General features: G+C 39.5%; 5 protein-coding genes and 3 pseudogenes across 7 annotated transcripts; 2 read left to right on the forward strand and 6 right to left on the reverse strand.

The window, feature by feature from the left end:
* Positions 1-316: 316 nt before the first annotated feature.
* On the reverse strand, positions 317-1,261 carry LOC129563001 (olfactory receptor 11H4). Its single transcript, XM_055436570.2, has one exon. The coding sequence runs from the start codon at positions 1,259-1,261 to the stop codon at positions 317-319; it is 945 nt and encodes a 314-aa protein (XP_055292545.2).
* Positions 1,262-17,617: 16,356 nt separating this feature from the next.
* Positions 17,618-18,590, forward strand: LOC129563495 (olfactory receptor 11H6-like; annotated as a pseudogene).
* A 1,755-nt stretch (positions 18,591-20,345) lies between these two features.
* LOC129563497 (polypeptide N-acetylgalactosaminyltransferase 1 pseudogene) lies at positions 20,346-25,304 on the forward strand (annotated as a pseudogene).
* Positions 25,305-36,369: 11,065 nt separating this feature from the next.
* LOC129562909 (olfactory receptor 11H7) lies at positions 36,370-37,314 on the reverse strand. The gene has a single exon (XM_055436396.2). It carries the CDS (start codon positions 37,312-37,314, stop codon positions 36,370-36,372), a length of 945 nt encoding a protein of 314 aa, XP_055292371.2.
* Positions 37,315-43,385: 6,071 nt separating this feature from the next.
* Positions 43,386-44,324, reverse strand: LOC129562861 (olfactory receptor 11H6-like). Its single transcript, XM_088840359.1, has one exon. The coding sequence runs from the start codon at positions 44,307-44,309 to the stop codon at positions 43,386-43,388; it is 924 nt and encodes a 307-aa protein (XP_088696485.1). The 5' UTR covers positions 44,310-44,324.
* An 8,769-nt stretch (positions 44,325-53,093) lies between these two features.
* On the reverse strand, positions 53,094-78,806 carry LOC129562872 (olfactory receptor 11H4-like). Its single transcript, XM_055436338.2, has 4 exons — positions 78,719-78,806; positions 66,619-66,923; positions 66,186-66,302; positions 53,094-54,031 (listed from the first exon to the last, which is right to left on the reverse strand). The coding sequence occupies exons 3-4, from the start codon at positions 66,190-66,192 to the stop codon at positions 53,094-53,096; spliced, it is 945 nt and encodes a 314-aa protein (XP_055292313.2). The 5' UTR covers positions 66,193-66,302; positions 66,619-66,923; positions 78,719-78,806.
* On the reverse strand, positions 74,049-97,121 carry LOC148776645 (olfactory receptor 11G2-like). 3 transcript variants are annotated; one of them, XM_088840047.1, is made up of 3 exons: positions 97,024-97,121; positions 78,719-78,832; positions 74,049-75,027 (listed from the first exon to the last, which is right to left on the reverse strand). In XM_088840047.1, exon 3 carries the CDS (start codon positions 75,014-75,016, stop codon positions 74,081-74,083), a length of 936 nt encoding a protein of 311 aa, XP_088696173.1. In that variant the 5' UTR covers positions 75,017-75,027; positions 78,719-78,832; positions 97,024-97,121; the 3' UTR covers positions 74,049-74,080. The 3 variants fall into 3 exon arrangements, with proteins under 3 accessions (XP_088696173.1, XP_088696171.1, XP_088696172.1); XM_088840045.1 differs by lacking the exon at positions 97,024-97,121 and adding an exon at positions 92,123-92,253; XM_088840046.1 differs by lacking the exons at positions 78,719-78,832; positions 97,024-97,121 and adding an exon at positions 92,123-92,244.
* On the reverse strand, positions 90,286-92,349 carry LOC148776646 (olfactory receptor 11G2-like; annotated as a pseudogene).
* Positions 97,122-101,464: the final 4,343 nt, after the last annotated feature.

A 101,464-nucleotide genomic window follows, 5' to 3' on the forward strand; every position in this document is an offset into this window, starting at 1 on the left:
TAACCATTTGGTAAAGGTCATTAGACTTGTCCTAAAACTTATGATAAATCTTTCAGCAGTGTCTACTTTCCCTCATATAACAATCCCATTTTAAAAATTCCAATAAGGACAGTCTTTAAAAATTTTTTACTGCATGTCGAAGTCCAGTGAATTATAAAGTTTTAGTAGTCAGCATAGATATTTAAGCTAGGCACATCTCTAGGAAAAAAAAAATGGCCTCTAACTACTCAGAGTAAAGCCTATAAGACCACTGAAAGAACTTACACATTTCCACCTTATTCTTCATTAGAACTTGGAAGTATGACACTTTATTGGCTTATGAATTTTGACTAATTCTCCTTCCAAACAGGACATTTCTCAGGGCAAGTTTCATGTCCTTATTGCGAAGACTATAGATCAGGGGATTAAGGAAAGGAGTCATTATTGAATATACCAATGTGAGGATTTTCTGCATCAAAGCTGAGATGCCATACGTAGGACTCACATACATTACCATGACTGTCCCATAGAAGAGAGACACCACAGTTAAATGAGAACCACAGGTTGAAAAGGCCTTTCTCCGGCCACCTGTAGAAGGGATCTGAAAAACCGCTCTGAGCAGCAGGGTGTAGGATCGAAGAATATACATAATAGTGAAAAAGAGGACAAGGGAGCTCTGAGTATAGAAAATAAATTCAGTAATGGGGGCTGGCGCGCAGGACAGAGCCATCAGTGGATCCATATCACACAGGAAGTGATCAATGATATTGGGTCCACAGAAGGGAAGTTGGGAGATGAAAAAAATGGGGATTGGATAGCCAAGGAATCCAGTGAGCCAGCAGAGAGATACCAGTGTTCCACAGAGCCTCCGAGTCATGATGATGGGGTAGTGCAGTGGGTGACAGATGGCCTGGTACCGATCATAAGCCATTACTGCTAAGAAGAGACATTCAGCTGTACCCAGAGAAAAGAAGAAATAGAACTGGAGGAAGCAGCCAGAAAATGAGATGGCCTTCGTTTTGGAGAGAATGTTGACTAGCATGTTAGGAACAGTGGAGGAAACATACCAGATTTCAAGGAAGGCAAAGTTTCCCAACAGAAAGTACATGGGGGTGTACAGTCGTTGGTCCCATTTCACTGCACAGATAATGGCTCCATTCCCTGCCAAAGTCAAGGCATAAACCACCAAAAATAATGAGAAGAGAAAAATCTGTATCTCCCAGCAACCAGCGAATCCCAGGAGAATAAACTCTGTCACAATGTGTGTTGCTGACCTGTTCATGGATCTTAAATCTACAAAGAAGAAAGACGTGAGAGAACCCAAGTTACTTTGCTTCCTTCATATCTTAAGGATTTTATTGAAGGGAACCTAAACCCTACCCTAAAATATATGAGGTATTTTAAAATGAAGTGGGAATAAATCTCACCTTATTTTGAATTGACTATGGATCTAAATCTCAGTATTATTTTGTTAGAATCCAATGCAGAAAGATCCACATCAGTTTGTACAACCAGTGGTGAAAATTTCTTTCTTTTATATTTTGATCCTTAAGAAGATGCTTTCTGATTTTGGTTTTTTTCTAAAGTTGACTATAGATTTTCATGCACAAACTCTTCCACTTTCTCTTATTTAGCATACCTTGTTATAAAACAACAATGTCATATTTTGAGGACAGCTAGCATGAGGTTGATCTAAGCCTTTGGCAACACACCAGAATTAGCTGATTTACACATGGAGATAAAAATTACTCCAGAACACTATCTTTTCAGAATAACCTAATCAACTGAATTATTTGTGACAGATATCATGACACTCAAGACTCGAGGCTATTCCTAAATTCCTTTAAAATTTTCTTTTAAAATATCACTCTAACCACTTGCTGCTGCTGCTAAGTCGCTTCAGTTGTGTCTGACTCTGTGCGACCCCATAGATGGCAGACCACCAGGATCCCCCATCCCTGGGATTCTCCAGGCAAGAACTCTGGAGTGGGTTGCCATTTCCTTCTCCAATGCATGAAAGTGAAAAGTGAAAATGAAGTCGTTCAGTCGTGTCTGACTCTTAGCAACCCCATGAACTGTAGCCCACCAGGCTCCTCCATCCATGGGATTTTCCAGGCAAGAGTACTGGAGTGGGGTGCCATTGCCTTCTCCACTTGAGTGATGCCTAAAAAAATTACAAGAGACCTAGTATATCATAAATATTTGCTATTATTTTTAAAATATCCCTATTTATGTGTTTAATTTCACATTTTTTACACATACTATAAAAAATAAACTATCTTGCTTTTTATATTCAGATCCTACCTAGATAAAGAAAATGGTGTTTTCAATATAAAAGTTTAGTTCATTTAGTTAGTATTTTTGGATGATAAAAACAACTAAAGGAATCTACAGTCAAACAGGGTTTTATCTGCAATTTTATCTGGTAGAATTAACTTTGTTCTCTGAAAAGAAAGTGAGGACATTTTCAAATATCTGGACAGGCATGTACTTTTCAGTACATGCATTTAAAATTTGTATATTTAAAAATTGTACAAAATGTATAAATCTTTATGTATTTCACACAACAGAGTAATCTTGTAATTGATTAATATTAAGAAAACACTAAGAGGCCTAAGGGCGACAGAGGATGAGATGGTTGGATGGCCTCACCAATGCAATGGACATGAACTTGGGCAAACTTTGGGAGATGGTGAGGGACAAGAAAGCCTGGCATGCTGCAGTCCATGGGGTTGTGAAGAGTCTGACATGACTTGGTGACTGAATAGCTGAACAACAGCAACAACAACTTGGCAACTGAACAACAAGAGACCTAAAAATAATAGTTTCAACCTTCAGTTATCTTATTAAATTCAGATCTCCTGCCTTGTGTATTAGAAGTCACCAGTCTTAACTTTGCTAGGAAGAGGAGATAAAGAAATTTAAAAGGCATAAAAGAACAGAGAAATTGAAAGGAGGATCATGTATGATACTTATGAATCAAGATTTGGAATACTCCCATTGGTGGTTTTTAAGGAAGCATAAAAAGGAAGCTTGAGCATTCAAGTCTAAAGCTGTCCAGTTTTCCAATCAATGTTGAATCCAAAAGATATTTGTTTACCATCTTCACTGAATAAGGTGCTTGATAGAAGATTCCCAGACTGTTATTTACAAAGAATAAATAAATCACTTTCTCTGTAATAGGTCAGAAATAAATCCAAGTTCATAGATTTAAACCAGAATCATGAGATCTGTGCTTCCTGTTTTTCTTTCCGAAAAAATGAACTATGTCTGCTTAATGTGAACAACAGTTTGGAACCCTCTAGGTTTGACAGCTTCACATCTCACTTCATCTTTTCTGCCAGTGTCCTATAAGATTTATTAGCAGTGACATTATTTTTCCTGCAGCTTTTGGTGAAAATGTAGATAAGCAGTGGGATGGTCAAAAAGTGGGAAGTTTAATAGAAAAGTCTAGAGCTGTCAATTTTTATTTTGTCATTGATGGAATAAACTGACTCAATTAAATTCTTCATAACTCCACCCTCCAAAGTCTCCAGAATTACTTGCTGGGAATAGTTAGGGTATTAGAATGGAATATCACAAGTTTATGCCATACACACACTGTTTCTTATGCTTTGGGGATTCATAAATCATTACATGAGGACAAACTTAGGGGCCAGTTTTTTCATACTCTTCTTTCCAATACAAGAAACCGACTGGCCAGCCAACCAGTCAACTCACCAGTCCACCCACTTCAAGAACAGTAGCTTGATTAAACAGTTTCCTTCCGTATGCTCTTCACTTGGTGTTCTGTCTTCTCCGGCAGTCTGAAGGACGAGTATACTACCTGGAAAGAGATTGCTTTCAGAAAGATATTCTCTAATAATCATCAAAATCATACAATAGGAAAAAATGGCACACATGATCTATGCTAACTGTTCATTTCACAAATAGGCTTCATAAAGGGTCCATGGCTTTTTATCCAATGAACAAAAATGTTCTGTGTTCACATATGGAATGTTTACACTATACTTATACAGAGGAATAATGACTAACCAGATTTATAAAGTAAAAGGCACTCTGTAGTATATCACATTAGTGATTGTAACATGAATAGTTAGTCCTTTTTTTTTCTTACATACACTGTTGGATTTCCTGGCTCAGTTTGAAGAGATATACGGGTATGGTAGAGTTGAACATAAAAGCATGTCCTCATCATTAACTCTGATGAGGAAAACTCCAGGTGAGGGCATTTTATGTGGTTGACTGGGCTTACTTCCCTCCTGGAGCCTCCAGAGTTTTATTTTCTAAGTTTGCTGAGACATTTAACGTATGAAACAGTGTTTAATCCATGTTTCCTCTCAGGGGTTACTCTAAAACTCTATGTCTCTCCCCAAGTGGTCTCAATTGGCTTCCTTGCTTCCCCTGGAGTGCCTCCTCTTTTCATCAAGGAAACAGAGAATCCAGGGGAAATATTGAGTAAATTTCAGGAGGCTTTTCACTGCAGGGATTGCATTCCATTGAGGAATCACCTTCTGTGGGGGTCAGTGCAATAAATGGAAGTTTTCTTTCCCATGATTCTAATTCTGAAACTGAGACATGCTTGTGAACAAATATTTTCCCTCTAGCTTGAATGAGGATAAGGAAATGGCAATCCACTCTGGTGTTCTTGCCTGGAGAATCCCAGGGACGGGGGAGCCTGGTGGGCTTCCCTCTATGGGGTCACACAGAGTTGGACACGACTGAAGTGACCTAGCAGCTTGAATGAAGCACTACAACATAGAGATATAGGAAGCTGAATTCTGTTGGCCACTTTATAATTAAATCCACTAAAATATCCTGGAGTCTTTCACTGAAATAATCAGGTGATTGGTACTAGATAGGAACTTCCCTGAATGACCTAATCATGATGTGGAATGACCTTACTTGCTGTGGAGGGAAATCCAAGATGGCAGAAGCCATTTACTTGACTTATCTAGTCAAACTGTCCATTTCTACTCTGATTTCACTTTTTATGAATGGGGAATATGAAACCAGTGTAAATGTGATGAGATTTTTAATCACTGGTCTTTCGTTTTTCTTCTAAAAGAACTGAGGCTTCTTTCTAGGATCCTCTTAAACCACTTCTGTAAATATTACTCCTAGGGAAAGGTGAATGATAGTCAATGAGAAAATCTTCACTGCTGGTTACCAGGGCAGCTTATAAGTGAATTTGACACTTCATTGGCACTCAATGCCATTTCTCCATAGAGTATTCTTGACTTCCTTGTCAAATATTAGTTGTACTTATATATATGAGGGTTTATTTTTAGGCTGTCAATTTTGTCCCATTGGTCTATGTGTCTATTTTTATACCAATACCATGCTGTTTTGATTCCTATAGCTTTGTAGTATAGTTTGAAATCAAGAATTGTGATGCCTCCAGCTTTTTTCTTCTTTCTGAGGACTGCTTTGGCAATTTGGGGTTTTCTGTGGTTCCAGACAAATACTAGGGTTGTTTTTTCTATTTCTGTGAACAATCCATTGAAGTTTGATAGGACTTGTATTGAATCTACCTGATGGCTTTGGATGTGTATGTTAGTTGCTCAGTTGTGCCTGACTCTGTGACCCCAAGGACTGTGGTCCACCAGGCTCCTCTGTCCCTGGAATTCTCCAGCAAGAATACTGGAGTGGGTAGCCATATCCTTCTCCAGGGGATCTTCCCAATCCAGGGATCAACCCTGGGTCTCCTGCATTGCAGACAGATTCTTCACTGTTTGAGCCACCGTGGGAGCCATTTTAACAGTATTAATTTTTCCCAATCCATGAAAGGCTAGTTTTCTGTTTATTTGGGTCTTTGTCAATTACTTTCATCAATGTCCTTCTGTTTTCAGTGTATGTATCTTTAATCTTCTTGGTTAAATTTATTCTTATTAATTCATTGTTTTTGATGTTATTGTGAATGGGATTGTTTTATTTCCTTTTTAGATATTTCATAGTTGGTGTATATGAATGAAACTGATTTCTATATGCTGATTTTTCATCCTGCAACTTTACTGAATTTATCGATAATTCTAACAATTCTTTTTTTATTTTTGCTGGAGTCTTTAGGATTTCCTATATATAAGATTATGTCATCTGCAAACAAAGAAAATTTACCTTCTTTTCTGATTTGGAGGACTTTTATTTCTTTTTCTTGACTGGTTGCTCTGACTAGGACTTCCAGTACACGTTAAATAGAAATGGTGAGTGTGGACACCTTTATTTTGTTTCTGAGCTTAAAAGAAAAGCTTTTAAGCTTTTACATTTGAGTATGATGTTAGCTGTTTACTTGTCATAATATGGCCTTTATTGTGTTGAGGTATATTCCTTCCATACTCAATTTGTTAACAGTTTTTTCATTTTTAATCATGAAAGGATGTTGTATTTTGTCAAATGCATTTTCTGTATCTATTGAGATGGTCATTGATTTTTGTTCTTCTATTTGTTAATGTGGTATATCACATTATTATTTTGCTTATGTTCACCCATCCTTGCATCCCAGAAATAAATTCCACTTGGTCATGATGTATGATCCTTTCAATGTGTTGTTGAATTTGGTTTGCTAATATTTTGCTGAGAATTTTCCCATGCATATCCATCAGGGATACTGGCAGTACTTTTCTTTTCCTGTGGTATCCTTGTCTGGCTTTCATATCAGGATAGTGCTGGCCTTATATTCCCCCATCAACAATAATAATTTGGCAGCAATACAAGGACAAAAGTGCCTCTGTGGAAATTTTGGGATCCAGATAAGATATTATGAATCCCCAGGGAAGTCCATGACCAAAGAATGCCATTTTAAGAAGGCAAACTGACACACAGATGTAGACTCACTGACTTAGGTCTTGGGTGCAGATTCACAAATAATCTCATCTTCCTGTCGGCTCAGCTCAATCATTTTTGTCCTTGGTCTCCACCAGTGCCATTCCTCAAAGAAACCCAGCAGGAGTCATGCTCACCTCTGCCCAGGTAACAGTCCCACCAAGCTGTTTGCCTGTGAATCCTGAAGTAATCTGTGACCCAGTTCCGGCTGCTTTTAGCCTCCAGTTGTGCCTGTCCAAGGACTGAGTGGCAGAAAAGACTATGTTTCTGAGGCAGGCCCTCTAACCTTGGTCCAACTATAAATCCTGAAACAGCCTTTTAACTCAACTCTAGTACTCTTGCCTGGAAAATCCTTTGGACGGAGGAGCCTGGTGGGCTTCAGTCCATGGGGTTGGAAGAGTCATACACGACTGAACGACTTCACTTTCACTTTTCACTTTCATACATTGGAGCAGGAAATGTCAACCCACTCCAGTATTCTTGCCTGGAGAATCCCAGGGAGGGGAAGCCTGGTGGGCTGCCGTCTATGGGTTCGCACAGAGTCGGACACGACTGAAGTGACAGCAGCGATAGCAGCAACCAAACATTTTCCCCAGGAGAAATGATTTAGAGGAAATTAGAGCACAAGACCGGAGAAGGCAGTGGCACCCCACTCTAGTACTCTTGCCTGGAAAATCCCATGGATGGAGGAGCCTGGTGAGCTGCCGTCTATGGGGTCGCACAGAGTCAGACACGACTGAAGCGACTTAGCAGCAGCAGCAGCCTCTCTTAGCCATAGGTGAGAAATACTCCTGCCACCAGGCATCAAAAAATAAAAATACTTAAGTTAAATAAATTTAACCAAGGAGTGAAAGATCTGTACATTGAAAACTATAAGACACTGATGAAAGAAATTGAAGAAGACACAAATAAATGGCAGTCTAGCTTGTGTCCACAGAATAAAAAAATTCAGTTCAGTTCAGTCGCTCAGTCGTGTCTGACTCTCCGCGACCCCATGAATCACAGCACGCCAGGCCTCCCTGTCCATCACCAACTCCCGGAGTACACCCAAACTCATGTCCACAGAGTCGGTGATGCCATCCAGCCATCTCATTCTCCGTCGTCCCCTTCTCCTCCCGCCCCCAACCTTTCCCAGCATCAGAGTCTTTTCCAGTGAGTCAACTCGTCGCATGAGGTGGCCAAAGTATTGGAGTTTCAGCTTTAGCATCAGTCCCTCCAATGAACATCCAGGATTGATCTCCTTTAGAATGGACTGGTTGGATCTCCTTGCAGTATAAGGGACTCTCAAGAGTCTTCTCCAGCACCACAGTTCAAAAGCATCGATTCTTCGGCGATCAGCCTTCTTCACAGTCCAACTCTCACATCCATACATGACCACGGGAAAAACCATTGCCTTGACTAGACGGACCTTGGTTGGCAAAGTAATGTCTGCTTTTTAATATACTATCAAGGTTGGTCATAACTTTCCTTCCAAGGAGCAAGCGTCTTTTAATTTCATGGCTGCAATCAGCATCTGCAGTGATTTTGGAGCCCAAAAAAATAAAGTCTGACACTATTTCCACTGTTTTTCCATCTATTTCCCATGAAGTGAAAATTAATATTGTTAAAAAGTGCATACTGCTGCAAAGCATCTACAGATTCAGTGCAAACCCCACCAATATTCCAAGAACACTTTTCACAGAAATAAAACAATGCTAAATTTTTATGAAACCACAAAAGACTCAAATATCCAAAGCTACACAATATTGTTCAGCCACACAAAAAAGAAGGAAATTCTGCCAATTGCAACAACATGGATGTTTGTGCTAAGTGAAATCCAAAAAGATAAATACTGTATAATTTTATTTACATATGAAATCTAAAATAGTGAACTCACCAAACCAGCTCTCTGAATAGTGAATACCAGAGGCTAGGGAGTGGGAGAGTTCAGAAGATGTTGGTCATGTTGGTCAAAGGATATAAACTGTCAGTTGTAAAATAAATAAGTTCCAGGGATCTAAAGTATAGCATGGTGACTATAATTAATAATATTGTATTATACTTGAAATTTGTTAAGAGAAAGCTTAAGAGTTCTCACCACACAAAAAAGGTAACTATCTGAGGGAATAAATGTGTTAACTAATTTGAGGTGGTAATCATTTCATAATATATGCATATATTATTAATAAATCACCATGTTGTATATCCCAAAGTACAATTTATATTTATCACCTTACCTCAATAAAGTTAGAAAAAAATGAAGAAGTTTATACTTTCTTATACACACTAGAGAATTTATTGCCAGTAGACCTGTACTAGGAATAATGTTTAATTTTTTCAGGCAGAAGGAATTTGTTATCAGACAGATACATGGTTTCACCAAGGAAATGAAAAGTACTGGAAATGAAATAAAAAAAATACAGATAGTACCAATATTTTGTGTGTTTTTTATAGGATAAAAGTAAAATCCATGACAAAAAAATAGCCCGAAGGGTGAGAGTGAGGAATTGGGAAATTGGATGAATCCTTTATACAACATATGAAGTAGTGTAATATTATTTGAAGTTGACTCTGATTAAGTATGCATATTGTAGACTATAGGACAGCCATTTAAAAACTTAAAAAAGAGATACAAGTCTTTAGGCAATAATGGAGTTAAACGGATTCATAAAAAATAAGCCAAAGACTGTAAAAAAAGAGGAAAAAAAGAACTGAATAGTTAAATGTAGAATACAGTTAGCAAAATGGTAGATTTTATTTAAAGATTTCTTTTTTGACGTGGACCATTTTTAAAGTCTTTACTGAAATTTTTACAACTGCTTCTGTTTCATGTTTTGTTTTTTTGGCCACGAGGTATGTGGGATCTTAACTCCTCAACTAGTGACTGGACCACTGGGCCACCAGGGATGTCCCCAAATGGTAGATTTTAATCTAACCATTTCAGGTATTGGATTAAACTGTTGTTCTTATTGTTTAGTTGCTTGTCAGGAAGCTTCTAACAGGAGGCTTCCTGTATGCTGTTTTGGATCTGTCAGGAATTCTCTGTTCCTTATTAATTCCTGAATATTCAGTAATTAAGAGGAGAAGCAAACCTCTCCAGGGGGCTGAGGAATCCAGGCATTTCCTTCGATAGTTTTTCTATACGGTGATAAGTACCCTCTTCCTTTTTATGAACCATATGGTAAAAGTGATTATTTACAACTCTCTTTCTTTAATACGGATCCCCTATGTTTTGTAAGTCTGGAATTTTAATCTTTATCTTTGCCGAGAATAACTACAGTGTATATGCCCACACCATGTTGATTAAAACGCCTTTCTTCCATCAGAGCTTTCGTCCCCGTGTCTTGCTTTCTCTCTCTCTCTCTCTCCCTCTCTTTCTTTTTCAGGTTAATTCCTGGAGCGTAGAGGCTCTCTGTGTTCACTTTCCGCCCGGGCTTCTAAGAACCTCTTGAGAAGGCGCTCTGTGCCTTCACCCCATCGAGAGGGTGCCTGAGGCCTTTGTGAACAGAGCAAGCCCCGTGCAGGGGCTTTATTGGCTTTCTGGGTAAACCAAGGAAGATCAGCCTCTTTCTATCTCCTTTACTTTCTCGTCGGTCGACTCTGGACCACCAGGTTCTGGTCCATTAAAGGACCAACAGTTGCTAAGTCCTGTCCAACTCTTTTGGGACCCCGTGGACTGTAGACTGTCAGATTTCTCTGTCCATGGGATTTCTCAACAAGAATACTGGAATGTTGCCATTTCCATCTCCAGAGGATCTTCCTGACCAAGGGATTGAAACTGTGTCTCTTGCATTGCAGGTGGATTCATTACCGCTGAGTCACCAGTGAAGCCCATTAGACTAAATACAAATGACCTAAAGAAACCAGTTAAGAGTGATAATGTAATTTGGGGGAAAAAAGCAAGATAATATGTTTTCTACAAGAAATCCACTTTAAATTAAAAAAACAAATTAAAAGTAAAATATTAGAAAAAGTATACCAAATGGACATTAGTCAAAAGAAAGGTGGAGTAGCTGTATTAATATCAAAGTAGACTTCAGAATGAGGAACATTACCAAGAGTAAAGTAGGATACCTGTGCATGCTCAGTCGCTCAGTTGTGTGCAACCCTATGGACTAGCCCATCAGTCTCCTGTCTATGGGATTAGGATACAGCATGATTCAAAAGGGGTCACTTCTCCAGGAAGGTATAACAATCCCAAATGTATGACATACCTGACAACAGATTTCCAAAATCCATCAGCAAAAACTGATCAAAGTGAAATCAATTTAAGGAGTGAATTTTACTGTATATAAAACATTTAAAATAGCCTACGTTAAGTGAAAGATTCCCTTTAAGTGATATTTTTAAACAAGTATATCTAAACTATTTTTAGTAGATAAATTGTTGTAGCCTCGCGTTTCGGGAAACAAACTCACTCAGAAGGACAATGCAGATAGTGGAGTGCAGTTTATTACACCAGCGGGCCCAAGGCAGAGTCTCCTCTTAGCCAAGGATCCTGACAATCGTTTGTGAAAATCTTTTATACCCTATGTGTATGTCAAACCCATCAACCCAATTTCCTTGAGATTACATAAAACAAGGGAAGGGTAAATACAATCACAATAACCCCATCATTCATGTGTTAGGTGTTCAAACAGTTAATAATCAATAAGTCTGTGATTACATTCCGATAGACATGGAAAGAATTTAAGACCTGTCCGGAGGCTGGGGTGATTAGAGTACGTTTTCTCTTTGGTGATGAGTAACCTGGATGTGTTCTTCAGGATTCCCCTATCTAGAGGGGGTCTTATCTTTCTATTGTAGTTTCCATAGGCACTAAGCACAGAGTTCAGAGTCCACTGGAGAGGTGGCCAAGCATGATCAGCATGAACAGGCCTAAGATGGAGTCCAGGTCTTATGAATTCCTTCTTCAAAATAAAAATTATAAAGCAAAGAAATTTATAATAGAAATTAGTGGGAGAAAAAAGTATGACAATAAACAAGACTTCCAGAGTTCTTGCAATGCCCTCTTTCTTGACTTTTGTAGTGGCTATGGGATATTTGTCTTTTAATTATTCTTTATAGTCATTGTATTTAGCATAAATGTTTTATGTATTTTCTGTCATGTATTGTATTTTACAAGAAAACTGTAAAAAGATAGTTTTTTAGATAAAACCATGGGGAACTTAATTGAATAAGTTCTTTTTGAAGTATCATGCTATGTAAAATTCTGCTTTTTTGACTTACTGGAATGGGTTGCTGTCCCCTCCTCCAAGGGATCTTCCTGACCCAGGGATTGAATCCAGGCCTCTTACATCTCCTGCAATGGCAGGTAGGTTCTTTAACACTAGAGCCACCCAGAAAACCCATATTCCCTGTACTGCACAATATATCTTGTGACATATTTATTTTATATGTAGAGATTATACTTGTGTCTTTTTGAATCAGTGTTTTCATTTTCTTTGTATATTTATTTGGGAGTGGAAATACTAGATCATAGGATAGTTTTATTTTTAGTTTTTTGAGAAACCGCCATACTGTTTTTCATATGGCAATACCAATTTACATTTCCACCAAAAGTGTACAAGTTTCCCTGTGCTCCACATCCTTGAAAACTTTTGTTGTGTTCATTTGATAATAGCCATCTGACAGGTGTGAGGTGATATCTTATTTTGTTTTTAATTTGCATTTCTCTGATAATTAGTTGAAATCACTTCTTGATGTCAAGCTATATTACATAGCTATAGTAATGAAAACAGTATGGTTTTGGTATAAAAACAGACACATAGATCAGTGGAACACAACACAGAGCCCAGAAACAAATCCACAAATATATGATCAATTAATTTATGGGAAAGGAGGCAAGAGTATACAATAGGGAAAGCATAGTCTCTTCCATAAATAGTGTTGAAACACTGGATAGCCACATGCAATAGAATGAAACTGGTCCACCGTCTTATACTATAAGCAAAAATTAATTAAACATGGATTAAAGACTTGAATGTAAGACCAGAAATCATAAAACCTGTAGAAGAAAACATAGGCAATAGGCCTCTTGACATCAGTCTTCATAATGATTTTTGGCTGTGAAGCCAAAAGCAAAGGCAATAAAATCTCAAACTGAAAAGCTTCTGCCCAGTGAAGGAGCCATCAGCAAAATAAAAGGCAACATATACTGAATGGGAGAAAGTATTTGCATATATCTGATAAGGGGCTAATAATCCAAAGTAGATAAAGAACCCATGTAACTGAACAGCAAAAAAAACAAGGAAAGAAAAAAGAGAAAAGTAATTCCATTAAAAAAGGGCATAAGATCTAAATCTAAATATACTTTTTTTTGGGGGGTTGCTTGAATCATTTTTATTAAGATAGAAATGAGATAGGGATGCCCATGATCTTCAAAGTGTTGTTATTATTATTATTTAACATGAAAATTCTAAAACATTTGCAGTAACACAAGTAAATAAACAATATTGATGAAAGACATGATATAGTAAATAGACATTTTTCCAAAGAATACATATGAACGACCGACAGGTACATGAAAAGATGCTCAACATCACTAATCATTAGGGAAGTTAAAATAATAACCACAATAAGATAACTCACATTTGTTAGAATGGCTATTATAAAAAGGACAAGAAATAACAAGTGTTGACAAGGATGGGAAAAAAATGGAATCTTTGCATACCTATTGGGTATGCAAATTGGTTCAGCCACCACAGAAAATAGTGTGAAATTCCTCAAAAAACTAAAAAAGCATTACTACATGATCCAGAAATTTCACTTCTGGGAATATATCCAAAGGAAATGAAAGCACTAATTAGAAAAGATATACACCCACATGTCGTTGGAGCATTATTTACAATAGCCAACTTATAGAAACAATTCAAGTGTTTATCAACATATGAATGGATAAAGAAGATGTTTATATATATGTATATATAATGGAATATTACTCAGCCGTAGAAAGAATGAAGTTTTGTTGTTTTCAACAACATGGACTGACCTTGAGGGCACTATGCTGAATGAAATAAGTCAGACAGAGAAAGACAAATATTACCTCATTTATACGTGGAACCTAAAAACTCCCAAAATATCTACCCCCTGTCCCAAACCAAGCTCATATATACAGAGAACAGATCGGTGGTTGTCAGAGGTTTGAGGTGGAGTGGTGAGAAGGGTAAAGAGAGTCAAAAGGTACAAACTTGCAGTTATAAAATAAGTCCTGGGCATGTAATATATAGCATGGTGACTTAGTTAAGAATACTTATTGCATATCTGAAAATTTTCTAAGAGAATAGATCTTAAAAAATTCTCATGACAAAAGAAAACATTTTATGAAAAGGAATGCGTTTGAATCAGTTCTAGTGAGGTGGATGAACCTAGAGCCTTTTATACAGAGTGAAGTAAGAAAGAGAAAGATAAATATTGTACACTAATGCATATACATGCAATCTAGAAAGATGACACTGACATTTATTTACAAGGCAGCAATGGAGAAACATAGAGAACAGACTTTTGGACACAGGGAGAGGGGAGGAGAGGGTGAGATGTGTGGATAGAGTAACACGGAAAATTACTCTCAGTTCAGTTCAGTTGCTCAGTCCTGTCCGACTCTTTGCGACCCCATGAATCACAGCACGCCAGGCCTCCCTGTCCATCACCAACTCCCAGAGTTCACTCAAACTCATGTCCATCTAGTCGGTGATGCCATCCAGCCATCTCACGCTCTGTCGTCCCCTTCTCCTCCTGCCCCCCAATCCCTCCCAGCATCAGAGTCTTTTCCAGTGAGTCAACTCTTCGCATGAGGTGGCCAAAGTATTGGAGTTTCAGCTTTAGCATCATCCAACGAACACCCAGGATTGATCTCCTTAAAATAGATAAACAATGGGAATTTGCTGTATGTCTCAGGGAACTCAAACAGGGGCTCTGTATCAACCTAGAGGGTGGGGTGGGGAGGGAGATGGGAGGGAGGTTCAAGAGGGAGGGGACATATGTATACCTATGGCTGATTCATGTTGAGGTTTGACAGAAAACAGAATTCTATAAAGCAATTACCCTTCAATTAAAAAATAAATAAATTAAAAAAACATTTTTATAACTATATACAGTGATGGATGTTAAGTAGACATTGTGGCGATTATTTTGTAATACATACAACTATTAAACATTATAGTGTACACCTGAAATTAATATAGTATTATATGTCAATTATACTTCATTGAAAAAGAAAAGAACAGGGTCCAAAAGTTTGAGTCATTTCTCTCCGGAATGCTTTATCTAAAAGAAGCAAGAACATCTCACAAATTAGGCCAGGTTTTAGGGACACCTGTCGAGCACAGCTTGAAATACTATAAAGGGCTAGATGGGGAGGAATCTTCCAGAAATTCGGCGTCTCACCACTTGCACCACAGTCTCTGTTTCTGGGTCCTGTTCAACAGGAAATATTTACTTTCCAGTATCATGCTAGATGCACAAAGGTGGCCCAGGAGAGAACCTTTTACCAAAAAAAGGGAATAATCCTTTTCAAATTATTGAGTGAGTCAACAGGAAAGAGAATGAGAACTCGGATGACATAACTCTGATGTTGACAAATAAGAATTCCAAACTCTCAAACAGCCTCAAAAATGAATTAAAAAAATGTAAAGGAATAAGACAAACACTTGTTGAAGTGTTTGCACCATCATGAGAGTAACCTGTCCTTAGGACAAAATAAACATCTGCTCTAAAAATAGCATGAGATGATCCCTCACCCCTGGAGAAACTGGGTTTCAAAGGCCCCAATTAATGGACTCCTGAGGGAAGGGAGTATTTAGAATGTTATTGACAATCCTGCCTCATAAATTAGCACTTTTCGAATTCATAGAAGACTATAACCCTTTGGAGGAATATAATAGGTTTCAGAGCAACATAGAGAAGTCTTTCTTGTGAAGCAAATATGCCAATTTCTCTCCAAACCAGCATCAGTGTCCAGCAAGGTTAACTCCCTCTCTGGGCTGTTGGCTCCCAAGCATGGCATGCCCTTCGTCTTGGCTGCCTTTTGCTGCAGCAAAAACAGAAGATGAGAAGTCCAACTCGTGAATTCTGTAAGGAAATGGGTTCAGAAGAGGTACAAGTATAAGACAATTCTAAGTGTGCCTTTTAGCTTGCCTTCTTTTGTGTGACCGTAAAAATAGTGACACCTCAAGATATATGAATTAATGTAAAGACACTCATCCTTGCAACTAAGAGGGCTGGGAAAAAGGGAAATGAGAGAGCTGAAGATGAGGAAGGAACCTCAACCATATGTAAATTTTGTCCTTATTAATCAAGTAGTTGTACCCAGTCAGAACCTTTGCGGGGAAAAAAGTTGTTAGCAAAGTGACATCTGGAAATAACTGGCAAAACAGTTAGGAGAAGCCCTCCATTTAAGCCCTCCCTGATTTTAGCTATGTTTGGCTCTGCCACAGATCCTGTGATCTCTGCTGTAAGGAGGGAGAGCAAGGTGATGATTGAGCAACCCAGATTGGTGAGTTCACTCCCACATGGTTTCTAAAGCCATTGGAATCCTCCTGCATGTTAGCACCAAATACTTCTTGCTATTTTCACCCTTTTCTCAAGGTTACTTTGGCTTCTAACTCTCAATTCCTGCTTCAGGGAATTCTTCACAGCATTGCTCTGCCATATATGATCTATTCACAGACTGAAGAGAAGCCTTGCAGTGTGATATGAAAAATTGTGAATTTCTCTCATGCATTGTGTCACTAATCGCAATCATCAAGATTATTCTTAAAGCTCTAACTTTATGTGATCTGGAAAGTGATCAGTGTTATAACTAAAACACTAATAAACATTCTTAGATGGAAAATTTTATTAAGTGTCTGGGTCTGTATTTTGTGTGTCTATTTTCCTAAATAAGCATCATGACTCAGTCATGTCACGTCTGGTCACTTTGGCGCAACTAATAACTGACCCTCACTAACAGAGGGGATTCAGAAAACAAATGAATATGACCAAACTACTGATAATAGCATTGTGAGTATTTGTTATTTTCTGAAACTGTCCCTAACCCAGAATAGGGGACTTTCTAGGAATTCTGACACCTCAGGCAAAAACCTCAAAAATCCTTAAGTGATACACCAGATACATTGCTCACGTTAAAAAAAAAAAAAATTGTAAATAAAGTTTTAACTTAGACCAAAGTTTTAAAGAAATATTTTAATTCAATAAGTAAAAGATGAGACCAGATGGAAGTCTTTATGTAGGTATCTGGACTTCAAACTTTTCTTGAACTACAAACAATGATGAATACTGAAGAAAGGATAGCACACTGACATTTTTTGTCTTGGTTATCAGATTGTGTTAAGATGTCAACACTTACGGTAGCAACACTGATCCAAAATAAATATGAAATGCATAAAGTTTTCAGTGTCTTATGTTACCTTTTATTCTCTCTTCCAATTTCTATCATTTGTGTCTGTAATTCCAAAAATCTGAGAAATTGAAATTCTGTGTCCAATATTAAGAATCTTTTATATTTTATTCTATAGATAAAAATACATGATTATCATACTTACTTTCATTTGTAAGTATTGTCACTAACCTGCAAGCTGCTTATTGAATAAGATCCTGTCATCGCTGTATCTGAGAAAATACTGAAAGAAGAATGAGAAAGTCTGAAATTCAAAGTCAGATCATATCAAGCATTCTTAAAGTTTGACAGTCTTCAGTAGTATAGTTAGCTTATTATTTATTTAATAAAATAATAGGATCTTGAGGGCTTTAGACCCTACTGAAGGGGAAATATTCCTGAGGATTGAAGAATAAAGTCATCTCTGTGGCTCATTTTTTCCTCTCCACCTCTTAGGAAGCCATGAATGTGTCAGGAGTCAGCACAGTGACTGAATTCATACTCCTGAGCTTTCCCTGCTCTAGAGGCTCGAGTCCTCCTCTCTGTGCTCTTCTCTGCGTCCTACATCCTGACACTGATGGGGAATGGGGCCATTGTCTTTGCAGTGAAGCTGGATCACAGACTCCACACTCCCATGTACACTCTGTTGGCCAACTTCTCGTTCCTGGAGATGTGTTACATCAACACCACTGTTCCCAATATGTTAAGGAACTTCCTGTCTGAGACCAAAACCATCTCTTTCACTGCCTGCTTCCTCCAGTTCTACTTCTTCTTCTTCATGGGCACCACCGAGACCTTCTTACTGCCCCTCATGGCTTTTGATCGATACTTGGCCATCTGCCGACCTCTCCACTATCCTACCATCATGAGCAGCCGTCTCTGCATGAACTTGGTGGGCCTCTGCTGGGTAACAGCCTTCCTCTGCTATCCAGTCCCTATCTATTTCATCACCCAACTCCCCTTTTGTGGCCCCAATACCATTGACCATTTTGTCTGTGACCCTGGTCCCCTTCTGGCCCTGTCCTGCATCCCTGCCCCTGGAATTGAGCTTTCCTGTTCTATATTGAGCTCTCTTATAATCTTTATCACCTTCTTTTTCATTCTTGGGTCTTATACCCTGGTTCTCAGAGCAGTGTTGCGTGTCCCTTCAGCTGCTGGCAAACGTAAATCCTTCTCCACCTGTGGTTCCCACTTGGTAGTCGTGTCATTGTTTTATGGAACCCTCATGGTCATGTACATCAGCCCAACTTCTGGAAATCCAGCTGGGATACAGAAGATTGTAACCTTGTTCTACTCCTCCTTTACTCCACTTGTAAATCCACTGATCTATAGTCTCCGGAACAAGGACATGAAGGCTGCATTGAGAAAAATTCAGAAGTGCACAAAAATTAGTCAAAGGGAGTTAGAGACCATGAGTGGATCAAGATCAGAATGATTATTTTTACTCACTTCTATTCTCCATTTAAAAATAGGTCTTTATTCATTTGTACCTAGAGATGTAGACTCAAAATGATATATTGCTGCCTATTCAATAATAAAATTAGTACACTAAACTAAATCAGACCTTGTTGCTAAGTCAGAGTTAGTGGATGGTAATTTGAATTAAATGTCCTGGATATGTGGACAGTAGACTCTTCTAACCTGGTCTCCAGGAAGCACTTGCACTTTTATTGGTGATGACCTACCTGGTTCCTGACCTCCCTGGTTCCTGACCTCATGCATTTTTGACCTCTATTAAGTGCATCCATTCTTACACTTGAGTTTTCTGACCTAAAGATGTCTGTTCTCTCTGTTCTACTCCTGCAGAAGAGTAGAGCATTCACACCTTTTTACCCAGAAAAGTGCAAATTAGAAAAATCGAGCCAAAATTTTTACTTAATTGACATCCAAAAGATTAATAATGGTGAGAATTGGACTGTGAAGAAAGCTGATCACCGAAGAATGGATGCTTTTGAACTGTGGTGTTGGAGAAGACTCTTGAGAGTCCCTTGGACTGCAAGGAGATCCAACCAGTCCATTCTAAAGGAGATCAGTCCTGGGTGTTCATTGGAAGGACTGATGCTAAAGCTGAAACTCCAATACTTTGGCCACCTCATACGACGAGTTGACTCACTGGAAAAGACTCTGATGCTGGGAGGGATTGGCAGCGGGAGGAGAAGGGGATGACAGAGAATGAGATGGCTGGATGGCATCACCGACTCGATGGACATGAGTTTGAGTGAACTCCGGGAGTTGGTGATGGACAGGGAGGCCCGGCGTGCTGTGATTCATGGGGTCGCAAAGAGTCGGACATGACTGAGTGACTGAACTGAACTGAAAGCACTATCTCCTAAATATGTTTCATTATTACTTTGGGAGCATTTTTTTTTTTTAATATATAGATTTGCAAGCCTTTTGCCAAATTTCTTAAGTAAGAATCTTTAAAGTGGACCCTGGATATCCTTATTTTAATGTTACTCAAGAAATTCTGGTACACCTAAATTATCACCAGTTCACAGATGAATCTTATAGAGTCACTATTTAAAATAAATACATGACAGGGAAATAAAATCTTATGTTGGTTGGGAAAAGTGTAAAAAGTTACGGTGCATACTACAGATGACTCAAACACTCATGCAGTAGCAGTAGAAGTTTCTTTTCCTGCCTCTATTTTTAAACCCTCAATTTAAAAATAAGAAATAGAGTACATTTTCTTACCTTTTCTAACTGTGCAAGATAATTAATATACCTGGAAGTAGGCTTACATTTAAAAAAGATCAGCATATAGTGACTATATAAATTGGGTTAGTTTCACATGAAGGAAGGTGTTGAGTGCACCACCCAGAAAAGGTAAAAGCAGACAGAGAGCAAAAGACAGTGATATTCAAGATGCTGAAACAAGACAAATGAAGAGGAAATTGATGACAGGTCCAGGTAATTTGACCTGACCATTTGGTCAAAAATAATGACTTGAGTGGCTGAGAAGGCGGTGCGGCGGCCCGCGGCCGGAGAGGAGCGCAGGTATTGCCGCCGCCGCAGCTTGCGGAGCGAGCTGGAGATGTGAGACATGCGGATTTGGGATGTGAATTCACTTGAACAGCTACTTCGGGGTTATGAAAGTGATTCCTGATGAAACTGAATTGGAATAATTTTCATGATCTTTGTATATTTATATATATATTTTAAAATTTTGCCTTTGACTTAAAGTGCCATGAGAAAATTTGCATACTAAAAGATGGTCCTAGCAACCTTCTGGATTTGGGTACTCTTGGATATGTTCCTGCTGCTTTACATCAGTGAATGCAACAAATGTGATGAAAAAAAAAGAGGGAGAACTTCCTGTTGGGGTTGTTTTAGATCCAGTACAAAAGCCTCATGAATATCCTGGAGAAATGGGGAAATCAGTCGTCATTCCTAAAGAGGATCAAGAAAAGATGAAAGAGATGTTTAAAATCAATCAGTTCAATTTAATGGCAAGTGAGATGATTGCACTCAACAGATCTTTACCAGATGTTAGGTTGCTGCTGTTAAGTTGCGTCAGTCGTGTCCGACTCTGTGACCCCATAGATGGCAGCCCACCAGGCTCCCCCATCCCTGGGATTCTCCAGGTAAGAACACTGGAGTGGGTTGCCATTTCCTTCTCCAATGCATGAAAGTGAAAAGTGAAAGTGAAGTTGCTCAGTCGTGTCCGACTCTTCCTGACCCCATGGACTGCAGCCCACCAGGCTCCCCTGTCCATGGGATTTTCCAGGCAAGAGTACTGGAGTGGGGTGCCATTGCCCTCTCGAGGTGTTAGGTTAGAAGGATGTAAAACAAAGGTGTATCCAGATAGCCTTCCTACAACCAACTGTTTTCCCCAAATGAGGCTTGGAGAACACTTCTGCAAACTGTTCATAGCATCATTAATCGCTTACCAAGACACATGCTAGAAGATATTGTTCTAGTAGATGATGCCAGTGAAAGAGACTTTTTGAAAAGACCTCCAGAGAGTTATGTGGAAAAAAAAAATTAAAAGTACCTGTTCACGTCATTCAACTGGAGCAACGTGCTGGATTGATCAGAGCTAGGTTAAGAGGCACTGCTGTGTCTTAAGGCAAAGTGAATACCTTTTTAGATGTGCACTGCAGGGTGGCTGGAGCCTCTCTTAGTTCAGTTCAGTTCAGTCGCTCAGTCGTGTCCGACTCTCCGCGACCCCATGAATCACAGCACGCCAGGCCTCCCTGTCCATCACCAACTCCCGGAGTTCACTCAAACTCATGTCCACAGAGTCGGTGATGCCATCCAGCCATCTCATTCTCTGTCGTCCCCTTCTCCTCCCGCCCCCAACCTTTCCCAGCATCAGAGTCTTTTCCAGTGAGTCAACTCGTCGCATGAGGTGGCCAAAGTATTGCAGTTTCAGCTTTAGCATCAGTCCCTCCAATGAACATCCAGGATTGATCTCCTTTAGAATGGACTGGTTGGATCTCCTTGCAGTATAAGGGACTCTCAAGAGTCTTCTCCAGCACCACAGTTCAAAAGCATCGATTCTTCGGCGATCAGCCCTCTTCACAGTCCAACTCTCACATCCATACATGACCACGGGAAAAACCATTGCCTTGACTAGACGGACCTTGGTTGGCAAAGTAATGTCTCTGGTTTTTAACATACTATCAAGGTTGGTCATAACTTTCCTTCCAAGGAGCAAGCGTCTTTTAATTTCATGGCTGCAATCAGCATCTGCAGTGATTTTGGAGCCCTAAAAAATAAAGTCTGACACTGTTTCCACTGTTTTTCCATCTATTTCCCATGAAGTGATGGGACCAGATGCCATGAGCTTTGTGTTCTGAATGTTGAGCTTCAAGCCAACCCTTTCACTCTCCTCTTTCACTTTCATCAAGAGGCTTTTAAGTTCCTCTTCACTTTCTGCCATCATGGTAGTTTCATCTGCATATCTGAGGTTATTGATATTTCTCCCAGCAATCTTGATTCCAGCTTGTGCTTCTTCCAGCCCAGCGTTCCTCATGATGTACTCTGCATATAAGTTAAATAAGCAAGGTGACAATATACAACCTTAACGTACACCTTTTCCTATTTGGAACCAGTCTGTTGTTCCATGTCCAGTTCTAAGTGTTGCTTCCTAACCTGCATACAGGTTTCTCAAGAGGCAGGTCAGGTGGTCTGGGATTCCCATCTCTTTCAGAATGTTCCACAGTTTATTGTGATCGACACAGTCAAAGGCTTTGGTATAGTCAATGAAGCAGAAATAGATGTTTTTCTGGAACTCTCTTGCTTTCTCCATGATCCAGCGGATGTTGGCAATTTGATCTCTGGCGCCTCTGCCTTTTCTAAAACCTGCTTGAACATCTGGGAGTTCACGGTTTACATACTGCTGAAGCCTGGCTTGGAGACTTTTGAGCATGACTTTACTAGCGTGTGAGATGAGTGCAACTGTGCAGTAGTTTGAGCATTCTTTGGCATTGCCTTTCTTTGGGATTGGAATGAAGACTGACCTCTTCCAGTCCTGTGGCCACTGCTGAGTTTTCCAAATCTGCTGGCATATTGAGTGCAGCACTTTCACAGCATCATCTTTCAAGACTTGAAATAGCTCAACTGGAATTCCATCACCTCCACTAGCTTTGTTAGTAGTGATGCTTTCTAAGGCCCACTTGACTTCACATTCCAAGATGTCTGGCTCTAGGTCAGTGATCACGTTATCGTGACTATCTTGGTCGTGAAGATCTTTTTTGTACAGTTCTTCTGTGTATTCCTGCCACCTCTTCTTAATATCTTCTGCTTCTGTTAGGTCCATGAACAGTAACAAAGGCCAAAATGATAGGATACTGAATGAGGAATTCCCCAGGTCGGTAGGTGCCCAGTATGCTACTGGAGATCAGTGGAGAAATAACTCTAGAAGGAATAAAGGGATGGAGCAAAAGCAAAACCAATACCCAGCTGTGGATGTGACCAGTGATAGAAGCAAGGTCCGGTGCTGTAAAGAGCAATATTGCATAGGAACCTGGAATGTTAGGTCCATGAATCAACGCAAATTGGAAGTGGTCAAACAGGAGATGGCAAGAGTGAACGTCGACATTCTAGGAATCAGTGAATTAAAATGGACTGGAATGGGTGAATTTAACTCAGATGACCATTATATCTACTACTGTGGGCAGGAATCCCTTAGAAGAAATGGAGTAGCCATCATGGTCAACAAAAGAGTCCGAAATGCAGTACTTGGATGCAATCTTAAAAATGACAGAATGATTTCTGTTCGTTTCCAAGGCAAACCATTCAATATTACAGTAATCCAGGCCTATGCCCCAACCAGTAATGCTGAAGAAGCCGAAGTTAATCGGTTCTATGAAGATCTACAAGACCTTTTAGAACTAACACCCAAAAAAGATGTCCTTTTCATTATAGGGGACTGGAATGCAAAAGTAGGAAGTGAAGAAACACCTGGAGTAACTGGCAAATTTGGCCTTGGAGCACGGAATGAAGCAGGGCAAAGGCTAATAGAGTTTTGTCAAGAGAATGCACTGGTCATAGCAAACACCCTCTTCCAACAACACAAGAGAAGACTCTACACATGGACATCACCAGATGGTCAACACCGAAATCAGATTGATTCTATTCTTTGCAACCAAAGATGGAGAAGCTGTATACAGTTAGCGAAAACAAGACCAGGAGCTGACTGTGGCTCAGATCATGAACTCCTTATTGCGAAATTCAGACTTAAATTGAAGAAAGTAGGGAAAACCACTAGACCATTCAGATATGACCTCAATCAAATCCCTTATGATTATACAGTGGAAGTGAGAAATAGATTTAAGGGACTAGATCTGATTGATAGAGTGCCTGATGAACTCTGGATGGAGGTTCGTGACATTGTACAGGAGACAGGGACCAAGACCATCCCCATGGAAAAGAAATGCAAAAGAGCGAAATGGCTGTCTGAGGAGGTCTTACAAATAGCTGTGAAAAGAAGAGAGGCGAAAAGCAAAGGAGAAAAGGAAAGATATAAGCATCTGAATGCAGAGTTCCAAAGAATAGCAAGGAGAGATAAGAAAGACTTCCTCAGTGATTAATGCAAAGAAATAGAGAAAAACAACAGAATAGGAAAAACAAGAGATCTCTTCAAGAAAATTAGAGATTCCAAGGGGACATTTCATGCAAAGATGGGCTCGATAAAGGAGCCTCTCTTAGGCAGGATCAAACATGACAGGAAGACAGTGGTCTGTTCTATCATAGATGTGATCAGGGATGGTGCTTTTCAGTACATGGCAGGTTCTGACATGACCTATGGTGGATTCAACTGGAAGCTCCACTTTCGCTGGTATCCCGTCCCCCAAAGAGAAATGGACAGAGGGAAAGGTGATCAGACTTCCTGTGAGAACATGTACAATGGCAGGAGGCCTTTTCTCTATAGACAGAGGTTAGTTTCAGGAAATTGGAACATATGGTGCTGGAATGGATATTTGGGGAGGAGAAAACCTAGAAATTTCCTTTAGGATTTGGCAGTGTGGAAGAACTTTGGTGACTGTTACTTGCTCACATGTTGGACATGTGTTTCGGAAAGCTACACCCTACATGTTTCCAGGAGGCAGAGTATCAATAAAAATAACAGATGACTTGCAGACGTGTGGATGGATGCATTCAAGAATTTCTTCTATATAATTTCCCCAGGTGTTACAAAGGTAGATTATGGACCTATATCATCAAGACTTGGTCTAAGGTACAAACTCGAATGCAGACCATTCTCTTTGTACCTAGAGAATATTTATCCTGATTCTCAGATTTCCCATCACTATTTCTCTTTGAGAGAGATACAGAATGTGGAAACAAATCAGAGCCTAGATAACATGGCTAAAGAGATTGAAAAAGCTGGGATTTAACTGTCATGGTATGGGAGGTAATCAGCTTTTCTCTTACACTGCCAACAAAGAAATTAGAACAGATGACCTTTGCTTGGATGTCTCCAAACTTAATGACCCAGTCACAATGCTCAAATGCCACCATCTAAAAGGCAACCAGCTTTGGGAGTATGACCCAGTGAAATTGACCCTGTGGCATGTGAAATAGTAACCAGTGCTTGGCCTCAGACGGGGACAGCCATGTACCCAGCATCAAAGACTGCAATGGAAGCCGGTTCCAGCAGCGGCTTCTTTGGAATGTCACCCTTCCAGAAATATTCTGAGACCAAATGTGCAAAAAAAAGGAAAACATAAGGATTGACTGGGATACCTCAGCATACATTTCTGCCACATTCTTAAGTAGCAAAAAAAGGAGAAGTGCTTTCTTCCTGCAGGATGTAAGATTTCAGTTCAGTTCAGTTCAGTCTCTCAGTCGTGTCCGACTCTTTGCGACCCCATGAATCATAGCACCCAGGCCTCCCTGTCCATCACCAACTCCCAGAGTTCACTCAAACTCATGTCCATCGAGTCGGTGATGCCATCCAGCCATCTCATTCTCTGTCGTCCCCTTCTCCTCCCGCCCCCAATCCCTCCCAGCATCAGAGTCTTTTCCAGTGAGTCAACTCATCGCATGAGGTGGCCAAAGTATTGGAGTTTCAGCTTTAGCATCAGTCCTTCCAATGAACACCCAGGACTGATCTCCTTTAGAATGGACTGGTTGGATCTCCTTGCAGTCCAAGGACTGCAAGACTCTCAAGAGTCTTCTCCAGCACCACATCCATTCTTCGGTGATCAGCTTTCTTCACAGTCCGACTCTCACATCCATACATGACCACTGGAAAAACCATATCAGCCATTAAAACTTTAGACTGCCCTCACTTTTACTAGATGTGGACCAGCCTTCCTGTCCAAGGACATGCAGCTACATAGTAGCGAGACTGTGCACACTGATGTTTACAAGATTGAAAGAGTGGTTCAAGGATCATCATAAAGAATACTCAGACTGAAACAATCTATGAACTGTGCTTTCCAGAGAGCTGCACTTTTATGGTTTGCTTGCGCATCAGTGATTCTTGCTGAATGTGCTGTCATAATGAAGAGATGTCTAAGAATTTTTTCTGATTAGAACTAGTAGACAGTATATTAAATACTGATATAAATATAAATGAAAAACTACTGGAACCAGATTCAGAAGCATGAAAACATTTTCACAATTTAAAAAACAAACTATACTAAATAAGATTTAAAGGAAGTTAAAACAGAATTATGAGAAGTACAATTTGTTATAATATAGTATCAAATTTCTCTGTAGATTTTATACCTCAGTGGGGAAAAATAACTGATTCCAACAACATTCCTTCTGTTTTCATCTATGATAGTCATGGATTTTTTTTCCTTTGGAGTGCTGAAATTTAGCTGAAAAAAGTGGCTCTTTGAATGTAGTTTTAATTGCTTTCTACAGTTTTTTTTGTTTTTTTTGTTTGTGGGCTGTTGGAATTGTAATTTTTAATTGCCTTCAAAAAATGGGGATTTAAAGTGGTGTCTGGTCTTACTGAACAAATTAGATATCTCAGCTGTTCGTGGGTCAACTGGCTTACAGGCTTTCCTCACACACATACATTTCTAATTAGAGTTTCAACTTCCTAACTTGATTCAACTGATTATGCTTTACACACCCAAGATTCATACTATTGTACTACAGATTTGTTTTCACAGCAATAAATCTTCTGTTCTTTGTTTATGATTCCACTCAACAAAAGGCCTGCAGAAGTGATTTATAATTTGGGTATTTGGAGATGGTATGTTTGATGGGTTTTTGGAAAACTTTTTTCACTCCATGTGCAGATGTGCTTCATTGTCAAGTGCATATTTAGATTAGGTTCTTGAATCATAATGTTGATCTGCTGCTTTTTTTTTCTTTTTAACAAAATCCGACTGAAAATGTTAAAAAAAAAATCACTTGGCATCTGGCATCTGGGGTTGATACATTTCATTCATTCATTTAAAGACAATTATTTACCGCCTTATGTGCACTGGGCTTGTATCGGTGTAGAAGATCAGGTCCCTGCCTTTGTCTTTCTTGTCAGAGAGTCAGATAATAAGCAATTAAAGCTTAATAAGCACACTTGGATAGGCAGAAACTTCTTTGACCTGCAAAGAGCATTTTCAAAAACCTAATAGCTAACATTATATTAATACTTAATGGTGAAATTGAAAGCTTGTCCCATAAACTCAGAAATAAGGCAAAATGTCTGTTTTTATCACTTCTATTCAACAATGTATTGGGAGTGTTAGTGCAATCACACAAAGAAATGAAATAAATGGCACCTACATTGATAGAAGTATATTGTTTTTCATTGGCTATGAAATGACAATCTATATAGAAAATTCAATGAAATCTACAAAAAAGGTTACTAGAATTAATAAGTGAGTGTAAACTATTAATGAACATAAACTCCAATGAAACAGAGTTAGGCAACCAGAAAGGAAACTTTCTTGCCCTGCCACAGTAGTAGAGCCCAGCAACAAGATAAGCTCCTCTTCTATCCTGGCAAGCACTCAGCCCATGAAAAATCATGGACTCTGTTTTCTGTAGCCTTCTCCTTCCCTTGACCATGTCGGCAGCTGATGTGGGTCATCATGATTGCAGACACTGAATCGCAATTCTAGGCTGATTCTGAATAAACTTTTTTTTTTCGTGGAGAAATATCTGGCAGTCTATTTGTTTCAAGTCAACAAGAATTTTGCAGGATTTTAAGATCAAAGAATCTTATACAAAAATATCTTATATTCTATATACAGGTACTAGTGACAAACAGAATTGTTATATTAAAATGCCATTTACAGTGGCTTCACAAATATTAAAGAGATAACCTTGATAAAAGATATGAAAAAATAATAGTTATGAGAAATTAAGAATTTTGGAGTAGGAAATTGCAACCCACCTGAGTATTCTTACCTGGAAAATTCCATTGACAAAGGTAAACCTGATAAAAGATATGAAAGACCTATACAATGGAAACCAAAAACATTGCTGTGGGACATGAAAGATAAATCAATGTAAAAATATAACTTGTTCATGGGTTGGAAACCAGTATTGATGTGGAGAAAAAGGAACCTTCTTACACTGTTTGTGGGAATGTAAATTGGTACAACCACTATGGAGAACAGTATGGAGGTTCCTTAAAAAAAAACTAAAAATAGTACTACTATATGATTCAGCTTCCTTGGTGGCTCAGTCAGTAAAGAATCTGCCTGCAATGCAGGAGATTGGAGTTTGATCCTTGGATTGCAAAGATCCTCTGGCAACTCACTCCAGTTTTCTTGCCTGGGAAATCCCATGGAGAGAGGAGCCTGGTAGGCTACAGTCCATGGGTTTGCAAGAGTCAGACACAACTTAGAGATTAAACCACTACCACCACCGCCATACGATTCAGCAGTCTCACTCCTGGGAATATATCCAGAGAAAACCATAAATCAGAAAGATACATGTAACCAATGCTCTATGCAGCACTATTTACAATAACCAGGACATGGAAGTAACATAAATGTCCATCAAGAGAGGAATGGATGAAGAAGATGTGGTACATGTAAACAATAGAATGTTACTCAGCCATAAATAAGAACAAAATAATGCCATTTACAGCAGCACGGATAGATGTAGAGATTATTATACTAAGTGAAGTAAGTCAGATAGAGACATATCATATGACACCACTTTTATATGGAATTTAAAAAATGATACAAATGAACTTATTTACAAAACAGTAACAGACTTACAGACTTTGAAAACTTATTGTTGTCAAAGGAGAAACGGGGGGGAGGGGAAGGGATAAATTAGGAATTTTGGATTAGTGTGTACACACTGCTACTGCTGCTGCTAAGTCGCTTCAGTCGTGTCCGACTCTGTGCGACCCCAGAGACGGCAGCCCACCAGGCTCCGCCATCCCTGGGATTCTCCAGGCAAGAACACTGGAGTGGGTTGCCATTTACTATATATAAAATAGGTGATCAACAAGGACCTACTGTGTAGCACAGGGACCTCTACTCAATGTTCTATAATAACCTATATGGAAAGCGAATCTGAAAAAGAATGGATATATGTATATGCATAACTGAATCACTTTGCTGTATATCTGAAACTAACAGCACTGTAAATCAACTATGCTGCTGCTGCTGCTGCTAAGTCACTTCAGTCGTGTCCAACTCTGTGTGACCCCATAGACGGAAGCCCACCAGGCTCCCCCATCCCTGGGATTCTCCAGGCAAGAACGCTGGAGTGGGTTGCCATTTCCTTCTCCAATGTGTGAAAGTGAAAAGTGAAAGTGAAGTCGCTCAGTCGTGTCCGACCCTTAGCGACCCCACAGACTACAGCCAACCAGGCTCCTCCATCCATGGGATTTTCTAGGCAATAGTACTGGAGTGGCTTGCCATTGCCTTCTCCGGTAAATCAACTATACTCCAATATAAAATAAAAAATTAAAAAACTGAGGTTTAGAAATTATTCACAAAATTATGTTTCAGGTGTAAAAGAGATTATCCCTCATTTAAAGTTATTATAAAATGTTGGCTATAATTCCTGTGCTGCACAATATATCCTTGTAGCTTATTTATCTCATACACAGAAGTTTGTGCCCTGCCTCTATCTGGCCCCTCCCCTCTTCCCTCTCCCACTGACAACCACTACTGTAGTTTGTTCTATGTGTTTATGAGTCTGCTTCTGTTGTGTTCTTCATTTTTCTTTTATTTTTAGGCTTCACATATAAATGATAACATATAGTATTTGTCTTTCTCTGTCTTGACTTGTTTCACTAAGCCTAATATCCTCCAGATCCATACACGATGTTGAACATGGCAAAATTTCATTTTCTTTGTGGCTCGGTGGTATTTCATTGTGCATGTGTGCATGTGTGTGTGTATCACATCTTCTTTATTCATTCATCTGTTGATGGGTGCTCATGTCTGCTTCCACATGTTGGTTATTGTAAATAATGCTGCTCTGATTGGGGTACATGAGTCTTTTATTTTTTATTTTGATTTGATTTGATTTTTTTTTAACTTTACAATATGGTATTGGTTTTGCCATACATTAACATGAATCTGCCCCGGGTGTACATGTGTTTCCCATCTTGAACTCCCCTCCCACCTCCCTCCCCATATCATCCCTCTGGGTCATCCCAGTGCACCAGCCCTGAGCATCCTGTATCATGCATCAAACCTGGACTGGCGATTCGTTTCACATTTGATGATATACATGTTTCAATGCCATTCTCCCAAATCATCCCACCCTCGCCCTCTCCCACAGAGTCCAAAAGACTGTTCAATACATCTGTGTCTCTTTTGCTGTCTCGTATACAGGGTTATCATTACCAATTGCCTTCTCCCTTATATACGTTAGTATACTGTATTGGTGTTTTTCTTTCTGGCTTACTTCACTCTGTATAATAGGCTCCAGTTTCATCCACCTCATTAGAACTGATTCAAATGTATTCTTTTTAATGGCTGGGTAATACTCCATTGTGTATATGCACCAAAGCTTTCTTATTCATTCGTCTGCAGATGGACATCTAGGTTGCTTCCATGTCCTGGCTATTATAAACAGTGCTGCAGTGAACATTGGAGTACATGTGTCTCTTTCAATTCTGGTTTCCTTGGTGTGTATGCCCATCAGTGGGATTGCTGGGTCGTATGGCCGTTCTATTTCCAGTTTTTGAAGGAATCTCCACACTGTTCTCCATAGTGGCTGTACGAGTTTGCATTCCCACCAACAGTGTAAGAGGGTTCTCTTTTCTCCACACCCTCTCCAGCATTTATTTCTTGTAGACTTTTGGATGGCAGCCATTCTGACTGGTGTGAAATGGTACCTCATTGTGGTTTTGATTTGCATTTCACTGATTATGAGTGATGTTGAGCATCTTTTCATGTGTTTGTTAGCCATCTGTATGTCTTCTTTGGAGAAATGTCTGTTTAGTTCTCTGGCCTATTTTTTGACTGGGTCGTTTATTTTTCTGGAATTGAGCTGCAGGAGCTGCTTGTATATGTTTGAGATTAATTCTTTGTCAGTTGCTTCATTTGCTATTATTTTCTCATATTCTGAAGGCTGTCTTTTCACCTTGCTTATAGTTTCCTTTGCTATGCAGAAGCTTTTAACTTTAATTAGGTCCCATTTGTTTATTTTTGCTTTTATTTCCAATATTCTGGGAGGTGGGTCATGGAGGATCCTGCTGTGATTTATGTTGGAGAGTGTTTTGCCTATGTTCTTCTCTAGGATTTTTATAGTTTCTGGTCTTACATTTAGATCTTTTATCCATTTTGAGTATATTTTTGTGTATGGTTTTAGGGAGTGTTCTAGTTTCATTCTTTTACAAGTGGTTGACCAGTTTTCTCAGCACCACTTGTTAAAGAGATTGTCTTTTCTCCATTTAATATTCTTGCCTCCTTTGTATGTAAATCTTTTAGAATTAGTGTTTTGCTTTCTTTAGATATAAAGGAAATTTCTGGATCAGTTTGACAGCTTCTTACAAAGTTAAGCATGCATGTCCCATTTCGTAAAGCAATTTCACCCTTAGTTTTTTACCCAAAAGAAAAGATGGATATCCCCCCAAAAGACTTGTACACAGTTTACTTCTAATGACCAATAATTGGAAACAACCCAATGTCCATCAATAGGTGAATGGATAAATTCCTCTCTGAGTTGAATCTGTTGGGACCTATTGGTTTCATGTACCTGGATGACTAGATCTTTCCTAGGTTGGGAAGTTTTCAGCTATTATTTTTTTAAATAACATTCATTTATTTTATTTTTGGTTGTGCTGAGTCTTCATTACTTTGCCAACAAAGGTCCGTCTAGTCAAGGCTATGGTTTTTCCCGTGGTCATGTATGGATGTGAGTTGGACTCTGAAGAAAGCTGATCGCTGAAGAATTGATGCTTTTGAACTGTGGTGTTGGAGAAGACTCTTGAGAGTCCCTTGTACCGCAAGGAGATCCAACCAGTCCATTCTAAGGGAGATCGATCCTGGGTGTTCATTGGAAGGACTGATGCTAAAGCTGAAACTGCAATACTTTGGCCACCTCATGCGACGAGTTGACTCACTGGAAAAGACTCTGATCCTGGGAAAGGTTGGGGGCGGGAGGAGAAGGGGACGACGGAGAATGAGACGGCTGGATGGCATCACCGACTCTGTGGACATGAGTTTGAGTGAACTCCGGGAGTTGGTGATGGACAGGGAGGCCTGGCGTGCTGTGATTCATGGGGTCGCGGAGAGTCGGACACAACTGAGCGACTGAACTGAACTGAGTCTTCATTGCTGTGCATGGGCTTTCTCTAGTTGTGGTAAGCGGGGGCTACTCTTAGTGATGCCTGGGCTTCTCATTGTGATGGCCTCTCTTGTTGCTGAGCGTGGCCTTAGTTGCTCCGCGGCATTTGAAATCTTCCCTACTAGGGGTCAAACAGGTGTCCCCTGCACTGCAAGGTGACTTCTTAACCACTAGACCACCATGAAAGCCCTAGTATGTCTAATATTTGTCTCAACTGATATCCTTTGCCCTAGGTGGCAGTGGTTGGTTAATTTGCTTTTTTGTGTTTTTGAGGAATATCCTCTATGTGGTTGCTTCTCTGCAAGAATTCTAAGTTAGGTGAAGTGAAGGCAAACCCACTGTTGAAATGTTTTAGGGAACCCCTAGATAGGTCAAAACAAACAGGAAACTTTTGAGAATGAGGTCCATTCTGTTTCCTCTGGAACCAGGAATCCCTTCTAGGAATATGGCCTGCTATCTTTAAAATGCTTCTGAACTGAGACGATCTGGGCAAAGGGGAAGTGCTGAAGGTAAGCTAAAATGTCACAAGGTTCTCCTACTATGTTTTGTTTGCCTTTTTTTTTTTTTGATGAGTATTCATTTGGCTGCTGCAAATTTTTGAATATCTTCTGAATTTTAATAAAGCTGATTCTGATAATTTTTTGCCTGTATTTTTAGTTTCTCTGTAGAGGAATATTTCTTTGGAGTTTCCTACTCTATCATTTTTATTGAGAGATGAGTGGTAAAGCTAAAGAAAACCAAGAGAATTAACACAAAAATTCTCTTTCCCCCTTTGTTGCATAGGGAGATTGATTTTGGTGACAGGCTCATAGGATGCCAATAAAATGTTGATAATATTCCATGTTTTTCTACTGTGAATAAAGAAATTCACAGATATTTCTGAATTTCATATTTAAACTTATAAAATTCTTTATACATTACATAGATGTTTATGTATGCATGGCATATCATATAATTTAAAAATGGATTGTGATAGATTTATTATCTCTAACAAGATCCTTTCTAGAAGGAAGGATCCTTCCTTGTTTTTATTTTTTGTCTCATTTTTTATTCATCATTTTTTAAATTATTTATTTTTAATTAATTAATTTTACTTTACAATATTGTATTGGTTTATCTTGAACCTATATGAGAAAAAGGCAGTTTAAAAATGAATCTAGCAATAGGGGAAAAATTAATGTAACTGTAGCCCACCAGATTCTTCTGTCCATGGAATTCTCCAGGCAAGAATACTGGAGTGGGTTGCCATTTCCTTCTCCAGAGGATCTTCCCGACCCAGGGATTGAACCTGGGTCTCCCACATTGCACAGATTCTTTACCATCTGAGTTACCAGGAAAGCCCTACTGTTTATTCACAAAGAAGACAATATTAAGTTATGAGGCATATATGCTTGTATTCATTTGATTAGAAAGTTATAAAATTTTAAGAGAATTAAAAATATTTATGTAATATAATTAAAGAAATTAAAACCATTATATGTGTATGCATTTGCATGCTTATGTATGTTAGAAACTGACCAGTATTAAACTTGTTATTTGTAGGAAATGGGATTGTGAGAAAAAAGGAGGGAACACTTACCCTTAATTTTACACTCGTATGTATTATTTGAAAAATTTATGACAAGTGTGCATTATTTTGTAATAAAAGCACAAATCAAAATGTAGTTTTAAAAACAGTTTCTTAAATATTAAAAATGTAAATAACCAGTTAGCTTTGTGACTAAAACATTTAAATCTAGTGAGGACTGATCAAGAACTAGTTCACTCATCCATTTCCAGAAACTGCTGCTTTCACTACCTGCTTACTAGTTAGTTAACATGCTGATGCTCGGGATAAAAATGAGAAATAGTGTCCTTATCTTCAAAGGGTTTGTAGTCTAAGGAAAGAGACGCAAACACATAATAAGACTTACCTCAAAGCATCTGCAACTACAATGAAGGAATGTGACCTGGTGTATTCTAGATGCATTACAGAGGGACACATAGTTGAACCTGGGATATCAGAAAGGTTTTTCTGGTGGAAGTGATGTGTGAGTTGAATCTTAATGAAAGATATAAATACACATTCAACATCTAGTAAGTTGCAACAGTAGGATATTTGTGACATGTTGAGTTTTATACAAAATATTTCTGTTCCTTTTTCAGCTAATAAGTTCAGCTGAGTCATTAAAATATTGGGGCTCAATTAAGGCAGAACTGTGATGGATATTCCAAGCTGTCTTTAGTAGCTTTCCAAGCACATTTTCTGATTCCTTTTCCTACCTTTTTTTAGATCCCTCTACCCACCCTTGAAGCATAGTACTCTCCAGTTGCCCAGGAGGACTTTCAAAGAGATAACTTTTGGTCTTAAGGTGAGAGTTTTATTCCGTTTTTAAACTACAGCAATGTTTAAACATTTGTACTTGTAACTATTTAATGGGACGATTTGGACATTGGAGGGTATAAACATAAAGAAACGTTAGTTTTTCTGACCATATCTACTGCAAATACTTTTTTTGTTTCCACCTGTGGGTATTATCTTGGACAAATATGATAGTTTTTCTGATTACTTTTAGTATTAATACATGGATTTTTAAAATCCAGGTAGAATCTGATACCACATTTTAATTTTTTGTACAAATTAAAACTTATTCCTCAAGACAGCCTGACTCAGGCTTCTACTTCTTTTGATCTGCTTCTTTCCGCTCTGCTCTTTCATTTCTCCCTTCCCACAAGTCTATACTGCCTCTGGTTACTTTAGATTTGAGAGGGGAGAGAAGTAATGGTAGGAAGGCTTCTCCTTTACTGGTATTGTCGTATAACAGGCTTGACAGAAGCTTGTATGTTAATTTTCATTTCATGGATTTATTTAGTTTTTTGGTGAGGAGGGGAGCATCCTAAACTTCAGTTCCCCAATGTGGGCAATATTTCATTGACTGGCTACTTATGATTTCTTTCATTTCTGGATTCTAGTGACCCATTCCATATAGACTAACTTTGGGGATTGCCTTACTTCTCCAGCTATTACTTTTGGGAGGGATCTCTTTCAAGATGTTTCAAATTTGTTACCTTCTATGAGTTTCAACTAGGCCAAAAAATTCTATATTTGTGATATTATTGGTGAGAATTCAGTTTCCTCCAGTTATAACCCAGTTCTTTCTACTCTGCTCTCATAGCCAGCTCTTCTATAGTCTTAAAAATTTTTTTTCCAGTTGTGAACTAGAGGCAGAACATGTGTCTCTTAAACTCCAGGGGACAAGGGCAAGCCCTCTGAATGGATCTCTTAATGTAATCTTAATTTTCCTATGAGGATTGCATACTGACATCTCACCAACAATATTCTTACTTATAGTTTCTAACAAATTTCTAGTTCTCCCCTTGTATGCTATTGATGAAGACAATGAACTAAAAATTGTAACACTGGCTTAATAATCTCTTAGTGTATCCGACAGTGATGTGTGGAGTTTTATCAAAAATTCAGGACAATGGACATCTTATGAATTATGTGTCTTTTAAAAAATTTATATGGGTGTGCCAGGTCTTAGTTGTGGCATGTGGGAGCTTTGTTTCCCTGTGCTGGATCTTTAGTTGCAGTATGCAGGATCTAGTTCCCTGACCAGGGATCTAACCTGGTTCCCTTGCATTGGGAGCACAGAGTCTTAACCACTGGACCACCAGAGAAGTCACTGTGTTACGTGTCCTTTAAACAAAGTGTTAGACAGCCATGCAAGCAAATAACCAATTTGATTTGTATTTCTTAAAATTGTGTGGCCAGAGATTTCAAAATGAAAAAGTTGAAATCTTCCTGGAAGCAAATATTAAGAATTTTTAAGAGTTATTTTTACCATATGGTCAGGTGGCAGTCTCTTCCTATGGAACCACGTTTATGAAACTAAAAGTGCATCGGAATATAATCAAATATGTGATAAATCTTGCTGTTCACAAAAGTACCATGATGATTATGAATAGAACCAAGTCAGTTTGGATTGGAAGAAAATGTTTTTTTTTTTACCACTTGCAGGAAGAGAGTCACCGAGTTTCACAAAACCTTTTCATGAAGTTTTCATAATTCTCATTGCACAGAGGACCTGATGGAGGGCAAATTTCATGTCCCTGTTGCGTAGGCTGTAGATGAGGGGATTTAAGACTGGTGTCACTACAGAGTATATCAGTGTGATGATTTTATGCATAGCAACTGAGTTGCCAGATGTGGGGCTCACATACATCACCATAATGGTTCCATAGAAGAGAGATACAACAACTAAGTGGGATCCACAGGTAGAAAAGGCCTTTTGCCACCCAGCTGAAGAAGGAACCTCAAGCACAGCTCTGAGCACCAAGGTATAGGATCCAAGGATGTACAAAATGGTCAGAATGATGATAAGAGAGCTCACAGAATGGAATACATGCTCTATAGTGGGTGATCTAGCACAGGACAGTGCCATCAGTGGGTCCACATCACACAGAAAGTGATCAATGATGTTGGGACCACAATAGGGTAGTTGAGAAATGAAGAGAATAGGAACTGAATGTCCTAAGAAACCAGTGAGCCAACAAAGGGATACTAGAATGGCACAGAGTTTCCCAGTCATGATGGTGGGATAGTGCAGTGGATGACAGATGGCAAGGTAGCGATCATAAGCCATGACACAGAGGAAGAAGCATTCAGTTGTGCCCAGGGAAAAGAAGAAGTAGAATAGTGTGAAGCAACCAGAGAAGGATATGGTTTTGGTTTTGGAAAGAAAGTTGACCAGCATATTGGGGACTGTGCAGGTCACATACCAGATCTCTAGGAAGGAGAAGTTGGCCAGGAACACGTACATAGGGGTATGGAGTCGGTGGTCCCACCTCACAGCACAAATGATGGCTATGTTCCCAGTTAGAGTTAAGATGTAGATCAACAGAATCATTGAGAAGAAGATGATCTGCATTTTCCAGGGACCAGGAAAGCCCAACAAGACAAACTGTGTCACAGTAGATATTCCTGACTTATTCATGGTCCCCAGACTGTGGAGAGAAGACAGATAGACAACTCACTTTACTAAGGCATTTGAAATTTTTCTTAGGGCAGGCAGTTTGATTCATTCAGGAAAATGTATCAAATATTCTAAAACATGTTTTGGGTAAATCTTGTCAAGTGGGTCTTAGAAAGCATCACTACTAACAAAGCTAGTGGTGGTGATGGAATTCCAGTTGAGCTATTTCAAGTCTTGAAAGATGATGCTGTGAAAGTGCTGCACTCAATATGCCAGCAGATTTGGAAAACTCAGCAGTGGCCACAGGACTGGAAGAGGTCAGTCTTCATTCCAATCCCAAAGAAAGGCAATGACAAAGAATGCTCAAACTACTGCACAATTGCACTCATCTCATACGCTAGCAAAGTCATGCTCAAAATTCTCCAAGCCAGGCTTCAGCAGTATGTAAACCGTGAACTCCCAGATGTTCAAGCAGGTTTTATTTCTGCTTCATTGACTATGCCAAAGCCTTTGACTGTGTTGATCACAAAAAACTGTGGAACATTCTGAAAGAGATGGGAATCCCAGACCACCTGACCTGCCTCTTGAGAAACCTGTATGCAGGTCAGGAAGCAACAGTCAGAACTGGACATGGAACAACAGACTGGTTCCAAATAGGAAAAGGTGTACGTCAAGGTTGTATATTGTCACCCTGCTTATTTAACTTATATGCAGAGTACATCATGAGGAACGCTGGGCTGGAAGAAGCACAAGCTGGAATCAAGATTGCTGGGAGAAATATCAATAACCTCAGATATGCAGATGACACTACCCTGATGGCAGAAAGTGAAGAGGAACTAAAAAGCCTCTTGATGAAAGTGAAAGAGGAGAGTGAAAAGGTTGGCTTGAAGCTCAACATTCAGAAAACAAAGATCATGGCATCTGGTCCCATTACTTCATGGGAAATAGATGGAGAAACAGTGGAAACAGTGTCAGACTTTATTTTTTTGGGCTCCAAAATCACTGCAGATGCTGATTGCAGCCATGAAATTAAAAGACGCTTGCTCCTTGGAAGGAACGTTATGACCAACCTTGATAGTATATTAAAAAGCAGAGACATTACTTTGCCAACCAAGGTCCGTCTAGTCAAGGCAATGGTTTTTCCCATGGTCATGTATGGATGTGAGAATTGGACTGTGAAGAAAGTTGATCGCCGAAGAATCGATGCTTTTGAACTGTGGTGTTGGAGAAGACTCTTGAGAGTCCCTTATACTGCAAGGAGATCCAACCAGTCCATTCTAGAGGAGATCAATCCTGGATGTTCATTGGAGGGACTGATGCTAAAGCTGAAGCTGCAATACTTTGGCCACCTCATGTGACGAGTTGACTCACTGGAAAAGACTCTGATGCTGGGAAAGGTTGGGGGCAGGAGGAGAAGGGGACGACAGAGAATGAGATGGCTGGATGGCATCACCGACTCTGTGGACATGAGTTTGAGTGTACTCCGGGAGTTGGTGATGGACAGGGAGGCCTGGCGTGCTGTGATTCATGGGGTCGCGGAGAGTTGGACACGACTGAGTGACTGAACTGAACTGAACTGAACTGTCCTATTCCAAATAAGCCCTTTGGCCCTGACTCTTTGTAAAAGTATAACTCTAGGCTGCTTGAACTTTCTTTACCAGTGGACCAAATCTGTTAAATTTCATCTCTTTTTCAAATAAAGAAATCTTGAAATAGAGATAAAAATTATTTGTCTCATGTCTTATGTCTTTTTTTCTTTTTTAGTAAAAACTTCATATATAAGGGCAATTAATGCCATTCAGTTCAAAATGAGAGGACACATAGGCTATCATTAAAAAATAGATTGAATCTGACACTTCCTACAGATTTAAGTGATTTTAGCTCTGGCATTATTATTTCAGATTCTCTCTTTTTTTTGAACTATTTTCATTAGGAGATTTTCTATCATTTTTCCCCTATGATACCAGAAGAAAATAAAAAAGAATATTCAGATAATAAATTATTTAATATATTTTGAAAATCTCTTATTTAAAGACAGTTATATCGCACCATGGCTCATTTACAACTTGGTATTTAATCCTTTATTTTTTGCAGTGAAAGCCATTATTGTTCACCTCATTATGATTAATTTCACATAATTTATCACAGGGCTTCCTTGGATGCTCAGACAGTAAAAAGTCTGCCTGCAATGCAGGAGACCCAGGTTTGTTTCCTGGGTTGGGAAGATCCCCTGGAGAAAGGTATGGTAACCCACTCCAGTATTCTTGCCTGGAAAATCCCATGGACCAAAGAGCTTGGGTGGGACACAGTCTATGGGGTTGCAAAGAGTCAGACATGACTGAATGACTAACGCTTAATTTGTCTGGTTCCATATACACTTAAAATATATGTCATTAAGGATGAATATTCTTTGGAAGAACTGATACTGGAGCTGAAACTCCAATACTCTGGCCAACTGATGCGAAGAACTGACTCATTTGAAAAAACCCTCATGCTGGGAAAGATTAAAGGCAGGAGGAGAAGGGGACGACAGAGAATGAGATGGTTGGATGGCATCCCTGACTCAATGGACATGAGTTTGAGTAAACTCCAGGAGATGGTGATGGACAGGGAGGCCTGGCATGCTGCAGTCCACAGGATCACAAAGAGTTGGACGTACTGAGTGACTGAACTGAAGGATGAATATAACATATGAGATGTAGTGCAAAAAAAAAAAAAAAAAACACTAAAATAACCAAGAGAGTTTCTTCTAAAGCTCTTCTTACTGCTGTCACAAGTTCCCTTAAAATGCACTGTTTGAAAGACTGTATTTTTGTCTGTTTATTTATGTAAAGATACTTATTCATTTGGCTGCACTGGGTCTTAGTTGTGGCACGCAGGGTCTCTAGTTGCAGCTTGAGGACTCTTAGTTGTGTCATGTGGGGTCTAGTTCCCTGGCCAGTGATTGAACCCAGGCCCCCTGGATTGGTAGCTCAGAATCTCAGCTACTGGGCCACCATGAAAGTCCCACTTTATTTAAACAATATCTTTCAATTTTCAAAATAGCAGAAAACAATTGAATTGAAGATGTTTTAAAAATAATTATTTACCAACATTCCAAAATTTGCCCTTATTTCCTTTAGAATATCATCACCAAAGAAGATATCCTCTTAAGAAGCAAACACAACTCAGAATAAAGATCATAATGATGGCATTAACATAATGAAATCTCTAGACATCATTTAACAAGATATCTTTAGTTTTTTTGACTAATAAGAAGAAATTTTCCTTAAAAATAATTTTGGTAAAGTGATATATGAAAGTGAAGTGGTATATACAGAATATTTATAGTATTCATTTAACATAATCAAATAGAAAAAATTCCTTCTATTCAGTGAGGCTGTATATTTAATATATATGTCTTATTTAAAGATAAGCATATTTACAATGATATAGATGTTGCAGCCTCATTAAATTAGTAATGCATAAAATGAACTATAGTCCTCATCTAGAAGCAAATGTAAGTTTCCCATTGAGATGGTTGTGTCAGAGCAGTTTGTAGTCCTGTGAACAAGAAACCAGGAAGAGAAGGAAATTCAAAGATGGAGATAAATTCTTTTTAATTTTTTAAACTGGGATGATTATGAAGAACTAAACTAATTTGCATTGATCCCCATTTTGGTGAGACATTTGAAAGGATGGCTCCCTCTATTGGAACCTGGTGCTTTTTAAGCTAGTGTCCACTCTTCTTAACAAAACAAGAAAGTGGTGAAACAAAGAGTAGCCACTTACCTCTGGAACAGCAGCAACAGATGACTTGAATTCACAGTCTGAGTCACAGACTATGACTCAAAAACTTCAAAGTATTTGAGCTACAGACCACTTTTTTTGACATAAAATAAAAATAAAAAAGACCTCACAGAAAAGCTATCACCCAACTGTAGTGAAAACATTGTAAATTAATTTCACAGATAATTTCCAACATAATTATGAGAAGCAATACTTAATATATTCACCATTAAACCCTATGTGAATCTCAGTCTTCACGTACACTAATTTGATTTTATTATTAGAAGAATTTCTTAATGCTACTTTTCCTGAAGTTGCAGATGGGTGGACAAAGGTGGAGAAGCTAAGAGAGGATTCCAAGAAAAGCCCTCCACTTCTATTTTCTCTTGGGTTCAGCCCCAATGGATGGAGCCAGTTTCATACTATTTTGTTCAAAGTATCTATTAAAGTCATACCATTGTTGATGACCCAGCCACTTCCTAAAAAGGGAAAGACAGGTGGATGACTTTGGTACCATTTAGTGTGCTTATTTTGGAGAATGTGAGTTCCATGGTGATCTAAATTCTCTGAGGTTTTTTTTTTTGTTTTTTGTTTTTGGTTCTAAAGCTGAAAGAGAGACCAATATTCTTTGATACTCAGTCTCTTGAGTATATCATATGTGCAGATGTATAGGAAAATAGGCCTACCTGTGGTGTATAATAGGAGCAGTACCCAGCAGGGAAGATGTCTCCTAAATAGAATGATGCTTTCCTAGATCATCCTGGGGAGTCCATAGGTTGTCCTTCACTGGTCTTAATGTGGACGCCCTGGGTGAGAACTTCATGCATATCTTCTTTCACTTCTCTTGCACCACAGATTCTGGTGATCTGCTTCCTACAGAGTATGTTGTAACTATGTGCTGGTCTTCATGTATGCATCATTTTGGCCACTGTTGGGAATTCTGTTATTTCTTTCTTAAGTGTGATCCTCTAAGTTTTCATGTTTCCCCTAAGGACCTTCCTTCTTCTTGCTTGGAGGTTTCATTAATATGTCTGATAGGTTGGCTCATAGGGATTATTAGAAATAACGTGCTACTCTGGGGAGACACTGTGGTCTTCTTAAGTCTGTGTTTTTCAAGCAAGTATATGTGATTTTGTGCTGTGGGATACAAAAAGTGCCTAATTAATATCTTCTGAGGAAGGGACAGTTTTCCTCAGAGGAGTTAGTTTTGTATTATGCCAAATAGGTGTATATGCCATGAAACAAAAAGTATAATTTTTAAGATAAATTTTTTAATTAAAAAAAATATTGTCTCTACATGCCCCATGTTTTCTGACCACTGGTGCCAACCATGCTTTGGTGGTGGAAAGGTTTGAGAAACACTGTACTAGAGTATTTCATCACCGAGCACCAAAGGCCTATCTCCCTGTTCTCCCTATGAACACCTAATTTCACTCCCAGGATGGCTGTAACTAAGGTGTTCTCTCATTTTAAGTAGATTGGCCTCTTAGTTTCTGACTTTCCTGTCACAGCATGGGGTTTGGGCAAAAAAATGGAATTTGTTATTGGTATAATTTCCTCTAGATATTTTTCTTAGACTTTGTCTGATAGCCTTCTGAGAAGCACAAAAATATGTTTAAGGCATTGTTACTCCATACCACAAGTGGTAATGGGGTTGTCACAGTTGATTTAGGAGGAAGCACTGTGAGTAAAAATGCACAACTGGGGGAAAGATTATTCAAGGTGAAATAAGAAGATTGATCATTGTGAAGTGCAGGGCCTTAGTGGATAAGCAAGAGAGAAGACTGAATGGAATATCTATTGAGTGAGCACTTGGAAGGCAGGAAGAAGAGTCTGCACTTTATCTGTAAGTGATAGAGGCATAAAGTATACTCTGTTTTTGGTGTGAAGACAACCTCAAACAATGGATAATCTCCATCACTGTGTATTTTACTTGGTGGCCTGTTGACCCCTTTTCTTGAATAATACTTATTTTCTGAATTTAGAGGATTGCACCCATTCTTGAAAGGCTCCCAGTACACATTCATTTGATTCTTTCACCAGATAAGATTAAACCAGCAAAGATACATCACACTTACATAAAAAATCTATCTATCTATATATAATAACACCATATAATTCCTCAGTGATGTTGTACATGTTTAAAATGTTTATTCAGCATTTATCATTGAAGAGCTGAACTTGAACTGCTACGGAACTGTGAAAAACAAGGTTTTACCTTTATTGTGAGCCAAAATATGACTTATTGTAGCCATTCTCTATCATTGTTACTATAAATAGTTAAGGTCAGAAATGATGAATTCTGCTTCTCTTTTAAAGATGTCTCAGTTTTGATTAATTCTTAATCCCAGGATTTTCTTTAGGGCATCTTTCATGTCTTTGTTTCTGAGACTGTAGATAAGTGGATTTAAGAGCGGAGTCACTGCTGAGTATACCAAAGTGATGATGTTTTGCATTCCTGCTGGGTTTCCTGATGTTGGGCTCACATACATCACCATAAGCGTTCCGTAGAACAAAGACACCACCATTAGGTGGGACCCACATGTGAAGAAAGCTTTAGTTCTACCCTCATGAGAGGGAAAACGAAGCACAGCTCTGAGTACCAGGGTATAAGATCCTGAGATGGAAAGGAAAGGGCCAAAAATAATCACTGAGTTGAAGGTGTAGCAAATCAGCTCAGTGGAAGGAGCAGGGATGCAGGCCACTGCAAACAATGGGCCTGGGTCACACACAAAGTGGTCGATGACGTTGGGTCCACAGAAGGGAAGTTGGGAGATAAGGACAATGGGGACTGGATAGCAGAGAAATCCACTCACCCAACAAACACAGACCAGGACCACACAGAACTTCCCAGTCATGATGGAGGGGTGATGCAGTGGGCAACAGATGGCCAGGTACCCATCGTAGGCCATAACTGATAGGAAGAAACACTCTGTTGTACCAAGTGAAAAAAAGAAATAGAATTGGATGAAGCAGCCAGTGAAGGAGATGGTCTTGGTATCAGAGAGGATGTTGACCAGCATGTTTGGGACAGTGGAGGAAACATCCCAGATCTCTAGGAAGGCAAAGTTTCCCAAGAAGATGTACATGGGTGTGTGAAGCCTCCTGTCCCATTTCACTGCACAGACAATAGCCCCATTCTCCAGCAGCGTCAGGAGATAGACCACCAGGATTAATGAGAAGAAGAACATCTGCATCTCCCTTTCACCAGGGAAACCCAGGAGAACAAACTCAGTCACAAAATGCATTGTTGTATTCTGGAATCCCAAAGCTGTTAGAGAAACTGAAGTTAACAGAGCAATGAATAATCATGAACATTTGTAGGTTTTGCTAACAAATAGCCTGGAAAGGTACAAAGGTTAGGGTTGCAGAAAGTTGAACTGTGGTGTTGGAGAAGACTCTTTAGAGTCCCTTGGACTTCAAGGAGATCCAACCAGTCCATTCTAGAGGAGATCAGTCCTGGGTGTTCATTGGAAGGACTGATACTAAAGCTGAGGCTCCAATACTTTGGCCACCTCATGCGAAGAGTTGACTCACTGGAAAAGACTCTGATGCTGGGAGGGATTGGGGGCAGGAGGAGAAGGGGACGACAGAGAATGAGATGGCTGGATGACATCACTGACTCGATGGAGGTGAGTTTGAGTGAACTCCGGGAGTTGGTGATGGACAGGGAGGCCTGGCGTGCTGTGATTCATGGGGTCACAATGAGTCGGACACGACTGAGTGACTGAAGTGAACTGAACTGAACTGAGCAATGAACACTTCCATTTTTTGCTTTTACTTTCAATACCCCTTTGAGCAGTAGGGAGGTGAGTGCTTTATTATTATTATTTTTAATAATTAAGAAAATGGAATATCAGAGATTTAATGAGTTTACTTGAATGTGCAAAACCAGTAACTTTCAGGTACACTGGCTTATTTGTAAATATTGCTTTAACCCTGACTCTTAGTAACGTTTCATCTTTTATGTTTAAATCATTATCCCTTGGATAGCCTACATACAAATATAAACTTTAGACACATCTTTTTTGCTTTGAAGTAAAGTTAAGTATAGATCTGAAGCAAATAGCTGTAGAAGTCCAGTTGAAAAGCAGGTAAGAGTGGAAATTCAGGGTGGGAATCTTAAGCCTGCTTGCTTTTGCTGCTCTCAGGGAGGTGCTGCAGATCCCCAGGATTCTATAAAATGGTTTGAAAACCATCTATCCATTTTTCTCTAGGTCACATTCTGCTATGTGGCTTCTGGATTTGTTGAATAGTTTGACCCAATCCCCTCCTAGGGAGCTGGTTCTCCCAAAGCACTATTTTTTGTTGGGAAAAAAAAATCTCCTTTATTACTTGGGATACCCCTTGTTGAAGCTACACAAAATAAATCTAATTCCTCTTCCATTATGATGATGGTGGGGACTGAAATAACTGATGGCAGCTATTATGTCCTCTATACATGATTTCACTTGGAAGCCATCATTTTCCTGGTATGTGTCCCCCAAGCTGCACTATTTCACACTGTAACTGGGCTCTTGAGGTAACTTGCAGCTGGACATGTCAATTTCTCTAGAATGTAAAACCACATGATTTCATTTTTGCTAGGAATTAAGCCCTAAATACCATAACTTGTCTGCTCATTATCTTGCTTTTACCTAATTTAACTTAATAATGAATAGAGAGGTTACTTTAGGTTATGCTAAGACCAGAAAGATGTTTCTCATACTGGCGGATTTAGGATTTGGGGCAGGACTATAAACTTGGATAATTTGCTAAAAAGCTTCCTAAAACTATTGGTATAGGTTAATTTCTATGTCCTAGAGTTTCCTGGTTAAAGATCAAAATATTTGACTGGGTAAGCCACCATCATTATTTGAAAATCCATAATATATTAACTACAAAATAGGATAATTGGCTATTTTAATAATGTCGTTGTTAAGATACAAAGTTTCATCCTTTTGCAGTTTATACAATCTTCAGAGTACAAAGGGCTTGATTCTCAGTAGTTCAGCAAACCTGGAGCAAACTCAGAGGATAAATGTTTTATTGCCAAGGTAGCTTTGGATATTTGTATTGATTAACAGTATTTTTAGAATTATGATGACAAAGGTTGCCTCTATAAGCACGACTCATAAACATGAAAATTTAAATTTTGTCCAAGCAGTTTAGTTCAATGGACTACAATTGCAATGACCATATGTATTAAAACTTATAGGAGAGTTATAATTTCAAGTATGCTTTCCATAACTATACTTATATTTGCCAGGCCACATGCTGTCATTTTGCTTGGAAAATACAGTTGCTAGGCTTTCAGCAAAAAATGTTGAATAATGAATTTAAATTGTAGCATGTTATCCATTTTACTTATTCATTTGTGTGTTTCATAAATGTTTATTTACTTTTTATTATATTTCTAGCAGTGTGAAAATTCTGGAATAATGGTAAGCATAGGAAATAAAATTCATCCCTTTTTGGAATTTACGGTTTATAGTAACTATCCATATTGTCACATTTGCATACTCACACTGTATGTGACTGGAGCTTCCTTCAACTATGTGTTTCACCATATACCCAACTATGTGCCGTGCACCTAAAAAAGACATTTATTCCAGTTAGAACTAAACTTAGATAAATCTACATAGTGAATGCAGCAGCATGATAACCAATTTTATTTGACATAAGTGAGATATTTTCGACTTTTTAAGACAGAAGGCAGTGACATGAGATATGAATTGATTAACTGTATTCATCAACTGGAAAGTTCTTGGCACCAAGATGAGAAATATAATTTCAGTTCATGGTTTTTGACTTGGAACCGAGCCTCATAAATCTTAACTCCCACTTGGTCATTTGACTTCATAATGTTTATGACCTTTTGATGTTTGTGCTGCAGTGAAGTTTTAGTTACTGTGGAATATTGGATCAGAGAAATATGTATAAGTGAACTTCACAGATGATTTGGAATCTCTGCATCCATTTCTACTGCCTCCAGCTCCAAAGTATATCTTTTATAAGCTCAAATGATGAATTTATTTATTTATTTTGTCTGCCCTGTGTGGAATGTGGGATTTTAGTTCCCCTGACTAGGGATTAAACTTGTGCTCCCTGCAGTGGAAGTGCAGAGTCTTAACCACTGGACCGTTAGGGGAGTCTCTCAAATGATAAATGTTAAATCCACCTCTTACTATTCACCTCAAGTGATACAACAAATGAACAGTTGGAGAGAAGAGGAGGAAAAAGGAACCTGGGCAGTTCTTTCTATATGAACTAATAAGGAAGCCACGTCCTCCTCTATAACTCCAATCACTTGCTTAGGATTTAAGCTACCTTGCTCAGAGGAGAACACTTTAAAAATTATAATTGCAAGGATTCTTCTTTCTTTAAATACTTATATTTTAAGGTTAACCTGTAGATAAATCCAAAGGACAGAAGAGTCTGCTGCCCTACTTTTTTTTCCGTTTCTACTCATCACTTGTCACTGGCGGACAATTCTGAAAGAATAGTAACAACCTGCTTTAATTGCTCTAGCTGAAGTTATTTGTCAATCAAAACTTTACTGACCAATATTAGAAAGAAAGAGATTCAAGACTCAGGCTGCATTCTAACTGAAGGAGAGTTAATTCTCCCTCCAGAATATCCAAGACATTTCAGCACTATTTTCCTTAAGCGAGTTATATAGTGGGAATTCTGTGATATCAGAGTGAGCCTTTAATGTTAATGTTTCACCCAAGAACTCCTTAGGAGTGTGTTGGGAGGAGAGAACTGCAGGCCCTAACACCCTGTTCCTGTAGAGAACAAAGAGCTAACAGATTTACAGAAGAATAAGGTGCTCTTCCAGCAGTGGGTGTCAGGAGGACGCAGGCAGACTCTCCTTCCATACCTGACGATGTTTCTGTCTCCAAGAGGAGGCTGTGAGGGAATTTCTAGCCGCAAGATTGTCCTCACTACCCCATTTAAAAGTTCATTCACGGATGGATAGGAGCATTTGCGGCTCCAGAGACTTGTTTCCTTTAGTATTCTGAACAAGATGAAGTGTATTTTTCATGCCAGTGATTATTAAGTTTGCAAGCCTCTCTTGAATAGGATCCGTAGTTCCCTAGTGTATTCATTGGGAGGCACCTGGTTCCCTGTGCATGTATCTCTGTGCATCCATCTAATCCTCCCTATATTTGTTTGTATTTCCCCAGTGGTTTAACTAGTGAGATACAGAGGTCTGGATAAATATCCAAGAGAAGCCAGGAAAATTTTCTTCTTTGTGGTGATAACCTTCCTCTAAAGAACTGATCTGAGTGCAGGAAGGGAGGTAGAGAGTGGGACAGGTTAATGAGAGAGGAGATTTTAAAAAAAGAGAGAAAGAGAAAGAAAGAATGTGTGTGTATTTAAGAGTGTGTGTATGTATGTTTGTGTCTGTGATCTTTTCCCCAAAGTACATCCATTTTATTCTTGGTATTTAACCTGTAAGGACTTAAGTTAAAAAAAAGTCTTTGTCTATACAAAGTTACTTAAATTTGTTATATTTAACATACAAGAAAGAATCTCCCTTTTAAATTTTAAGGATAATTTGAACACATTTGTTTGAAACAAACTGAGCTTTTTGTAAAGCGGATGTGCAATGCTATTGACTGACATAATGCAATATTAGTGAAAATGAAAATTTAGCACTGGAAATGGTTCAGAGACAGGAAGTATGATTTCTTTCATTGATACCAGGTTAAGGAGAACAAACAAGAGGCAGAAAACCTGATCATAGCAAGAACTCGAGTAGAGAACACTACTGAGTTTATGAGTGAGGCTGTATAAGGACAGAACAATGTCTAAAAATGTCCCCGTCCCAGCAGTATTAACATCACTTGAGAACCTGTTAAAATACAAACTCTCAGGTCCCACCCCTACCTAGTAAGTCAGAAACTCTCAGTATAGGGCCCAGAAACCCACTTTGGACAAACCTTTATGTGATTCTGCTGCACGCTGAAGTTTAACAACCACTGTATAGATCATGAAAGATTGGGTTAAGGACTAGACCATTCAGATATGACCTAAATCAAATCCCTTATGATTATACAGTGGAAGTGAGAAATAGATTTAAGGGACTAGATCTGATTGACAGAGTGCCTGATGAACTCTGGACGGAGGTTCGTGACATTGTACAGGAGACAGGGACCAAGACCATCCCCACGGAAAAGAAATGCAAAAAAGCAAAATGGCTGTCTGAGGAGGCCTTACAAATAGCTGTGAAAAGAAGAGAGGCGAAAAGCAAAGGAGAAAAGGAAAGATATAAGCATCTGAATGCAGAGTTCCAAAGAATAGCAAGGAGAGATAAGAAACACTTCCTCAGTGATCAATGCAAAGAAATAGAGAAAAACAACAGAATAGGAAAAACAAGAGATCTCTTCAAGAAAATTAGAGATTCCAAGGGAACATTTCATGCAAAGATGGGCTCGATAAAGGACAGAAATGGTATGGACCTAACAGAAGCAGAAGATATTAAGAAGAGGTGGCAAGAATACACAGAAGAACTGTACGAAAAAGATCTTCATGACCAAGATAGTCACAATAATGTGATCACTGACCTAGAGCCAGACATCTTGGAATGTGAAGTCAAGTGGGCCTTAGAAAGCATCACTACGAACAAAGCTAGTGGAGGTGATGGAATTCCAGTGGAGCTACTTCAAATCTTGAAATATGATGCTGTGAAAGTGCTGCACTCAATATGCCAGCAAATTTGGAAAACTCAGCAGTGGCCACAGGACTGGAAAAGGTCAGTCTTCATTCCAATCCCAAAGAAAGGCAATGTCAAAGAATGCTCAAACTACCGCACAATTGCACTCATCTCACACGCTAGTGAAGTCATGCTCAAAATTCTCCAAGCCAGGCTTCAGCAATATGTGAACCGAGAACTCCCAGATGTTCAAGCAGGTTTTAGAAGAGGCAGAGGCACCAGAGATCAAATTGCCAACATCCTCTGGATCATGGAGAAAGCAAGAGAGTTCCAGAAAAACATCTATTTCTGATTCATTGACTATGCCAAAGCCTTTGACTGTGTGGATCACAATAAACTGTGGAACATTCTGAAAGAGATGGGAATACCAGACCACCTGACCTGTCTCTTGAGAAACCTGTATGCAGGTCAGGAAGCAACAGTCAGAACTGGACATGGAACAACAGACTGGTTCCAAATAGGAAAAGGAGTATGTCAAGGCTGTATATTGTCACCTTGCTTATTTAACTTATATGCAGAGTACATCATGAGGAACACTGGGCTGGAAGAAGCATAAGCTGGAATCAAGATTGCTGGGAGAAATATCAATAACCTCAGATATGCAGATGACACCACCCTTATGGCAGAAAGTGAAGAGGAACTCAAAAGCCTCTTGATGCAAGTGAAAGAGGAGAGTGAAAAGGTTGGCTTGAAACTCAACATTCAGAAAACAAAGATCATGGCATCTGGTCCCATCACTTCATGGGAAATAGATGGAAAAAGAGTGGAAACAGTGTCAGACTTTATTTTTTTGGGCTCCAAAATCACTGCGGATGCTGATTGCAGCCATGAAATTAAAAGACGCTTACTCCTTGGAAGGAAAGTTATGACCAATCTAGATAGTATATTAAAAAGCAGACACATTACTTTGCCAACCAAGGTCCGTCTAGTCAAGGCTATGGTTTTTCCCGTGGTCATGTATGGATGTGAGAGTTGGACTGTGAAGAAAGCTGATCGCCGAAGAATCTATGCTTTTGAACTGTGGTGCTGGAGAAGACTCTTGAGAGTCCCTTGGACTGCAAGGAGATCCAACCAGTCCATTCTAAAGGAGATCAATCCTGGATGCTCATTGGAAGGACTGATGCTAAAGCTCAAACTGCAATACTTTGGCCACCTCATGTGACGAGTTGACTCACTGGAAAAGACTCTGATGCTGGGAAAGGTTGGGGGCGGGAGGAGAAGGGGACAACAGAGGATGAGATGGCTGGATGGCATCACCGACTCTATGGACATGAGTTTGAGTGAACTCCGGGAGTCGGTGATGGACAGGGAGGCCTGGCGTGCTGTGATTCATGGGGTAGCAGCGTGTCAGACACGACTGAGTGACTGAACTGAACTGAACTGAACCAAGGATGGGAATGTTTGATGGAGCTTCTAAGTTTGGGAAGGGTTTCAGTAGGATCAGGAATTAGTTGAGCATGGTTTGGAGAAAGGATTAAGAATGAAATTTGTAGGGATAATTGACATCTGAAGCTGAGTTTTAGATAATGTATGTAGGAAAACGGGCTTAGAATTTTGGGCATCTGGGAGACTTTTGAAAGAGACCTGGGATAGGCAGGGAAATGGTGTAAAAGATTAATCAGGCATCATGTAAAAGGGAGTGACCTGGGATTAAAAAGGGGCACTGGGTTTGAATAGAGTTGAACCTAAAGAGAAGGTGGTGGGCTAAGAGAAAGAAAACTAGGACACAGAAAATCTAGGTCCTGGCCTGAGTGGTTTTACTCACTAGCTATAAGAGCTTGTTGAGTTCATTTCTTCAAATATTAGATACATACCTTCTTTTTGTTCTCCACAGGGCTGACATGAGAATGAAATAATAGATAGGAAAATATTTTGCAAATATCTATCTAATCATAATATGATTGTGACGGAAGAGCCTCAGGAGTGGATTCCTAACTCCATTCTCTCTCCAGTTTGTTATGGAAATATCATTCCAGAATTAGAATTTCCTTTCTGAGGGGCTAGGAGGACTTTCCATTCCTCTTGGGCAAACCAGTTCCTTGACTTTTCATCTTCCTCAAATATATATCCCCAAGATCAGGCTGCAGATACAAATTCCTTTTAAAATAAATACAAAGTTTTATTTGACAACTAGAAATAAACAATTTTTAAAATGCCCATGCCTCTATTTAGTCTGTTGTCAATGAAACCATGGTGATGACCCTTTTAAAATATAATGGGATTCTATTATTCCTCTGCTCAAAACTCTGCTCAGAAAGGCTTTCCTGCTCATTCAGGATTCAAAATTCTTACTATGGCTCACAAGGGCCTGTACAGCTTGGCCCTCTGTATGTTCTCTTTGACTTCATCTCTGATATTTCCCTCTTAATCTCTCTATTCCAACCAAACCAAACTACTCGCTGTTACTGGAACACAATCCTGCCTCAGGGTCTTATGGAGAACTTGCCTCCCTCTGCACGGAATGCTCTTCCCTCAGCTATGCACACAGCTCATTCCCTCACCTCCTTCAAGCTTTTGTTTAAATGAAACCTTCTCCCAGTGGCCTTCCCTGATGGTCCTATTTAAAATTTCAACCTTTTCTCCCTCACTTCCTGTCTCCCTTTCCCTTTCTCCATATTATCACTTTCCCACATAACTACATTCTTGCTTATTTTTTATTGTCTGTCCCTCACTAGAAAATAAACTCCACACAGAGTGTTTTGACCATTTTAGTCATAGTGTATCTCTAATGCCTATGAGAGTATCTGGAATAGATGCTCAATAAATTTTTGTTGAATTGAAAAAAATTACTATTTTATATGATGTTAAAACATAATTTATATAAGCATGAAACTTTCAGTCTGTCCCTAATCTGGAAGATTCTGGACCATGAGGAGTTAAGAGGATAAAAACTTTTTCTATTACTAAATCTTTTGGTTATGTATCTATTAGACATTTAAATTCAATTATTTATTCACTTTAAAGGATATTGCACTGTCTTAAGAAATGCCTTCAGTACACTGATGATGATTCACCTAGGATAACTTCTCTTAGTCTAGCTTTACCTCCTTCCCCTAATAATCAAAACTAAAACAGTGTGTGAAATAGGACAAATATAATGCCCTCATATTACTATCTAAGAAGTTATTCATGTTGAAAATATTGTTATTATACTTAGGATGCAATCTGAATCAGCTGTGGTTTAGCTCTGCCAGGTTAGTTGAAGAATAAAACATGAACGGAATCCGCTAAAAAAGTCTTCTTTACTGTGTGCATTGGAAAATTAACAACAGTATATGAAGTCTTTCTAAATTAATCTTTTATGCTTGTTCTCATGTAGATTAGTTTGTATTCATTCTATTTTCAGGACTTTCTTCAATGCAACCTTCATTTCCTTGTTTCTTAAGCTGTAAATCAGAGGGTTTAAGAAGGGAGTCACCACGGAATAGAACAAAGTTATAATCTTCTGAATTTCAGCTGGGTTATCAACTGTAGGGCTCACATACATTGCCAAAAGAGCCCCGAAGAATAAGCACACCACTGTCAGATGTGATCCGCAAGTAGAAAAGGCCTTCTGTCGGCCTGCTGCTGAAGGGACTTTAAACACAGTAATCGATAAAAGGGTATAGGAGCCAAGGATGTACAGAAGAGTTAGCATGATAATGAGGGAGCTCAGGACATAGAAGACAATCTCAGTGACAGGAGCTGGGACGCAGGACAGAGCCATCAGTGGGTCCATGTCACACACAAAGTGATTGATGGTATTGGGCCCACAGAAAGGCAACTGAGAGAGCTGCACGGTGGAGACAGAGTAACTAAGGAACCCAAATACCCAGCAAAGAGACAATAAAACAGAGCAGAGTTGTTGGGTCATGATGGTTGGGTAGTGCAATGGGCGGCAGATAGCAAGATACCGATCGTATGCCATGATACAGAGCAAATATGTCTCAGTTGTACCAAGGGAAGTAAAAAAATATAACTGGAGGAAACAGCCAACAAAAGAGATGGTTTTTGTTTCTGAGAGGAAATTGATTAGCATACTGGGCACAGTGGAGGTAATGTACCAGATTTCAAGGAAAGCGAAATTCCCTAGGAGAATATACATTGGAGTATGGAGCCTTTGGTCCCACCTCACAGCGCAAACAATGGTCCCATTTCCCACCATGGTAAGTATATAGATTCCAAAGAACAGTGAAAAGAGGAAATACTGCAACTCTTGACAACCAGGGAAGCCTAGGAGGATAAACTCCGTCACGGTGCTTGATGCTGAATTGTTCATGAATCCCAGGACTGCATAGAAGACAGAAAATACCAATATATAAGTTTCTCTGTTTCTTGAAAAACTTATAGGAAACCTATGCAAGGTATATATGTTGGCTGTTTTGCAATTAGTTTGGAATAACCCATCTGTTAACTCCTATCTTATTTAAAAGCCACCAAAAAACAAATTTCAATAAAATTGGGTTCATAACAATAGAATCTTTATATTACTTGGATTTTGTTTATCAAAGGATTAGGTTAAAAAAATCCTCTCTTCCCTTTGAAAATTTTGAAAACTCAGAAGCACTATCTTCTGTGAAAAGAAAAAGGTTATCAGTTTGTATTAGATTCATTTGTATTATGTTTTAGGGCCCAACATATGATATCATATAGTATTTGTATTTCTCTGTCTGGCTTATTTTACTAAGCATAATATTCTCTAAGTCCACTAACATTACTGCAAATGGCAATATTTCATTCTTTTCTTATGGCTGAGTTATATTCCAGTACATATATGTATACAGGTAATATATGGGCTTCTCTGGTGGCTCAGATAGGAAAGAATCTGCCTGAAATGCAGGAGACCTGGTTTCAATCCTTGGATTGGGAAGATCCCCTGGAAAAGGGAATGGCTACACACTCCAGTATTCTTGCCTAGACAATCCCATGGATCGAGGAGTCTGGAAGCCTAAAATCCAAAGGACTGCAAAAGAGTTGGACATGACTGAGCAACTAATACACATGCACACATAGGTAACACACACACACACACACACACACACACACACCACATATCACATATATCTGTTGGTGGGTACTTGTATAAACTGTTTTTTTAACTTCATATATTTTGTATTTTTTCCATGTCCAAATTATAACTCTGCAACATTAGTTCAGTGGCTGCCTTGTTTTCTGTAGATTTTATCAACTTCTTAGTGATAGATTTTGAGTTTTAGTGTTTTATATTAAAAATAAATGCTCTAATTAATATTCTTGAGCATATTATCTTAGTATACTTGATCCATAAAGTGAGGTTATAATGATTCTACATTTAATTATTAAACTAATCAATGTATTGTGTCCTAATTTTTGATGATGAAGATTTTTAGATATCCTTTGATGCCCATCATTTACTGAAGTCAACAAAGCAAAACCCTTTTACATAAAAGAAAAATTCCTGCTTAATAGTTCCATAGCATGTTATTCACATCCATACTAGAGCATATGCCACAATGACTGTGTGTTTCCTCTAGACTGAAGACTTTTATAATTCATAAATGATGTTAAATTTATCTTTACATTCTCAGTTGACTGAGTTTCTGGTGCTTAGTATGCACTTGCTCAATAAATAGATGGTTGAATGAATTTTGTGACAGTTCTGTCACTGAAAAGCTAACCTACTGAATTTATGAACATCACCATCGCTGAGCCTCTAATCTGAACTCATTGGGCACAGACTTGTGACTGACCAAACTTGAGATCTGATCCCCACTTGCCTCACGTCCCTGTCATATGTGAGTGTCCATTCTAAATATAAGCCTCCCTAGTTACTTACCCTTTTTACACCGTTCATGGGGTTCTCAAGGCAAGAATACTGAAGTGGTTTGCATTCTCCAGTGGACCCTGTTTTGTCATGTATGGATGTAGTGTGTATGTAGTATGGATGTAGATGTAGTATGGATGTAGTACGTAGTAGTCATGTATGGATGTGAGAGTTGGACTATAAAGAAAGCTGAGGGCTGAAGAATTGATGCTTTTGAACTGTGGTGTTGGAGAAGACTCTTGAGAGTCCCTTGGACTGCAAGGAGATCCAACCAGTCCATCCTAAAGGAAATGAGTCCTCAATATTTATTGGAAGGACTGATGCTGAAGCTGAAACTCCAATACTTTGGCCACCTGATGCAAAGAACTGACTCATTTGAAAAGACCCTGATGTTGGGGAAGAATGAAGGCAGGAGGAGAAGGGAACGACAGAGGATGAGATGGTTGGATGGCATCACCAACTCAATGGACATGAGTTTGAGTAAACTCCGAGAGTTGGTGATGGACAAGGAGGCTTGGCGTGCTGCAGTCCATGGGGTCGCAAAGAGTCAGACATGACTGAGTGATTGAACTGAACTGAACTGAGTTACTTCCCCTCTTTTATATTTTCAGGCCTATTATTAACATTCTGTTCAGCCCTTCTCCTTTTGAAATTAATTATTTTTTACTGGAGTATAGTTGATCACTACCTCTCCTTCTTCCATCTTTTCTTTTTCCCTTTAGTATTCAAATCTCGTGAATGGAACTACTTACTCTCCATTCACTAATCCATTTCAGTTCAGTTCAGTTGCTCAGTCATGTCTGACTCTTTGCAACCCCATGAATCACAGCATGCCAGGCCTCCCAGTCCATCACCAACTCATTTTCAAATGAGTCAGTTCTTTGCATCACTCAAACTCATGTCCATCGAGTCGATGATGCCATCCAGCCATCTCATTCTCTGTCATCCCCTTCTCCTTCTGCCCCCAATCCCTCCCAGCATCAGAGTCTTTTCCAGTGAGTCAACTCTTCGCATGAGGTGGCCTAAGTATTGGAGTTTCAGCTTTAGCATCAGTCCTTCCAATGAACACCCAGGATTGATCTCCTTTAGGATGGACTCCCTTGCAGTCCAAGGGACTCTCAAGAGTCTTCTCCAGCACCACAGTTCAAAAGCATCAATTCTTCGGGGATCAGCTTTCTTCACAGTCCAACTCTCACATCCATACATGACCACTGGAAAAACCATAGCCTTGACAGCATTTGCTAAAGTCAGAAACTTGAGTCATTCAAAGCACTTTATAATTTTGTCAGTTCCTATATGCAATCAATCACCAACTCCTGTTGATTTTTCCCTCCCAAATGTTTTTTAAATCTGTTCTGGGTATCAGTTCAGTTAAGTCGCTCAGTCGTGTCTGACTCTTTGCGACCCCATGAATCACAGCACGCCAGGCCTCCCTGTCCATCACCAACTCCCGGAGGTCACTCAAACTCATGTCCATCGAGTCGGTGATGCCATCCAGCCATCTCATTCTCCGTCGTCCCCGTCTCCTCCCGCCCCCAATCCCTCCCAGCATCAGAGTCTTTTCCAGTGAGTCAACTCTTCACATGAGGTGGCCAAAGTATTGGAGTTTCAGCTTTAGCATCAGTCCTTCCAATGAACACCCAGGGTTGATCTCCTTTAGAATGGACTGGTTGGACTTCCTTGCAGTCAAAGGGACTCTCAAGAGTCTTCTCCAGCACCACAGTCCAAAAGCATCAATTCTTCGGCGATCAGCTTTCTTCCACAGGAGGCCAATTAGAAAGCAAAAAATGCTTTCTCGATTATAGGAGGAACAAGATGGCGGAGAAATAGGACGGCGAGACCACTCTCTCCTCCACAAATTCATCAAAAGAACATTTGAACGCGGAGTAAAGTCCACAAAACAACTACTGAATGCTGGCAGAGGACGTCAGGCACCCAGAAAAGCAGCCCATTGTCTTCGAAAGGAGGTAGGAAAAAACATAAAAGATAAAAAGCGAGACAAAAGAAGTAAGGACGAAGCTCCGTCCCGGGAAGGGAGGCTTTAAAAAGAGAAAAGTTTCCAAACTCCAGGAAACACTCTCACTGGCGAATCTGTGGCGAGCCTTGGAAGATCAGAGGGCCACATAACCCTCTTTTTTTTTTAAGATTTTTTTTAAAACCCACAGACTACCCGCCAAACGGTAACTCCCAGTGGAGAAGCAGCGCAGACGCCTGCATACGCCATTAGCAAGCGGGGGCTGGGCAGGGAGGAGCCGGCTGAACTGCTTAGAGAGAGGACTGGGCTTGAATGCCGCGAGAACAATTTGAGAGAACTGGGGAGAGCAAAGCAGACTGTGGGATAGCTTCCCCATGAAAAGGCGGAAAGCTCTAACCTAAAACTCGGCCAGCCCCGCTCACAGAATAAAGGACTGAGCAGAGCGAGCCGGCTGCGGCTGGCCCATCCCCCATCCCCTGCCGAGACAGGCAGGGAGCGCAGCCAGAGCCGGAGCGGGCAACCGCGGCCCCAGAAAGGCATCTGATACAAACTGCAGACAGGCTTGTTGCTAATCAGGACTTCTTGGGCTCGGGCCGGTCGATATCCCCCTGAGAAGGTGCGCTGGTTGTACACCCAGAAAACTGAGTGGCGGGGACTGGGGAGGCGATAAGTCGCAGAGACAGCACTCGCCAAACACCTGGTCCCCCGAACTGCTCGGACCAGGGAAGCCACAAAACGCAGGCCCAACCAAGTCTGCGCCTTTGTGGAGTACCTGAGAACCTGAACTTGAGCCGCTCAGACCTGGGAAGTGCATACAACCCGGCACCGGCCTTGGACAGTTCCCGGCAGAGCAACCTAGAGCCTGTGCAGTGTAGACTGGGACAGCATACGTGCTGTGGGCGGGGGCAAACCCAATGTGGCCGAGACACTGTGAGCACTCCCCACAGACGCCAGAGATATTCGTCTCCTGCGTTCCTCCCTTCCCAGAACAGGACTGAACAACTGAGCCTTAAAAAGTGTCTACCCACCCCCTAGTATCAGGGAGGAAATTAGACACTGAAGAGACCAGCAAACAGAAGCTAAAACAGAGGGAACCACCTTGGAAATGACAGATAGAGACGTCTAGAGGCTACTCCAAGAATAAGACCAAAAACCAGAGGCAAGAGGCTTAAGCCCGAATACTGAGAACACCAGAGAACTCCTGACTCCAGGGAACATTAATCGATAGGAGCTCATCATACGTCTCCATACCTACACTAAAACCAAGCACCACCCAAGGGTCAACAAGTTCCAGAGCAAGACATACCACGCAAAATCTCCAGTAACACAGGAAACTAGCCCTGAGCTTCAATATACAGGCTGCCCAAAGTCACTCCAAACCCACTGACATCTCATAACTCATTACTGAACACTTCATTGCACTCCAGAGAGAACAAATCCAGCTCCACCCACCAGAACACCGACACAAGCTTCCGTAACCAGGGAACCTTGACAAGTCACCTGTCCAACCCCACACACAGCAAGGAAACTACATAATAAAGAGAACTCCACAAACGGCCAGAAGACGAAAAGGCCACCCCAAGCAAAGCATTATAAGCAAGATGAAGAGGCAGAGAAATACCCAGCAAGTAAAGGAACAAGATAAATGCCCATCAACACAAACAAAAGAGGAAGATATAGGGAATCTACCTGATAAAGAATTTCGAATTTTGATGGTGAAAATGATTCAAAATCTTGAAAGCAAAATGGAGTTACAGATAAATAACCTGGAGAAAAAGATTAAGAAGATGGAAGAAAGGTTTAATAAGGACTTAGAGGAAATAAAAAGGAGTCAATATACAATGAATAATGCAATAGATGAGATCAGAAACACTCTGGAAGGGACAAACAGTAGAATAACAGAGGCAGAAGACAGGATAAGCGAGTTAGAAGATAGAATTGTAGAAATAAATGAAACAGAGAGGAAAAAAGAAAAACAAAAGAAATGAGAACAATATTAGAGACCTCTGGGACAATGTTAAACGCTCCAACATTCGAATCATTGGAATCCCAGAAGAAGAAGACAAAAAGAAAGACCATGAAAGAATACTTGAGGAGATAATAGTTGAAAACTTCCCTAAAATAGGGAAAGAAATAATCACCCAAGTCCAAGAAACCCAGAGAGTCCCCAACAGGATAAACCCAAGGCAAAATACTCCTAGACACATATTAATCAAATTAACAAAGATCAAACACAAAGAACAAATATTAAAAGCAGCAAGGGAAAAACAGCAAATAACACACAAGGGGATTCCCATAAGGATAACAGCCGATCTTTCAACAGAAACTCTTCAGGCCAGGAGGGAATGGCAAGACATACTTAAAGTGATGAAAGAAAATAACCTACAGCCCAGACTACTGTACCCAGCAAGGATCTCATTCAAATATGAAGGAGAAATCAAAAGCTTTACAGACAAGCAAAAGCTGAGAGAATTCAGCATTACCAAACCAGCTCTCCAACAAATGCTAAAGGATCTTTTCTAGACAGGAAACACAGAAAGGGTGTATAAACTCGAACCCAAAGCAATAAAGAAAATGGCTACAGGATCGTACTTATCAATAATTACCTTAAACGTAAATGGGTTGAATGCCCCAACCAAAAGACAAAGGCTGGCTGAATGGATACAAAAACAAGACCCCCATATATGTTGTCTGCAAGAGACCCACCTCAAAACGAGGGACACACACAGACTGAAAGTGAAGGGCTGGAAAAAGATATTCCATGCAAATAGAGACCAAAAGAAAGCAGGAGTAGCAATACTCATATCAGATAAAATAGACTTTAAAACAAAGGCAGTGAAAAGAGACAAAGAAGGAAACTACATAATGATCAAAGGATCAATCCAAGATGAAGATATAACAATTATAAATATTTATGCACCCAACATAGGAGCACCGCAATATGTAAGACAATTACTAACAAGTATGAAAGGAGAAATTAACAATAACACAATAATAGTGGGAGACTTTAATACCCCACTTACATCTATGGATAGATCAACTAAACAGAAAATTAACAAGGAAACACAAACTTTAAATGATACAATAGACCAGTTAGACCTAATAGATATCTACAGGACTTTTCACCCCAAAACAATGAATTTCACCTTTTTCTCAAGTGCACACGGAACCTTTTCCAGGATAGATCACATCCTGGGCCATAAATCTAGCCTTGGAAAATTCAAAAAAGTTGAAATCATTCCATGCATCTTTTCTGACCACAATGCAGTAAGATTAGATCTCAATTACGGGAGAAAAACTATTAAAAATGCCAACATATGGAGGCTGAACAACACGCTGCTGAATAATGAACAAATCATAGAAGAAATCAAAAGAGAAATCAAAATATGCATAGAAATGAATGAAAATGAAAACACAACAACCCAAAACCTCTGGGACACTGTAAAAGCAGTGCTAAGGGGGAAGTTCATAGCAATACAGGCACACCTCAAGAAACAAGAAAAAAGTCAACTAAATAACCTAACTCTACATCTAAAGCAACTAGAAAAGGAAGAAATGAAGAACCCCAGGGTCAGCAGAAGGAAAGAAATTGTAAAAATTAGGGCAGAGATAAATGCAAAAGAAACAAAAGAGACCATAGCAAAAATCAACAAAGCCAAAAGCTGGTTCTTTGAGAAGGTAAATAAAATTGACAAACCGCTAGCCAGACTTATCAAGAAACAAAGAGAGAAGAACCAAATCAATAAAATTAGAAATGAAAATGGAGAGATCACAATTGACAACACAGAAATACAAAGGATTATTAGAGAATACTATCAGCAATTATATGGCAATAAAATGAATAACCTGGAAGAAATGGACAAATTCCTAGAAAAGTACAACTTTCCAAAACTGAACCAGGAAGAAATAGAAAATCTGAATAGACCCATCACAAGCACGGAACTAGAGGCTGTAATCAGGAATCTCCCAGCAAACAAAAGCCCAGGTCCAGACGGCTTCACAGCTGAATTCTACCAAAAATTTAGAGAAGAGCTAACACCTATTCTACTCAAACTCTTCCAGAAAATTGCTGAGGAAGGGAAACTTCCAAACTCATTCTATGAGGCCACCATCACCCTAATCCCAAAACCTGGTAAAGACCCCACAAAAAAAGAAAACTACAGGCCAATATCACTGATGAACATAGATGCAAAAATCCTTAACAAAATTCTAGCAATCAGAATCCAACAACACATTAAGAAGATCATACATCATGACCAAGTGGGCTTTATCCCAGGAATGCAAGGATTCTTCAATATCCGCAAATCAATCAACGTAATACACCACATTAACAAACTGAAAAATAAAAATCATATGATTATCTCAATAGATGCAGAGAAAGCCTTTGACAAAATTCAACATCCATTTATGATAAAAACTCTCCAGAAAGTGGGAATAGAAGGGACATACCTCAGCATAATAAAAGCTATATATGACAAACCCACAGCGAACATTATCCTCAATGGTGAAAAACTGAAAGCATTTCCCCTAAAGTCAGGAACAAGACAAGGGTGCCCACTCTCACCACTACTATTCAACATAGTTCTGGAAGTTTTGGCCACAGCAATCAGAGCAGAAAAAGACATAAAAGGAATACAAATTGGAAAAGAAGAAGTAAAACTTTCACTGTTCGCTGATGACATGATCCTCTACACAGAAAACCCTAGAGACTCTACCAGAAAACTACTAGAGCTAATCAATGATTACAGTAACGTTGCAGGATATAAAATCAACACACAGAAATCCCTTGCATTCCTATACACTAATAAAGAGAAAATAGAAAGAGAAATTAAGGAAACTATTCCATTCACTGTTGCAACGAAAAGAATTAAATACTTAGGAATATATCTACCTAAGGAAACAAAAGACTTGTACATAGAAAACTATAAAATACTACTGAAAGCAATCAAAGAGGATACTAATAGATGGAGAAATATACCATGCTCATGGATTGGAAGAATAAATATTGTAAAAATGAGTATACTACCCAAAGTAATTTATACATTCAATGCAATCCCTATCAAGCTACCAACGATCTTTTTCACAGAACTAGAACAAATAATCTCACAATTTGTATGGAAATACAAAAAACCTCGAATAGCCAAAGCAATCTTGAGGAAGAAAATGGAACTGGGGGAATTAACCTGCCGGACTTCAGGCTCTACTACAAAGCCACAGTCATCAAGACAGTATGGTACTGGCATAAAGACAGAAATATAGATCAATGGAACAAAATAGAAAGCCCAGAGATAAATCCACGCACCTATGGACACCTCATCTTTGACAAAGGAGGCAAGAATATACAATGGAGAAAAGACAGTCTCTTTAACAAGTGGTGCTGGGAAAACTGGTCAGCCACTTGTAAAAGAATGAAACTAGAACACTTCCTAACACCATACACAAAAATAAACTCAAAATGGATTAGAGAGCTAAATGTAAGACCAGAAACTATAAAACTCCTAGAGGAGAATGTAGGCAAATCACTCTCCGACATAAATCACAGCAGGATCCTCCATGACCCACCTCCCAGAATATTGGAAATAAAAGAAAAAATAAACAAATGGGACCTAATTAAAATCAAAAGCTTCTGCACAGCAAAGGAAACTATAAGCAAGGTGAAAAGACAGCCTTCAGAATGGGAGAAAATAACAGCAAATGAAGCAACTGACAAAGAATTAATCTCAAAAATATACAAGCAGCTCCTGCAGCTCAATTCCAGAAAAATAAATAACCCAATAAAAAAATGGGCCAAAGAACTAAACAGACATTTCTCCAAAGAAGACATACAGATAGCTAAGAAACACATGAAAAAATGCTCAATATCCCTCATAATCAGAGAAATGCAAATCAAAACCACAATGAGATACCATTTCACACCCGTCAGAATGGCTGCTATCCAAAAGTCTACAAGCAATAAATGCTGGAGAGGATGTGGAGAGAAAGGAACCCTCTTACACTGTTGGTGGGAATGCAAACTAGTAGAGCCACTATGGAGAACAGTGTGGAGATTCCTCAAAAAACTGGAAATAGAACTGCCATATGATCCAGCAATCGCACTCCTGGGCATACACACCGAGGAAACCAGAATTGAAAGAGACACATGTACTCCAATGTTCATTGCAGCACTGTTTATAATAGCCAGGACATGGAAGCAACCTAGATGTCCATCTGCAGACGAATGGATAAGAAAGCTTTGGTACATATACACAATGGAGTATTATTCAGCCATTAAAAAGAATACATTTGAATCAGTTCTAATGAGGTGGATGAAACTGGAGCCTATTATACAGAGTGAAGTAAGCCAGAAAGAAAAACACCAATACAGCATACTAACGCATATATATGGAATTTAGAAAGATGCAAATGATAACCCTGTATACGAGACAGCAAAAGAGACACAGATGTATAGATCAGTTTTTGGGACTCTGTGGGAGAGGGTGAGGGTGGCATGATTTGAGAGAATGGCATTGAAACACATATGTTGTCATATGTGAAATGAATCACTAGTTCAGGGTCAATGCATGTTATAGGATGCTCGGAGCGGGCATGTGGGGATGACCCAGAGGGAGGATAAAGGGAGGAGGGAGGTGGGAGGGGGGTTCAGGAGAGGGAACTTATGTAAACCCGGGGCGAATTCATGTCAATGTATGGCAAAAACCAACCAATATAATATTGTAAAATAATTTGCCTCCAATAAAAAATAAATTAATTACAAAAAAAACCCAAAAAAACAAAAAATGCTTTCTCTGTTTGGATGGATGAGTAGTGGAGTATGCTAAGTACATTTTTCAAAAAGAAAAATGAGCCTCCTTTTTTTCAAAAAGAAAAATGAGCCTCCTTAGGAAGGGCTAAGAATGACATTTTAGGAGAAAAATGGATCCTCACATGGGATGGTGAGGAAAAAAGAGAACATTTACTCTGCAGCCTATGTGGTGACTTACCACAACTGGGTTAAGTTCACAACTGATTGACTGATTGACTAAATCCAATAATACTTAACTCAGTAGTCCTGTTGTATCACCATCAGTTCAGTTCAGTTGCTCAGTTTTGTCCAACTTTTTGCGACCCCATGGACTGCAGCACGTCAGGCCTCCCTGTCCATCACCAACTCCCGGAGTTCACTCAAACTCATGCCCATTGAGTCGGTGATGCCATCCAACCACTGCATCCTCTATCATCCCTTTCTCCTCCCGCCTTCAATCCTTCCCAGCATCGGGGTCTTTCCAAATGAGTCATTTTTTGCATCAGGTGGCCAAATATTTGAGTTTCAGCTTCAACATCAGTCTTTCCAATGAACACTCAGGACTGATTTCCTTTAGGATGGACTGCTTTCATCCTAAGGGATGCAGTCCCTTGCAGTCCAAGGGACTCTCAAGAGTCTTCTCCAACACCACAGAAGCATCAATTCTTCGGCGTTCAGCTTTCTTTATAGTCCAACTCTCACATCCATACATGACTACTGGAAAAACAATAGTTTTGACTAGACAGACCTTTGTGGGCAAAGTAATGTCTCTGCTTTTTAATATGCGTTCTAGGTTGGTCATAACGGTCCTTCTTTAAGGAAAATAAACAATGTAACCTTGATTTGTGTTCAAACAGCATGACATACTGTGTGTTCTTGGGCAAGTTAACACCTATTTTTCAGAGTTCCTGTGAAAATGCTGTTGAGTATATTTAATATATGCTAAGTACAGTTCCTAGAATATAATTGGACCTAAAAAAATTCATAGCTGTTGTGGTTAATAACAGTACTATCAACAAACATGATTACATAGTATAAACTTTTGAGCATAATTATTTAAAAGCCTTAGTGATTAAAAAGTTACTCAGCTCCAACATATCACACAGTAAAGCTATGGGCAACTCTCTTTGGTTGCTCAGATTGATTTTACTGACGTCCATACAGTTTGGTATGATATAAAGGAAGAAGATATTGAAACATTGTGATTCAAGAAACAGAAAATAAATAAAGGGAGTGTTACATTACTTGTGATGTGCATGAGAGTAAGTGGGAATGTTATCTTTAGTTGGGGGCACTGTAGAAAATGAGTTACTGTGTGCTAAGTCGCTTCAGTCATGTCCAACTCTTTGCAACCCCATGAAATGTCACCTGCCAGGCTTCTCTGTCCATGGGGTTCTCCAGGCAAGAATCCTGGAGTGGGTTGCCACGTCCTCCTCTAGGGGATCTTCCTGACCCAAGAATTTAACCCAAATCTCTTATGTCTCCTGCATTTGCAGGCAGGTTCTCTACCACTGCGCCACCTGGGAAGCCCATGAGTTCCTTAGTACAGCTCTAAATAGTCTTCTCAGACCAAATTAAAGTTTACTAAATTTCTGAATAATGAAACATTCTTTTATGAATCACTAAGTAAAAAAGTTTCAGGGGAAAAAAAGTTTCAGGGATTGTTAAACCGAGGGAGATGAATAGCTGGACACTAGAGTCAACATTTCATATAACAAGCTTATTATGTTACTAGTGACTGAAACTTCATATCCAGAAACATAAAGCCACAAAAGTTTGCAAAAGTATATTAATATTCAAATGTAATTCCACTGTAGCTAGGATCAATTTGTAGGTGGCTTAGAAAAAATACAGTGATGCCGAGATAGGAAGAAAAGTTACTTACCCTTCATGATAAGACTAATTATGGACAAAGCTGGGAATAAATACTGAGTCTGTATCTTCTCACTGATGTTTTTTCCTTTACATAGAATCAAAATCCAGGGGCCTGATCCTGAGCATCCTACAATATACAAAGTTAAATGCTGAAACTCCCTTTCCTCCCTTCCTGAATTACTCAAAAGAAACAGTTATAGCAACAGGGCACTTCTGCTGGACAATGTGATAGCCAGTGAAAAGAATTACAGCCTTATAATCAGTCATGGAGATGTGGGCCTTATTTGACATACTGATATTTTCATCAAGAGCTACATAAGAGACCTAAGTTGACCCAAGGCAGCCAGATCTTTCACTTGCCTCACCCAGAAGAGACAATTCAACAGAGCTTTATATTTTGGTTACTTTTGCTGTAGAGTAATTGAAAGAAATGGGGTACAAACCTCCTGAGGAGATTTCAATAACGGAGGGTGCAGGTGAATGAAGGGAGGGGGTGATGCTGAGACGCCCCAGCGTGCAATTACAGTTTCATCTCAGAGATTATTGTGACGTCTCCAGAGTCCTCTTGGGCTGGTTTGTGACTCCCTCAAGACTCTGGTGAAACATCCTTTACTTATCCGAGGTTTTCATATAGTTTAGGTTAATTTGGCTCCCAGAGTGAAGACAGGAATAATGTCTTTAAGGCAATGCTGTTGTCTGTGCAGATTTACAGAGAATTTCCTTTTGTTTTCAGGAAACATTTGTTTCTCTATGAAATATAAAGAATATTCACAATGTATATTGTTTATATTCTATGAGAGTGTATTTTCTTCACATACTTTACAATTATAAATTTGTTTCCATTCCTCAATTACCGACAGACTATTACTTTCCCATTTGTTCTGTCTGTTCTTTGTTCCTTTATTTCTCCCTTTTTGTTTCCTCTGGATTATTTAAGTACTTTTATTATTTTATTCTCCTCCATTTTTTATGAATTTAAACTATTTTTACTGTGGTAACATGTATATATAACATAAAAATTATCGTCTTAACCACTTTAAGTGTATAGTTCTGGACATTAATTACATTCATATCGTTATGCATCCTTCACCAGCATTTATCCCCAGAACTTTTTCATTATCCCAAACTGAAATTCCAATACGTATTAAATAATAACTTCCCATTCCACTTTCTCCTAGCCCCTGGCAACCGACTATTAGAATTTTTATCTTTGAATTTTATTACTCTAGGAAACATATAAGTGGACTCACACAAAATTTGTCCTCTGTGATTGGCTTATTTCACCTATCATATTGTTTTCAAGGTTTATTCATGTTTTAGAACATGTTAGAATTTCCTTCCAAAGGTTGCATTATTTGTGTATATAAAATTTTATTTATCTATTCATATCTGAAGAATACGTTGGTTGCTTTCACCATTTCACTATTGTGAATATTGCTGCTGTGACTATGAGCGTAAAATATCTGCTCGATTCCTTGCATTCAGTTCTTTTGTATATATACCCAGAGTGGAATTGCTGAATCATCGGTAATCCATGGTTTTTAGGAACTGCTGTACTATTTTCCACAGAGGCTTAACCAATTTATATCCCCACCAGCAATGTACAAGTACTCCAATTTCTCCAGATTCTTGACAGTTTTTGCTGTTTGCTTTTATAATAACCCAGAGATCAAATTGCCAACATCCATTGGATAAAAAGCAAGAGAATTCCAGAAAAACATCTACTTCTGCTTCACTGATTATGTTAAAGCCTTTGTGTGGATCACAACAAACTGTGGAAAATTCTTAAAGAGATGGGAATACCAGACCGCCTTACCTGCCTTCTGTGAAACCTGTATGCAGGTCAAGAAGCAACAGTTAGAACCAGCCATGGAACAACGGACTGGTTCCAAATTGGGAAAGGAGTACATCAAAGCTATATATTGTCATCTTGCTTATTTAACTTATATGCAGTACATTATGGAAAATGCCAGGCTGGATGAAGTACAAGCTGGAATGAAGATAGCAAGGAGAACTATCAATAACCTCAGATATGCAGATGACACCACTCTTCTGGAAGAAAGCGAAGAACTCAAAAGTCTCTTGATGAAAGTGAAAGAGGAGACTGAAAAAGTTGGATTAAAACTCAACATTCAAAAAATGAAGATCGTGGCATCTGGTCCCATCACTTCATGGCAAATAGATGGGGAAACAATGGAAACAATGAGAGACTTTATTTTCTTGAGCTCTGAAATCAATGTGGATGGTGACTGCAGCCATGAAATTAAGACACTTGCTCCTGGGAAGAAAAGCGATAGCAAACCCAGACAGCATATTAAAAACCAGAGACAGTACTGTGCCGACAAAGGTCCGTATAGTCAAGGCTATGATTTTTCCAGTAGTTATGTATGGATGTGAGAGTTGGACCATAAAGAAGGCTGAACACCAATGAACTGATGCTTTCAAACTGTGGTGTTGAAGAAGACTCTTGAGAGTCCCTTGGACTGCAAGGAGATCCATCCAGTCAATCCTAAAGGAGATCAATCCTGAATATTCATTCGAAGGACTGATGCTGAAGCTGAAGCTACAATACTTTGGCTACCTGATGTGAAATGTGGACTCATTTGAAAAGATCCTGATGCTGGGAAGACTGAAGGCAGGAGGAGAAGGGGATGACAGAGGATGAGATGGTTGGATGGCATCGCTGACTCTGGACATCAGTTTGAACAAACTCTGCAAGATGAACGACAGAGAGCCCTGGCGTGCTGCAGCACACGGGGTCACAAAGAGTGGACATGACCGATCGACTGAACAACAACAAAGAATACTCCTCTGTAGAGTGAAGACGGCCATCATGTCCTGACACATAATGGTGTCACGCCTGGATCTTGCTTCAGACATGTAAGCTACCCCAGCCATGAATCATTGATGTCTCTGTTGCTAAAAAACTATTCCTCTAGAAAGATATCCTATGTTTAAAGACAACTGTACATATGTCTCCTCCCTCTTGAATCTCCATCCCTCAGCTCACTTTTTTTTTTTACTCAACGATGTATCTTGAAGTAATTATGTAACATTACTTATAGAGCTACTTCATATTTTATGAAATTGAACATACAGTATTCCACTGTATGACTAAACTATAGCTTATTTAATTAGCTTTCCATTAATGGGAACTGACATTTTTCTCAACATTTTGCTATCACAACAATGATACAATAAACATTTTTAAACTTTCGTAATTTCCTATATGTGTGAAAAAAGCCATAAGCTAAGCACCTTAGAAGCTGCATTGCTGGGTTCCAGGGCATAGGCCTTCTAAATTTTGACTGTCTTAAATACAGTGTAAAACTTTTACTCCCACCTATGTGAGAGAACCCATTTCACATTCTCAACCATATAGTGTGTTATCAAACTTCTTGATCTTTGTCACTCCCCAGGTTAAACATGAGATACTGTCTCATGATATTCTCTCTTTATCTTTTTATGAATGAATTAGTGATATTTCTATATGTTTAAGAATCTTCTCTATATGTTATTTGTTTGTATCTTTTTGCTTATTTTCCTATTACGATGTTCTGTTCTCTTACTGTTTATAGAGCTTTATATATATTAAGGAAAAAATACATAAGTGGCAAATCATTGAGATTATTGAAGGGGAAATAATTGTGAAGTTCTAAATTTGAAGGATTGGGGGCGGGAGAAGGGGACGACAGAGAATGAGATGGCTGGATGGCATCACCGACTCGATGGACATGAGTTTGAGTGAACTCCGGGAGTTGGTGATGGACAGGGAGGCCTGGCGTGCTGCGATTCATGGGGATGCAAAGAGTCGGACATGACTGAGTGACCGAACTGAACTGAACTGAAAGTTAAAAATATAGGGTTGTTTAATGAAAAGAAAAGGCAGATGAAAAAGGTGGTGGATAGGACATTTTTATTTTTTTACCATTAAAATATTATCCTTAGAAAATCACTCCTGATACCCAGTTCTCATTTCCTTCATCTGCAGAATCAGGCAGCTGAATTGATAAATATATACAACAATAGGATAACTTTTCTTTCAGGATCTAGGAGGTACTTCAAGGTGAGCTAGTCCAAGTTACTAACAAAAATCCTGAGTAAACAATTTTACTGATCTATAATTACTTTTCAGTATAGGGAACTGGAATGCAAAAGTAGGATAAAGAAATACCTGGAGTAACAGGCAAATTTGGCCTTGGAGTACAGAATGAAGCAAGGCAAAGTTTAATAAAGTCTTGCCAGGACAACACACTGGTCATAGCAAACACCCTTTCCAACAACACAAGAGAAGACTCTACACATGGACATCACCAGATGGTCAATACCAAAATCAGGCTGATTATATTCTTTGCACCCAAAGATGGAGAAGCTCTATACAGTCAGCAAAAACAAGACTGGGAGCTGACTGTGGCTCAGATCATGAACTCCTTATTGCCAAATTCAGACTGAAATTGAAGAATGTAGGGAAAACCACTAGACCGTTCTGGTATGATCTAAATCAAATCCCTTATGATTATACAGTGGAAGTGACGAATAGATTCAAGGGATTAGATCTTATAGACAGAGCACCTGATGAGCTATTGGACGGAGGTTCGTGACATTGTACGGGAAACAGTGATCAAGACCATCCCTAAGAAAAAGAAATGCACAAAGGCAAAATGGTTGTCTGAGGAGGCCTTACAAATAGCTGTGAAAAGAAGAGAAGCAAAAGGAAGAGGAGAGGAGGAAAGATACACCCATCTGAACGCAGAGTTCCAAAGAATAGCAAGGAGAGATAAGAAAACCTTCCTCAGTGATCAGTGCAAAGAAATAGAGGAAAACAACAGAATGGGAAAGACTAGAGATCTCTTCAGCAAAATCAGAGATACAAGCGAACATTTCATGCAAAGGTGGGCACAATAAAGGACAGAAACATTATGGATCTAACAGAAGCAGAAGATATTAAGAAGAGGTGGTAAGAATACACAGAAGAATTATACAAAAAAGTTCTTCATGACCCAGATAACCACGATGGTGTGATCACTCACCTAGAGCCAGACATCCTGGAATGCGAAGTCACGTGGGCCTCAGGAAACATCACTACGAACAAAGCTGGTGGAGGTGATAGAATTCCAGTGGAGCTATTTCAACTCCTAAAAGATGATGCTGTGAAAGTGCTGCACTCAATACGCCAGCAAATTTGGAAAACTCAGCAGTGGACACAGGACTGGAAAAGGTCAGTCTTCATTCCAATCCCAAAGAAAGGCAATGCCAAAAAATGCTCAAACTACCACACAATTGCACTCATGTCACTTGCTAGCAGAGTAATGCTCAAAATTCTCCAAGCCAGGCTTCAACAGTACGTGAACCGTGAACTTCCAGATGTTCAAGCTAGATTTACAAAAGGCAGAGGAACCAGAGATGAAATTGCCAACATCCGCTGGATCATGGAAAAAGCAAGAGTGTTCCAGAAAAACATCTACTTCTGCTTTATTGACTATGCCAAAGCCTTTGACTATGTGGATCACAACAAACTGTGGAAAATTCTTCAAGACATGGGAATATCAGACCACCTTATCTGCCTCCTGAGAAATCTGTATTCACGTCAGGAAGCAACAGTTAGAACTGGACATGGAACAACAGACTGGTTCCAAATAGGAAAAGGAGTATGTCAAGGCTGTATATTGTCACCCTGTTTATTTAACTTATATGCAGGGTATATCATGAGAAACACTGGGTTGGAGGAAGCACAAGCTGGAATCAAGTTTGCCGGGAGAAATATCAATAACCTCAGATATGCAGATAATACCACCCTATGGCAAAAAGTGAAGAACTAAAGAGCCTCTTGCTGAAAGTGAAAGAGGAGAGTCAAAAATTGGCTTAAAACTCAACATTCAAAAAATGACGATCATGGCATGTGGTCCCATCACTTCATGGCAAACATATGGGGAAACAGTGCAAACAGTGACAGACTTTATTTTTTTGGGCTCCAAAATCACTGCAGATGGTGACTGCAGCCTTGCAACTAAAAGACGCTTACTCCTTGGAAGGAAAGTTATGACCAACCTAGATAGCATATTAAAAAGCAGAGACAGTACTTTGCCAGCAAAGGTCTGCCTAGTCAAAACTATGGTTTTTCCAGTAGTCATGTATGGATGTGAGAGTTGGACTGTGAAGAAAGCTGATCGCCGAAGAATTGATGCTTTTGAACTGTGGTGTTGCAGAAGACTCTTGAGAGTCCCTTGGACTGCAAGGAGATCCAATCAGTCCATCCTAAAGGAAATAAGTCCTGAATATTCATTGGAAGGACTGATGCTAAAGCTGAAACTCCAATCCTTTGGCTACTAGATGCAAAGAACTGACTCATTTCAAAAGACCCTGATTCCGGGAAAGATGAAGGCAAGAGGAGAAGGAGACGAGAGAGAATGAGATGGTTGGATGGCATCACCGACTCAATGGACATGAGTTTGAGTAAACTCCAAGAGTTGGTGATGGACAGGGAGGACTGGCGTGCTGCGGTCCATGGCATCGCAAAGTGTCAGACACGACTGAGCGACTGAACTGAACAATTCCTGATCACCTCTCCCTTAAAAGAATTAGGCCTAAATTTGGCTCTGGGTTACTGGTTTTCCTTATTTTATTGAAATCAACCCCTTCTCCCTGCCCACCTTGTTTGCCGGGTAGAACACTCAGGAATGTGGAGGTGCTTGCAGTGAAAAGAAAATCAGGCCTTTGCATGTTTATACCAGTCCCTGTATTCATTTGTCTCTGATTTGTGGGTTTTTGCATGATTATGCTACAAGATCATCTCCTGAAAGTGAGGGGAGAAGTGAGAAAGTATGGAACTTAGATGTAATAGAAAATAACTTTCGGTTATAGTCATGACTAATCAGCTTGGATTAAACTTACCCTTCGACTAAAAGTAACTCCCAAATCTGGAGAAATCACATAAATCAAGCCTTTGAAGGCACTAGAGAGCAGTCAACACAGACAAGACTTCAGGGGCCACAATTCCAGGGAAGGGAGGAATAAGCAGAGGAGCTCCACAGTTACCTTGAGTGTTTCTCCCCTAGGATGACAGTCACTGGGTTGGGGAGTCTGGGGACATGGAGGGATCTGAGAAAGAACAGCAGGGAGGAAGAATAAAGTCTCACCAGAAAGCAGTCGTTTCACTGAACTAAGGATATAAGGGATTTGGTGTCTGTGGTCGCCAGAGAAACTGGTGTTTGAGAAAAATACTGGAGACAGGAGGACCACAGAGAAGTGAGGGTCAAAACGTGACGTAGTTTCCTTTCCAGGCATTTTTCCATTTCTCAGTCACTCATGTGCAAGATGAGATTTCAAGAAGTCTAGCAGAAAGAAGAAACTGGGAGTTTAAAGAGCTGAGCAGAGGTCTTAGGAGTCGTGGGTTTCAGAATATAGAGAAAGTCAGGGCTCTCTGAGGTGGAGGCGTCCTGGAAACAGTTCAGGTGCGTAACTGACATCTCAGAATGGTCATGTTCCTGACTAAGGATCACATCCCAGAAATAAGAGCAAAGCTGTTTTAGACTATTTTTATTACACCTTAAAATAAATACTCCTTAAATGAGATCAAAGTGATCAGCTTTACTCTATCTTCTGGTAAAAGAAAACTTTCTTTACTACATTATTTAAAAAATTTTAAAATATAATGTTCAGCATTTGGTAAAAAATGAAGTATATAAGAAACAGGACAAAAAAAAAAAAAAAGAAACAGGACAAATGAGCAAGAACCAGGAGAACAAATAAGCAACAGATACATGTTCACTGGTGACTGAAATTTTAGTCAATCTTAGGATGAACAATTATCTGAAAAACACAAAACACATTTTTTTTTTTAAATCTGAAAATGAGGTAAACACAATTTAGGTCTCTAATTGCTCAAGAACTCTTTGATTAATATTTTTAGAGTCTAAGAAATTTCTGCAGGGCTTTTTTCATATCTTTGTTTCTAAGACTATATATTACAGGGTTAAGAAGTGGCGTCACAACAGAATAAAACAGAGTCACAATCTTCTGCATTCCAGCTTCATGCTCAGAGGTTGGACTCCCATACATTACGAGGACTGAGCCATAAAACAGTGAAACCACAGCCAGATGAGACCCACAGGTGGAGAAAGCCTTTTTTCGCCCAGCTGCTGAAGGTACTTTCAATACAGCTCTCAGGACCAGAGCATAAGACCCCATGATGAAGAGAAAAGGAATGATTAGGGGCAAAGGACTTAAGGTGGAGAAGACAAGCTCTATCACAGGAGCCTTTTTGCAGGTGAGTGCTAGAAGAGGACCTGGGTCACACAGGAAGTGGTCAATGATCCCAGATCCACAGAAGGACATTTGGGAGATGATGATGATGGGAATCAAGAACCAGAGGAAACCAAATACCCAGCAGCTGATTATGAGATTGGCACAGAGACATCCAGTCATGAGAGTGGGGTAGTGTAGAGGCCAGCAGATGGCAAGGTATCGATCAAATGCCATAATAGCCAAGAAAAAACATTCTGTAGAACCCAAGGAGAAGAAAAAGTAGAACTGGAGAAAGCACCCAGAGAAGGAGATGAGCTTGTTGTCAGAGAGGAAGTTGGCCAACATGTTGGGGACAGTGGAGGTGACATACCAGATCTCCAGGAAGGAGAAGTTGGCCAGCAGGATGTACATGGGGGTGTGGAGTCTCTGATCCCAGCACACAGCACAGATGATCAAACCGTTGCCCATGAGGGTCAGGAGGTAGACAGCAGAGAAGAGCACAAAGAGGAGAATCTGCCGCTCCCTGGGGCAAGGGAATCCCAGGAGGATGAAGCCGGTGATGGTGCTGGAGGTGTTGGGGGTGTTGGATATTTTCATGAGTCTGCGAGCTGTGAAAGAACCAGCAAATACCAAATGAGTTTGTATAGAGATATGAGGACCCAGATTTATATTTAAATCATCTTGGAAGAGTAAATAGAGATTTATATATTAATAGCTATTTTTTTTCCTTGTAAACTGGGTTAATTATTCTCATTCACATTTTCATCATGGATTTAAGAAAATATTTGATCAGAATTGGTAAACTCTTGAAGGAAAGTGTGGTAGAGGTATTTGAACATTAGACTTTGTTCTTAATGGAGAATCTGACTGTCTATCTACCTACCTACATACCATCCTACTGCCTATCTAGTTTCTCAGAAAAATAGGGACAGAAAAGAATAATTCTGCTGCATATAAAGGTCCTTTATGGTTTCAAAAAAATGATTTAAGTCCAGTACTAATTCAGAGGAAGGTAGCTTTTTAATGATCGACTAAAAACAATTGTTACTTATAATACTTAGGTATTTTTAACCAGGGTTGTTCTGCTGGGGTTCCTGAAATTTCATTTAGGGGTAAGCATCTGTTTAATTTAATAAATGACCTTTCAGATTGAATATTTAAGAATTGTTTTTATTTATTTATTTGTGATAAAACATTTCAGTGTAGTATTTCTTCTCTTTCCTTTACCCTTACATCTAATTCATCAGCAATTTCTGTTAGTCTCTCTCTAAAATAAGTCTCATGTCCATTCACCTCTCTCTAATTCAAGCCATCATCTTCTGTTCTTCTCTGGACCACTGTGATACTGTCCTAACTGGGTTTCTTGTTTCTCATCCCTGTCTCTCTACAATTTGTGATCCATACCATGGCCAGCTGCTGCTGCTGCTGCTGCTGCTGCTGCTAAGTTGCGTCAGTCGTGTCTGACTCTGTGTGACCCCATAGACGGCAGCCCACCAGGCTCCCCCATCCATGGGATTCTCCAGGCAAGAACACTGGAGTGGGTTGCCATTTCCTTCTCCAATGCATGAAAGTGAAAAGTGAAAGTGAAGTTGCTCAGTCGTGTCCGACTCTTAGTGACCCCATGGACTGTAGCCTACCAGGCTCCTCCATCCATGGGATTTTCCAGGCAAGAGTACTGGAGTGGGGTGCCATTGCCTTCTCCGACCATGGCCAGAGTGACTCTTAAAAAAAAAGAAAATCAGATCACACAAATTTCAAATAGCTTCCCAATGCACTTAGGATCAAACAAATTTTCAAACTAGGGTCTTTGAACTGACCCTTTTTCATATCTCCAAACTCTCCTCATGATTCTGTTAGTCAAATATACTTTTTCTGTGTCTCTCTTGCACACGCATACACACAGAAACACACACTCTGTGTGTAAGGGAGATACACACACCCTCTACTAACATACACACTGCAAATATAAAACAGGGTTCAACAAACAGTGGGGTAGCAGGATGTATTCCACACCCTGTGCTCTACTGACCCTACTGCAAGCTGCCTGCATTTGGACTATAATACCTATGCTAGGCCGCATAACAGTAGAGGGGACTCACTTTGAAATACTCTGCACCAGGGGTCAGCAAATATCTTCTTAGCTATTTTAGTCTTGTAGCCACATAGTCTTTATGATAACTGTTCATTTCTGCTGTTGTATGAAAGTAGCCATAGACACAAAACCTAAATGAATGCACATGGCTGTATTCTCATAAAACTTTATTTATGTCCACAGAAATTTGAATTCCATGTAACTCTGATATATTACAAAACATTAGTCTTCTATGGATTTTTTAATTTAAATTAAAAAGTAAAAATTTTAGCTCACTGGCTATACAAAAGCAGGCCGTGTTTGACCTATTGCCATAATTTGCTGAGCTCTGGTCAATACATTTATAGAGACAGGAAAGCAAAGACATTCATTTCACTGTAGAACAATGGAAACTCTTTGGTCCATCGTGTGACCTTATTAGAAATGGAGGAGACCTCTAGAGGGCAGCTGGAATCAGCCTGTTCTGCGCTCACAGATTTTTTGGGACCAGTTTAATTACAAAACTTCAGTTTCCAAAGTCATCAGGATTGCCTTTCTCTTTTTGTTGCTTTACACACACACACACACACACACACACACACACACACACACATGCACTGCTTCTTTCCACCTCACAATACTTCAGTAATATAACATTGGCCTTCTTTCAGTTTCTAGAAGCAGTTAAATACTGTCCTGACTAAGTGTCTTTGTTCTTGTTGGCCTTCATGGTCACTCTTAATTCTGACTGCTCAGCACACTATGAGGAAGAGGGTATGTACTTTGTAAACATTTTTTTAAAGAAATGACTGTCTACATTGTGAACAATGTAGAGAATATAGACAGATAATACAGAAACATTTACCAATTACTTCATTTGAGCTTCAAATAACTTGTGAGATGAAATCTTAGGAAATGAATTAGACAGGAAAAGGCTCTAGGATCTATAAAATGATCTAGGTAATGAGAGTGCTGGCCCAGTCTTGAGATGAATCCATTCAAAGAAGTAATGGAAGCAAATGCTCTGTGTGGAAGAATATGTCTCACCACAAGTGGCTTACTCTCTGTTTCTGGAGATAATTATGGTTCCCCAGTTGTGGATGTCAAAGTAGGAGAGAAGGAAGATGGGATGGAAATTCTAGGTTCAGTCTCATAGCAATGTAGCTTGTTGGCTCTAGTGGAGTCTTCTATTGTCTATAAGCTATGTTTTCTTAATTTTTAAAATTTTTATTCTCTATTTTTAATTGAAGTAGAGTTGATTTACAGTACTGTGCTAATTTCTGCTGTACAGCAAAGTCAATCAGTTATACACATACATACGTTCTCTTTAATCTTCTTTTCCATTATGGTTTATTGAGGAGATTGGATATAGTTCCCTATACTACACAATAGGACTTTACTGTTTTTCTGTTGCTTGAAAAATTTGTTCCCTATTGTTGACCCATTCTAAATGTAATAGTTTGTATCCACTAACCCCAAACATCCTGTCCATCCCTCTCTCTCCCTCTTCCCCCGTGGCAACTACAACTCTGTTCTTTTAGCTTTCTTTTCTTTATATGAGAAAGGAATAGTACCATATGATTTTTAATTACTTTTCATTATAGCATGCTTACTCCTATTCCAAGTATACTGCAAGTACACATGATATCAAGACTGTGAGATCTATGAGATCTAAAAGTGATATTGTAGTTAACATCTGTCTCTTGCATGAGAAAATCAGTTGGATAGATTTTCACTTCTACAAGAAGGGAAAAGATCCAGGTCAGTTCCTGCTCAGGGCAGTTTAACTTTGAGAGTCTGACAATATGCCCTAGAAAATAAGAACGAAGTGAAAAATGATTCTGTGTGTGCCATCATCATTTCATTGTCAACTTAACTAAATTGACTATGGATTAAAAAAAAAAAGATATTTCTAACAAGATTGTATTGTTTGTTGCTGCTGCTGCTGCTGCTAAGTCACTTCAGTCATGTCCGACTCTGCGTGACCCCATAGACGGCAGCCCAGCAGGCTTCCCCGTCCCTGGGATTCTTCAGGCAAGAACACTGGAGTGGGTTGCCATTTCCTTCTCCAATGTGTGAAAGTGAAAAGTGAAAGTGAAGTCGCTCAGTCCTGTCCGACCCTTAGCGACCCCACGGACTGCAGCCTACCAGGCTCCTCCATCCATGGGATTTTCTAGGCAAGAGTACTGCAGTGGCTTGCCATTGCCTTCTCCGGTATTGTTACTTACCCTTAATTAATTTCCTCCTCTGTACAGAGTAGCTGTGGTTTCACCTGGCACAAAGGGGATGTTGGAGCTGTCCAGAGAGGTGGGAAGTGTCCCCTGAATTAGTTGCAGAAAGTCCTGTGGCAGAAAGAGTGGGAATATGCAAATAGTGGTGTCAAAGCTGTGTGATGTGTACAGGATGTTTGGACTGAGTCATTAACAAAGCCAAACAAGGTAAACTACACACTCACCTGCATTATATCTTGGAAAGGGTGGGTTAAACTCAATCTTGAATAGTCAGGTCATCAGCTATACTATATAAAGTGAAGGAAAGACATTTCTCTGATATTTTACTTTTTCCTCGGGGCTAGTTTAAGTAGGCACAATGGGGTGGAAGCATTATTGGCCTGCTCTCACAATAATACCTCCATCTACTTCATTTAGTTTGGTCAGGAGATAGCACACCTGTCCCATGCAATGCAGGAGACCTGAGTTTAATTCCTGGATCAGGAAGATACCCTGGAGAAGGGAATGTCAGCCCACTCCAGTATTCTTGTCTGGAGAATCTCATGGACAGAGGAGCCTGGCAGGCTACAGTCCATAAGGATGCAGTTAGACACAACTGAGTGTGCACGTGCACACACACACACACAAGACATAACATGAAAGACCTGAATGAACTTTTTGGCCAATCGAATATCATATGTAGCTAAAGCAGAGTAAAGGAACTCTATTCAGAGGGTAGTTTTACTAACTTTTTAATATTTACTTTCTCCTCTAAACAAATGGACAGAGGGCAATCCAGACCTGAAGTTTCTCTGCATGTGTGGTCTTTCTGGAGAGGAAGGTTGGTCTTCTCTACAGAAACCACCAAGGAGTGAAGGAGTTTCACAGAAAGTGAAACATCCTTCTGTGTTTGCTGAAGGATGGAGAGATTCTAAGCAGAGGCTCCGGGGAGTGAGGATCCATGAGGATCAATTTACCACTTCCAGAAGAACGTCTGTGTTAGGAGAAATGTTCTTTACTAGTTATTCCCTTCCTCTGGGACCTGCCTTCTCTGGAGACTCTGATCCTTCTATTTTACCTTTGACTCCCAGTAGGGTTGAAAATATTACTTTTTAAAGCGCCCGAATTCTCAGGGATGGCAAGAGATTTCATCAATGTATAAGACAACTCAGATTGCCTATCAGGTATTAAAAGAAAGTCTATAAAAATAACACAGTGGGGTGGCTATGATGTAAGAAACTGTTCCTGGGCCTCCAGTGAATGCTATCAATTATGAGTTTTGGAAACAGAGCCGCCTTTGATTTTCTAGAAAGAAGAGCTAGATGGGCTGAAGGTATGATATGACCTCAGCCATAGAGGGCTGTGCAGCTAGTTGCCCCAAGAATCCGTCCCCTTCCAGGGCCTCTCTGGTTGTTTTATAAATCTTTCCTTTCTCATTTGTGCTTGAGCCCTGTGAGTGTCAAGCAGATGTTTTGAGGGTCCACTTGTCAGGTCTGAGAGAGGCCAGAGCATAACATTCCTTAGCTCTACTCAGGGGTCACATCAGGGAGTTGGATCTAAGCTTCCTCATCTTGATGGAGGTACAGATGTCTTAGCACAATCCACTTCTTGTCCCTTTCTCTCCAATTCGTGAAGGATTTTCATGTCAAAGACTTACCAGGTCATTTCACTTCCTTGTTTGAACAGCTTTGTTGTTTCCCTCTGTCCACAACATGAGATTCAAAATTGCCAAATAGAAGCTTTTGCACTGGAGCCTTAACCTATTGCTATTGTTACCACTGTTGTTGTTAAATTTTTATATTTTTACCTTTTCTCCACTATTTCCTGTAGAAGTCCTTGTGTCAACAGTCACATCAAATTGCTTAGACATACAGTGGAAGACCGTATATTTTTGTTGGGTGAATAATCTTACCCTCTGAAAAGCAGGCAAGAACCGTCTGCGTTGATGACTACTAGTGTGAGAGTTAAGCCCTGTGAAGTGAGGGTCCCAGGAGATTATTTATTCATGAAGAAGTAGAGAGCTAACTTACTAAAAGTTCTCTTTGCCTTATTTTTTTAAACCTTTCCTGTCATTTCCCCCCCTCAGCTCAGACAGTTTCTCACAAAATCATTTTTAAAATTTTTATTTTATATTGAAACATACTTGGTTAATGATGTGTTTGTTCAGGTATACAGCAAAGTGATTCAGTTATATATGTATCTGTTCTTTTAAAAATTCTTTTCCCATATAGGTTATTATAGAATATTGAGAGTTTCCTGTGCTATACAGTAGGTCCTTGTTAGTTATCTATTTAAATATAGCAGTGTGTACATGTTAATCCCAAACTCCCAGTCTATCCCTGCCTCCCACCCGTCTGCCCTGATAATTTTAAATTCATTCTCTAGGTCTGTGAATCTGTTTCTGTTTTGTAAATAAGTTCATTTGCATCATTTAAAAATTTTTCACATATAAGCAATATCATGTGATATTTGTCTTTCTCTGTAAGGCTTACTTCACTTACTACGATAATATTCAGATTTACCCATGTTGCTTCAGATGGCATCGCTGCTGCTGCTGCTAAGTCACTTCAGTCATGTCCGATTCTGTGTGACCCCAGAAATGGCAGCCCACCAGGGTCCCCCGTCCCTGGGATTCTCCAGGCAAGAACACTGGAGTGGGTTGCCATTTCCTTCTCCAATGTGTGAAAGTGAAAAGTGAAAGTGAAGTCACTCAGTCGTGTCCGACCCTTAGCGACCCCACGGACTGCAGCCTATCAGGCTCCTCCATCCATGGGATTTTCTAGGCAAGAGTACTGGAGTGGCTTGCCATTGCCTTCTCCGCAGATGGCACTGGTCCTTTTTAATGGCTGATTAATATTCCATTGTATATGCATATCATGTCTACTTTATCCATTAATCTGTCAATAGACATTTAGGTTGCTTCCATGTCTTGGTTATTGTAAGCAGCACTGTAATGAACATTGGTGTACATGTATCTTTTTGAGCCATATTTTTCTCTGGATATATGCCCAGGAGTAGAATTACTGGATAATATGGTAGCTCTATTTTTAGTTTTTAAGGAAACTCCATATTGTTCTCCATAATGGCTGTATCACTTTACATTCCACCAACAGTGTAGGAGGGTTCCCTTTTCTCTGCACCCCCTTCAGCATATGTCGTTTTTGGATTTTTGGTGGTGATGGCCTACTGACTGATATGAGGTAACATCTCATTATAGTTTTGATTTAAATTTCTCTAATAACTAGCAATGTTGAACATCTTTTCATGTGCTTCTTGGCCTTTTGTGTGTCTTTTTTGTAGAGACATCTATCCATTTATGTTCTCTGCCCATTTTTTTATTGTTTTTCTTTTCCATGATATTGAGCTGCATGAGCTGCTTTTAAATTCTGATGACTAATCCTTTGTTGTTGGCATCAGTTGCAAATATTTTCTCCTATTCTGTGAGTTTTTGTTTTTGTTTTAGTTTATGGTTTCTGTTGCTGTGCAAACGCTTTTGAGTTTGATTGGGTCCCATTAGTTTATTTTTGTTTTCATTCTCATTACTCGGGGAGATGGTATGAAAATGATATTCTGCATTTTATGTCAGAGTGTTCTGCCTATGTTTTCCTGTAAGAGTTTTATAGCATTTGGTCTTACATTTAGATCTCTAATCCATTTGAATTTATTTTTCTGTATGTTGTTAAAGAATGTTCTAATTTCATTTTTTTTTACATGTAGCTGTCCAGTTTCCCCAGCACCATTTATTGACGAGAATGTCTTTCCTCCACTATATAGTCATTTGTCCTTTGTCATAAATTAATGACCATAGGTGTGCAGATTTATTTCTGGGCTTTCTATCCTGTCCCATTGATCTATATTTCTATTTTTGTACCAGTACCATACTGTCTTGGTTACTGTAGCTTTGTACTCCAGTCTGAAGTCAAGAAGTCTGATTCCTCCAGCTGTTATTCTTTCTCAAGATTGCTTTGGCTACTCATAGACTTTTGTTGTTTCCATATAAATTTCAAGAATTTTCTCCCTGTATTAAATGTGAAAAAACAGAATGGCTGTATCAGTACAACATGGTTATTTACCCTTGTGATTACATGCCTGACTGGGAGCTGTGACGTGCTGCTGATGCCTGGCATCAAGACAGAGTATCTTACCGCGTATCACTAGCCTGGGAAAAGATCATAATTAAAAATTCAAAATATGGTTTCTACTAAATGAATATTGCATTCATGCAGTTGTAAAGTTGAAAAATCAAGGTCAAACTATCATTAATTCATGGGCAGTCAATACTTAATCTTGCAGCATTTGACAATAAAGCATAAAATTGGGGGAATAAACAAAAAAGAAAGAAAGACCTCCATGTTACTATTCAAACATTGCCATTTAAAGTATTTTTATACTTTTTTGTATTGTTTTATGAAGACTGGATTTAACTTTTCTGCACATGTTGTATTTACAATATTATACTATACTAATTCACTAAGTTCTTATCAGTCATTTCCCATAAACACTTCCTAATTGTGGCTCAGCAGGAAAGAATCAGACTGCCAATGCAGGAAAATTCCCTGTAGAAGGAAATGGCAACCCACTCCAGTATTCTTACCTGGGAAATCCCATGGACAAGGAGCCTGGAGGGCTACAGTCCATGGGGTTGCAAAGAGTTGGACACAACTTAGCGACTAAACAACTATACTTATTCACTAAGTTCTTATCAGCCTTTTCCCGTTAGTTCAGTTCAGTTGTTCAGTCATGTCAAACTCTTTGTGACCGCATGAACCACAGCATGCCAGGCCTCCCTGTCCATCACCAACTCCCAGAGTCCACCCAAACCCACGTCCATAGAGTCGATGAATCCATCCAACCATCTCATCCTCTGTCTTCCCCTTCTCCTCTTGCCCTCAATCTTTCCCAGCATCAGGGACTTTTCCAATGAGTCAGCACTTTGCATCAGGTGACCAAAGTATTGGAGTTTCAGCTTCAACATCACTCCTTTCAATGAACTCCCAGGACTGATCTCCTTTAGGATGGACTGGTTGGATCTCCTTGCAGTCCAAGAGACTCTCAAGAGTCTCTTCAACACCACAGTTCAAAAGCATCAATTCTTCGGCTTCAGATTTCTTCACAGTCCAACTCTCACATCCATACATGACCACGGGAAAAACCATAGCCTTGACTAGATGGACCTTTGTTGGCAAAGTAATGTCTCTGATTTTTAATATGCTGTCTAGATTGGTCATAACTTTCCTTCCAAGGAGCAAGTGTCTTTTAATTTCATGGCTGCAGTCACCATCTGCAGTGATTTTGGAGCCCAAAAAAATAAACTCAGCCACTGTTTCCACTGTTTCCCCATCTATCTGCCATGAAGTGATGGGACCGGATGCCATCATCTTAGTTTTCGGAATATTGAGCTTCAAGCCAACTTTTTCACTCTCCTCTTTCACTTTCATCGAGAGGCTCTTCAGTTCTTCTTCACTTTCTGCCATGAGGGTGGTGTCATCTGCATATCTGAGGTTATTGATATTTCTCCCGGCAATCGATTCCAGCTTGTGCTTCTTCCAGCCCAGTGTTCCTCATGATGTACTCTGCATATAAGTTAAATAAGCAGGGTGACAATATGCAGCCTTGACGTAGTCCTTTTCCTATTTGGAACCAGTCTGTTGTTCCATGTCCAGTTCTAACTGTTGCTTCCTGACCTGCACACAGGTTTCTCAAGAGGCAGGTCAGGTGGTCTGGGATTCCCATCTCTTTCAGAATGTTCCACAGTTTATTGTTATCCACACAGTCAAAGGCTTTAGCAGTCAATAAAGCAGAAATAGATGTTTTTCTGGACCTCTCTTGCTTTTTCAATGATCCAGTGGATGTTGGCAATTTGATCTCTGGTGCCTCTGCCTTTTCTAAAACCTGCTTGAACATCTGGAAGTTCACAGTTCATGTATTGCTGAAGCCTGGCTTGGAGAATTTTAAGCATTACCTTACTGGTGTGTGAGATGAGTGCAATTGTGCGGTAGTTTGAGCATTCTTTGGCACTGCCTTTCTTTGGGATTGGAATGAAAACTGACCTTTTCCAGTCCTGTGGCCACTGCTGAGTTTTCCAAATTTGTTGGCATATTGAGTGCAGCACTTTCACAGCATCATCTTTCAGGATTTGTAATACCTCACCTGGAATTCCATCACCTCCACTAGTGATGATTCCTAAGGACCACTTGACTTTACATTCCAGGATGTCTGGCTCTAGGTGAGTGATCACACCATCGTGATTATCTGGGTCATGAAGATCTTTTTTCTACAGTTCTTCTGTGTATTATGGCCACCTCTTCTTAATATCTTCTGCTTCTGTTAGTTCCCTACCATTTCTGTCCTTTATTGAGCCCATCTTTGCATGAAATGTTCCCTTGGAATCTCTAATTTTCTTGAAGAGATCTCTAGTCTTTCCCATTCTGTTGTTTTCCTCTATTTCTTTGCATTGATCTCTGAGGAAGGCTTTCTTATCTCTCCTTGCTATTCTTTGGAACTCTGTATTTAAATGGGTATATCTTTCCTTTTCTCCTTTGCTTTTCACTTCCCATAAACTCTTTTTCCCTTTTCCCATCAACTTTTCCTAATAGCTGGATATTATTCAGCTTTAGAGGCTTTTTCCTTTTTCCCTTTTCCCATAAACTCTTCCTAATAGCTGGATATTATTCAGCTTTAGAGGCACAAGGGGAATTCCCCCCCCCCTTTCACTCAATAGCATATATATGTATATATATATAAAACTCTGTTACAACAAATTAATAATGATGAAGAATGTGACTTTTGGATTAGAGAGACTTGTCTGAATCCCTGCTTTCTGAGTTGTTATTAGACTGCATTGCTGGCAAATTGTTATCTGTTCTCTCTAGGCCTTAGTCTTCTATTCTGTGAAACACGTGAAATAGTAATGGCTCATATAATGTCATAATGAAGACTAAAAAAGATAGTGTATATAAAATGCTTAACTTGGAAGCTTACATATGATAACCTAACATCAGGAGACACCATAGCATAACAGTTTACAGTATGGTTTCTGGAGTCATAGTTCTTTAATTCAACCTGGTTCCAACACTCTTAACTGTTTGGGCAACTTACTCAATCAAGGCTTCCGTTCCATTCTGTCGCTCAGTCGTGTCTGACTGTTTGCGACCCCGTGGACTGTAGCCTACCAGGCTTTTCCGTCCATGGGATTCTCCAGGCAAGAATATTGGAGTGGGTTACTGTTTCCTTCTCCAGGGGATCTTCCTGACCCAGGGATCGAACCCAGGTCTCCCACATTGGAGGCAGACGCTTTAACCTCTGAACCACCAGGGAAGTCCCAGTCAAGGCTTAGTTACCTCATTTATGAAAAGATACTGCCGGTGTACTTGAGGCTGTACAACTCTTGAATGGCTAAAGTGGAAGTTCATATCAGGCACATTGCAAGTTAGCTGGATTTAGTAGAAATGCAGACAATAATTTACTTGATTATCACGATACCTCTATAAAGACTCTAATCTTCAATTTCCTCAGTGAAAACCCTCTCAGTAAGAATATGAAACTTGTTCTCAGTCATGTCTTTTATGGAATGAGTATTAACCAAAACTAACTCATGAATAGTTCTTCCTATAGAAACATGCTGTGGAAGACTGGTTTTATTAATTATATATCTCTAGTCTACTATCGGAGAAGGCAATGGCAAGCCACTCCAGTACTCTTGCCTAGAAAATCCCATGGATGGAGGAGCCTGGTAGGCTGCAGTCCGTGGGGTCGCTAGGGGTCGGACACGACTGAGCGACTTCACTTTCCCTTTTCACTTTCACACATTGGAGAAGGAAATGGCAACCCACTCCAGTGTTCTTGCCTGGAGAATCCCAGGGACGGGGGAGCCTGGTGGGCTTCCGTCTTTGGGGTCACACAGAGTCGGACACGACTGAAGTGACTCAGCAGCAGCAGCAGCAGTCTACTATAGAAAATGAACATATGTGGTATATTTAATGCTGTTGTTTAGTCACTAAGTCTTGTCTGATTACTTTGTGAGCCCATGGACTGTAGCTCACCAGACTCTTCTCTCCTTGGGATTTCCCAGGTAAGAATATTGGAGTGGGTTGCCATTTCCTTCCCTAGGGGATCTTTCTGACCCAGGTATCAAACTTGGAGATAATTGCATATTATAAGGCTAAATGTCAGAGAAGGCAACGGCAAGCCACTCCAGTACTCTTGCCTGGAGAGTCCCAGGGACTGGGGAGCCTGGTGGGCGGCCGTCTATGGGGTCGCACAGAGTCGGACATGACTGAAGCGACTTAGCAGCAGCAGCAGCAGCAAGGCTAAATGTAAAAGCACTTTGTACAGAAACCTATATAATAATGATTTGATATTTGAAAGATAACGAAAAAATCCTTATATATAATTAAATATTTTTATATAATTAGGATCTTGGAGAATAGTATGAAGCATACATACTAGGTTGTTATTACTGTTGATCTAGTAGAGACGGGATGTGTGAAAATTAGATTGTGGGTGGAGTGATGGTAGTAGGGAGTGGTACGGAAAAAAATAAAGGAGTCTGTCATGAAAACAGCATATACAATATCCGACTTGTATAAAATCAACTTATATGAGCGTATGTATGTGTATAAAATAATACATGAAAGATTGTTCACTTAAACATTAATGGTGTTTACCTGAGGGTGATGGGTTTAGATAACTTTTAATTTTAAATACTTTTATACTTTTTCTCTTGTTTGATAATTGTAATAATAAACATTTATTATATATTGAGAAAATATCCAGCTACTTTTTTTCTGGTTCTGGCTATGAGAGTCAAGTCATTTTCTTTTTTTCCCCTTCCCATCCCATTTTTAAAAGTTGATGTACTGTTGACTTATAATATTAGTTTCAGGTGTACAACATCATGCTTGAGTATTTTGAATATACTCCATATAAAGTTGTTATAAAATATTGGCTATACTCCTTGTGTTGTACTTGTATTCTTGTAGATTATTTATTTTATACATAGTAGTTGGTACCTATTAATACCTTCCCCCTTCCCTCTCCTCACTGGTAACCACTAGTTTGTTCTCCAAATGCATGAATGTGTTTCTGCTTTTTTTACATTTATTCAAAATATTCATTTGTTTTAGTTTTTGGATTCCAGATATATATGATAATACTCAGTATTTGTCTTTCTCTGAGTTATTACTCATAATATCCTCCAGGTCCATCTATATTGTTATAAATGACAAAATTTCATTCTATTTTTAGCTGAATAGTATTCCACTGTATACAAGCACACACACACACCTTATCTTCTTTATTCATTCATCTGTACATCATAAACACTGAGGCTACCATATCATGACTCATGTAAATATTGCTGCTAAGAACATTGGGGTGAATTTATCTTTTTGAATTAGTGTTTTCATTTTCTTCAGATAAACACCCAGGAGTAGAATTGCAAGATCATATGGTAGTTCTACTTTTAGCTTTTGAGACCCCCTCCATACTGTTTTCTATAGTGGTTGCACCAGTTTATATTTCTACCAACAGTGTACAAGTGTTCCCATGTCCTGGCCAACACTGATTATTTATTATCTTTTTGATGATAGCCATTCTGACCAGTGTGAGGTGATATCTCACTGTGGTTTTGATTTGCATTTCTCTGAGGATTATGTAAGCTGAACTTCTTTTCATGTCCTACTGGCCAACTCTATGACTTAATTAGAAAAATATTTATTCATGTCTTGCCCATTTTTAACCAAGTTTTCTACTTTTTATTGCTCAGAGGATTTATTTCTTTATTTGGATATTAACCCCTTATCTGTTACATGGTTTGAAGTATTTTCTTCCATTCACTAGGGTGTTTTCTCATTTTGTTAATTGTTTTTTTTTTTGTTTTGCAGAAGATATGAATTTTATGTTGTCCCATTTGTTGATCTTTTCTTTGTTGCTTGTGCTTTTGGTACAAGTATTATTATCACCATTGTCTTGTATTAACCTATAATGGAGTGCAATCTGTGTTGCTGTTGTTCAGTCGCTCAGCCATGTCTGACTCCTGGAGACCCCATGGACTGCAGCACACCAGGCTGCCCTGTCCTTCACCATCTCTCGGAGCTTGCTCAAACTCATGGCCATTGTGTCAGTGACACCATCCAACCATCTCGTCCTCTGTCATCCCTTTCTCCTCTTGCCTTCAATCTTTCCAAGAATCAGGGTCTTTTCTAATAAGTCAGCTCTTTGCATCAGGTGGCTAAAGTATTGGAGTTTCAGCCTCAGCATCAGTCCTTGCAATGAATAGTCAGGATCGATTTCCTTTAGGACTGATTGGTTTGATCTCCTTGCTGTCCAAGGGACTCTCAAGAGTCTTCTCCAACAGCACAGTTCAAAAACATCAATTCTTTGGTGCTCAGCCTTTTTAATAGTCCAACTCTCACATTCATACATGACTGCTGGAAAAACCATAGCTTTGACTATCTGGACTTTTGTTGGTAAAGTAATATCTCTGCTTTGTAATATGCTGCCTAGGTTTGTCAGAGCTTTGCTTCCAAAGAACAAAGCATCTTTTGATTTCATGGCTGCAGTCACCATCTGTATTGATTTTGGAGCCCCCCAAAATAAACTCTTTCCCTATTTCCATTGTTTCTCCATCTATTTGCCATGAAGTGATGGGACCAGATGCCATTGTCTTAGTTTTCTGAATGTTGACTTTTAAGCCATCTTTTTCACTCTCCTCTTTTACTTTCATCAAGAGGCTCCTCAGCTCCTCTTCGCTTTCTGCCATAAGGGTGGTGTCATCTGCATATCTGAGGTTATTAATATTTCTCCTGGCAATCTTGATTCCAGCTTTTGCTCCATCCAGCACAGCATTTCACATGATATACTCTGCACATAAGTTAAATAAGCAGGGTGACAATACACATCTTGCTGTACTCCTTTCCCAATTTGGAACAAGTCTGTTCCATATCCAGTTCTAACTGTTGCTTCTGGACCTACATACGGGTTTTGCAGGAGGCAGGTCAGGTGGTCTGGTATTCCCATCTGTTTAAGAATTTTCCAGAGTTTGTTGTGATCCACACAGTCAAAGGCTTTGGAGTAGTCAATGAAGCAGAAGTAGGTGTTCTTCTGGAATTCGCTTGCTTTTTCTGTGATCTAATGTATGTTGTCAATTTGATCTCTAGTTTCTCTGCCTTTTCTAAGCCCAGCCTGAACATCTGAAAGTTCTCGATTCATGGACTGTTGAAGCCTGACTTGGAGAATTTTGAGCATTACTCTGCTAGCATGTGAAATGAGTGCAGTTGTGCAGTAGTTTGAATGAGTGAAATGTGCAGTAGTTTTATAGTGTAATCTATAAAAATACTGAATTACTATGCTGTACACCTGAAACTGATATAAGATTGCAAATCAACTATATACCAATGAAAAAGTGGCCTAAATCTGTTCTCTGTGGTTCTGCTTTTTCATGTCTTACTATAAGTAAACTCCCCTTCCCTACCCCACCCCCTACAGGAATCTGGAGCTTCTTGCATTGAAAAAAAGCAGATCTGCTTCCTAGATTTGCACTTATACCAGTCTCTGTACTCACTGTTCTTTGCTTTGTGGGTTTTTGCATATTTATGGTATAAGATCATCTTCTGAAAGTGAGAATAGTAGTGAGAATGTCTGGAATTTAGATATAAAGGACAAGAATCTCTGACTATGGTCATGACTAAACAGCTTGCATTAAACTAACCATTCTACAAAAAATAACTATAAAACCTTGACAAAATACATAAAAGGAATATTCTAAGGCACTAGAAAGCAGTTAACACAGAAAAGACTTCAGGGGATAAAATTCCAAGAAGGGAGGAACATGGAAATGAGTTTCACATTCACATTGGGGGTTTTCCCCTGAGGAATAGCAATCAGTAGGGCAGGAATATGTAGATAGGAAGGCATTTGGGAAAGATTGGGGTGAAGGAAGAATACTGTCTCAGCAAAAAGCAGTAGATTCTCCTCAGACTGAACTGAGGAGATAAAGGTTTTGTGCTTATGGCCAGTAAGGCACTTGGGGTTTGAGAAACAAATTCTAGAAAAGGAGGACCACAGAGAAGGAGGATCAAAGGGTAATATAATCTCCTTTCAAGGCATTTTTGATGTCTCAGCCAGCCATTCACATACAAGATAAGATTTCAAAAAAATCTAGCAGAAAGCAGAAATTGAGAGTCTAAAGTGCTGAGCAGATGTTTTAGGAGTCATGATTTTCAGAGTACAAAAATAGGAATTCAGGGATCCTAAGGTGGAGGTATCCTAAAAACAGTCCAGGTTTGCAGCTGAGATCTCAGAAAGGTCATATTCCCAAGTAAGAGTCACATCCAAGAAATAAGAGCAAAAGTGGTTAAGGTTGTTTTTACAACATGAATCCTTAAATGGGATCAAACTGATCTGTTTTTACTCTATCTGCTACTTGAGGGAAAATTAACCTTTGTTGCATTACTATATCCATTGTCTTTATGATGTTAAAAATATAATGTGCAGCATTCAATTAAAAATATGAAAGTATATGAAGAAAGAGGACAAACAGTCAAGAACCAAGAGAAGAAAAAATCAACAGATAACGTGCTCACAAGATACTGAAATATTTTCTGAATAATGTTGTTTTTAACCTGAAAATAAATAGAATATTTAGAAATGTTTGCAAATTAGTAAATAAAATTTGGGCTCTACTTGCTAAAGAGTCTTTTTGGTTAATAGTTTTTATAGTCTCAGAAATTTCTTCAGGGCCTTTTTCGTATCTTTGTTGCTAAGACTATATATTGTTGGATTAAGAAGTGGGGTGACAACAGAATAAAACAGAGTCACAGTCATCTGCATTCTAGCACCATGATCAGATGCTGGGCTCCCATACATAACCACTACTGAACCACAGAACAGTGAAACCACAGTCAGATGAGACCGCAGGTTGAGAAAGCCTTTCTTTGTCCAGCTGCTGAAGGAAATTTCAATATAGCTTTTATGACCAAAGCATAGTACCCCATAATGAAGAGAAAGAGAATGATGAGGGGAATAGGACTTAGAGTGGAGAAGACAAGCTCCATCACAGGAGCTTTTATGCAGGTGAGTGCTAGAAGAGGACCTGGGTCACACAGGAAATGGTCAATGATCCTGGATCCACAGAAGGACATTTGGAAGATGATGATGATGGGAATCAAAAACCAGAGAAAACCAAGTACCCAGCAGCTGATCACAAAATTGGTGCAGAGATGTCCAGTCATGAGGGTGGGGTAGTGTAGAGGTCAGCAGATGGCAAGGTATCCATCAAATGCCATAATAGCCAAGAAAAAGCTTTCTGTAGAACCCAAGGAGAAGAAAAAGTAGAACTGGAGAAGGCAACCAGAGAAGGAGATGAGCTTGTTGTCAGAGAGGAAGTTGGCCAACACGTTGGGGACAGTGGAGGTGACATACCAGATCTCCAGGAAGGAGAAGATGGCGAGCTGGATGTACATGGGGGTGTGGAGTCTCTGATCCCAGCACACAGCACAGATGATCAAACCGTTGCCCATGAGGGTCAGGAGGTAGACAGCAGAGAAGAGCACAAAGAGGAGAATCTTCCCCTCCCTGGGGCAAGGGAAGCCCAGGAGGATGAAGCCAGTGATGGTGCTGGAGGTGTTGGGAGTGCTGGATATTTTCATGAGTCTGCGAGCTGTGAAAGAACCAGCAAATATCAAATGAGTTTGCATAGAGACATGAGGACTCAGATTTATACTTAAATCTTCCTGGGAAAGATATAAGGACTTGCATGCCTGAATGCTAAGTCACTTTAGTCATGTCCAACTCTTTGCGACCCGAGGGACAGTAGCCCACCAGGCGCCTCTGTCCATGGGATTCTCTAGGCAAGAATACTAGGACGGGTTTCCATGCCCTCCTCCAGGGGATATTCCTGACCCAGGAATCGAACTCACATCTTTTATGTCTCCTGCACTGACAGGCAGGTTCCTTAACACTAGTGCCACTTGGGAAGGCCATAAGGACTTATATATCAATGATTTTTTCTTGAGAGATGAAATATTGACCTGGGTTTCCTCTTTATTCTCATTCATATTTTCATCCTGGATCCAGAAAAGTTCTGGATCCAGAATAGATAAGCCCTTCTAGGAAAGGGTTGTAGCAGTTTTTGAAGATTATATAGACTTAATAGAGAATATACATATATTATCTTTAGGGCTTCCCAGGTGGCGCTAGTGGTAAAGAACCCATCTGCCAATGCCAGAGACATAAGAGGCAAAGTGTTCAATCCTAGGGTCAGGAAGATCCCCTGGTGGAGGGCATGGCAATCCACTCCAGTATTCTTGCCTGGAGAATCCCCAGGGATAGAGGAGCCTGATGAGCTACAGTCCAAAGGGTCACAAAGAGTCAGACACGACTGAAGTGACTTAGCATTTTTGCATACAAATATTACATTTAATAGAGTCTATCTATCTACCAACCAACCTACAGGTCTATTGTCACAAAAATGGAATGGATTTCTTCCACTTTTCAAAGAGGTGACATCATTGCAGTTGTGTCAGAAGTTGAATCAAACTATGTTGCACATTTATACATTATCTTACAGGGTTCTGATTGATTTCAAGATCAATGTGCAAGATTATTTAACAAAAGTATTCTCATTTAGAACAACAGAAAAAGACATGTTGCAGGTATGCAATCTTTTAAAGCTACTCTGCCTTGAGATGCTCCAAGTAGTTACTGGAGGATAAGCAAAATTTTAGTTCTGAATCCTTACAAATCCACTGCTACTAGAATATTTAGAATTCCATGTTAGCAGTAATATTCATAACTTATATCATTGGGATAGAAATATATCAATAACTGTAGCTTGGAAAATTTCATATCTCTGTTCCAGGTAAATACAGACCTATGTTGCCATGTAACATAAATTAATGGAACTTTTGGAATTACTTCCTTTATGTGACTTTTGAAGCAGCCTTTATTTCAAACTAAATGATTTAACTTATTAATTTCATATTGTTTTACACTAATTATCTGTAATCATCAGATTGCAATCATCAGATCAACTACAGGAAATCAACCTTGATTTCTATTGCGTTAGAAAGGCAATCCTAGTCATTCACGGTGGACCAGCGTGTAAGAATTATTAACAGAGCATGTGAAAAAGGTCTGTACTTACCTGGAACAGAGAGATGAAATTTTCCAAGCTATAGTTATTGATATATTTCTATCCCAATGATATGAGCTATGAATATTACTGATAACATGGAATTCTAAATATTCTAATAGCGGTGGATTTGTAAGGATTCAGAACTAAAATTTTGCTTATCCTCCAGTAACTACTTGGAGCATCTCAAGGCAGAGTAGCTTTTAAAGTTTGCATATCTGCAACATGTCTTTTTCTGTTGTTCTAAATGAGAATACTTTTGTTAAATAATCTTGCACATTGATCTTGAAATCAATCAGAACCTTATGAGATAACGTATACATGTGCAATATAAAGAAAAGCTATGTTCCCTACCCCTTGTTCTACTGTAAATCCATATTTTGGTTTTGAAGTTTGACACAGGGACTCAGGAAGTCTAATAATTTCCTACCAGAAATATTCAATTTCTGAGAAACCTCCAGGATCAGAAGCAAAAGGTGGTGGCAGCAAGGTGTCATCCCTTCTCATGTAAAGGTATGGTTGCTTACATTAGCGTTGGAGGAGGAAGAGAACTGTGTTGGTTGGAGGCAGGGGAACAAGGCTGTGGGAGAGATTATAATACAATACATATTCTTTAAAAACCCTTTCTGGGTCATTTTAAACAGGATTCCCTGATTCATATCGCATGAGGGATGCTTGGGGCCAATAAAATTCTTGCAGATATGCCAGGTTGTCTTTTAGAGTATATAACTGGACTGGAATAGGATTTAAAGGACTCTATTTGGTGAAGGGAAGAGTGTGTAGGTTCTGGTACTTATACCATGCAATTCCATTTACTGTCTTTCCTCTTTTGCTTTTAAAGTCAGTTTCCTAGGGGCCCAGTAAATTTCTGAGACCACACATTCATTTTTTTATAAAGGAGAGTTGAAGGAAGATGGCAGAAGAGTATAACATCTGAGTGACTTTTAAGTCACTCTGTACCGGTTTCACTCATGATCAATGACAGTAATCATTTACCCTATTTTTGCTTCTCACCCTGGCTTTTGTAGTGTAGTTACAAAGTTGTATCAGTCGCATGAGCCCATTGATTAGTAAAGAATAAAATTAGCGATGCAAAGGATTAATTCTGCTATGTGAAAAGGTCCTTAATGAGTTCTAAGTATTTTAGAATCTAAAGATAAATCTAAGATTTGCCAGCCAGGATTAGCCCTAACTTTGCCAGAATCCTTTGCTCTACGTTAACACTGCAGGCTGATGCTCATTATGAAATGTCCTAACAAAGTCTGTGTCTGTGCAAAAAAAGCATAAGTCTATAATTCTTGTACTGATTCAGAGGAAAGTATTATGATCAATGAAAAAGAATTATTAAGTATTTTTGACCAGGTTTGCTTTGCTGGTGTTCCTGAAATTTCATTTTAGGAGTAAGCATCCGCTCAACAATCACATAATTTGACCTATTCAATTGAATGTTGAATAACCTTTTTGGTGAAATTTGTGTCAGTGTAGTTTTTCTCCATTATTTAACCCTCACATTGAGTCCACCAGAAATTATTGTTACTTTTTCCCATGTCTAACGCTCTCGTGTTTAAGCTCTCATCTTTTCTTCCCTGGATCACTGTGACGCTGTCCTCACTGGCTTCCTGTTTCCACTCTTGCCTCTAGATAATGTGTTATCCCTGTCACGGCCAGAGCACTCTTTAAAACAGAAAATCAAGTCAGTCCCTTTTCTTGTGCACATACTTCAGTTAGCTTCCCAATGCACTGAAAATAAAATCTTCACACCACACTATTAGATGACCCCTTGTAACATCTCCAACCTCATCTCATGGCTGTATTAATCAATCATATACATTCTATATCTCTCAAACACATACATACACACACACGTTAGAAACACATACTCTGTTTTGCAAAGGACTCTGAAGTTTGAATTTAATATAACTCTGATGTGTTATATTAACACAGTTTCTGAGTAACAGAAAGTTAGTCTTCTATTCATTTTTTAATTTAAATTCAAAATATAAGAATTCTTAGCTCACTGTCTATACAAGAATGGGCAGCAGGCCAGATCTGGACCATTGGCCATAATTTGATGACTCCTGTTCCATGCATTTTTAAGGATAGGAAAGCAATGATAATCACTTTACTGTGAAACAATAGAATTCTTGGTCCAGCAAGAATCTTATTAGATAGGAAGGGAGGAGACCACTAGAGGCAGCTAGAATCAGCCTAGTCTTCTCAGGTAGCACCTTTGGGCCAGCTTCAGCTTATTAGAAAGATGAGCTTCTAAAGCCATTTGCCTTCTTTCAGTTTCTAGAAATAGCCAAGTACTTTTCTGACCCAGGGTCTTTGTTCTTATTGTCCTCCATGGTCATTCTTAATTCCTAGTTCTCAGCACAGTATGAGGAAGATAGTATATATTTATAATTTTTTTGGAAAGAAATGATTGTCCTCACTGTTACCAACATAGAGAATATAGATAGATAATATAGAGATATCTACCAATTACTTTCTTTGAGCTTCATAGAGCCTGTGAGATGAAGTTTTAGGAAATAAATTATATAAGAAAGGGCTCCAAATGATCTAAGACTAGGAGAGTATTGGCCCAGACATGAGAGGAATCCATTTAAAGGAAGTAACGGAAGCTAAGTTTCTGTGTGGAACAATGTGTCCCATCCCAGGTGGCTTACTCTGTATTGCTAGAGATAATAATGGACCCCGGCTGTAGATGTTAAAATAGGAGATAGGGAGGGTAGGATGGAAATTCCAGGTTTAGCATCATGACAGATTTGCTTAGTGGCTCTAGTGGAGTCTTCAACTGTCTATAAACTTTGGTTTCTTTATGTGAAAAGGGAGTAAGGTTATATAATTTTTAATAACCTTTCATTATAACATGCTTACTCCTATTCCAAGTATACTACACGCACACATGATATGAAGGTTTTATAGATCTAGAGGTGATATTTTATTTACATGTATCTCTCAGATGAGAAAATCCGTTAGTCTGTCACGTTTACATGAGGCAAAAATATCCAGGTGATTCCCTTTAGGGCAATTCTCCTACTTTGAGAGTCTGACAAAGCTGCTCTAGAAAATAAGGAAAGTGTGAAAAATGATTCTCTGTGTGTCATCACCATTTCATGCTCAACCTAACTATAAATTGTCAGTGGGTGAAAGATATTTTGAATAAAACATATCATTTGTTACTCACCTTTTATTACTTCACTCCTTTGTACAGAAGAGCTGTGGTGTTCACTTGACACAAGGGGAAGCTGGAGCTGTTCAGAGAGGCAGGACAGTTCCCCTGAATTAGCTGCAGAAAGTTCTGTGGCAGAGGGAGTAGAAATATGCATACGGAGGTGTCAAAGTTGTGTTATGTATGCAGGATGTTTGGACTGAGTTTATTAACAAAGCCAAGCAAGATAAACTACTCCCTCACCTCCATGCTGTCTTGGAAAGGTTGGGTTAAACCCACTCTAGATTAGTCAGATTTTCAGATGTAATATATAAGATGAAGGAAAGATATTTCTCTGAAATTTTGCTTTCCCCCCAGGGCTAGTCCACAGAGGCACAATGGGGTAGAAGCATCATGCCCTGATCTCACAATAGCACATCCATCTGCTTCATTTGGTTTGGTCAGGAGATGTCACAGCTGTCTCATTTCTGCAATGCTTTTGAAAACAAGAAAAGCTCTCATTTCTGAGAAGTGGCAGGCAGTTAAAGCATAACAGAAGAGCAAAGGATTTGGAGTAAGTAGTTGAGGGTATGATATACAACATATAAACTATTTCTAGTTCTTCCAACTGTAAAATGGGTACAGTAGTACTTTCAGCAAAGTACTTTCACCAAAGTACTGAGGATTCTGAATGATAAAACATGTGGAACCTTGTCTAGGGCCTGACACACTGTAATGCATAGGAATTTTTAGCTGTATAATATACAGCTGAAGCAAAGTAAAATGAAGCTTTACTTAGAGGATAGTAGTTTTCTCACTCTTTTATACTTATTTCTCCTCTAAGCATTATACCATCTCCTTTCTTGAACAAGAGGACTATCCAGACCTGAAGTTTCTCTGAGTGTTCTGGTCTTCCTGGAGAGGAGAGTTGGTCTTCTCTACAGAAACCATCAAGGGGTGAAGGAGTAGAAACTGGGTGAATATCTTCCTGTGCTTGCTGAAGGATGCGAAAATTATAAGCAGAGACTCCAGAGAGTGAGAATCCATGAGGATCTATTTACCACTTCCAGAAGGATCTCTGTGTTAGGAGACTGTTCTTACTAGTTATTCACTTCCTCTGGGACCTGTCATCTCAGGAGACTGTGGTCCTTCTACCTTTGTCTCCCAATAGAGTAGAAAACATTACTTTTTCCAGCCCCAAACTTCTCAGTGATGGCATGAGATTTCATCAATCTTTTGCCAATATGAGCCAACTCAGAGTGCTGTTCAAGGGAAAGTCTATTAAAAAAACAGTGTGGTGGCTGTTATATAGAAGATGTTCCTGGGCCTCTAGTTCAGTTCAGTTCAGTTGCTCAGTCGTGTCCAACTCTCCCCGACCCCATGAATCACAGCACGCCAGGCCTCTCTGTCCATCACCAACTCCCGGAGTTCACTCAAACTCATGTCCACAGAGTAAGTGATGCCATCCAGCCATCTCATTCTCGGTCGTCCCCTACTCCTCCCGCCCCCAACCTTTCCCAGCATCAGAGTCTTTTCCAGTGAATCAACTCGTCGCATGAGGTGGCCAAAGTATTGGAGTTTCAGCTTTAGCATCAGTCCTTCCAGTGAACACCCAGGATTGATCTCCCTTAGAATGGACTGGTTGGATCTCATTGCAGTACAAGGGACTCTCAAGAACATTCTCCAACACCACAGTTCAAAAGCATCAATTCTTTGGCGATCAGCTTTCTTCACAGTCCAACTCTCACATCCATACATGACCACGAAAAACCATAGCCTTGACTAGACGGACCTTTGTTGGCAAAGGAATGTCTCTGCTTTGTAATATGCTATCTAGGTTGGTCATAACTTTCCTTCCAAGGAGTAAGCGTCTTTTAATTTCATGGCTGCAGTCAGCATCTACAGTGATTTTGGAGCCCCCAAAAATAAAGTCTGACACTGTTTCCACCGTTTTCCCATCTATTTCCCATGAAGCGATGGGACCAGATGCCATGATCTTTGTTTTCTGAATGTTGAGCTTCAAGCCAAACTTTTCACTCTCCTCTTTCAATTTCATCAAGAGGCTTTTGAGTTCTTCTTCATTTTCTGCCATAAGGGTAGTGTCATCTGCATATCTGAGGTTATTGATATTTCTCCCAGCAATCTTGATTCCAGTTTGTGCTTCTTCCAGCCCAGCGTTCCTCATGATGTATTCTGCATATAAGTTAAATAAGCAAGGTGACAATATACAGCCTTGACATACTCCTTTTCCTATTTGGAACCAGTCTGTTTTATTCCATGTACAGTTCTGACTGTTGCTTCTTGACCTGCATACAGGTTTCTCAAGAGGCAGGTCAGGTGGTCTGGTATTCCCATCTCTTTCAGAATGTTCCACAGTTTATTGTGATCCACACAGTCAAAGGCTTTGGCATAGTCAATAAAGCAGAAATAGATGTTTTTCTGGAACTCTCTTGCTTTCTCCATGATCCAGAGGATGTTGGCAATTTGATCTCTGGTGCCTCTGCCTTTTCTAAAATCTGCTTGAACATCTGGGAGTTCACAGTTCACATATTGCTGAAGCCTGGCTTGGAGAATTTTGAGCATGATTTTACTAGCGTGTGAGATGAGTGCCATTGTGCGGTAGTTTGAGCATTCTTTGGCATTGCCTTTCTTTGGGATTGGAATGAAGACTGACCTTTTCCAGTCCTGTGGCCACGGCTGAGTTTTCCAAATTTGCTGGCATATTGAGTGCAGCACTTTCAAGCATCATATTTCAAGATTTGAAATAGCTCAACTGGAATTCCATCACCTCCACTAGCTTTGTTAGTAGTGATGCTTTCTAAGGCCCACTTGACTTCACATTCCAAGATGTCTGGCTCTAGATCAGTGATCACATTATCGTGACTATCTTGGTCATTAAGATCTTTTTTGTACAGTTCTTCTGTGTATTCTTGCCACCTCTTCTTAATATCTTCTGCTTCTGTTAGGTCCATACCATTTCTGTCCTTTATCGAGCCCATCTTTGCATGAAATGTTCCCTTGGAATCTCTAATTTTCTTGAAGAGATCTCTTGTTTTTCCTATTCTGTTGTTTTCCTCTATTTCTTTGCACTGATCACTGAGGAAGGCTTTCTTATCTCTCCTTGCTGTTCTTTGCAACTCTGCATTCAGATGCTTATATCTTTCCTTTTCTCCTTTGCTTTTCACGTCTCTTCTTTTCACAGCTATTTGTAAGGACTCCTCAGACAGCCATTTTGCCTTTTTGCATTTCTTTTCCATGGGGATGGTCTTAGTCCCTGTCTCCTGTACAATGTCACGAACCTCCGTCCAGAGTTCATCAGGCACTCTATCAATCAGATCTAGTCCCTTAAATCTATTTCTCACTTCCACTGTATAATCATAAGAGATTTGATTTAGGTCATATCTGAATGGTCGAGTGGTTTTCCCTACTTTCTTCAATTTAAGTCTGAATTTGGCAATAAGGAGTTCATGATCTGAGCCATAGTCAGCTCCTCGTCTTGTTTTTGCTAACTGTAGAGCTTCTCCATCTTTGGCTGCAAAGAATATAATCCATCTGATTTCGGTGTTGACCATCTGGTGATGTCCACATGTAGAGTCTTCTCTTGTGTTGTTGGAAGAGGGTGTTTGCTATGACCAGTGCGTTCTCTTGACAAAACTCTATTAGCCTTTGCCCTGCTTCATTCCGTGCTCCAAGGCCAAATTTACCTGTTACTCCAGGTGTTTCTTGACTTCCTACTTTTGCATTCCAGTCCCCTATAATGAAAAGGACATCTTTTTTGGGTGTTAGTTCTAAAAGGTCTTGTAGGTCTTCATAGAACCGTTCAACTTCGGCTTCTTCAGCGTTACTGGTTGGGGCATAGGCCTGGATTACTCTAATATTGAATGGTTTGCCTTGGAAACGAACAGAAATCATTCTGTCGTTTTTAAGATTGCATCCAAGTACTGCATTTCGGACTCTTTTGTTGACCATGATGGCTACTCCATTTCTTCTAAGGGATTCCTGCCCACAGTAGTAGATATAATGGTCATCTGAGTTAAATTCACCCATTCCAGTCCATTTTAATTCACTGATTCCTAGAATGTCTATGTTCACTCTTGTCATCTCCTGTTTGACCACTTCCAATTTGCCTTGATTCATGGACCTAACATTCCAGATTCCTATGCAATATTGCTCTTTACAGCACCAGACCTTGCTTCTATCACCTGTCACAACCACAACTGGGTATTGGTTTTGCTTTTGCTCCATCCCTTTATTCCTTCTAGAGTTATTTCTCCACTGATCTCCAGTAGCATACTGGGCACCTACCGACCTGGGGAATTCCTCATTCAGTATCCTATCATTTTGCCCTTTGATACTGTTCATGGGGTTCTCAAGGCAAGCATACTGCAGTGGCTTGCCATTCCCTTCTCCAGTGGACCACATTCCGCTGTGGTCCATGTGATCAGATCGACTAGTTTCCTGTGATTATGATTTCCGT

The sequence above is a fragment of the Moschus berezovskii genome, chromosome 9 (assembly GCF_049115385.1).
Source record: "Moschus berezovskii isolate FMDL1 chromosome 9, NW_MosBer_1.0, whole genome shotgun sequence".
Lineage (NCBI taxonomy): Eukaryota > Metazoa > Chordata > Mammalia > Artiodactyla > Moschidae > Moschus > Moschus berezovskii.

What these genes read in the sequence shown, in the direction of transcription:
- LOC129563001 (XM_055436570.2), bottom strand. Translation starts at nt 1,261, where the DNA reads ATGAACAGGTCAGCAACACACATTGTGACAGAGTTTATTCTCCTGGGA.
- LOC148776645 (XM_088840047.1), bottom strand. Translation starts at nt 75,016, where the DNA reads ATGAAAATATCCAACACCCCCAACACCTCCAGCACCATCACCGGCTTC.
- LOC129562909 (XM_055436396.2), bottom strand. Translation starts at nt 37,314, where the DNA reads ATGAATAAGTCAGGAATATCTACTGTGACACAGTTTGTCTTGTTGGGC.
- LOC129562861 (XM_088840359.1), bottom strand. Translation starts at nt 44,309, where the DNA reads ATGCATTTTGTGACTGAGTTTGTTCTCCTGGGTTTCCCTGGTGAAAGG.